The 128,402-nt window shown below is 35.3% G+C and overlaps 2 long non-coding RNA genes across 2 annotated transcripts; both read left to right on the top strand.

Moving 5' to 3' along the window:
* The first annotated feature begins 10,462 nt into the window (after window positions 1–10,462).
* Window positions 10,463–82,912, top strand: LOC138925138 (uncharacterized). Its single transcript, XR_011440929.1, has 4 exons — window positions 10,463–10,651; window positions 79,003–79,118; window positions 82,139–82,165; window positions 82,805–82,912. It is a non-coding gene; the product is annotated as an uncharacterized lncRNA (long non-coding RNA).
* A 10,804-nt stretch (window positions 82,913–93,716) lies between these two features.
* Window positions 93,717–118,840, top strand: LOC138925134 (uncharacterized). The gene is made up of 4 exons (XR_011440926.1): window positions 93,717–93,841; window positions 93,990–94,089; window positions 100,615–100,788; window positions 116,205–118,840. It is a non-coding gene; the product is annotated as an uncharacterized lncRNA (long non-coding RNA).
* Window positions 118,841–128,402: the final 9,562 nt, after the last annotated feature.

The following is a 128,402-nucleotide window of genomic DNA, read 5'->3' as shown; positions in this document are numbered from 1 at the left end:
TTCACATTCCTACTGCTCATTTTTACATACCTGACTATAACAATATCCTCGGGAGTAGGCAATTCATTTTCCATCTTTAAGGTCAGGGCTTGGGCTCCAAAGACAAGTGTTTGCTCCATTTAGTCCTGCCCTTGTGAACTCCCCGCACCTCTCTGGGTCAAAAGCTCAAGGCCACAAAATTAAAAGATGAAGATGAACTTATGTTTAGATTTTAACCTCAGGCCGCTATCACCCATGGGCAGAGGATTTTACAGAGGAAGAATTCTAGACATGGAAAGATATACAGTTACAAAATAATTGTTCTCATCTGGATTGCCAAGGATTAGCATTTGAAAAAATATGTATATACCAAAGATCAATTCATCTACAATGTCTAATCAGTAAAGTATTTACTAAAGAGCTTTATGATCATAAAATAAAATTAAGGTTAACTTTTCTTAAACTTTTCCCTTAGTACATTTACTCTATAGAGTGATGTTCTCCATTCCAATGTTGGTCTATTATTTATTAGCAATTATTCTTTTTTACTCAATTTATACTTTGTGTTTACATTAATTTGGTTAAAAATATATTTTGAGTCTTTCTGGATTACTGTCTTGGTGCCTCATGACATTACCTTAAATACAAAACTGTATTGCTCCTATTTTCTTCATTGGTTATTTCTGTCTGCTGCAGTACAAATACAGCTACAAATCGGGGATGTCACAAATAAATGTAGGAAGCCCAAGTAAAGAGTTTCCATCACTGAATTTTCTCAGATTGGAGTTCAGCCATTCATGATACAGTAGGAACATGTAAGATTAAATCAGGAGAGGCCTGAAGGAGAGGGGACCATTGTAGATATCCGTTTAACATTTACTTTGCAATTAAAGAAGCATTAATCTTTTCAAAATAGATTAAGAATTGGAATTAAAAAAAAAAACTATTTCTTTGTCGAGTACCACCTGGGAATTATACATATTTGTATCCTTCTTAGAACTTTTACATATGACAGATATAATTGGCTATAATAAGGAGGGACGGGATGCCAGGTGGCAAAGTCATCTCTGTAACCACAAAGAAAATGTGTGAGGAATCTGAGATACCTTTCCCTAGTTTCCAGTATTAGGGACAAATCGGTGATGGATGAATGGATTTTTTTCCATTCAACATATCAGGCGAAGATCTGAATAAAGTTAATGTTCGCTTTTTGACACCCATCTCAAACTGAAAACACCTCAATCAACTGTTGGATGGATTTGGCATAATTATTGATACACTTTGCAGGATTTAAAGAGTGAGGATTCAGGGCTCACATACCACATTTGAAACGAACACAACTTATCAAGCAGAGTTCTGACATGTGTGACTCTTAGTATCATTTTGGAAGTGAGATAACCTGTCAGATTTTAAAATGTGTTAACAACTGGATGGTTAAATGGCAGGGACATAAAGAAAGGACATAGGCTTGGTTTGAGATTTCGTTCTGGAGTAGAGTTACTGACTGCCAGCCTAGAAGTAATCACAACAAAAGTTTTCCCCCAGGGGTTCTGAACAAAAATTCTACAGTGGAATAAATAAACTACTACACAGTTAGATTATCTTAACTAGCATCTGCAATCTTCCTTACAATAGCCATTTATTGATGTCTTTCCAAATACATTAGAAGTGGCAGATGATTTATTTTGCCTTTGAAAAGTACTTATAACCACTCACTCATTCAACAAATATTTAAGTTTCCACCATGTGCCAGGCATTCTTTTCCAAGTACATTATCAAAGTCATACAGTACAAAATGCCTAGCATCTTTTTATTGGAGATGTCTTAACTTTAAATGGATTAAGGCAATTTATATATAAGGTGTAGGCCAAAAAACCCTACTTCTTTCAGACTTTGTACAGTTCTTCATCCTGATTAATTTATGTCTGGTGCCTGACACATAGTAGGTGCTTTGAAAATGGTGCTGTTAGTTTCTCTATTTTCTAACCTCAGCTGATTTTTTGTGTCTGCGAAGTTGATCAGCAAAAGAAATCCTCTGACCACTGCCACTGTTCACTTGCACTAGTCTCATTGCCATCTCTGATGAAATTTCTTTTAAGGGACTATAACACCTACTTTTAGTTTGATTTCAAAATATGCTTTCCTTATTCTTTCCATCACATTCCTTTTGGAAAAAAGTGGGAGGGCAGTGTGTGTGGAGCAGCATGGATGGTGGTATTGGGAGATGGCTCAACATTTTTTTTTTTTGAAATTAGAGTGTAAATGACTTTATGTGTGTGTGTGTGTGTGTGTGTGTATGTTACACTTCAGAATGAATTGGAGTCTCCCAAAATGAGAGTTAGAGCTGCCACTCTTCAAGGAAAAAATAATGGAATTGGGAGCAATGAACCTAGGATGGATACAATTTCCCTTTCAAGAACAGTGAGTCAATCAATGCCCATATTGCTGAGCATCTATGAGGCTGAGCAACGCTCTGGGTACCATTGGAAGAGATGCAGAAGTAGTATTGAAGAGATACAAGTGTGACTGAAACTTTCTTCTGAAGGAATTCAGAACCTGGGGTGTGGACACCCATTGGACATTTATATCATCATGTCCTTTGACAACTTTTTGCTTCTTGAGGAAATTTTGGCTGCTCATTTATGCTAAAAGTTGATGATGAAGTCCCTTCAACTGTGAAGAACTATGGTATCTTTGATTCATAATTACTTAAAAAATTGATAGCAAGCATTACATGCAATCTATCTAAAGGGAAATCAAGCTTGGAGACATCTAAGGGCAAAAACTAATTCTATGTCAAAATTGATCCCCTTGACTTCTACTGAAGTTTTATCTATATGCCTATATTTATATTCATATCTATATCCACCTATATGATCTCTGTTGTCTGCCTATCTCCTGGATTATTATAATACAAATGTATCTACTCTCTATTAAAATTAATACAATAAAATTGTACTCTCAATTAAACATAATGGCAGATTGTAATCATTCAATAAGTGGTGTACACACGCCATACACTAACAAATGCAAAGAAGTAGGATTGCTACTGAGATATTTGGAGATGCTAATATATTTCTAGCCCTTCAAATATTCTGAATATACATAGATACAAAGGGGCAAGCCCTTAGAAACTTTTGGAAGGAGGTAGGCATTTTATTCAAAATGTTGAGAATAAAATGAGAAGGCAAAGTCTGGCAGGAAACGTACTAATAAATATCTCCTTTGAAATTTCTTCCCTGCTGTAATGCATAGTTCAAATTAGCAAAAGGAGAGTTCTTATTGCAAAGGATATTTTTTCAAGCTACTACAGCCTATATGTGCACATAATTTCTATGATCCCAAAATCAGAGACATTTTATAAACCTTTCACCTTTATCTGAGCTCTTCTATGGGAACTATATTGTGTAAGGAGGGACCATCAGTATATTAGATTTGGACTAAACTTCCAGTTTTTAACCTAATTCTTCTATATTTTACTTCAGTTGTGTTCCTATTTCCACTCTGAATAAGAATGCAATAAAAACCTGGGAAATCATATTTTTTTGACTACTTTAAAATTGTGCTTCATCTTTCTAATGTAGGAACTAAAACCCAAGCACTATTGAAATGAGTTTATCGACAATCAGTCCTGAATGTTTTTGTGCTTTATTTCCAAAATGCAAACATGTTTCTGCTCTCAGATGGAGTATTGCCCATATTCCAAGTACTCTTTCATCTTCATGAAATTAAAAAAAGTCTTCCCAATCCTATTCTTTAAAGGTCCTGTATAAACTTGGGCTTTAGGATGTCTGGGGGTCAGGAAAGTTCACCTGATTCAGTGGCTTCCCATTTAGTTAACCTGGTATCGCCTAAATTCCTCAGAGTTTCTAAAGCTACCCTGTGGTGTGTGCTCTTTTTAATGGTTCAGCCTGGTTAACAAACACTATTTCCACATCGTGCATCCCTGTCTATAGGAGAGGCCAAAGCTTTCTATTCAACCTCTGGAAAGTTTCCTCTTCATTTGCAGGTAGGGGGGTAAACAGCAAAGAAGATTAGGGGTGTGTCCTGGGCCATGTCATTCCTCAATGCCCCTCCTCCTCTCTCTTTGACAAAGGACTGACTAGAGAAGACTAGGAGACTTGCAGAGTTAGTGCAAGAGGCTATGTACTGGGACGGTGTGAGTATACAGGGAAGATGAAACAATGGTGGAGAAAGTGAAATGAGAGAATATTGGAAAATACGGTAAGAAAAGTAGGCACAACCAAAAACAGGCCTTACAGCCTCTGCTTACTCAGCTTGTTTGTTTTGCTTTTGACAAGGTGTTACGAATAAAAGTACATTATGTCAGTTAGAGGTAGCCCAGATCTTAAAAAGGAAAGAGAGGGAAAAAACCCTCTCCTTTATAATCCCGCACTCTTGCTATTTTGGTACAATGCCTCAGGAAAAGATTAGGACGCAGCGGCCTTGCTTTTTATAAATGCATCATCTTTTCATATATAAATATTAACTACATTTGGCTTTTTGGATGTCACACAATTAGCAAATTAGTCGTTCACTAAGAGTATTCATCTAGGTTTTGTAACACTTTCCCCACCTTAATTTAGAATATTACATGCAAGGGGAAAAAATTGCCTTCTTTTTTATTGCACTCATTGAAATCCCTTCTCTTAATGCTAGGCTCTGGACTTATAGTGGCAGTTAGTTCCGTCATCAGAATATCAGCACTTTGAATGGAATTTTGAAAATTACAAAGACTGCACTGGCATTACAGCAGAATCGATCATTCTCTCTATACGATAAATGCACTCTCATTTTGAAGCTTATCCCTTTAATATAGCCCCCTTTCAAGTCAATTCATTGCATTTATTACAAGTATGAGACGGAAATTACAAACTTCCTCCAAGGTTTTGGATCTTTTGTGGGCAATATTTAAGAGAAAAGGAAGAACTTTTGCTGTTCTTTTATATATGAGACTTAGTGAGTTGAGCTAATGTTCTAAGTAGAAATAAACTCATTTGCGCTTGTATGTGCAAGTATAAAATACAACATTTATGTTCAAGAGAATCCAGAGGTATAATGGAGAACTTTCAATTTCATATTTAAAGTAACCTAATTCTTTCTAACATGGTATACTTCCAAAATGAAATATTCCAAGTATGACTTTCAGAGAGGCCCAGATGCTGTGTTGCATCTCTCTGGAACAGCCATGTTGAAAATTTGCCAAAGGACTGTCATCTCTGTGGACTTCTACTAATGAATCTTGAGTTATCTGAAGCTGGAGAGGAGGCCATTTTATTTCAGTCAATTTCTTTCAGACTTTCATAATTTGCCCATTGGAAGAAAAATATCTGTCCCTCAGCAAATCCAAGAGCAGTTTGTCATGCTCTGCCAGAGGGAGTCACCCTTTACTACAAGTGGCTACGGGGTACCCAAGAGTGGCAGTGTATGCCATTTCTGGAGAATTGCGGGGCGTGTGACTTGAATGCAATCTGTAGTGTTCTGTCCATCACACCCATTAAGAGAGTTGCACAATGAAATTTCATTTTTTGAGTTGAGTATTTAGCTCTTGAAGTCACTGTGTATTGGTAATGAGACCTTGAATAAGGTCCTCCTCTTAGGAGCTGGCATTGTATAAAATAGTCCTATATGTTCATGCATTTCCATCTGTTTCTCCAAACATGGGTGTTTCTTTACTTGTCAAGTCATTAATCCTCTACTTAATATCACACTCAAGCTGAAACCTAATTATACGAATCCAGAACCACCGCACAATATTGTGAAGACAAGTGCATATATTACTTAAAGTCCCAGTGATAGTTTTAAAGGTTTATATAACTTGGAATCACCATTTTGAATATTATTGGTAAAATTATGAAAAGCAGTTCTAGGATCAAAACACAATGGCATGTTAATTTCATAGTAAAATGTGATCCTGCAACTGTAATTAATATTATCCATCTCAAAGGCTGTGGGTCATTATATAGTTTAATTCAATTATTCTTGATTAAATAGAGTTAGTTCATTGTAGGTATTGGTTAACATAATTCGTGGCAATTTACAGTGGATAGATTTATTAAAGGTATATAGTAAGAAATACTTTATTTAACATATATTTGTACTAGCTTAGTTTTAGAACTCCAAGATCATAATTTACTTTGTTCTGGCAGTACACACACACACACACACACACACACACACACACACGCACACACGCACACACACCCTGTGGTTAGTTTATTCCTTGCTACTTTAACAATCAGTTACTGCTTTGGTGAAAGCCTGAAGCTTAATCCATTAAGAGCCATTCAGAACAAAACAAACAAACAAAGCTTTAACCACTTCAGTAACAACAGTGCAGAACCAACAAGCAGCCTTCTTAGAAAACCCTCGCAATTTTAGGATCAATAGCCTCATACTGGATGCTCCTAAGTGATGAAAGCTAGAACGTTTGTGCTGCCAGGTTTTAGAGAATAAAACAGAGCACAAAAGTGTCTGAGAAAGATAATTTGATAAGTTTAGTTTGGAAATACGCACGTAGTCCAGAGGGCTGACTTAAGTCCTATCAGCAGTCACAATGAAAACAGACTAATTTAAATGCCACTTTGGGCTGAAAATTTTACCTATGTGTCATGAGAGTTGAAACTGTTAAGATCTCTTTCAGCCTTTCTCCAAGTTCTACTACATACAGCTTTATCATTATGAAATCTTTGGTATAGCTCTACCTATCTCTTTGAAAACAAATCTTCTCTAATATCTTCATATTAAAGTATTTAGAAGAATGTTACAGTCTACCTAATTCAGGGCTACAGTTCTAACAATAAAACTTACGAATACATTTATACATGAGAGGAGAAAAAACAAACATTTTTTTCCACAAGATTAAAAGCCTATTCATTTCCTTTTAGAATTATTCCACTGTATATTATCCTTTGTGAAAAACCCATTAGCTTCTTTTATACATCCTCGAGTCTTAAATAATAACCAGTGCCGCAGAATATGTTTTATGGAAAAAAATCTACTGTCATTCCATAGAATTAAAGAAAGGCCTCCCACTTCTTTTGTATTCATTACGTTATCCTTTTCAGTTTCTCAAAACAATCTTACAATACTGTATCTCCTGTAGTTATAGTTTTTTAAATGCCTTTACATTTATACTTAATTATAAACTCAGTAATGAAATAGGAGTATTATTTATTGTTTATCTCACAATGTCAGCTGGTTAGACTTTACCCACAAATTATCTGGAGGCATTAAATTATATACCTTCATAGGTAGTCAACAGACACTGTTGGGATTGCCTGCAGTATGTCTACAGGCTAATTTGCTTACTGAATATTGTCTACTCGTTTACATTTCTGCTTTTTTTCCTCACAAAGCACATCCTCACTGAAGAAATATACTCAATATAAGGAAATTATAAAAGAAATCCTTTTAGTTTAAAAAATATGTATCAGATCAAATGCAGAATAATCTCTTTGCTGAAATGTTATCAAATAACATTGACCGTCGACATTTTACAGACTAAAGAAATAAATTACCCAGCAATACCATTAAAATGCATGATTTTCCTGTGTGTCAGGAATGCTGTGCAGTTTTGTCTGGATTCATTAAGGCGCTCACTGCATAAGTGCGTTGCCAACCGGGGTGTGGGTGGCTGTAATGGCAGCCTGTAGGTTTGTATGGAAAACAAGTATGGCACTGTGAAAAAAATCCTTCTCTCACCCTACAGATACCTGTACGGAGAGCTTGGGAGGCATTTCCATAGGCTTACTGTCAAGTGAATGTTAAAGCCCCCATTCCCTGGGAAGCAAAGGTAAGTCTGAAAAACGCATTGAAGAAAGAGGAAGGGGGGTGGGGGTGGGGGTGAAATCACCTAGCACTGAAGCAGCCTAACCAAGTGACAGACACGGAGACAACTCTGATGCTGCCAGAACAACACTCTGCACAGCCCACCAGCAAGCAATTTGTCACTGCGACAAGAATATCCTCCGCAATTTGGCATCAGGGTCCTTGGACAGCCAACTGCGCCTGTACAGCACGAGATGTGCTATCGGCAACGGGGAAGATGGGAACCGAGGTTCTCCTTATTACGTCCAAATGTGTTATTTTATGAAAAACATAGCTTTTGTCATGATCAACATAGAGATAGAACAGCAGTAATTGATAATAACTGGGGGCAAATAAGACAACAAATTGAGAAAAATATGTCCTTGTGCGTTTTTGAGGTACCCTGTGTGTTGAGAAGATTTCAGGATATTTGCTGGGTGCGTCTGGTATTTTACGGCACACTCCCCCAGGTTTCATAGAAATAATGAATCCATAGGTGCAAGAATGAACTGGGAAGATTTTTGGTAGTAAACCATTTGCTTTTAGCAGAACATATTCTTTGCTTTGTTTTAGACTGTGTTTGTATATGGTGTGTTGATTAATATGTCGCTGAGTGCAAATCCTTTCTTACTGGTGTGATTTGAACTGAGACAAAGAGTTCAAGGTAAGTTGGGTTATAACCGCGCAAAGGAAAGACCCTTTACTCTTTACATTGCTACCCTGGTAATCTATTATAAAAGTGCAGTAAAGGAGAGAAGCCAGGGGCATAGGATAAAGGTATCTGATAAATAAGCAAGTAGTGTTCCCCTTGCCAATTACTTGGCATCTTACTTTGTAATTAATGCCACCGTAATGAAAAAAGTGGTAGGCATGAAGATTGGGCCTTTTGTGCATTCTATACAGAACCAAACACTCATAAAAATCTAGCTCAAAGCTAGCCTAGTTTGGCTCTCTCCACAATCAAAACTTGCTAGAGAATTAGAACAATCCCATAGGGGGTGTGTGTGCATGCGTGTGTGTGTTGCAATGTATTATATAAGAGTGACATCAGGCAATTGTGGTATTGCTGTCTCCATCACACAGACAAGGGTGTCCTTCATTCCCCAGACATGATGGAAACTTGTACCCATTCTGCCAGAATCTAACATCATGTTATCTATTATGTTGTTCACTAGTTGTCCTATGAAACACTTGAGCTAACTGCTTCTTAAGTGGCTATGACAACTGCCTTACAGTGCCTGGTGTATTTCCCAGTAGCTTATATATTTGTGCTCTTTGGGAACTTTCTGGAAATACTAAAACTACTAAGAGTTAAGTAATAGTGAAAGTGGTAATACTAATAGGCATTTTTAAGAAATAGGAAAGAATATAATTTAGGCAATTTTGATATCATTTGAAATACAGTATGAACTTCAAAAATATCCAGCTGGTATCATAAAAATATTCCTTAAAAATATTAAAAAATGTATTTTCTCTGTCCACATAAACTGTGCAGTAATGGATGATTTGGGAATGGGGGATTGGAGAAAGAGTTGTTTAATTCTGAGACTTGGAAATAGTGATAGGGGTGGAGTATGTTGACCAGTATGTACGCGGGTGGTTAAATGCAAAGGCCTGAGATTTAGAGGGAAGGGACAAAGAAAGGGGAGAAGAGACAGGTATATGAGGAGAGAATGTTCAATGCTAGAGGGTACAAAATGCAGTAAAGATCATAAAGGAAACTAACCCCTACTTTTCTAAGCTTTGCATGGGGTGTTTTCCTTGCAACTCCCATTAAAGTCAATGGGAATCATGTAGCTAAAACCCTGTGTAACTCTTTGACAATTTACTTCCTAGTGTCTGGAAAAGGGTACTACCTACTAAGGGCAATTTACTCATTTTAGCTTGTGCCTCCCATACAAAGATGAATTTGATAGCACATAGCAGGAGGAAAAGAGAGACTGCATTTAAGATTTTGTTATTGCAAAGGAAATCATCATTGAAAAATGTCGCCTAAACTCTCACCTTGTTTAGCAACAACAATAAACAGAGACAGGCAATCCACTGAAAGAATATGAAAAGAAGTATGGACTTGATTACAGGAAAAATGGTGATTGCTAGTATGAGGGTTGTTTTTTTTCCCCCTTTTTAAATTCTCAAGCTCTGAACACAATCGCAGGGTAATAAGAATAGAGGACAATTCTTAAGACACCAAATTGAAGCTCTTGATTACTTGCTTTTTCCCATGTACCTCAAGTTGTATGTATGTAAATGTAGATGTGGAATCTTTACAAAATCTTTAATAATACAAATACAGTGAAGGGGGGGTTACCATAAGCTTCCAGTTATAGGTAGAAATATAGATAAAATGACAAATACTTACCCTGCTGTAAGCAGTAAATGAATAAACGCACTGTATCCTCTAACATTATTTTTGAAAGCTATAGAATGTGCATGTTAAAAAGTGCATGCTATTTATAATCTCTTTCATGAACTTCAAAGTCAGAAAACTAACACTGGTTTTCAAAGTCTTTATTTTTATCATAAGGTGCTATATTTCTTTACTCTCAAATGAAATGTCTATGTAGGTGCTATAAAGCTTTACTGATATAATTTTTATAATTGTACAACCATATAATAAGTTTATGTAGGCTGAAGATATAGCTTCTGTGTTTTTTGAGTCCCTTCTCTGTGATTTGTTTGTGACTTGTCCTTTGGAGGGTGAAGAAGTAAGACCCTACTTGGCTCTGCTTTTTAGCGCATGGAGCAGAAATACATCCATGAACAACTGCCTTCGCAAGTTGATTACCGGGCAATATAATTTCTCAGTTTTTATGGGTAAATGAGTGCTTCTCGTCATGGACTAGCTTGCGCTTCAATTTAGGTAAGCATACTGCTGCAGCAGCCTTGAAACCATTGCTCTCTGATTGTGCCAATTAGCAAATCCTGAACTTTACCACCAGGAAAAGACATAGCTCCACAGTCATGAGTGCCTGGCTTTTGAGAATTAGAGTAATTGTGTCACGAAACCTACCATTGATTTTCGGATAGACATCTCAAAAATTTTGTAAGAGTTAAAACCATTCTGAAAGCACACTGATATTTTTTTGTGGCAGAAATAATACATAGGATGAATACAGTGATTTGGTATGTGAGGACATTTAAGAGAGCGAGATTTTTTCTTGAACAGAATTTGGATATGTTTTTGGACTGAATCTTTGATTCTAAATTTCTTGTTGGAGGGTTATGACTGTGTGAGAACTTCTGAAATCTGATTCCTTGGAGGAGGGGGTTGAGAATTCACAAAATAATGAAAAGCACGTGCTGTTACTCAAGTAGATTATAATACTATTCTAAAATCATGGACAATGATAAGTTTAAGACGTTAAAATTCTCTGAGTTTTACTTTTAAAACTCACAGCTGGTTCTTACATCCCAGGCCGTTCATCGTTTGTGACCAGATCACATATCCTTAACCAAATACACATTAAAAGATATCTCTTCACAAATTAAACCTGAATTGAATTTAGCACATAAAGCTCTTTAGTTATCTATTGTTTTTCAACTGTCTCTTCTTACAGTATTTTTATAACCAACAAGAATAAGTTAACATCGGTATTTAAAACAAAAAAAAAAGTCAGATATTACAGGGGCCATGTCATTCATAATGTTACAGAAACTTGTTTTCCTCTTATGTTATAGTGCCATTGTTTCATTTTGGGCAAGAAACTGAATAATCATGAACATATTTCATAGAATCAAAGATGTACAGGATTACATATTCTAGATCTCTGATTTTAGGGATTATCTTTGCCATGATCTGGATGAGTTATATACTTAGACTAATTAAATTCTAAAATTAATCTCTGTTTATTTCAGACTTGTTTTGCTGGAAATTTACTGTAAATCAATGTTTGCTAGCACTGACGTTTAAGACATCTTTCAATATTCATTTTTTTCACATCTCCCTCCACACGGTTAAGAAATTATTATGACTTTGACATGACATCTATGCAGTCATTTTGTAGTATATGTAGTTGAGAAAGACATACAGAAATAATATATTTTCCCTTGCAATATCTCAAAATCACAGATTTGGTTTGCAATGCGCGCACACACTGCATTTCTTTTTACTCAATGAGCACATTTTGAATATATTTGCCCTGAAACACTTTCCCAGTCTCAGGAATGGTGTTTTGTGAACTGATTTTATCACCTGTACAAGAGAATTATACAAACGTTCTCACTACAAAACCAAACAAGTATATAGTTAAATTAATGATTAATTATATTCATAAGGATAAGTTTATATACATTATTTTCTTTACTGTGACCACATTCGTCTTTTTCCTATGTCCTTATTTATCTGTATTTCTTTAAATGTGATACTTGAATAGCTTTCTACAACTAAAATATATTTGGAAAGCTAAAGCGTGGAGGAAGGAAATTTTTGGATAGGGGCATGGTACTGTTAACGATGTTAATTCTCTGGCTCCAAACGTCTTTAGGATTTTTCATATGGTAAATTCCTGATGCTTCACTTCAAAGATTTGAGGCCTGAACTCTTCTTTGCTACATTTAAGAAAAGGAATCCACTGTACAATGGACTAAGTTGTCTGGAGCAAAAGGGCAACCAACATCACACGTGCTTGTTTGGGACGAAAGCACAAAAAGGAAATCCTGCCAAGCAGTGTTAAGTTGTCTGCTCCTCCTTGATGTGTGTGCCTGACTTCTTTAACATTAGGGGGATCTGAGCACAGGTATTCAAAGAGGAAGATGCCTTTTAAGGGGAAATGAGATTTGGAAATTTTTCAAAGATACCCTGAAACAGACAGGGGAAAATCTCTTTCAAATAGTAGGAACTCTGAGGCTTAAAAATGGTGGTGCAGAATGAAAAACATTTTGTTTTTACAGTTCTAAAACTAAGGTGATGGTTCAGGTGAAATGCAACATAATTTTCATAATTATTTAAGTGTGAAAGGCACATAATTTGTAGGTTCATTCACGGTCTTTCAAGTGGCAGTGTTGGGCAATGGAAAAACCAAGAGGATTATTTCTCTGGTTTTTCAAAATCATGCTATATAAATTTGAGCAAGTCATTTAACTGTTCAGGGCCTACAATGGTACAAACAAACAAGATTCAACACTGTTAACATAAGAAGGAATGCAAATTTTTTCAGATTATTTCTGATGCCTGACTTTCCATTGTTGTTTGAGCTTTTACGCTCTAAAAGCGAATATTCTATTTGCTATGATAGTTTCATTTATTTACTCATTTCTTCATTCAAAGATATATACTGAGTATTGACTAAAAGGGCGTGACTATACTTGCTATCAGTTATTCAGAGACTACTAAAATAAAGTCCCAAACCTTCAAAATACTCATAGTCTGATGATTGAAGCAATAAACCCAAATTAACAAAACAGTATAACGAAGGCTATGAAAAATGCATGCCCACATTTCTATGGGAAGTCAGAGGAGGAGCTTCTGCCTTTGCCTCAGAGACTAGAAGGCTTCACAGAGGAGGTGATCACTGAGTGGATTGATGGTAAAAGTGGGACCACTTCAACTTCTTGCCAAGTGACCAAAGATTGCCACAGGCAGGCTGAGTTAATTTGCGCTGTTTGGGAGGCCCTTTGCTTTAAAACATTCTTTTTGTGTTTGCCTTTACAAGTATACATACTTGTGATGTTCTGCTTCTATCAATTTGTTCTGAAATTGGATTTTCTTTCTTGTCCTTTGTATTACATAGAAAGGAAAGGGGAAAACAGTAACTAGTAAATATAAATGTGTGATTAATGTCATGATTACTTTCTACCTATTCAATACCTCTATTTTTTGAATGGGGTGTGTGTGTGTGTGTGTACATATGAAAAATTAAAGTAAACATAAGTTAACATGACGATGAGAATTTTATGATCTCTTTTGAGATAACAGGAGTGATGCTGTTGTATTAACAAACTCAGATAGGGAAATCTACATTCAGCTTGTTTGAAATATTTGAGGAAATTCTAGGGATTTCCAAGAGCAGCTAAATATATAAAGCATTTTTTTTCCTTTCTATTATACAATGTGTTAGAAGGATTCTCTTTCTAGCAGGTGTGAAAAAGAAGCAGGTAGCAGGAGGGCTTGATACTTAGAAAATATTTGAAACAAAATCAGAATTTAATGATCTAGGCCAGTGATTCTCAAAGTATAATGTGCCTGAGAACCACCTGGAGAACTTGTTAAAGTACAGTAGGCCTGGGGTTGGACCGATGAATTTTCATTTTTCACAAACTCACAGGTGATGCTGATGCTGCTGGTTGAGGATCACACTTTGAGAACCACTAATCTAGACCAGCGCTTCTCAAATTTAATCTGTCTATGAATCTCCTGGGGATCTTGTCAAATTGAAGATACTGATTCAGTAGGCCTGGGGTGGGCAAGAGAATTTGCATTTCGAACAAGCTCAAAAGTGTTGCTAATGCTACTGGTCTGCAGAATGGCCTGTGAGAAGCAAGGACCGATGATTTCCTACCTCATGAATCCAAGTCATATGACATGGCTTGGTGATTTCAGAAAATAATAGGATGAAATAATGATTTTAAGTTCATTTCCTGAGCAAATAAGATCGTGTTCTTAACCAACAAAGGCTAATAAAGAATTAATGTTTTTTTCTTGTATATCATGTGAATAAATATTACAACCCCACTGAGAGAAGTATTCACTGAGATCCCGTTTCCCGTATAAAATGCCTGCCCTAGTTACTGTAAAAGATTAGGTGAAACATAGGTTTCTTCTTTTAAGTAGTTTCCATAACTACCTTGGAACTTTAGAAATGAAACCGTACGCTGATTGGCCATGCATTAAATGCATGTATTTCTCTGATTCTGATAAATTATGTATAAATACGGAAGGTAAAAACAGGGTTGGTCTAATATCTCAAAAGAAAACAATCTTAGAAATAGTACACTGTTCAATTTGTGTTATCCAGCCCTCCCATTTTAAAAATTCTGTTTAGTTAGACAAGTTCTATTCCTATAAAGCAAAGGTTAAATTAAACCTAGTGAAATGAGCTGGAAAATATACTTAATTTTCGTTAGATAACAGTCCCTCGTGGATTATATGGGTGCAGGTGTGAAAGAGCCTGACTGATAAGTGTCGGCTGTCTTCAACCTACATTTTCTAGGAATTGATAATTCTTCGTTCCCTCTCTTCTGTGTATACCTTTTAAAAAGTAGAGGATTGAAATAACAGTAATGATAGTACGTTAAGGGATTTCTGTAGAAATTTCTAACAGAACATTCAAATAAAGAATACAAGAAATAGCACCTGTAGTATATACTTTGGCCAACTTTGAATGATTTTTAAGTACTATGGGGATTCATGCATTCCTATTCTTCTTATGCCCCTTCCATTCACAAATTTCCAAGTGATATGGTACTGTTAAATTCAATGACTCAACATGGTTTTTGCATAATTAATAGTAAATTTCTCAGGTTTTTTTTGGTAGACTGGATCAAATATAGGTAACTGATCAGGTTAATGTCAATACCCAAGCCCTCAGCCAAAAAATGTAAAAATATTTGAAGTATTAGTATAATTCTATCATTTCTTTTTGCCTCAGGTATGTGACTTTTTGTATTGTCATTTCTGAGGATAAATGATTATCTTTACAACAATAATTTATGATTACGTATTTTGTCATTTCTAGTCCTTCTTCCCATTTCCCAAGGGTATTATTTTCTGATCCTCTCACCAAATTGGACTATTACAAGAAAGAATTTTACTTGCAGATGTTTGACTTCTTAAAACAACACACTTAACGTCTTTAGTTAATATCTATCAAAAAGCAGTTGCAAACAATAAGATTTTAAAATGTAGGTGTTTGGCCAAGGAGGGCAGTGGTTCTTAACCTTTTTGGAAATATGACCCTTTATAAAAGCTGTGGCTCCTCTTCACAGAAAATTCTTATGAAACACACACAAAGAAATATCGCATACGAAGTAGCGCATAGTCACTGGACTTTTAAAGGAAGATGAACAACTCTGATCTTGATATTGACGAGCGGTTAACCAAAATGCCATCTTTTTTTTCTCTTCTTTCTCACATAGACATTGAAACCAGATGGATCAATACACTGTTTTTCTAAATACATAGTTTTGTTTTTATTGTGTAAACTTTGCCTTACAAATAAGACTTTATACTGATTTGTAACATGGAAGCAAGTGGACATCTGGCTTCTGCGAAAAATATGATTCACTCATTTGCATTTTTAAATTCCATTCATTCCATTTTTAAATTGTTTACTTGTCCTCTTTGCTCTTTCTAAAAGCAACCCTTCTCGGCTCTCTTCAATTTCGAATACCCACAGAGTTTATGTTACTTACAATTCAGAACATCGTCTCTTTAAAATTTTCAAATGAAAATCAATATTCAAGGTCCACAGCATGAAGAAACCCGCAATCTAGGTAACCAAGAAGTTAGTTGAAAATCAGCAAGGAATTTGGATGACAAAAATCAATTTACTCCTAGTACTTTATATTGATCTTGGATGACTTTGAAAGACCTTTCAAAGGCCATTTAAAAAATTTCAGGATCAAAATACTAGTAAATAATTAAATTTATTCTTTATGTTGGTTATGATATTTCTTCAAAAATATTTTGGGTATATAAAGTGTTCCTATCACTAATGATATGCTGCATACAAATTCTGTGATGAAAGATGATAGTACTATTTGTTTGTTCATAAATATTATTTACAGCAATAGTTTTTATGAGTAAAGCTTGAAAGTATAAGAACTTGAAACTTGCAAGATTTATTCCTCTGTTCTCTGCCCTAGTCCTTAGTCTTGATAGTGGAAAATCCAGAATCTAATAATTTCCACAACATTGAAATTTCATGATAACCAAGAACAGAAAAACTCAGAAATTTCACTCCAAGTTTACCTAACACTTCTCATGAGTGTTTCATTCCTCATCTTAAATAATTGGCCTGTTTGGAACCTTAGCATTTGAAAAGGATAGTCTTGAATAAATAGTTAAATTTAATCTTTTTGTATATTTCCCTATCACCAACTGGTTGTATCTTGGAAAAATGTCAATGAGTGTATATGTGTGTGTAAATGAAACAATTTTCTTCCAGTTGTGTGGAATAGCTGATGAGTCTAAAACCAGACAAGAGAAACAGGGATAACCAAGATAGGCAATGATGAGAGAATAAGAGAAGTTAGTTCATCATGACCCTCAGCTATGAATTTTGGACTCGATTCTGAAAGCATACCAGAAGATAGTGCTTATCTAAGAATATCGATCACATGAGTTTTTAAAGAGATTTAGTTAAAGATCACTTAGCAGGAATAGTAGAGAGGTATAGATGGGAAACTCGAGTAAGAAGACCAAGTGGTGGAAGTTCTTAAGCTCTGAGCTTGCAAGCTCTCATTTATAATACGTCTCACTACTGATGTTCTTTGCTAACATCATACAATTGAGAAAATTCCTTGAAGAACATACTGGACTTGAAATTAGGAGAAGGGAATTTGGTTAGATTTCCCAGCCTGGATTTCATGACAGCTATCACAGTGAACTAAATCACATTTCCTCTCAGGATTTGGTGCCTATGATTGGGGAGAAATAAATGATTGTTTTAGTAATTTGGTCCATAGAGCTGTTAGAGAATGAGAGCCCTCTTCTTGAGGTCCAGGCATTATAAACCTGTTTGAGACAAGTTGGAGAATTTTAGAAGCTAGAATCATAGAAGTAGATCACTCCTACAACTAACTACACACTAGGAAAGCTGATCCCCAGAGTAACCGGAATCCTAACCAAGATAGACTAACGTGATTCCAGTGAGATAAGGCAAATTGGTCCCATCAATCATTTCAGAAATGCATCAACTTTTCTGTTCTGAGGAGATTGAGATGTACGATCATCAGGACACCCACTACATCTTTTGAGACATTGTCTCAAAATACGGCTTTCAAATAGTTTCAAAATATTAATACTTTCAAATATGTTGCAGGAAGTTCAATATGGATGTAACAATCTTCAGTTCCTTTAGGACAAGAAGCAGTCCACTTCTGTCTCTTTCCAACTGGTGCAGCTGTCAGAATTCTGGATCAGGGGACACATCTCTCTTAAAAGGAAATTTAGCTGCCCTCTTGGTAGGAGACAGTAAAACTCTGTAAGGTGTTGAATGACAATTAGCACGTCAGTCAGGCTTTCTATCTGATGTAATCAAAAGAATTAAAGGAGCCTTGAAAAAACAGTTCTGGAGAGAAATGTAGAAATTTGTCCAAAGCATATTTGTCTGGAGCAAATATTCATAGACTTCTCCACTGAAGGAGATGCTAAACACTCTTCTGAAAATGACTAGAGGAGTCTGTGTTTGATAAATTAAGTCAAAGGAGAAGTTGGATGTTTCAGCTGGCTGGTTGCAAAACAAGTACTGAATCAATCAGTTGCCCCCTTTTAGTAAAAATCCAGCTGGATTTTGGCTGTGTTTTTGATTGATTCTGCCTCTCTTGTGAGATGGGATAATAGTTTCATCCCTTACTTATTTCATACGTACGTAGCCAGAACACAATAAGATAATTATTTCTCAATATAATAACTTTTGAGATTTTAGGGGAAAAAAATGCAAGCACATAAAAATCTAAGACATGAGCATCCTATTGTGCTTTATAGTGCCTTTCATTTGGAGTTATTCTTGTAGAGGTATTTGTACATTGAAGTTCTTAACTTCTCTTTGCCATTAGTAAAACTGAAGACCAAAATCTTCATGAAGCCAATATAGAACCCAAAGCTATAGAATTTCTTTATTGGTGTAATAAGTCAGCAAAGAACATGAAAAGCCAAAGCTAAGACTTTTCTTCTGAAGCCTATTTTCATTACCATGTAATGATGTGTTTTATGTTAAGTAAACTTTTCATTGAAGTAAAACACATATTCAAAAAAATGCACCAATGTAAGTGTACATATTATTGAATATTTGAATAAAGTGAACACATCCATGTAATCCTCAATGATTTCAAGAAATAGAACATTATTCAAATATAAAAAAATTCCTCTTGCTCCCATCCTGTCACTACCCCCCGAAAGAAATCACTCTCTCGATTCCTATTTCCTCTGATGAATTTTATGTTGTTGACCTTTACATAAGTAGTAACATATGGTATGTGCTTTGTTACACCCATGCAGTGATACAAATGTGATGTAATTGTGGTTGATTTATTTTCATTGCTGTGGAGTATTTCATCACAGGAATATACCAAAATTCATTTATCCCTACTTTTGATGGACATGGTTTGGTTCTAATTTTTCACTTCTATTCATCTTCTGATATGTGTGTCAGGCACATAAGTAAACTTTTCTGTTCATATATAGCTAGGAGTGGAAATCCTGGGTAATGACTTGTGGTAGATTTGACCAAACAATTTTCCGAAGGGGTTGTGCCATTTCATGCTTGCACCAGCGATGTCTGAAGTTACTTCATATCCTCACCAGGATTTGGTGCTATTACTCTATTTAATTTTAGCCATTTGGTGGGTATGTAGTGATATCTCATTGTGATTTTAATTTGCACTCCTTAGGCAACTAGTAAGCTTTGGCCACTTTTTCTGTGTTTATTGGCCATTGGATATTTTCTTTCGTGAAGCATCTGTTGCCTACTTTTCTTTTGGGTTGTTTGTCTTTTTTTCTTACAGTTCTGTGGTACTTGCTATATTCTTCATATATGTCCTTTGTGAGATAAATACTTTGCAAACACCTTTTTCCAGTCTATCGTTTGCCTTGTTCACTTTCTTAGTAGTGTCTTTGGATGAACATAGTCTCTTAATTTTAATGTTGTCTTTTCCTTTGCGGTTAGTGCATTTTGTGTCCTGTTAAAGATATCTTTACCTCCCCCGAGGGTGTGACAATATACTCCTATTGTTTGGGAAAGCTTATTTTTACATCCTTTTATTTTTATCCTTTTATTTTTACATCCATGGACCACCTGAATCGATTTTTGTGTATGCTGTAAAGTAAGAATCAATTATAATTTTTTCTTTATGTATAATCAGTTGGCCCAATACCATTTATTGAAAAAACAATTCTCTCAATATTGCAGTGCTGTGTCGCTTTGGTCATAAATCAAGTGATTCTGTGTATGTGTAGATCTGTCTTTTGATTCTTCTTTAAGTTTTCTTATGCACTACACTGTCTTAATTATTATACTTTGTACTAAGTCTTGATTTCTAGTAATGTATATCCTTTGATTCTGTTCTTTTTCAAGATGATCTTGGATTTTTTTATTCATTTGCATTTAAAGTTGTCCTGCTGATTTCCACATTTAAAAATGTCTACTAGAATTTTGATTGAGAATGCATTGAATCTATATATCATTTTTGGGAGAAATGCTGTGTTTTCAGTATTGTATTCTGTTCATAAGCATGCTAAGTCCTTTCATTTATAGTTTTTATAGTTTTATTTAATTTCTATCAGTAATATTTTTCAGTTTTATGGGTAGAGATCTTATACGTATTTTGTTAGGTTTTTCCTTTGGCATTTGCTATTTTGGATGCTATTGCAAATTGTATGTATATTTTTAAAATTTTGTTTTCTAACTGTTTGTTAAAGGTATTTGGAAATACAGTTTATTTTTTTATATTGACCATTTACTCAGTTCTAGTTTTCTTTCTCTCTCTCTCTCTTTCTTATCTAGTCGTATATCTCTTCTTTCTTTCTTTTTTTTTTTGCTTAGTACTCTGACCAAATGTTGAACAGAAGAAGGACTAATGGACATCTTTGTTTCTTTCCCAGTCTCATGGAGGAAAAATTTCTATATTTCACTATTACATATGACACTTGCTCTAGGTTTTATATCGATACCTATTAACAGATTAAGGAAATTTTAATCTATTCCTAAAAGTGTATTGATTAATTTTCAAACATCTGTAGATTTTCCACTTATCTTTTTTAAAAACTGATTTCTAATCTAATAGCAATGAGGTCAGAGAATACAGCATGATTTCAATTCTCTGTTATTTGTTGAACATAAACCAACATTGATACAATGTGGTCTATTTTGGCATATATTCCAAGTGCACTTGAAAGAATGTATATTCTATCACATTTGAAGACAGTGTTCTAAATAAGTCAATTAGCAAGAGTATTTCTTTTCATGCTAAAATCTTCTATAGCCTTACTGGTATTTTGTCTATTTTTTAATTGTTACTAAGAGAAGCATGTTAAAATCTTCCAAGTTGATTTTTGATTTGTGCATTTCCCTCTATTTCTATCTTATTTTGCTTCATATATTTTGAAGCAATGTTATCAGATATACTTAAATTTAAAATTGCTATATTTTCCTGATATAGTAAATCTTTTATTATTAGGAAATGCCCCTGTTTATCTCTAACAAGATTCCTTGCCTAAAGGTCTACTTTGTTTTATGTCAGTATTGTCACACCAGTTTTCTTTGGTTAGTGTTTGCAAGATATATGTTTTCCATCCTTTACTTTCAACCTCACTGTGATATTTAAGGACTTTTTTTTTGAGGAAGATTGGCTCTGGGCTAACATGTATTGCCAATGTTACTCTTTTTGCTTGAGGAAGATTGTTGCTGAGAGAACATCTGTGCCAATCTTCCTCTATTTTATGTGAGACGCTGCCGCAGTGACTTGATGAGCAGTGCGAGGTCCGTGCCTAGGATTCAAACCTGTGAACCCCAGGCTGCTGAAGCAGAGAGCATGAACTTAACCACTACACCACCAGACCAGCCCCCTAAGGATATTTTTATTAAATAGCATGGAGTTGGGCTTTTTTTGTTTTTTGTAAATCATCTCACATCTTTGTTTTCACAATGGTGTATTTAGTCCACTTATGTTTAATGTAATTGCTGATTCATTTGAATTTATGTTTACTATCCTACTATTTATTTCCTACTTATTCCACTTGTTTTAGGTTACTTTTATTTTCTTCCTTTTCTTATTTTACACTAATAAAATGTTTTTAGCAATCCATGCTCCCTCCCTGAGCCCCTAACTAGTTTGCTAATTATATTTCACTATTTTTTTATTTATTACCCTAGAGATTAGAACTCAAATCCTTATTTTATGACCATCTGTTTTAAATTTCTACTTTTACTACTTCCCAGACAATGCAAAGTACTTATAACATTTTATTTCCATGTACCTGTTTCTTGACTTTTATATTACTGTTGACACATATTTTAGTTCTAACTATATTTTAAATCACAAACTATATAATTTTTTTATGTAGATTAAGACCTATTTTAATGTGTAAACATATTTACTTTTTCCATTGCTTTTCATTCCTCTGCATTTCTGTGTTTGCTTTTGGATTCATTTTATTCTGCTCAAGTGAATCTTTTACTATTTTCTTTAACGTGAGTCTACTGCTATGAATAATCTTAGTTTTTGTATTTTTATTTCATCTTCATTTATTGAAGGATATTTCATCTGGGTATAAAATTCAAATTTAGTAGTTGTTTAATTCTTTCAGCACTTTAAAGATCTTTCATTATCTTCTGGCTTCCATTGTTTCTTTCACTTCTTTGAAAGTAATTACTTTTTCACCCTTTGAGTGCTCTTAAGATTAAACTCTTTGTCTATGGTTTTTGCCTGTTTTAGACTGAAGAACCTCTGTGTGATTTCCTATGTGCAATTTTCTCTGTATTTTCCTGTTTGGGATTCATAAGACATCCTGAGTTTGTCTTTGCAGTTTTTCTTCAACATTTAAAAATTCTTGGTAATAATTTCTGCAATATTGCATTTGACACATTCTCCCTCTGCTCTCTTTCACGGACTTAAATTGCCTGTTTGCTAGAACTTTTCTTTACCACAACCCACATATATCTTATGACATTTTCTATACTTTCCTTTCACTTTATTCTACATGCTTCAGTCTGGATATTTTCTAGTGGCTGATCTTCCACCTCCATAAGCTCTTCTCAAACTCTTTCCAAACTACTGTTAAGCCTATCTTGGAAATCTGAATGAGTTACTATAAATTTTAGATATAAAATTTTTATTTGTTTCTTTTTGTATATTCCAGTTGTATGATAAGATTCTCTGGCTTGTTTTGTTTCTTGGACATATTGATCAACTTATCTTAAATTTGATGTATGATAACTCTAATATTTGTGTCACCTATGGATCTGTTTCTATTGTCTGCTTGTTATTTTGATACTTTTTCTTCAACAGGATGACAGTTTTTTAAATTGAATCCTAGACATTGTGTTTGATTGTAGAAACTGATTTCTGTTATGTCATTCCAGAGAGATTCATTCTATCCCCAGTCAGGTAGCAAAAGGATAGAACAGATCAATGTAATGATGGATTGAACTGTCTGGAGGCTGATTTTCTGTCTGTGTAAGGCTTGGTCTTCTTCTCATTCACCCTTTCCAAATGTATGATTTTCCATGGTCCCCAAGTGAGAGTCTTCACAGGGCCACGAGAATACCAATACCCTGTCTTGCTTTATATTTGCTTTCTGCTTGACTCCTTAGCCTAATGCTTGATGCAGCTGTATTGGTAACTTCTATGAAAAGAAGAGATTCTTCATTTTTGGGGGGGTTCTAGGCCCCTCAAATTCATGCATTTCTTGCTAGCACAAAACTCCAATTTTTGCCTTCTCAGTAGGTAGCACCTGGCCTTCACCTGCCTTCTCATCTCCTTATCCTAAGCCAAGAATTGGCATATACTATGAAAGGAAAAGAAGTATTCAAAGATTTGGCCTTGTCTTGGCAAGCTCCTTTTTCTCCAGACACTTGCCATTCAAATCCTGGCTGTCTTGGAAACTCTCCAGTGCCTTCAAGTTTATGTCTTTGTATGTTGTTCAGCTTTTCCTAATTGTTCTTAGAAAGAGCTTTGAGCTGCTATAAATTGCTCCATGTATTTGGAAGTTAAAGTAACTTTCTCTGTACATTTTTTTTTGGAAATGATGAGATTGGCTAATATTGAGTGATATTTTACATGTTAACAGTTTGTTTTAAAGTAAATCATTCAAACTCCATGTGACTTTGTATTGCAAGGAGCTCCAATAACTTCTTGAGTCTCCTTTCTTGAGTATGTCTATTGTGAATCTGAATTCAGATAATTTTCTATTATCTGACATAACTATGCTTCCAAAGTATAAAACACATATATTTTAAATGATAAAATATATGTGTTTTATACTTTGGAAGCATAGTTATGTTTTGAGATATTAATAAGTCAGGATTTTGGTATGTGGTACTTTTTTTATAAACTGATAATAAAACAGAAGGAGAAAAATCTCTCAGGGCATCACAATAGTTGGTTCTTGGGGTACAAGCTTATACAGGTGTTTTAAAATAGAGTCTCGATAAACATATTAGTCTCTTAGATGAAATTCAAGAAATACATTCAGCAATATAATGAATACTGAATATTGTTAGAATGAGTTTTTAGTATCACAGCTTTCAATTAGCTAAGAATTTACGTAAGCATTAATCTAAAACGTTTTCAAGTGAAGTAAATCCTGTAATCCCTTTCTCAAGAGCCAAACATTAGGAAAACCCTATGATACATGAAACAGTTTTGGAACCACTATGTTCAACACCCATTTCCTTTTTGATGTTGCACAATCACTGTATGCACTAAAGGCCCGTCTTACATAAGCCATCAAAATCATGGTTGGTCTTTCCTCTATAGCTTAGTATCTTCAGTCTCAGGGAGGTTTAATTTCATGTTTTCCCCTCCTTCCCATTCTTCTATGTAATTTTACATGACCTGTATCTCAACTTCTTAAGGCTTCTATGATCAAATAGTTGATCTGATAAACTGATATATAATAATAACATAAATGTTTCAAGTGGAAAGCTTTAAACACATAATCAAAATACTTCATTATAGAAGCTCTTGAATAAGGTTATCTTAATAGTATTCTCTTATACATGCATTATCAAAGAAAAAACGATGCTTTTTATTTCATTAAACATTTGCATTAGTCTTTAAATTATAGCTTTCTGGCTATAAACATATAGATTTGAATAAGTTCTGAAGATTTTTTTCCCCTCAAACCAATTCAAACCTGGAGGATATGGTATAACAACTGTCATAGTAATTAAGATATTCTTGTGCTTTGAAACTTTTCTTTCAACCAAAGTAGCATCTGGTTTTCTTTATTTTGACAATTGCAATTTCCCAGTTTCAGGACTTTTTTACATTATCCTTCAAATTAAGGTTGCATAGTGTCTGCCAGTTTTCATGGTTTGCAAGTATAATAACCATTGGGTGTTTTTATTGAAAATTACAGATTTTTATTTTCTATAATAAGTTTTTAGGAGGGATATAATTTGTAAATCCGTGAAAGAATGAATCCATTTTCATTCAGATCTCTAAATTATTTTGTTGCTTCTGTTCTACAAAAATATATTTGTCTCAAGGGCATCCAAGGATGCATTAGACAAGAAATAGTATATGTGTTGCCACTTGTATATAAAAACAGTTTTAAAGATATTTTACATGATTCAGAAAACAAACCATAAAAAGCAAACTGGAAATATTATTATATTGCTCATGGCCTTTATTCTCAAACTTTATTGTCTTAGTATTATCATAAGCCTTATTTTCAGATTAGTCCTTTTATATAGGTTATCAAAGAAAGACCAATATCACTGTGGTTATATTACTATTCTCTTGTATATATCGTTAAACATCTTACTACTTAATTATATTCTCTAAATGGTGCTAATATAAAAATGTTGTGACTTGAAAACATTGAAAATTCCTGGTCTAGCTGTTATAACACCATGCCCACAAGATATAGCTATATGCCTGCTTTATACTGCACTTATGTTTAAATTGAATGCCAACATTTCATTGCTAAGAAACATGTTAAATGAGGATGGAGATGCCATATTTATTGAAGGGCACATCTACATTGGCAGGTGTTTTCTGAATTAAACATTTGTTTCAGATAATATTTTATTCAGGAGCATCTTATCAGCCAAAATGTTTTCTCTCGTTTTTTTTTTTCAAGTTTTGAAAATTCCAGTTTCCTCACCACATATTCTAAGCTGGAAATGTTTGGGAAGAAATATTCTTTTCCTTGGGTCCCAAATGCTTCAAAACTCTCATATCCTCAGTGAAAATCTTCTGTCCAGGTCTGGTATTCACAGAGAATATTTCAGCTTTTTAGGCATTGAACTTTATTTTCCAAATGTTTTTCTTTAAAAATAGGCTTTTAGATTGGAGCTTCTCATTTGGAAATAGTTGAAAGAGTAAGTAAGTATACAGGTCAAGGTGGAGGGACTGAAAACCAAGCTTTAGAATATAACACTTGTGTAAGACAATTTTTATAGTACTTTCAGAAAGATGAGTGATTGAGGTTCTCAAGGAAACTGACTGCTGACAATGTCTGGAATTAACACACTTAGTTCTAAATCTGTGCAATTTGACCTTATTTTTTTTGTGAACAAAAGTTACACTTTGCACTAATTTGCATTGCTGCTACTTTCATTTTAAATTGGAATTTTTTATCACCATCCATCTGTAAGATACCTCCTGTTACTAATTTCTGACGTGGATTCCCTCATTAATATGAGATTCACAATTGCATAGATTAGAAGTTATCTGATCATATCTGGCTCATCCTATGTTGTATCATTCTGTTCCTCTATTTGATAGATAGTGATTTAACTGTGACAATGTTAGTATATAAAGATTGTGAGTCAGAAAGTAATATTGGAAGAGTAAAATTTTAATATATCTGTTGACATTTTATTTTACAAGGTTTAAAGTTATTAGGTTCAGTTTTCTTTTTTATCCATTTTAATTGAGTAGAAAACATAAATTTAGTGTTTTGTAGTCTTATAAATAGTAGAAATTTATATCTAAATAGTGTTAAAATGAGAATTTAAATGGTTTTCTAATTAAATGGTATGCGCGTCTGAGTAAAGCACTTTTTCTTTTTATGATTAATCATTTTGAAAGCTCTAAGTGAAAGAAATTTGTTTCTGATAACAACCTTCACAAGTCCATGAAACAGAATAGAAAACATTGTGTTAAAGAATTCTTGAAAACCAAGTTTGAGTTAGCAAGAGAGTAAGAAAGCTCTGGAATATACTGTCCATGGAACCTCTTAATTGGTTGTTTAGATCAAGGACAAAGAAACAAAACTCAACAAAACACATGAGTACAGTGAACTGAAGACCTGTTTGAGAGGTGGGTTTGATAGCTGTGTTAAGGCATCGATTGAGACGTCAAGAATTCTCTTTATAATCTGACTTAACTCTACCTGAGTCAGCCAATGCTGAGACTTGAGGCTACTTGGAATCTCTCGGTATCTGTTCCCTTATTTGCTGAAAAATTGAGCATCTCTAACTATTAGAACCCTATCTTTAATGTCATTGAGAATTTACTGAAGGATTAAAGGACTCTAGCTCCTCTCTGGTTTCAGTAATTATAATAAACTCTATGTAAGGTTTACATTTTTAATCTCTATCCTTCCTCTCACTTGGTCCTTTGTACTTATTATTTGAACTGCTCTTTCCTGACCTGCCCAGTGTGTTAACCCTGAGACGCAATGTGCCCTTTGACTAGTACTTCCTAGAATATGTATCTATTTTCTTTTCTGGACAATAAGGATGACTCTACTCATCTTCCAAAGTGGGTGGACAATAAAGGAAATAATCTTTGTGAAGATGCTCAGCCCAGTGCCTTGTACGTAGAAGGTGCTACTACCTTTTGCCTCTTTTACCACCTATTCTACTGCACTGTTACATTTTGGCTCTTTTCCTATCTATTCTCTTCTCCCTAAACCTTTCCCCATGTGATGAGAATGGCTGATGCCCTGGGGAAGGAGAGCTTTTGGAGCCACTGGAGTTTCATTCTCATGCTGTGTGGAGGATCGCCTGCCCCTGAAAGACTGTTCTCTGCTGCTTGCTGGACCTTCAACTCCTCTGCTCTCAAGCTTCTGTGTATTTCTTGCTATCTGACTTAATTGAGACCCGACGCCTAAATTATTAGAAGCTATAAACTATTCCTAACAGTAAACCAAGTGAAGAGAACTGAAAAGCTCAATAAATCTTAGTGTGAGAACCATGATGGACTCTGAGATTACTATGGAAAAGTGCGAAGAACTCTGACTCAATGATCAGAGCCCTTGACTCTTTCCTAGTTTTAAGTGTTAACATGCTAATAAGCTACTTTAACTTTTTATTCATGAATTATAGTATTTGAGTGTAAAACTAGATCAGATGTAAAGACTTTCCCATAACACTATTATAATGAGATATTCTAAGAAAAAGTAGTCAAATACATTTGAAAACTGTATAGTATGCCCCACTCCTTACATCCCCAATCTTGCAGAGTCACAAAATGACATTAACAGAGACTGTGAGTGTCTGAAAAATGAAATTTGTTTAAGAGTATCTAATCTGGTGGTCCCCACAAATTATTATTTCCTCAAACTCATCTTGGAAGACACTGAACAGCTTCGGTGAGAAAGCTAATTTTAATAACATAGCTACCTTCATATCTTAACTAGCCATTCTTCTTAGTGTAAGAGGAATACATGTCATCAAGCCCTCAAATTTTCTATTGCATCTATTTACCCCCAAAAGGTGTCATTTTCTCTTTGGCTTGTTCAGAGTCAAAAAATAACATTAATTATTGTTGGCACTTAAAAACAGTTCAGCGGGAGTAAAGACAACCTTTCCTCATAGAACACCTATTTATTTTGACCTAACACTAAAATAAGAGATGCGTTATTATGAAAAGGTTATTACTAATTCCTACATTGTAATAAAGTTTTTCTACTCTTTTTGGATTAAGTATAATTTCTTATCAGCCAGTATAATATCAGTTCAATCTTAATAAACTCCTGTTCCATGTGTTCCATTAGTAATGCATGGCACAGGAATGCCTGCTGTACCTCTCCCTCTTCATGGCTAGCTTGGCCACTGGGAAAGCAAGAGAGATTCAGGAAGGTTAAATCCCATATCCTTTGGCTGGTGTTGTGTGGAAGAACCTGGGGGATAAATTCACGCTCTGGCACACAGGTGGAGGCAGAGTGACTTTCTCTGCCAAACACAGGCCCTTTGCCCTCTCTCTGTCCCATTTCCCCATGTGACAAATGAAGTATAAGTAAACCCCAGCATTTCCCAGGTCTTTTCACGTTCTAATCATCCAAAGAACTCTTCAGCTAGTTAATAATTCCTTTTCATCGTAATAGAGCATGGGAGCATAATTTTGATCATGGTTAAGCGTAGTTAAGTGAAGCAGAGTTAATTAATAGGCATTTCATATTTCGTATGTCAAGTAGTTTTGTAGATGAAGATGAGCCCTGGAATAGGTGTCACAGACACATTAGTGTGTGGGTTTGCGTGTGTGCGCGGATTAGGAAGGAACAAATGAGGAAAGAAAAAAAAGGTAAAAAAGTGAAAAGAAAAAAACTTGGAGAAGAAAGTGAAGGAAGGTGACTGTGGCCCGACAGACGGTTCTTTGGAAGGGGACTACAATTTATATTTGTGATGAAAAGAGGTTTTGCAAAGTGCTGAACTGAAGGGATGTGTAAAGTGTGTGCATGGGATGAAAGGTGGGAGTTTGGTATTGAAAGTATTTGAATCTGGTGGGAATGGTGTAATGGCTGGGGCATGTTTTCAGTCTAAGTGACAGAAAAGTAGGTAAGTGTAGTTTTTGCTATTTCTGCCCTGCAAGGATGAATGGTATATATGTGACAAGTAATGGAAAAGTCAGGTTCAATTGTGAATTTCAGAGGGGTTATCAAAATAAATACTGCATTATTCCACCAGAAAGCTTCAATAAACAAATAGACTACTTTATTCTTTTTTTAAAAAAACATTAAAGGCTTGATTGTTAAATATTAAACTTGACATTTGGATTAGCACGACTGTCAAAATCTTCTCTGTCTTAGGGGTAATTAAGCTTTATGTGAGAGAATATCCCATTTTCAAGGGTAGCTTTCGATCGATACTACAGAAATACTAAACATATAAGAAAAACGTATATAATTTGTTGATATACAAGTCAGAAAATTACACTAATGGTTTTAATTTACATTCCACCCTAGCCTTCTATTTTACAGGCAGAAAATTTGTGCTTCCTTTAATTGCACAAGCAATTAGGTATTTACATTCTCAAAATTAAGAGAAAATGGCTAATTGTGTATGCAATATCTGTGCCCACCACTAACCGTGGCTACAAACAATCCTGCTACTGAAGTGAAAGCCAGGGATAAAATGCTGGCCCCAAGTCACTGCCCTTTTTGAAGCTTGGAACATGCTTTGCTCATAACTTCAGTGGCTTTGAAAGTTCTGTGTTTTTGACAGACATAAGCATTAGCCTGTAGTGCTCCTTACGATCTGAAGTACAAATTATTATCATTTAAATAAAGTGGAAATGGTGACAAATTCTGAAAAAATTTATTGTAAGATATATTATATTTGAAAATTTTCTCTGGAGTATTTTAGACCAATCCTGTTGGAAATTTAATATGAGTGCCTGATTTTTAAAGTTATGTTTCCAGCTCTTAAAGCCCACCCCGAATTTGTCTCTAGTCATTTTACACCTCTTCAAATGACACCCAAATATTTACAGCCCCCAAAGCACCACAGGAGTTCCACTAAATATAGGACATTCACAAAAATTGCTGTAGAAGTGAACACAGGATGAGTCTGTGTCTCTCCATCAGAAATGTCTATTTCATTTGTATACCACTAGGTTTGTGTTACTTTTTCCTCACTAAAAAATGTAAAATCTGCTTTCTGTGTCCAATGTCTATCTTTCAAAGTAAGGATATGAAAGAAAACACTGTCCATTTACTACTGAATGTGTCCATTCAATGTCTACAAATAAGAGATAACGACTTTTTAAGACCCTTACTCAAGTTGAATACCTTCCGTGCAGTAATAAAATTCAGCTATTTTTAAAAATCACTAATAACAGCTGTTAAATACAAAAATCCATGAGATTAAATTTTGCTCTAACCACATACAGAAAATCCCTCCTTTTGCTAAATCTATTTAGCAGCCCACAGGAGTAGCCAGGCACAGCCAACTAACTCTTAATTCTACTTTACTCCCTCAGTCTGATATCCCAGCCATTATTTTTGTTGTTTTTCAAAAAATCTAACTACCCTTGCACTTATGTCATAAAAAATTCTGCCTTTTCTCCCTTTTTTAATATTTGTATTCAAGACAAACAACAGGAGGTTGAAATCAGGCCATTTAAAAGAAACATCTGCTGACATTTATTCATATGCTACATGTTCCACTTTCATCATTGAATGTAATGATAAACACACATTCCAGTCAATAATGGCAATTCCCAGCCAAGCTTTACAAATGGTCTCTTTAACACCTAAATTGACAGCTCGGGAGATTTTGAGATAGAAGCTAAATATGGTACATTTGGACACTGTTTGCCTAAGTCTAGGATGTCTTGAAGACTTTAATAAGCAGACATACATTATAAAATAGAAGAAAGTCTTGACTGTGCAGGTATTGGAGCAGTTGAGTTTGACACTTTTTGAGCAGATTAAAAGCAGGAAAAAAGAAAAACCTTCACAAACAAATGGCCCCTTGGAAGAGTAAAGTAAAATAAAACTCTGGCCCACGCTATGTGGAGCATAGTTTCGTCAAAGAGAGAAAACTAATTGCATCTCATTTAAATTATAGATCTTAATTGTGGAATGCTAAATAAGTTAAATATTTATTTTGCTTCCCAAGTTAATTGAAATAAACCCTGCTCTGAGTTTCAATTATTATAAGAACATTTTAATAAAATATTAAATGTGTTCCATTTATTGCTTGCAATGAATAATTATGTCAGCTTTTAATATGCTAAGGATTTGTTTCAAGCCTTTGCCATAGGTTTTGATACATATTCCTAAGTTTTCCTCAGAAGGGGATGTCTCACAGCACAGTGAATTAACAACGCTGAAGGTAACCATTAGAGATTTCACGACAGGATTGAAATTAGCTGGAGTCACTACTGTGAGGACATATAAATACTTGCTCCTCTGAGACATTAAGGATTCCATTTTACGTGTATCTTTTATGCATATCATTTTACATTTTAGTTCAGATTGATTAACCTTATAACTGAATTATAGACTGTGTTCCAGCCAAGCAGAAAATCACAGCTTTACCCAACTCCATCATGTGTGAAGAGTTTTCTTTTCAAAACTCTGCCATTACTGTAGTTTAAAACAGGTCAGTTGCTACCTAGCTAAAAAGAATCGAGACATTTAACCAACTCTGTCTGAAACAGAATAAGAAGTTTGTAGTTATCTCGTACAACGCCATCCGAAGAATAAGTCACACCAATCTGTAGTGCTCCGATTAATGGTATTTTTCTCTGAAATCAGCTCAGTTTAGCAGACAGCTTGAAATTGTTTTTTGATTTTGTTGTGCAGGACAAATGGAGCTAAATTTGGAATGTCATATTATGATGTTTTCATCTGCTTCCAAAGCACGTTGAGAAAAGTAGCCAGACAAATCCTAACACCTTATTATTGTTCTATGTGGGAAAATAAAAAATTCAGAAGATGAATTTACAGCGCTGTGTGGCGCGTGCTACAGTAGCAATTTAAAGCATGGTATGGATGACAGGTCACAGGGACATCTCAGGCAGTATGCTAGAGGTCTGGATTGAACCCATGATTTTCAGAGTCAGCTTTTAGATTAACAGTGAGCGCCTTATGGAAAAGCTTTAAGACTATGATGTTCTTTTTCATAATGTCACCTCTCCTATGAATCTATTGAAACTAGTTCAATGAAATTTTCCTCTAACCACCCACTTTCACATATTCGTATCTTTACTGCACAGTAAAATTATGGTGGGGAAACCAATTTGTTAAAGCTTTTGGGCAGAGTTTAGAGGAATCCGTTGATTTCCACTGATCCTCTGTCCTAAAAGCTTTTTAAACATGGGTGTTTGCAGGAGTGTAACCCAGACCGGCAGCAACTACACTTGAGCAGAGTGTACTTAATGGTAAAAGGGAGAGAAAGCAGTATGTGCTCTCTCCCCGGCCCCCAAAGCCAGAGCGGAGGGAAGATGGGACGCCAAATAAATCTGCCAGTGATTACGCTAAAGGAAATTATGATCTTGTTATAGAAACCATTAAAGGAAAACCAGAGTTGGTATGTAAATATTGTTGCATCATTATACCACTGAAAAAAACAACCTAGTGCAACATTAGTATGTTATGCAATTAACAAAATGAAAAATGAGCTGCTTGAATTTAAAGCTTTTAATGTTTTTCAAACAGATAATAAGCATTTTCAACACCACTGTAAAACATAATGGAAAAGGTCTCCCTCAAAGAGACAGTGACATATTTCATCGATACTTACTATACGTTAAGGAGCTGTTGCACATTTGCACATCTCTGTTATCTGTTATATTTTAACTCACCAAACAGCAATCACATATAAACTAAAGCAGGATGAAGACAGTAGACTTGCGAGAAGCTCAGGAAGTGATTTTTGTGATTTTTTCAGAGATGATTGGCCTGCAAGTGTTTTACTGATTTTGAGAAAAACGGCTCAGATAGCCAACTTCATGCAGGCAGAAGCCCCCTTATTAAGTGTTGGATGAAATATTTTAAACGTGGAAGTATTTTTAAAATATTAAAAGAATTCTTCAGAGCCTTAGAAGTATAAAATGTAATTCACATTTAATCTATTATTTCATACTGTTATTGAGTCCTGAAAACCAGCAATTAATTTATATATTCAATTGCTCCAGTAGACTCTAAAAATTACTTTAGCAGAGTTACTTCATTGAAAAATAGGAAAACAAAAACTTCTTCAAAATATGCCATAAAACATTCTCATGCAGGATAATATGCAGATATTGTGCAAATAACGCCGTATTCATAGTATACGAGGTATCGCTATACTATTCATCTTACTATATTACTGAACAAAAAAACCAGAATTATTTACTGTTTGAAAGTCAAAGAATTGCTCAATCAAAAACAATTTTATGAAAATGAACTTACATTACCAACACTGAAGCTATTTTACTTTGCAGATGATGAGTGATTTCATTATCAAATTCAGAATAGTAAGGAAAAATTCATATGGGGACAATGCAACTTTCATAATTTCTAAATGGATATAATTTACTGTAGGCACTAGAAAGTTAATATGTTCTCTAAAGATTTCTTTAATTTAGTTGTTGCTAATTTATTCACACTAATACAGAAAAAAATACTGCAAAATTTTTCATAACAAAAAAACTGTGCATATCTCTGTGTTTTAGCTGGCATGTGGTTCTACACAGATGGTTTGGGGCTTTCTTTGCTGCAAAACAGATGGGCCTGCACTATCCCTTACCAATCAAAAGAGAACTTGAAAATATAGGAATATCTTTACCTACATTGCGTCCTTTAATTCAAGAAATTAAAATGCCTAAAAGTATAAATAACTGCCTATGGAAAATAATTTTTGAAATGGGATGTCATATGTTGAAATTATACAGTAACCCAGTTCATGTTTAATGCAAAAAATATAAAAAGTTTGGCTTGTACTTGATACTGTTTGTAACATACAACTATTAACTTAGGAAATTTACAACTATGGAATGACTGTTATCATGTGTTCACCTTGCCTAAAAAACACTGCTGTTTTAAAACTTGAAGTGTAGTTAAGCATATTTCAATTCAAAGTGATCATTCTAGGCAGCATCATCCATTGAACCAAGTTAGCAAACACATATGAGTCTGGTACACTTATAACTGACATACTTTTACAACCAAAATAGCAGTGAAAACAAAGCTCTGAATTAACCTGAGTGCTTTAAGTATTACTTTAATTATTCATAACGAATTATAAATCAGTCTTTTGTACACTGAAGAAGAATTGTGGCCAGCCTTCAGTTTTAAGATTTCTGTTGAAATGTGCAAGTATGACATTCAGGACTATTAAAGCACTCTCTTTGTTTTGTATACATCAGTAAATTGCACATAGTAACCAGGCAGGACACTCTCAGATTATCACCATGAGGCAGAGATTGTGGGCTCATGAGTTTAGAATATAGTGTTGCTTATAGGCAGAGCTCCTACTGCTTTTATCTCTAACACACAAATAAAATTGTCAACACGTGATGCTGTGACCAATGTTTGTTATTTTGTAATATACATTCTAACAGTGAGTGACTTGGCTGAGCATAGTCCCGGCTAACGGTTAGCTTTTAGAGGCTGGTGTTTCCCTGTGGCATTATCCACAAAGGTCAGTTTAGCTGTCTGGCCTACCTTTGTTTACCCAGGAGAAGTGATTTCAGAACACTGTGTACTCTGTGTTTTACTTCTCTCCCAAACTATGCATTTATATATTGTGCAACCTTTCCAGGAAAGGAAAAGTGATGAAACTCTAATGCTTAACCATAAGAAAAAGAATCTAAAATCACTTACTATATATCTATATCATCTATAGCTATATTTATGTAAACACACATACATATACATACATATATTTACGTATTTGTAACTATATATTTAACTATATATAACTGTATTTCTCTTTCTCTATTTCTCTCTCTCCCTCTCTCTCTCCTTATAAATATATATATATATGTTTATATAGATCTTCATTCCTTGCAAATATTTTACCAAGGAACAGAGAAAGACTTTTTTATGCATATAAGCAGCCTATCTTAAACTGGTTTCTTTTTTTAATGTTCAGATTCTGAAAAGAAACTGAGTATTCTTTCTTTTGTCTGTGTGATGCAAAGTAACAGCTTTGCTTGTATTTTTCCAATTACGTGAAAACCAGTTTCTTTCATGGTTCTATGATAAAAGATTTTGTTAGGCTTGTAAATGTAAATAAAACTGTAAAATAAATATATTTAAGAAAAGAAACTGTTCCCAAGCACTCCTAAATACTTTGGCAACATCTACATAAACAAACAATTGATATGGTAATTACAAATAATTTTCATCCATTCTTTAAAAGCACTTTCTAAAGATGTCTTCTCTCTTAAACCTAGATCAAATTACTATCGTTGAATGAAGTAAGACTGCATTCTTAAAACTGTCCCACACTTTAGTTTTTTAATAATTCAAAGAGTCTCCTATTTTTCTTTTTTTTATGTTAGTAAATCTGCTGGAATAGTTTTCCAGTGAAGTATGAGTTGTGAAGTTCTCTGGCTTAACATTCAAACAATAGACATTAAACCCACTAGAGAAGGAGGAAAATCAAGCAAATTTAAGCTTTGCAGCATTTTTAAGAAAAAATATCTGAATTGTTGGAAAATTCTGGCTATTGAGGGGGACCAATGCAGCCCAAGGTAAAAAAGCCCAAGGAACGAGCCTGAGCATTTTATGAGTTCTTCCTCCACTCCCCTGAGATAGGGGACACATCTACACAACTCCTTGGCATAGGAAAACTTCGATTGTGACATCAGCAATTACTGGCTTATATGGCTCTTCAGCGTCTATCTAGAAATGGGTTTGGTATACCCAAAACATAAGAAATATTGATGCCTAATTCTGGGAGAGTTAGAATGCTCCAGAGCATTTTTGTCAATTTTTAAAATATTCTCCTGCTAATTATGTGGCTCAGGTTCAAGTTTGCCAAGCCACATTGACCTGGACAGAAGTTTAAGACGCTTTCTTTGACTTTTGTCAAAACTACACCGTAAAATTTTATTGTTTCTTGCAAACGCACTCATTATATTGACAAGTAAAAGTTAGCAACTCCTGCTCATTTTTTTCTCATTCAACTATTAATATCTGTGAAAACTGTATGAAAATGCAAAGAGAAGGCATTGCTACTATTTGTCCTGTTATTGTTCCCAATTATTTGTTGACCCTCCCTGCAACAGAATTATATTAGTCACTGCACCTCTGACACCAGGCTTGGCCATGGGACTTTCTTTTTCAGTGGTCTGTGAACCAGAGTGATTTACATCGCCTCTGAGCAGAAGCTGTAAGAGCTCCGGCGTGGCTCTGCCATTACTGGTTTCCCAAGGTACTAGATCAGGGTTGCTCTGCCTGTATGAATCCTGGAATGGAAAAGACGTGGGAGGTAGAGTCAGAGTGCTCCCCAGATGACTTGTAACATGAGGAAGAACTAAACCTTTGTTTTTGTGAGCCCCTGAGATTTAGGGGTTATCTGTTACTACCGCAAAACTTAGGGTAAGCTAACTAATAAGGAAATAAAGAATTTTCAAAACATCTTACATCATTTCAGTTTTTATTACATCAAAGGAACTCTTCCTGCAATGTGGAGGACAGATGGGCATGGAGAAGTCTGGAGTCAGGAGTATTAGCTGGAGGATACCAAGAGGAGTGAGCTTGCATCCCTGCTACTAAGAACCTGACAGTTTAGTGGGAGAAAGAAAGGTGTAAATTCTTTCCTAGCTGACGTGGAGCTCTGAGCAGTGGGGGTAGGGGGACCACGTAAGGCTTTGTGAAGAAGATGAGTCTAAGGAGGAAGTAAAATGTGAACCAAATATTGAGTGGAAAGTGGTCAAGAACAATAAGGGAAGATCACTAATCGTTTCTTGACTGACCTGACAAATCATTGAGTTATCTGAATTTAGTTCCTTGTTTTCTTTATGATTAAAGACATAGTTATTATTTAGTGTTTTCTGGACATCACATGCTATTCTTCACTTCTCAAAAATGTATTCTTTTAATTCATATTTATCTATCAGTTTATTTTAAAGTGTATTAGGTATTCAATGTAGAAAATTTGGAAAATGTAGATAAGCCCCCTTCCCCTCTGAAATCCTCTACCAAAAAAAAAAATCTCTAAAAATTATTGCCCAGTGATAACTTTGAACATTTTGGTGATTTTTCTAATATACACCTTTTATATAAAAATATGTCTGTCTTATAAGAAAAAAGATCATACGATAATATTATTTTATAACCTGATTTTTCTGCTATAGCACTAACAGACTTATATTTTCCATATCATTATGTTTTAATCATTTTACACTGCTGTATAGAATTCCATTTATAGACTAAATGTAATTTATTTAACCCAATTTATATTGTTGAGTATTTACATTGTTTCCATTTTTTTCTATTCTAAATAATGCAGTAGACATCTATCCTTATAGGTATATTTTTGAGAACATTTAAGGTATTTTCTCAAGTATACCAGGTACCAGTAGGATTTGACAGTATCTATTTTCTCCACTCAATACAGTCTTACAAATAAATCCCCTTCCCCAGCAGAAGAAATTCTTAAGCTAGTGGCCCTCATGTATTAATGAAAAATATTATTTTAGCCCATTGGGTTTTTTTTGTGTGTGTGTGTGTGTGAGGCAGATTGGCCCTGTACTAGCATCCATTGCCAATCTTCCTCCTTTGCTTGAGGAAGATTGTCCTTGAGCTAACATCTGAGTCAACCTTCCTCTATTTTGTATATGGGAGGCTGCCACAGCGTGGCTTGATGGGCAGTGTGTAAGTCTGAACCCGGGATCTGAACCTGCGAACCCCAGGCTGCCAAAGCAGAGTGCACCAGCTTAACCACAATGCCACTGGGCAGCCCCTGGATGGTTTTTGTTTCTTCATCCTGAAGGATGCTCTATTGCTTTGCGTATTTTCCCCCAGTAATCTAAGACCTGCAGTCATCTGAAGAGACATGAATCAAGAAAACATAGTTGTATCCTGTCACCTTATGTACAGATATGCACATTTGGCAACACTGTGCCAGACGTCAGTTCAACTATTCCCCGAATAGTCTGATTTCTATCTCTGTGGAGCCAATCACCATGAGAGGATTATTATCTCTACCTGGCAGGACTCAGGAGCGGCCATGGAACCTCCAGGCAGAAGTTTAAAAGCCAGTATACGATTGTCTATTTTTCTTTTCCTTTTGTCATGAGACCAGGTCTGGTGGTGGCTGCCCTGGCACCTGGCTTCTGCTATGCACATTCCCAATGGAGCCATAGCTGCTATGGACAGAAAGTATGAGTGAGAAATAACCCTCTGTTGTTGTAAGGCACCAAAATCCTTGATTCATTTGTTGTGACACATTGCTTATCCTCTCCTGACTTAATGCACCTAGAAAACAGCCACACGTTCATGGAGATAAGGAGGTTGTGAGAGGCAGTGGAGAGTAACGGATGAAGCCAGTCTCCCCAGGCTGACAACCAGCTTCTGCTTCTTCCTAACCAAGTAATCCTTAGGACATTTTATAACTTTTCTGTTTTCTTATCCTCACAGGAAAATGGAGATAATAATACCTACTCTCAAATAGTTGTTATGAAGATTCAATGAGATATCAAATCTAGTGTTTAATATTCTGATAATACTTAGAAAATTTTCAATATCTATCAGCTATTATTTTTTAAAGTAGTATTAGTATTAGTAATTTTAGGCAGTAAAGAATTTGAATTTTAAGTAAAAAACACTTGTATTCAAATCTCAATTCTGCCACTGACTATCTGTGTGCATTTGGATACATTGCTTGAGTTCTCTGATCCTGTTCATTCATCTACAAAATGGAGACAAGAATGCACAGGGGCCAGCCCCGTGACTGAGTGTTTAAGTTCATGGGCTCTGTTTCAGTGGCTTGGGGTTCACCAGTTCACATCCTGGGTGTGGACTGACACACCACTCATCAAGCCAAGCTGTGTCGGCATTCCACATGGAAGAATTAGAATGACCTACAACTAGGATATACAACTAGGTCCTGGGGCTTTGGGGAGAAAAACAAACCAACCGTGGAAGATTGGCAACAGATGTTAGCTCAGGGCCAATGTTCCTTGCCAGAAAAGAATGCATAGCGTTGTAGCATTGAAGTGATGGAATAAGTTTGTGTAGCTAAGGAGCACAACGTATGGCACATGGAAACTGCCAATAAATGGTAGCTGTTCTTATTAAAAATCAGTAGCACTCACCACTTAAACGCTCACTACTTAAACGCTCTTGATGATGGAAAAGAATTTCAGTGGCCATATTCGATCTTCTCTGCACACTAGATTCTCAAGTTATTGCTGTCAAACCTGCTACTATACTCCCAAATCAGCTTGATGGATCAACTGATTTTGTGTACAAATTTCACCGAGCATGGCTGCAGGAAACATCTTTGACAAAAAATCTTTTTGAAAAAGTAAACCGCGCTGAACTACCTAAAAATATGAATAATACAAAATCTAATCATTCATCTGTCCTAGTCAAAGAGGATTTTAAATATACTTTGAGATAAAAAGATAAGACAAGGAGTGAAACTACCTGAATCCAAGTCTTAATATACCATAAACAGACTTTATTAACTTGGGCAAGGGCTTTGGGGTCCACATTTCCTCATCTGTAAGGTTACTTTGTTATAGTTCATGACCAATGACTGAAGTAGGAGACATTGTGCATTGGGTTCTCAAAGTCCTAAAGTGATAAACATATATATTTTTAATCATATCACTTTAGCATAGTTTTCTCTCCAATTGCAGAGCTGGGTGGAAACTGTCGAGTATTAGTAAGCTTTGAAAGCACCAATGAGATAGGGCTTTACATTTATGGCTCCATGTTTCTTGAAGTCCTCAAGGAAATTTGGAGCAAACAACAGTGTCACCATCAATGACAAGAACCAAACAATCCCATCAGCCAGCCCTATGCCCAGGGTCCCCTTGTCATAGTGAACATTGTCCTGTAAGTGTGAAAGTGTGAAAAAACAATTACGTTCCAATGACTATATTCATTTATTCAAATCTTTTCTTTCTCTTTTCCATACCATCCAATATCTGTTTATTTTTTCATTCATGTGAATTGTTTTTCCAAAAGTTCTCAAACTAGTTGAAGAGAGTTACTTTTGTAGAAAGAGTCCAACTTAACTACAGAATATTCAAAATATATTTAAAGAAGTCATGCAAAAGTGGTAGATATTCATAAAAAGTTTAGAAACTGATAGGACTTAGTTTAGCTTCTGTCTTGTAATACCATCAAACTGTAGGATTCTATTTTCATGACCTCAAAATCAGGATAACTATGAGGGAAAGAAATCTAGTCCAATAGCTGAGTGTTTGCAAACATCCAGATATTTGTTTTTGTGTAACTTCTGCGCACTTAGAATTTTTTCCGTGTCAGTCATATTTGTAAAAAACATTAACACTTTTATTTCTGTTTTGAACTGGAAAGGGTAAACGGAAGTCAGGAGAAACACTGAAACATTCCAGAGCCATGGAGCTAGCAGAAGCCTGCAAACCCAGTAATTTTACTGGCCTGCCAAGTAACAAAGCCACGTTAAAAGGACTCAAACTTTCCATGCAGGAGAGGGACATTACACCAGAATGTCTTTCTTGTGGACCAACACAGTGGTATCTATTAGAAACAGACCGGCAAATATTTACTGCCTCAAGGTATCAGCAGGTGAAAGGTGAAATAGACAAAGTGAAAATGTACAGGATGGCTAGGGAGTGAGCATGTGATACTATGAAAGCCCCAAAGCATAGTGATACCTATGGTGACTTGCTAAGAATACAGTGTGGAAAGAGTCTAGGTAAGGGTGTCAATGAGCCTGGTACACAATTAACTCAGAAAAGTGTTGATGGGAAGTTTAGAAAAGGATTGTGGAGGGCTTTGAACATCAAATCAAATAGTCTGGACTTTGTTCTGGAGACAGTGGGAAACCACAAATAGTTTGTAAGCAAAGGGCTGACATCAGTGGAGCTGTGCCATGGGAAGATTGATAACCTGGCAGCCATGTGGAAAAGGGAAGTGCACACAGAAGGCTTCCTGGCTTTCAGATGACAAGGTGCCATCAAGACACAAGGGATTGTTTTTGCTTTTACTTTTGTTAGCAGAAATCTTATATTCCCACTTCCTTTTTCTTCTAAGCTTTAAAATCTGTACACATGGCAAAAATATGATTTTTAGCCTTAAATGAAGACTTTTGTTTTGACTTTATAGCAAAAATTGGGGGTCCCAATTGCAAATCTTTAAAAAAAATTTTAACCAATTCCCCCCCACCCCCGCAATTAGTAACGTTCAGCAAAAGCAAGAGTTGCAGAATGTATAAGGTGTAAGAGAAGAAAGTACTGTAGGCTAGAAAGCTTTCCTCAGTCTCTGCTCCACCATGTTAAATAAGAAAAAAAACCCCAGCACAAATACTTTATCGTGCAATCCCATAGTAGCTTTACTAGAATTGGGAAAGGTCTGTAACCTCAAAATACTGTATAACTAGAGACGCAGACTATTATTACAGGCTATTTTTTTTCTTTCCAAAGAAAAGGCATCTTGCTATTTCTCTTGAAAACTTGGTAATAATATTCATTCATGTCTTCCTGTGGTATACACGATTATTAACTGTAAACAAGTGGAACCCACAGGAACCACTGACATATTTTCCAGAACTGCCCTCAACAAAGTTTTGACACTTTTAAACTTAACAAATGTTGGCTGAGTTCAGTAGATATATCGCACAATTTTAAATATATTTAAACAGCATCAAAAAAAGAAGAAACATTCTGAATCTTTAAGCAGATAACTACAATTACTATAATCTCTTTTATATCGTCTTCTAGAACATATTTAAATTATAAATGCCATAGAGGGATTTCAAAGGTATAAAATTTCAAATAGAATTAAGGCAAGTGTCAATTTTTTTTTTCTATTTGTAACTTACCTACCTTTCACAAAACCTCACAGAGAAACATTTTGTCAACTAATAATTTAATAAAATTGACTTGTGATTTGAAGTGTTAAAACAAAGGATTTTTTCAATACCAGTAATACAAGAGGGTTTTCTGCTGTACCGTTTCAGAACTCTTTCTCAGTGAAGAAACCTTATCTAATCCTGTTTCATCCTTTAAAACTGCCTACACACTAATCTCTAGGGACAAATTTAATACTTTGCAACAAAGAGAATATATCCCTTTTCAGTTTGAATAGAGGAATTGTTAGGACACAGTGAGGTATGAATAACATTATAATGCTGCCATTTACTTGGCAAAAGAAAAAGAAAGCCTCTTGTTGCAACCAAAGAAGAAGGTCTCCTTCTTTAGGTTAAATTTTTTGACCCCTGGTCTGTCCCCAGACACCTACGTTACTGCGCTATTTGGGTCTTCCACCTCTTGCGAAATAAACACTGAGCAAATCTAAGTAAACAGTTTGTTTTAGTTGAAGATAGAAAGACTCCATTTAATTGAGTTTTGATGATAGATGTGCTCCAAATGGTGCAAACAACTTTGACATGGTAAAATAATATTGTCTTATGGCATGTGTAACACTACATAAAGAATCTTAGCTTAGCACTTTCTGAGTTTACAACATTTAAGTGAGAAAATGACAAAAGAAAGCCAAACTGTCAGAAACAGAAAAACCTTTAACAATCTTAAAATACAGACTATAATTCTCTTCTTTATTCATTTGATTTTGGGAATAATCTTTGCAACAGAAGGAAGGGAATGAGAAAGCAGCCGAACTTTGTACTTGTGAAACTTTATTTTTCTATGGTCCACCGCACATAGCCGAAAATAACTCCTCAACTCACACTTGAGCATTGATTATATGATATAGTTGTGGGCGAGCAGTTAAGGGAAATCAGCATGTCAAGGAGAGTAAACTCTAACTGAAGCAAATCCTCCATTTCTGTTTTGTTTACTACTACCATTTATGGATTAGATTACATAGGAAGCATATTGTTGTTAAAAACCACTCATGCAGAGAATTTAAAAATCAAAATCTTATATCATCTCTTTCTACCTAAACTATATTACTCATTTGAAGTATTTGTTAGAAACCAGCTTATTGTAAAACGGCAACATGCAGGAGTTAGATTATCATTAAACTCAAAGACTAACCTTTTTTATTCTCTTACCTTTGCAGTAGGTAATGCTTTTGCCAGGTTTTGAGAAATATTTTATATAGTCTTACTAAATATCAATTATATGTATCTCTTCCTATTAAAAACAAACTTTTTTGACATTCAGAATTCAGTTGATTTGATTTTGGTCCCATAATATAATAGAGCTAATCTCATTTATACAGTGTTTTCATATATGTACTAGTTTGGATTCATGGGACCACATTGCTTCCTTTTCAAGCCAGGACAACAGTATTCTGTGGGAACAGATGCAAAATTTCATGCAATTTCAAAATCAGGAGAGGTTAATCTGTAGTAGAAAAAGTGATTTTGGATAATTATAAGCTATCATCCAAAATGATCTGGATATTCTCGAAGTGATACCATCAGTAGTAAAGAACAAATGTTTCTGAGCCAACAAAATTAGAAAAGTAAATATGTCAATTATCCAATACTTTGAATATAGATTATAAACTTTGAATACATGTTTTTTCACCAAGAACTTACTCTCTTAATTTTCTTTCCCTTCTGTATTTTTAGCTTTTCTCTTACAACTGGTTCTGGCTTTTATACATCTAAATATTCTCACCTCTCTATCTTAAAACCCAAAAGCTCTTGAACAGATACTTTACAAAAAACATAAATAACCAATAAGCCATGAAAAATGCTTAAATTTATTAGTCATCAAGAAATTGCAAACTAAAACTTCAAATAAAAGTTCATTTTATAATTATTGAAACTTAAAGAGACTGAAAATATCAACTGCTAAAAAGGCTGTGGAACAGTGAGATTTTCATAAACTGCCAGTGGGAAATGAAAATGATACAACCACTTTGAAAAACAGTCTGGAATTTCTTATAAAGTCAAACATACACCTAGCCTGTGACCTAGTCATCCTAGAGAAATGAAAAGATATGTCTATAAAAAGACTTTTTAAAAAATGATACATCAAAATGTTCATCAAGAGATGAACAGGTAGACGACACATGGTCTATCCATACAATGGAATACTACTCAGTAATAAAAAGCAACAACCTAGTGAGACACAACACAAATGGATAAATCTCAAGAATATTATGCTGAGTGAAAGAAGCCAGACAGAAAAGAGAACATATTGTATGCTTCCATTCGTATAAAATTCTAGAACAAACAAAACTAAACTGTGGCGATAGAAATTAGAACAGTGGTTTCCTTGGAGGATTGAACTGAAAGGGACATGTGGGAATTTTCTGGGTGATGCAAATGTTCTGTACCTTGGATGAAGTGATAGTTACGTGGGAGTACAGTTTTCAAAACTATTTGTACTATGCACTTAAAATCTGTGTATATTCTTGTATATAAATTATAACCCAATAAAAAAATAAAAGATTCTCTTTTGATTCCATATTGACGTCCTGATAAAACCTATCTCTTTAACAGCCAAACATCTTGAACAGGTTCCTTCCATAAGCGTTCTCCATTTCCTTACTTCTGCGCTGCTGTAAACTCAATCATTCACTATAGAAAGGCCCCCACCCATGTGCTGATCCTACTATCCAAAATTCTCTTTCGCTGGAGGATTTGGCCTGACTAATGCCTACTCATTCGTTAAGTTTCAGTCTAAACATCACCATCTCCTATAACTCTCTAGACCACATTGAGTGCCATGGATATGTATTTCCATAACATTCTTTACTTTCATACTACAGCATTTATCATCTCTTCATATAATTACTTGCTTAAATTATCTCTCTTTACACTGAGCCATATGCTATGGGCAAGGATGTTTGTTTTGTTCACTCTTAAATTCTCAGTCCCAAGCAAGTGCTTGGTGCATGATATCCGAAAAACTATTTTTCAAATAGATAAACAAGGAAATGAAGGCACCATCTCTGTTACCTTCCACGTATCAGTTCTATCACTCTTCCTTTGATTTCTTCTTCCATAACTCTAGTTGAACCCTCCGCATCTCTTCCCTAGGCCTTTGCAATAAGTTCCTAACAGATTTCTCTGCCTTTCCACTCCTGACTTCCTAACCCAGCATTCACATTGCTGCAAGAAACATCCTCCTAAGCTGCCCATTAAGCTGTTAAAAAACAAAATTCAACTGAGTAAATTTGAAGAGCTAATTGGCTTTATTAAATGATTCATGAATCAGGCAGCTTCTCCTCTGGCAGGCAGAGAGACACTCCGAGGAGCTATACACCATGGAAGGCTTTTATAGAAAGGAGGGTGGGACAAGGAAGTCATCAGCAAGAGAAAAATGAAAGCTCGTTGGAGGAAAGTAAGAGTTCAGTTGATGAACGCATCTCATTGGCTGAGCTGTGGCATTTCCCATTGGTTGAGCTTGCTGCTGGGCAAGAGGAAAGTCTGCCTTCCTCCTGCTAGAGTAATAAAGTAGTTGCACTTCCTGTTTGGGAGTGCAAGGTATGTCTCTTCCTGTTGGAGTTTGTAATTGATGTCGAGTGGTAGTATGTGAGGGCTTCCTGTAAAGGTCTTCCTGACTCCAATTTTAGTTGCGATTTGTTTTATTAATTTTTAGCAAATTAAGCCATTTTCTCTCTCTTCAAAATCTTTAGTTACTTAGCAAATAAATTAAAAACTTCTGAAATCATTTTTCCGGAGCAATCCTTTGTTTGCTGTGTCAAAGTCTCTTCAATATCTTTCTTCTCTCCACTTCTATTTTCTCTTCACCTCTTACTTGAACTGTTGCAAACCCCTTAACTGATCTCTGCCTCCACTGCCTTTCCATTCTAGTGCTTCTTCCACAGACTCACTAGCATTATCTTCTCTGAAAATAAATTTCATCGCATCTTTTTTCAGTTTAAAAACTTACTGGCCTGCTCTTATCTACAAAGTTATATTTGTACTTCCTTACCTGGGGACAGAAGACCCTCTGTAATGCGGTTCTCAAAAAAATTTGCATATGCTGTTCCTTGTTTTTCTAGAGGGTCCATTTCTCCATTCTCCACCATGAAATACTCAGTGAAATGTCACGTCATGAGTTGTCTCATCCAAGCCCCCAAGCATGGCTGATTTCCCTGCTTGTTCTCTGTGCTAACCCATGGCTTAGTTCTTGTTTCTGCAATAACACCTCCATGGTGTTTAAGGATTTCTCTCTTTTTTCATGTTTGTTTTCCCTTATTAAGACTATGGACCTTTGAGGGTAACAACAATGTATTATATTATTTTTATTCAGTATGCTTGGGATAGAGAGGTGATCAATAAATATGTGTTAAATGAATGCATTAGTGAATGATGAATCCATACCATTTCTGAATGCACGTAGCCTCTTCACAGGCTATGCTTTTACTTCTATGATTTGATCAACCTGGGTTACCCTCCTTCCAGTTCTGTGACCAGTGAAAACTTGCACCTCTTAAAGGTGTGGTTTGACTGATTCCTTTTATGTGACACTCTCCCTGCTCTCAAGTAAGAATTAATTATGTCTTCTTGTATGTCCCTTTGGTGGCTGTTGCTTATTTATCCATTATTTAATTTAATAAACATAACACTGTGAACTGGCAGGCACTATACATGCCATGGAGTTACAATAGAGAGTGCGACCTGGTGGCTACCACTGAGAAGTTCACAGTCTAATGGAGAGATGTATTTATAAAAATAAAGATACAATTCAATCTGTTAAATGCTATAATCAAGGTGAGAATAAAATGCTGTAAGATCAGAGAGCTTGGAGGAATTAATTTGACATGATTCGTAGGCAATGATTCATAGAGTGTTTGAGATTTGAGCTGGTACTTAAAAAAGGCATAGGAGTTTGACAGGCAAATGTGTAGTTGTAAAGATATTCCAGGCAGAAGAAACAGCCTTTGTAAATGTACAGATTCATGAAAATGAACTCTGGCAACTGATTCACCCTTTTTTCCTCCACAATGATCTCCTAAACTCCTTGTCCTTGCATATAACACTTTTGAACTCTAGCTAACAACTTATTAACTCTCAGTACCAGAGACTCCAGTCAACCTCTCCAATGACCATACCTTGGATTTCGTGTCACCTAGCATAGTAAAAACTCTAAAATTCTTAATTCCAATATTCCCCTCTCATGCTTCCAATCCTCCCACTTACTTCCCCATACTTATTTTGTGTACTTGTCATGATCTTATGACTCTTCAACTCACATTACCTCTCTTGGGGATGTTCCCTCATTCTGTGATTGTTTTCCATAAGAAAGCTGTGTTAAATTAGTAGCTTCAAGATTTAGGAAAAATAGTAACCAGATCACTCATAATAAATATTATTTTAATATTCAAATATTTTGAAGTTTTGTTTTGGAGCTTTCGTGCCGCTATAGTGAGGTGCAACCAAGGGTGGCTGCAGATGGAAAGCATAACATCCTGGAGCAGAATCCTGTGGCCCGGAAAGGATGTTCCTGCAGCCCAGCAACTAGCTAGAGTCTGAACAAAAAGTAGTTTAAAAGAGAAAGCACAATTAGGACTTTCTTGTGCTCCCTCTTTGGGGGGGCGGGGTGTGGTGTGTGTGTCACACACTTGGACAAGAAAGCTCTGAATTAAAAATGAGGCTGCCATATTAAATCAAATTATACCTTATTTAACTGGATTACTTGACTAACTTTCAACTCTGTGACATAATGCCATGTGTTTAGATATTTAAAGTGTATATATTTCTTTAATTACTTTTAACTTTTGTGACTGTACATGATATTTGGAAAACTACGGAAATAATACTTTGAAGGTGATATCCCAATATTTTGAATAGCCCATTATCTTAATATAGATTGTATTTAAAATGTAGTAAGTGTTAATATTGTTCTAAGCGTTTGGCAGAGGTGAGAACTCGGGGTGAGCTGGGATTCAAACTGAGGCGATCTGGCTTCAGAACTTAAGCTTACAACCAACAGCTTTGAGGGAAAACCCTACACATCAAATCATCCCTGCTCTGCCACTTACCACCTATGTTATTTTGAGTATGTTATCCAACGTCTGTGAGCCTCGAGTCCACATATAGAAGGGAGGTGTAGAACCTTCTTCCGAAGGTTGTTAGGGATATTAAATGAGATTGTTCTGGATATTAAATGAGATTAAATGAGCCCTGGAAATCACTCAATGTCACTTCTACCATCTTTTATTCTTTGAGGCAGTTATATAATCCCACCCTGACACATCGAGAAGACTCGGTATACTGCCTCTTGATGGGGAGCAGCGAAGTTCTGGAAGAACATGTAGAACTAGAAATATTGCTATGACCATTTTTGGAAAATACAATCTGTCTTATTCATGAAGATTGCCAAGATATTTTAGCTGCTAGGAACATAGTCCCATTGGTTTAGCTAGGGCTGCCGTATAAAGACAGTCACAGTAACCTTTTACTTCTACCCTTAGTTCTCCATATCATTGAAGCAAAATCATGGACTCAACATTTTAGGCTCTTTTTATTTCACTCCTAAATCAAATAGAACAATTTAGAACTTTTCTTGTATTCATTATGTTGCCTATATATCTAAGAAAAAGACCTCATTCTAAGTTTATTTCCTTCGTTATTTGCATTAGATTAATTGAACCCTCTCTAACTACTCTCTTGGTGGTTTCAGTTGCCCTGATCCCTTATCCTTCCACCCAATCCACTCAACCAGTCTTCAAACCTAAACATATCTTACCACCTCCATTTTAATGGTGGTGAGTTCCAGGAATTTGTCCTCACTGTTTTCTTGTCTCACTGTACATGCTCATTTCACCCCTGTTTGGCTATAATTAAATATGCTAATAATGACTATATTTCTCTTGCCACATCTACTTAAAGCTCTTGTCCCTTTGCCCCCAACTTACTACGTAAACTTCTCCAGAATGGAGGAGATACCTGAATCTTAATATGGTGTTCAAACGTAGCTCATTGTTCTCCTTTCCAAACTACTATTTTTATATCTCCCTTCACTCCATTAACCAATTCTTTCAACCCAGAAATCTTGGACATTTTCCTCTCTGCTTCTATATTACTCACCACGACTAGTTGATTCTCTTCCCTAATATTTTTAAATATAATGCCCACTGTTCTGTTTCACTTTAGGGCCTTATCATTTCTCAACTGGACTCCTTTATTCATTCCAATCTTTCCTCACACTTTCCACCTGAGCAGTCTTTCTAAAATGTAAGCCTTATCATGTCACTCCTCTTTTAAAAGAAATTGCAATCAATTCTCATAACCTACTGAATAAAATCCAAAGTCTTTATCACTTCTATTAAGACCCTAATTTTCTAGACTCTACCTGACTTTCCAACCTCACTTGTATACCTGGTGTTTGAGGGGTACTCAGTGATGTTCTCTCCTTCAAAATGTGCTGATCTGGGACTGTGGGTCTCTATTTAGGCAGATCCCTTTTTACCTTTTCCTGATAACCCTGAAAGTTATCCTTTTGACATTTCAGTGAGTACTTCTTCCAGGAGAACTTACCTAATGCCGCAACCTGAGTTATTTGCCCCTCTCTAGCTCCCACGAAAACCTGTGAAAGTGTTTACCAATCAAAACTTCTTACTATAATCATATTGTTGGTTTACCGGTTTATTTAAGAGTAGGAACTGGGTCTCATTATCCTTATTTCTCTAGTGCCAGTTGCAGTTTCTGTCACAATGTAGCAGCTTGACGGAAGTTTTTTTTTTTAAATGAATGCATGAATAAATAGATTTTTACCTCAAATATCCTGTCTTTCCCACTTTAATTAAAGCAAATCACTAGTAAACTTTGTAACAAACCTTTCTCTAATTGTACTTCTTTGTAAATTCTCCTAAAAATACATCAATATCTATCACCAAGATAGTATTGCATAATAAATAACCATGAAAACTCAGTGGCATAAAGCAATAAGTGTTTATTGATTATGCATCTGGATTGATCACATGGGTTGCTCTACTGACCTTGGCTGGGCTTGCTTACGTATCTAGCGGGTAGCTGGCTGTTGACTGATCTAGGATGGCCTCAAATGTTATTATTGAATCCTCAGTTCCACTGCAAGTGTTTCTGGTCTTTCTCCTGGGCCAGTCTGGGAATATCTTTTTCATTGGATTTGTAGAGGTGTAAGAGAACAAGCTTCAGTATGTAAGCCCATTTCAAGCCTCAGCTGATGATACCTCTGCTAACATCATATTGGCCAATGTTTGTCACGTGACCAGCTCTAAAGAAGGCAAATTATGCCTCCTCCCTTACCATGAAAGAGCGCTTCAAAATTACATGGCAGAGGATGTAAATATCTGGGATGTTTAAGAATATGGACCAGTATCACAATCTACCACAATGCCATCTAATCAATACATTCATCAGTAATTATTGTTGGCACCAGTAGTTGTACAAAACATTCTAGTAAAACGATATACAGGCTATTAGAGAAAAATGGATTAATTATTCTTTCCCTCTGGGACTTCACAGTCTTATTTGAAATTTAACTAAAGAAAAAATCTATGACCAAGAGTTACATCTACGGGATAAGAGATGTTTCATTATTGAAGAATAAAACTGTCAGTATCAACAAGAATCATTAAAAAAGGCTTTGTAGAGGAGAATGAAGAACTGGATTTTGAAATATTGCTAAGATTTTGAGAGAAGATGAGGAAGGAATTTCATGTGGAACAATTTCCTTTCTTCCATGGCACGATTAGTTTATCACATCAATTGCTTAGTATTCTTTATCTGGAAATTTGCAGACATCATTCCTAAATTGGTCTCGATGTGGTGATTGGTGCATTACAAGTGGATAACAACAGTAAATAATTCATAATCAAATCTCCCTTGAAGACATAAGTAAACATATAAATAACTGTAATAAATTAGAAGGGAACATGATGACTTTGATTTGATTGACAAAACTACCTGATGCTTTGTCCCCAGGGAGACATCATCAGGCATGGCGCAGAGTTTCCACTGCAGATTAGAATTCCGTGCACGACTTTGCTTTGAAACTCAATTAACTTTGAAACTTAAAATTGCTTTAGGGAACCAGGCTTGGGTTGATGACAAGGAGAGTTATTAGTTTTAACCGCAAAATAGAATACTTACAAACGCTGCGGAAAGACCAGGATAACCAAATAAAACCAAGCTTCCAGGGAGTAACTAATGTTTTGTTTTTTGTTTTTTCTTTTGAGGAAGATTAGCCCTGAGCTAACTACTGCCAGTCCTCCTCTTTTTGCTGAGGAAGACTGGCCCTGAGCTAACATCCATGCCCATCTTCCTCTACTTTATACATGGGATTCCTACCACAGCATGGCTTGCCAAGTGGTGCCTTAGCCACACCCGGGATCCCAACCGGGAACCCTGGGCTGCCCAGTAGCGGAACATGTGAAATTCACAGCTGTGCCACTGGGCCGGCCCCTCTAATGTTTAAGAGAATATGACAAAAATGTCCTGTTGGCAGTTTTTGTTTTTTATTTTTGTTATTTTGTGTCTAACCTTCTAAACATTTCTGTAGCTATCAGACTTTTAATACCTTATTAAGTAAAATTTTTAGTCTTGCATAAGTACTCTTTTGTAAACACAAGGGTATTTCTTTCTGCCAAAAAGAGATAAAGAGAAATGAATTTTCATACCAAATTATATATTTTGTAAAACAAACCACATTGATCTATTTTAAATGGAGCATTTAATTTCCATCTTCCCGCTCCACCATCCCCATCAAGTTTTGTGTCCTATCCTGCTCTCCTTTTCTCTTCTCCCCTAGGACATGAACCTTTTTATAACTGTGTTTGAAATTACATAGAATCCAGAGTTTACCTTTTTGTCTGTTCCCTTGGCACCTGAAGATGGTGCCAGAACTGCTACATTAATTTAAATGGCACACTACTTTTAGAAGTAGTAACTTTTATTCATTTATTCAGGGAAGTTATTAATGAAGCAACAATGAAGTTCATTCAATTTTTGACAAGTCTTTCTCCTGGGGGAAAGGTGATGAAAAAAAACTCCAAGGGCTGGTTCATTTTTAGAACTTGTTTACAACACACTTCCATTTATCTGTCTAAGAACGCGTTGCTAAGAGAGTCATTCCACGAGTGTTCACCTCATTTATAAATAATGATCTGGAACATCACCTAGTGGGAGCGTAAAGTCTGTGGAATCAGAGGTGGTAGAAAGACATTGGATAAAAGTCTGTATCCTTTGGATTGTGGTCCTAGTTCTGCCTCATTATAAACTTAACTTGTATGTCCCTTAGATTCTCTGGGTCTGTTTTTTTCTAAAAAAAAAAAAATAAGTGCAGTAAATAGCACTCTGTTTTCTTCACAGGGTTGTTGTGAGGAACAAATGGGATAGGTAGTACATATAAAAATATTTTACTTTTATTTCTTTTAACATGTTACAATGGAAAATTTCAACCATATCCACATGTAGAGAGAACTTCCTTGCACCCATCCCCAGCTTCAAGGGATCCAATCTGTGGCTTCTATGTTCCCATCCACTTTTTGCTCCACAGTTATTTTAAGCAAATCCACAATATTTTATTATTTCTTCTATAAGTATGTTAGTATTGATCTTAAAAAACTAAGGTCTCATAAAAAATCACAGTGTCATTATCACAAGTAAAAATAATTAAAAAATAATTATTTAATAATGTCAATAGTCGGTCAAATTCTTTGTGTGATAAATTTCATAACACTTTGAATCAAGATCCAAATAAGGTCCAATTAGTACACACATTGCAATTAAATGTTATTTTAAACTATAAGCCACTTATCTCTTTCTTCTGCCATACATTATATTTGTTGGAGAAACTGAGTAATTTGTCTTGTAGAATTTTTTCCTCATGGCGTTAAAATGTTGTTCTGTATTTTGTATTTGTTATAAATTATAGCTATATCTAGAGTCTTAGTAAGATTTAAATTTTACTTTTTTCATAATCCAAAATTGTATCCGTAATATTACCTTGTAAAATGTTTTTTCTCTACAAACAATTATTCCTTATAATTTCTATTGTCTTTTAAACTAGCACAAAGCCATATGATACACTGAACAAGATCACACATCATAATGCTCTGAAACATACCTTCCCGTACGTTTCATTTATGACCAAGAAAGGATTGCTGGGTTGTATGTACTGCTGGGACAGCCCTCCCCACACCCAGCCAATGGAATAAGTGATCAGAAGTATTGTGGTAATTACGTTGTTTTTCCTTCCATTCCTGCTCCTTCTTTCTTCTTCTTAATTATCTTTTAAAAAACTCTTGGTGGTCTTTTACCATTTGATTAGATCCATTTAGTACTGCATTACCTATGTGTAAATTATAAAGCATGATGATAAAACAGTGAGTCCACCATTCACTGTACCATCTAGAATGTTATGAGCATGGCTTTTGTACTCCTAGCCTCTCCCATCTCCCTGCCTCCTTCCTCACAGGTAAGTACTAGTCCCTCGCTTTATAAAAATTAGTTTTATGTCTGGCCCAGTGGCATAGTGGTTAAGTTTGCGCACTCCACTTTGGTGGCCTGAGGTTCACAGGCTCGGATCCCAGTGCGGACTTGCACATCACTGATCAAGCCATGTTGTGGTGGTGTCCCACATGCAAAATAGAGGAAGATTAGCACAGATGTTAGCTCAGTGACAATATTCCTCAAGCAAAAAGAGGAGGATTGCAACAGATATTAGTTCAGGGCCCATCTTCCTCACCAAAAAAAAAAAAAAAGTTTTATTCCATATATATCCATCCATAAACATTATTTAGTCTTAGTTTTTTGAGTCTTATTGAAATGGTACACTATGTAACAGTTATTTGGAACTGAATGTATTTATCCAAACTATGTTCCCAAGTCTCATCCACATAGTTATCTAGTTCATTTATTTTCCCTCCTGCATATAATTTCATTACCCATTTATCTATTCATTCCCCTATCATGGAACATTTGGGTTGTTGTTTCCATTGTTTTACAATTTCACACAATGTTGCTGAGGACATTCTTACTGTCTCCTGATGCACATGCCCCAAAATGTCTTTAGGGATTATATTTGGGAGTGGAATTGCTGTGTCATACCATGCTCATACTTTCACTTTACAAGTAATGCAAAAATGTTTCCAAAGCAGTGTACCACTTTGTACTACTATCAACAGTATGTAAGAGTACATATAGACACATTTTATTTATCAAAGACATCTTCAACATTTGGAGCTACCAGAATTCATGATTTTTGAGAAACTAGGTGTAAAAGAGTATCTCTTTGTAGACTTATTTGATGTGGTGCTGATGAATAATAATATTACATTTTCATTATTTAGCATGCATTATTGGCCATATATGTTTAAATTTCTCTCAAATTCCTGTTCATATTTTTTCCTACTTTTGTTTCTACTTTAGAGGAGTCTGTTATATATTTTAGATACTATTTTTTGTTGGCTACATATCCTGAAATTATCTTCTCCCAATTTATGGTTAATCTTTAATTTGTTAAGAATAGCTCTTGATGAGCAAAAGTTTAAACTATCAATGTAATTGTATATATCAGCACTATCCTTCATGGTTAGGAATTTTTAAGTTTTCCTTTTTATTTGTATTCTTAAGTCATAAAGCTATTTTCCTATATTTTTATCTAAAATTTTCTAAGTTTTACTTTTCATATTGAAATCTTTGTTCTACTTGGAAGTGACTTTTTGTGTACAGTGTGAGGTAGGATTCCTTTTTTTATCTCACTTTATAAATAAACAATTGTTTATACATTTTTTATGGAATAGTCCTTCGTATTCACAGTGCTCTATAATAACGTATCTGTCACCTATTAAGGTTCCATATATAGACGTGTATCTATATATTGGTTCCCATTTGGTTCCATTGATCTCTTTGTCTATTACCATTCCGGTATCACACTGTCCTAAATACTTGAAATTTATGATAATTCTTGATATCTTGAAGGAAAGGTTCTCCACATTATCTTGTTTAGAAATATTTTGGTTATACTTGACCCTTTGCTCTTCCAAGAAAGTTTGATGTCAAATTCTTTTAAAAAAAAACCTGTTGGAATTTTTATTTGAATTACATAGAATCTATAGATATATTTGGAGAAATTGACATTTTTATATTAAGTTGTTTTTATTGGTAAATATAGTATCTCTCTCCATATATTACATCTTCACTGAGATCTTTCAATAAATTTTGTGATTATTTCTACAAATTATTTAAACATCTTTGTCTATTTCTTCCTCACTAATGTATATATTTTGTTGCTATTGTAAATGATATCTTCAAAAACTTATGATCAATTTGTTTCTGATGTACAACATTGAAATTGGCTCTTTCATATTTATCTTGTATCCTGGCAGTTTACTAAAGTTATTTTTAATAATTTTTTCATAGTTTCTTTTGGATTTTCAGTGTAAACAATTATATCATCTCCCAGTAATGACAGTTTTGTTTCTACTTTTCCAATTCTTAGGTATTTCATTTTATTTTCTTATCTGATTTCTCTACCCAAGATCTACCAGTGTGGTGATAGATGCACTCTTGACCTGTATTTAAATTTTTTTTTGAATATTGTTTATTTTTTTATTAATACTTTTTAAAACCTTATTTTTTTAGAGTAGTTTTAGATTCACAGCAAAATTAAGAGGAACGTATACAGAAAACTCATATAATCTCTCCTCCTACATATGCGTAACTTCCTCCATTATCAACATACCCACTAGAATGGCATATGTGTTACAATTGATGAAATTGTATGGACACATCATCGATCGAAGATCGTAGGTTACATTAGGGTTTGCTCTTGATGTTGTACATTTTATGGTTTGGATAAACATATAATGACATGTATCCACCACTATAGTTTCATACAGAGTAGTATCACGACCCTAAAAATCCTCTGTACTCTGCCTATCTATCCCTCCCTCTGGCTAACTTCTGGCAACTAGTGATGATTTTTACTGTCTCCATAGTTTTGCCTTTTCCAGAATGCCATAGAGGTTGAATCTTACAGTATATAGCCTTTTCAGATTGACTTGCTTCACTTAGTAATATGTTCCATGTCTTTTCATGGTTTTAGAGATCATTTCTTTTTAACACTAAATAATAATCCATTGTCTGGGTGTACCATACTTTAGTAACCCATTCACCTACTAGAGGACGTCTTGGTTGCTTCCAAGTTTTGACAATTATGAATAAAGCTGCTATAAACATCTGTGTGCAGGTTTTTGTGTGGACATAAGTTTTCATCTCTTTTGGGTAAATACCAAGGAGTGTGACTGTGGTATCGTATGGTAAGAGTACTTCTAGTTGTGTAAGAAACTGCCAAACTGTCTTCCAAAGTGACTGTATTGTTCTACATTCCCACCAGCAATGAATGAGAGTTCCTGTTGTTCCAGATCCTCATTAGCATTGGTATTGTCGCGTTCTGGATTTTCCCATTCTAATAGGGATGGAGTGGTATCTCATCATTGTTTTAATTGGCATTCCCTGATAATATATCATGTGAAGCATCTTTTCGTCTGCTTATTTGCCATCAGTGTATCTTCTTTGCTGAGATGTCTGCTAAGGTCTTTGGCCCATTTTTCTCCTCCCTTATCTGGGACGGGATGGCTAGAGTGAGTTGTAGTTGGATCTTTCCAGTCCCCAGCTAGGTAGGTTCTAATAATAGCCTGGCGGGTTAGGCTCTGATACAATAGTTTCTCCTGAGGGTAGGCTTTGGTGAGAACAGAGTGCTCTGGTTCCTTTTCTCTGGTATTTACTGTGGGAATCTGGTTGAGATCCTGGAGCTAAATATCACAATATCATGGGGGACCCCAGTGACTGGGTCCCCTGGAATTTTTAACTCTGAGGGTTGTCTACACTGAGCCTCTACAATTTCTCAATTATAGTTCAGGTTTTTCTTCCTCTGGCACTGATTCCCAGGGCAGTTTCCGCTTCTGAGTCTCCGCTCAGGTAAGCCATGACCCTGGATTCACATGTCTGTCTCTCCACTCTTGCAGGCAGTGATTTATCGTGTGTCCTCTCCTCTCTTACAGATCCAAAAAGAGTTGATCTTTTAGTCTGTTTACCTTTTTACTTGTTAGAACAGAGTGGTGACTTCCAAGCTCATTAAACGTGGAACCAAAAAAATTGCATCTTATTTTTTAGGATGTGCTTCCAATGTTCCCACATTAAAAATTAGGTTTGCTATAAACTTTTCACAGGTAGCTTTTTTTAAAGATTTTATTTTTTTCCTTTTTCTCCCCAAAGCCCCCTGGTACATAGTTGTATATTCTTAGTTGTGGGTCCTTCTAGTTGTGGCATGTGGGATGCCGCCTCAGCATGGCTCAATGAGCGTTGCCATGTCCACGCCCAGGATTCGAACTGGCGAAACACTGGGCTGCCTGCAGCAGAGCGTGCGAACTTAACCACTCAGCCACGGGGCCAACCTCTTCACAGGTGGCTTTTAAGGAAGTTATCTCCTATTCCTAGTTTGCTAAGTGTATATCTTAAATCATGAATGCATGTTGAATTTTATTATTTTTTTTGCATATATAGGAATAACAATATGAGTTTTCTATTAATAATGTTAAATAACTCGGCATAAATCCTACTTTGTCATGATGTATTTTTTGTATATTGCTATATTCAGTTTAATATTTCATCTAGAATTTTAAAATTTATGTTAAAAAATAACACCAGTCTTTTCTTTTCTCATTCTGTTCTTGTCTAATGCTGGTATCAAGGATATGCTTGTCTCATGGAATAAGTTGGGAGGTTTCGCCTCGTTTTGTATCTTCTGAAAAAGTTAGCTTAAGATTGGAATGACTAGAACCTTGAAGATTTGGCATAAATTACCATTAACCTGGATAACTAGTGTTTTCTTTATGTGAATTAAAATTAACATTCAAGTTGACTAGTAAAATACACTTTCTTAACTTTCATAAGTTGTATTTTACCAGGATATTTTCATTTCATCTAAAATTTTCAAATTGTTGGTCATACAATTGTTCAGAGTATTCTTCTTTTTAATTGCTATATATTTAAAGTTGTATCTCTTATTTTTATTCCAAGTATTATTTATTTGCACATTCTCTTTGTAAAATTTTTACTTTGGTCCGTTTTACTAGTCTTTTCAAGTATCAGTGGTGGCACACAATGCATGGAGTCAGAGAGTCTTTCCTGGGTACAGGCAGTAAGAAGGTACATTGTCTGTAGAGAATTTAAAAACAATGATAAAACTGACTGAAAGTTGGTGTGCTTTTTATTATCATCATGCACTGGTAATTCTAAACAATATCAATGATAAAACATTTCCCATTAAAAACTACTTTATTGGCTTAAGATCTAAATAATTGCCGTGGTTATATTGGGTTTTGAAAACATACATATAAATTTCAAATTACTATGTGTTTATTATTTGCGTTATAATACATTGTATTCATTCTGGAGGCTAATGGGAGAACTCCCAGTTATAGAGTCTACCTTTGATGTGTTCAGACTCAGTCACATGCATTCATTTAGAGAGTAAGTTCATAATGGTTTAGCATTTTTAGGTCTTATTTTAGACAATTTGTGTCTCCAATTGCTACAGTTTTACATGTTCCTATGTTTGTACAGTAGATTAAAAATAAATAATGATAACAGGACAGAAACCTAAAGGTATTTCATATCTGTTGTTCTAGGTTGCATTTGGAGCTTTTAGATACATTTAAAATTTTAAACAGTGAAATAGTGTGTGTAGTAGTAGGTGCAATATTGCATTTGGTAAGCAAAAAGCGTTAGTTCCAACATGAAATGTTGCATGGAATTTGAATACTATAAAAGAAATCTATTCTTCTTTATTAATTTCTGTTCATAAAGACCTTTGTTATTAACCGTAATAATTTTTTGTCATTAATTTAATTGGCCTTTGTTATTAACTCTAATGTTATTTATTACTGTAACAGACTATATAGACAAAAGTTTTTCTTTTTTCAAAATAAAATATATTAATGTAAGTTTAAAACATTATTTCCTTACTTTTCTCCTTTTTGTTTTGATATTTATTTACTTATTTTGTTGATATTTATTTTAAAAAAGTTGTTTGCTAGCATGATTGCATGTATGTTTAATAAAGTAAAATATTCACTGTCTGTGTGTCTTTTCTGGCCATTATTATTAATAGTTGTTTCATTTCATGATTGTTGCTGACAGTTATTTTATCAGAGAGGAGGGAGATGTTGACAAGAAAAGATCTGCTCTGGTTGTCGAATATGCCAGGTCTGCCACTACCGTGCAGAACCTCTCTAATGTGTCTTAGTTTCTTTATTTGGGGGATTTTTGTTTTTATCTTCATTATCTCCTTCCTTCAACTCTCTTTGGATTTATTTTGTGGTTCTTTTTCTTACTTCTTAAGTGGTACATTTAACTCACTAATTTTCAGCCTTTTCTTTAAGCTTGAGATTTTTAAACAAAATTTTAATTTTGCAATTTAAGTATATCTTTCTTCAGAGAAAGTGGAGGCTACTCCAGTAGCCTATGATGACACATTATCATTCATAATTATCTTTTCTAAACTGTTCTGTTACATTATCTTATATCCACTAATTACTTACTGAATGCTTATCACATACCCAGCAGCATACTAGGTTATACCTGTGCTGCAAAGATCCAGGAGATTGTAAATTCCTACCGTTTAAGGATATTGTATTCATTGTTAGCAATTAGCATGTCAAGAGTCTTGGCACTGTTCCGTGCCTGTGTCCAGCTATCACAAAAGGTAGTGGATGGAGATGGTGTTTAGAAGAAATATGGGTAGTGATGGACACTGGACTTGAGACTGGATGTGGGCTCATAGAAGCTGTATTTGTTTAATCTACTATATTATAATCTTCCACCAAAATCCTCAGTTAAATTGCTGAACTTGCCATGGCTCCATCTCCCCTTCTATAAACAGAGCCCTGTGGGTCTAGTTTTCATTGTCATTGGCTTCCAGTCCCTAGTGTCCTGGGCTTTAAAGGAAGCTTGCATTGCTGGTATACCTGGCAAGAGAAGGATGGGATCAAGGGAAGGAAATGATATTTAGGAAGAAAAATTAGAAAAATTTGGTGAAAACTCATATCCCAAAGGGGGAAAAGAACCACTCTGCCCCTCAGGTCAGCGATTGAGGGTTGTTGATTTCCAAAGATGATGGGAGAAAACACAGATGAGAACAGGAGACAAAAAGTGTGGTCCACATCAGGTTCATTTTTTTTTTTTTTTCCGGCAAGAATACTTTGTAGGCGGTATTGGGTACATCCCTCAGGAGGCACATGGTGTCTGATTAACTTTTTTGATGTTACAGCAATTAATAATTATTGCTCAGATTCATATTTCATTACAATGCCTAAAATTACAATATTTTAATTGTATCACTTCTTCTTCATTTACTTGCTGGAATAATTCTGTAAGGAAAAATTACCCTCACCAACTATTTGGTGACCCTGAATTATAGTCGGTATAGGAGAAGTGGGCTAACTGCTTCATCTTTTCCTTTATTTACCAGTTTTAATAAATGAATTAGTTCATTAATGTCCTCCAAAGGAGGCCGATAAGGTTTTTATTTTTGGAGAATCTTTATAAAGTGATGGACTTCAACATCTGTCACGTGTTTCAATTCATGACAGGCATTATCCTTATCAATGCTCAATTTGTCCAGTCGTTGGCCAGTGGTAGCCTTTCTTATGTTGGTTCCTAAGTACATTAGAGATAACCCTAATGGGCTTTGATAGTAACTTGCTTTTTGGTATTTAAGATGATCCAGGTTCATATACATTTTTTCCCTAGACTGGGAATCAGCTATTGCTCCAAGAAGTCTTCGTTCCTTTTATTCAGAAATTGCAGTCAAAGACCAAGGGTGTAGGGTGCACATTGTTACTATATTAATCACTGTTTCAAGGCCTTTTGGTGGATAGAGACGGGAAATACATGTTCCCTTTGTACATATATAATGCATCATCAATTCTTATTGGTAATTGCAATTCATATTCAGTACTATCAGGTTTTTACTTAATCTCATTGATCTTATAATTGCATTTTGTTTCTTCTATGCTTAAAATCCTAGTGTTCAAGAACACCATCATAATTACCCATTAGGTTTATCCCACAATGCACATACAACAGTTGCAGAATAAGAATATTGACACTCACTAACTAAAAACAAATTGAGAATTTGTTTTTGCAGTTTCTGTTGCCTTTAACGTCTATCCCACTGGGAATGTTTGGCCAAATTACAAGTTACTTGGAATAGTTCTTCCTTATGTGCTTGTGATAACAAGTTGATACCTGGATTTTACTTTTAACTTTTAGCAAATGCTTTTGAAATTGATTTTGCTTTAAAATTATTCAAAATATTTAGGTGGATTCAAAGTCAAACTTGAAGCATATTAAAAAATGTTTAGTTTTCATCCCTGTCCTCTCTATTCCTTCTCCTTCCGGGGAAACCTTTAAATATTCAATTTTATGCTTGTTTTTACAGTATATATTTTAAAATTTTATAATATAAATTTTCTGTTACTATGATATTCTAATGCAAATTTTATAATATAATTTTATATATGTACATATGTGTATATGAACATTTATACCCTTCCTTAGGTAAACAGTAGCCTACTACCCATGCTGTTTTCCACCTTGATAGTTCTCACCTATCTTGGAGATCACTCCACGGTAGTATACAGATAGTCCTCATTGCTTTTCACAGCCGCACAGAACTCCGTTGTGTTTACATGGCTTATTCTTAATTTGATGGACATTTGGTTTGTTTCAAGTCTTTTGCCATTGTGAAGAGTGCTGTAATAAATCAACTTGTGTATATTTTACCAGCATATTTTGAAATATTCTCCTAGAGGTGGGATTGCTAGGTCAAAGGATAAATATGTATATGAAAGTTTGTTAGACGTTGCCAATCCCTCTCCTCAGGAGTTATGGTATTTTGCATTCCTACCTGCACTATATTAGAATGCCTATTTCCCAACAGCGTCACCTATAGGTTCTTTTGTCAGACTTTGGTATTGTACCCAGTCTGATAGATGAGAAGTGGTCCTGTGATATATTCTTTTATTATAAGAAATGTTGAACATTGTTCACAACAACAGACCATTTAGAGTTTTGGGCGCTTTTCTTCTCTATTATTAGAAGTTAATACTATATTAAGGACACTACCCCTTTGCCTGGAATATAATTGGAAATTTTTTCCAAGCTCATTTGTCTTTTTACCTTGCTTATGATGATTTTGCCTTGCAAAATATTCTTAAAATTTAATAAGATTTGTCGTTTTTTCCCCATTATCCCTTCTGGATTTTGAATTATAGTTAAGAAAGATTTTCCCAAACACAAGTTACAGAGCAGTTAATCTATGTTTTCTTCTAATGCTTGTTTTGCTTTATTTTATTTTTCAACAGTCAGCTCTCTGATCTTTTTGGAATTTCTCCTGATGTATGATGTGAAGAGTCGATCCACTTTTATTGTTTTCCATGGCTATCCTTGTTTAGCCACTCTATTAATTAAGGTGTCCACCTTAATTGGACCAGTCCCTCACTGTAAGGATGAAGGTATACCTGCTTAATGTTTTCAGAACTTTCAGGAATACAAACATAAACATGTATGTAAAGAATTTACAGCCTTTAAAAGATAAATTTTCACATAAATGTGCATCTCTTGCTCCGTGTGTCTTTAGCAGAAAGACCATGACTGCAAAGCCTTTATCTCACTCAGCTGTTGAGTTGTTGGGTGTTCCTACATATATCAGTTCCTCAAAGCTGAAGAAGGTTTATTATGCAATTATTAAAAACATAGTATCTAAAACATATGGTGGAATTGCCTCTATGGCAAGCTGAGTCATCAGTATACACTCAATAATGCACCTGTTTTAATTCTGTTATTGGAGTTTTGAGACTAGTCCTGTGATCCAATTTGTCTTGCAACAAACAATGTGCAAGATGTACTATACCAGCAACAAGTTTTTCCAAATCATGTTTAATTGAAAGATCCCAATTATCAAGTTGTGTATCAGTACTAAGGACATATCTCCATTCAGGTTATTGCTGTGTTCTTCTACTTCCCTATGAATTACTGGAAAGCAACTGTTTTAAACAATGGCAGAAGGAAAGAAAGAAGAGGGGGAAAAAATCTCTTGCAATTTTTAGGTAAAAACGAAGTAGAAACAGACTCTCTGGAGACTTTGTTATAAATGGTTAGCACAATTATGCTAAACGGAATCGATATATTTACATTGTTTTATTCAAGGTTTATCATGTTCTATTATGAAACAATGAAATGCAATTAATAAATCATCAGTTCATTTTTCTTGTTTTGTTTGAAAATGCTCCGGCATATTTTAGCATATCATTTTTAGAGTAGCAAATAGCTCTAATGTATAACATTAATAAACGGTGATAGACTTTACTATAAATACTGCATCTGTTGCCAAGAAAAGTTACATAGAAAAATGGAGCATTGCAAACAGCAGTGCAGTAATTCTTTTGGTGGTAGAGACATGGGCCTTCTGCACCATTTTAAGTATCTTTGCACTACTCGACCCTCTGCACTTGGAGAATATTGTTTTTTATACATCAACAGTTTGCTGGGTTTAAGGGATTAACACCATATATGTGGCGTTGTGAGAGCTCAGAAAACCGATTGAGCAGTTTTTCCCCCTTGTGTTTTATTTGAGGGGGAAGAGTGGCGCACCGAGGAAAAGCTGTGACAAACTTTTCATGTGTGCAGTCATAGCCGGATATTGTGACAAAGAACGACGAAGAAAATCAAGGCAGTGCAATAGCATATTTAGACATAACACAAAATAAAAACCCTTCACCAAAGAGTTTCCACAGACTAAATTATTTTGGATTCCGAAAAACTTATTGTTGTTATTTAAAGATAAATATTTAAGTAATAAAACGTATAAGAATTCACAATATATTGTTTGCTGGTATTGCTTGATATATCAAAACGGATACCAATTGTATTTAACTGTAACTACTTCACAATTAACAAACTACACTCTGAATTCTTTATGAAAATTTCATTTCTATGTCAATTCAAAAGAAGCTTGAGGCGTTGAAAAGCACACAAGATACGACAAAATCAGAAAACCAGGTCAATCACCATTATATCATTATTTTTCTTCTTCTGCCTTCTTCTGTATTAAACATTATGAGGAATGTGGCAAAATATTAGAATTTGGTTTTTATATAAGAAAGGACAAAATATTTTATATTTTAACTTAAATAAAAATAACCAAATTTGTATTTCTAAATGTTATTTCTCTTAACTTAAGAGATATTTAGGTTGACTTCTAATAATGTACATTTTAAAATTTGTGGCTACCAAATATCTGAATGAAGCAGGAATTTCAAGGTAATAAGACAGAAAATAGATGACGTGATGGTAGGTGATTGTAAAGAAGTGAAAGAGATGATCTCTGAGTTTCATGGAATAAAAGTTGCGCATCTTCCTGTGTTATGAATAGTTTTTGGGAGTCCTCTCTCACTCTCTGCCTTCTAATCCAACATATCCCCTCCTTATTGGCCTGATTGCTTCAAGGCTTACAATTCCCATTAGAGAATCATTTCTTCAGACTAGGCCTTTTCTCTCTCTCCTTAAAATATACATACAATTAAAAAATAACATGTTAGCTAAATGGTAACTTAAAGTAGATTTATATTTTCAAATATGAATAAATCAGTAACCTTTAGCTCAGGTATGATAAACTTGACAGGTAAATTGATGGGAGGATGGAAGCATTCCGAGTATGAGTTTCTGCCAAAAGAGGGGTAAGCTCAGTGGGTGATTCAGCAGAGGAACACATTAATGTGAATATGCATAAAGCAAGGATAGGTTCCAAGAAATTTGCTCCCACACTTATCAATTCCTCCACATTCAATATCTTATTCTCCTTTGGTTTCATGTTTTCTGCTCTCAAATATGCTTCCAAAAAGGGAAGCTTTTAAAAGCAAGAAAAAGCAAATATTTTTACTTGAAATATTTTCCTTTATCTACCATCCAGAAATTTTCCTTTCTTTTGCTGGAAAGCTTTTTCACAGAATGGTTAATGTTCACTGACTCCATTTTATTGATATCCATTGTCATAACGCTTTGAGTCTTGTTTCAGACCCCATCATACTACTAAAATTTCCATGTTGAAGAATTTTTATCACCACTACAATGTTTATTTTCTCTGACTTTACTCATTCTTATGTTGTTCTTATTGTCGTTAGCTTAAACAGCAGACAAGTATTTCTCATAGTTCTGGAGGCTGGAAGTCTGAGGTCCGGGCGCTAGCAAGGTTGGGCTCTGGTGAGATCTCTCTTCTGGGTTGTAGACTCCGAATTTCTAGGTGTATTCTCACATGGCAGAAGGAGAGAATGCTTGCTCTCTGTCCTCTTCTTATAAGGGCACTAATCCCATTTATGAGGATTCTACCTTAATGAACTAATTACCTCCCAATGGCCACCTCCTAATGCCATCAAATTGGGGATTAGATTTTAACACATGAATTTTGGCATAGTCCATAAGAACTACCAATTCTTCAGTGTACCACATTGTCCCCAACACTTTGATAAATTTTTACAGATTCTTCCAGCTTCAACTGTCTCTGAAATTCTTTGATATATGGAGTTCCTACTGCACAATTTCGTACTTAACTTAGGATGTACTTCCATCCTAAATTCTTCATTATTGTTCCTTAACTTTGTAATCTGAATGTTCTCAGGACTTCATCTGTGGATTTTAATAACTAATTAGTTCAATATTACATATATCATTACAGGACCTAGGCACATTCTCCTGGGATCTTCATTATTTCTGGGGCCCCAAGGGACATTGTAATGTGCTCAGGAACAAGACTGCATACATTCTTCTGCACAAGCCATTTAAGAGCGGTGCCTCAACATGGCCAACATTGACATGAGAGAGTCTCTCAACAAGTGTTGTACTTGTTCCTGCTGTTCTCTCAAGCACAGAGATTTTTACTGATGAATTCTTTGACCTCTTGGTGAAACAAAATTGCAGAGATGTCTAGGAAGTAATAGAAAGGTAAAAATTAGCTTTTTCTCCAACTCCATGCTGAATTTAATTACTCGCATCTTATCCTCTTCACCCCCTGAAACTGCATTACTTTATGCTCTAAGTCTCATATAATCTTGCTTGCTTGGAGAATCATCCGAAGTTTTTCAATCTTTAGCATCACTTCCTACAAGCGCTCAGAAATGATTTCTTCCAGGAACTGCTGTATCTTCCTCTTCTTTCCTCTCATGTGTCTTCCCCATGAGTGTGCACAAAGCAACTTTCCTCTCTTATTAGCCCTGCTTTCTTCTTAGACAAAACTACTAAAATTCCTCATATAAATTAGCTAATAAAGATGAAGATGGAAGATGGGGAGTAAAGAAAGGAGTTGTAAGCCATCCCACAAAATTTCCACTTGTGTTTATCTTAGAAACCTCACATATTTATATCTTAGCTTCCAGTTTGATTGATTGACTAATTAGGGGTGGGGTCTCTGTTCTCCCTGTTCTTCAAAGTGCCTAACACAGTGCTCTGCAAATGGTAGATATAAAGTAAATATTGGAGCAAATGGTAGATATAAAATAAATATTGGATTAATTGATTAGAAATAAAACTCTGAGGACACTTTCAAGCATCAAGTGGAAAATTTTACAGAATATGTGAGAACCATCCAACCTAGATATTTTTATTAATCTATGAAATTTTCTATGTATAATTATGCTAAAAATTATCCTATAGTCACTCTAATGAGAGATTGCATTATGAAAATTTATGAAATTTAGGGTTTTGAGATTCCCTCTGGAAATCAAGTTTAATCAAGTCTAACCTGGTTGAACAACCCTTAAAGTGACTGGTGCTTATTTATTAGATCACTCTGATAGAAAAAAACATACATTTTATCACATTTTGGAAGTACAAGAGGATGTGAGATCATTACACATTAGTGCAAAATCTGTATGAACTCATAAAAAAACAAGGAACTATGTGATTAAAGATTACAAAGATGGTGGATAAATCGCAATGACATTTGGATGTTCCAAGGAGTGAGTGGGTCTGAGTCAGGGGCTGAGCAACCAGGAATAGAAGCCAAGGACCAGCAATGGCAGTGAGGACTTGGAAGGCTAAATTCTTACAATAAATTAATATTTATGAAGATGATGCTCTATATCATATAAATAAACTGTATTGTGTGTTTGTGTAACATGTATATTCTTCTCTCATTCATATTGTGCAAAGTAATTTCATATATATTCTGTTGTCCTTTTATCTGTAAACAGTATTGGGAGACTGGGGTTATAAGATATGGATTATAAAGTATAGTAGTTTTCTTTAACTTCTATCCTTGCTTTTTTCTAGGATGAAAACTATCATGACCACCTTTTCAAAATGATACTTTATCATGCAAATAGGGAAGCGTATAAACTAACCTGAACTCTTTTGGAGACAGACAAGTATTCAAACAAAGAAAATTTTAAGATGCCCACTTTATTCTTCTAAAATAAAGAATAATCATCAGTCTTAGTGTAATAGGTGACCTATTATTCATTGTCATTCCAGGCCATAAAAAAAGCAGATTTTAAAGCTTGACTGCCCATCTGTTTTAGTTGGCATAATTAATAAATATCTGCCAGATGCTGTACTAAAACCATATTTCTAGCTTTCTATGACAGGTGAGTCTTTTCTGTAAGCCAGTATACTGCATTCTCTATTCAGCCATCACTAAAAGTGAGAGGTCAGGAGGGCAAGGATGATTATAATCACAATTTGAGTTTTTACAAAACTATTTCTTAATTAGATTTGTTATCATGTTCTATCTAGTTTATACGCTTCCATTTAGGTTCCTGGTAGATCAGTTTTTGAAGTTAACACTTCTGTTATTTTCTTGGTTTTGTAGAGGTGTAAGAATCTGAGAGTAAAAGGCCGGGAATTCTTCTTTGATGTAATTAACCAGATAACTTCTTCACTCTCATTTCTTTCCTGCTCGTGCTGACCAGCTCACTGTTAGGGGTCCTTAAGTGTTGGAGTTCCTCCAACATGTGCTGGATGTATATGAGGATGAAGGATAAAGCAGGTAGAGAGTACGGCTGGGTGTCCTTCAACAGTATACCAGAGAGGAGTGTTCAATGGATTGGTAAAGGAAAGCTTAAATTACCTGGTCCAGAAATACAGAACTAAGCAAGAGAACATGGGAAGATAGGAGCAGGAGCAGTAATTCAAGACAGGAAAGTTGGAAGAGAGGTGTGGATAAAATCCGCAGAGAGTACTTTCTGAGAATAGACATGTACTTTTTATCAGAGGGAAGTATTTCTGTATAGCTCACCTTTGCATTCTCCAAAGCATTTGACAGTTTTTATGTTTAGGCATTGAATAAATATATTTTGAATGAATGCTTACATCATAAAATGCCAGATATTATTTGTTTACCAACGAATAACTTTTATTAAATTTCCAACTTAACATTCTTTCCCATGGATAACAAAGTGACACTTAACTTATAGCCATGTTTTCAACGCAAAACCCCAACCCTTATACCATTATATCTCTTTTTTACAGAGAGATTTTGAATTACTAAGTAATGATATTTGGAGTACAGGAGAGTCCTGATCTTTCTGCATAGATTTCGGAAAGAAATCTACTTTATTCTTCTCTGCTTTATTTTCAGTTTCATTTGCTTTATTTTCCAGAACTTCTTTATTACCATAAATTTAATTATTTGCATCTTATCATAGAGAAGATCAGTTCTCAGAAAATTCTTCTTTTTATAGAGTTTCTAGTTGCTCATTTTTATCTTCCTCCTCAAGTTCTTACATCCCTTTAAGTGAATCATGATTTTGCTCCTCCTGCCTATGTCTGTATTTTCCCTCTTGGTGTTTGGGGCAGGACAAACCAGCAGATGCTAGCAGACACACTGGTTTGGTTTTGTTGAGATCATCTTCCTGGAAGCTGGCAAGCTCTTACTCTTTTGCTATGCCTCTAAAAAGAGTATCATTTACTCCCAGGTCTCTCCGTGTGAAAGTAACACTCTTCAGTTTCCTTCTGTAATTTTAATCATAATTATTACATGCAAGATTCTTTGTTTGTCCTGCTTCAATAGACAATGTAATGGCAAAAATACACTGCAAATTAAGTATAACATATGCAACAACTTATTAAAAGTTGTCGGAGCAACGCTGTCCAAAGGAAATATAATGCATGCCACTTGTGTCATTTTAAATGTTTAAAAAAATAAAAATGTTTTTTATCTATGTTTAAAAAGGTGAAAAGAAACAAGTACAATTATTTTTCATAATATGTTTTTTAACTATATTTAACCACATATATTAACATTTCAATATGTGATCAGTATTAAAATTACTAATGAGATAGTTTCTATTCTTTTTCTCATACTAAGCTTTCAAAATCCAGTGGGCGTTTTCTCCTTATAGCACATCTCAATTAGGACTCTAAATTTTCATTGGGTATACTTGATTCTTTATTCATATTTCATAAAGTATGCAGTTGGGAACAAAGATTTATATATTCCAGTTGTTCAAGCATACTTATAAGTTTTATAAAGCTGAATCAAATATCAGATTTTAGATTTAAGTTTTTTTACATGCATTTTTTAGAGGAGTTTTTGGTTCACAGCAAAACTGAGAAGAAATTAGAGAGATTTTCCATATACCCATTGCCCCCCCACACGCATATCCTCCCCTATTATCAATATCCCCCATGAGAGCGGTGCATTTACTGCAATTGATGAAACTACCTGCACACATCATTATCACCCAAAGATCATAGTCTTACATTAGGTTTCACTCTTGGAGTTGCACGGTTTATACAAATGTATAATGGCATGTATCCGCCATTATAGTTTCATACAGAGTAGTTTCACTGCCCTGAAAATCCTCTGTGCTCCACCCATTCATCCCTCCCTCCACCAGGGCCTGGCAACCGTTGATCTTTTTACTGTCTCCTTAGTTTTGTCTTTTGTAGACTCTCATATAGTTGGAATCACACAGTATGTAGCCTTTTCAGATTGGCTTGTTTCATTTAGTAATATGCATTTAAGTTTCTTCCATGTCTTTTCGTGGATTCATAGATCATTTCTTTTTAGCGCCGAACAACATTCCATTGTTTGAATGTACCAGTTTATTTCTCCATTCACTTACTGAAGGACGTCTTGGTTGCTTCCAAGTTTTGACAATTATGAATAAAGCTGCTATAAACATCTGTGTGCAGGTTTTTCTGTGGAAATAAGTTTTCAATTCCTTTGGGTCTATACCAAGCAGTATGAATGCTAAATTGTATGATAAAAATATGTTTAGTTTTGTGAACTGTCTTCCAAAGTAGCCGTACCATTTTGCATTCCCCCAAGCAGTGAATGAGAGTCCTTGTTGCTCCACAACCTTGTCAGCACGTGGTGTTGTCAGTTGTTCTAGATTTTGGTCATTCCAGTAGGTATGCAGTGGTATTTCATTCTTGTTTTAATTTGCATTTCTCTGATGACATATGATGTGGAGCATCTTTTCATATGCTTCCTTACTATCTGTATATCTTCTTTGGTGAGCTATCTTTCAAGTCATTTGCCTATTTTTTAATCAGGATTTTTGTTTTCTTCTTGTTAAGTTTCAAAAGTTCTTTGTATATCTTGGGTTACAGTCTTTCACCAGATACGTCTTTTGCAAATATTTTCTCCTGGTCTGTGGTTTGTCTCGTCATTCTTGACAGTGTCTTTCACAGATCAGAAGTTTTCACTTTTAATCAGGACCAATTTATCAATTCCTTCTTTTATGAATCACGCCTTTGGTGTTATATCTAAAAAGTCATCACCAAACTCAGAGTCATCTTGGTTTTCTCATATGTTACCTTCTGGAAGTTTTATAGGTTTGCGTTTTACATTTAGCTCTGTGATCTACTTTGAGTTAATTTTTGTGAAGGGTGTAACGTCAGTAGTGGATCCATTTTTTTGCATGTGGACATCCAGTTTTAGATTTAAATTTAAATTAGTTAAAATTCAATAAAATTAGAAATTTAGTGTCTCAGTTGCACTAGCCATATTTTAAATACAGTAGCCACATATGGCTAGTGGCTATCCTATCGGTTATTGTGGGTCTGGAAGATTGGTGATAGAAGTATTCCAAGCTTCCCACCTCTCCTCAAGAATTAGATTACTCACAGAGTCATTAATTCACGTGTGAGGCTGTCCCCTTGGAATTTGGAAGTACCTTGGCATAAAGATTTGACTGATTCAGCTTTTCCATGGATGAAATTGATTTCAGCATATTCCTGGATAGATTTGGCTTCTTTGCTGTAGTGTTTCAACCACTTCTGGTGTCAGCCTTAGTAATCTAAGCAGATTTCTTTCTTATTATTTCTTTCCTAGTTTATTCATAACACAAACACTGCATGAGTGTTACGTAGCCTCCATTAGAGCCATTTTCAATCCACATTGCTACCTGCAGTGGTGCTGTAAGAATCCAATTCCTTCTGGTCTTTCACAATTCTAGATACGAAATTATCCATGTAATGGACAAAAACTACTTCTTTATTTACCGCAACATTACAAAGCTTAAAGACAAGCACTCTGTAATCAAAGATGGACCTTTATATATGGAGATTAGGGTTGGGATCTTTGTTTTCCAGACTCTTACGCCATTCTACAACATATTAATATCACCAAACTTTGATTGGACTACCCATGCATGGTATTACCAGGAATCCAAGGTTTGATTGGATAACTAAAATTATTTTCTGACCTCTTTTGCACTAAAGTCATCAGCCTGAAATTGCTAGCAATATTATTTCAACATGTGGTCAAAAGTCATTTACTTCAAAACATTAGGGGAGCTTAAAAAAAAGACAGATTCCACAGAGATTCTGATTCAGTCGCTATGGAGTGGAGCCCAGGAATTTATCTTTTCAATGAAATTCAAGTAATTCTGATATACATTGAAGTTTGAGAACTATTGGTATAGACGTTGTTTTAATAACATAGAATAATTTTAGCAGTGGTTTAAATTTCCATTTCTGTCGGTTCAAAGTGTCGTGTTTGATTTCCACTTCTTGATTTTTCCTCTTATTTCATAGTTGGGTGGCCTTTTCTTTTGAGGTTCAAATCATACATATGTGTAGAAATGGAAGAAGTAAAAAGCAAGGAAATAGAAAAACCTCGTTAATTGGCATTTTAATTAGTTACATTATATGTTCTTTAGAAATACAAGATTTAAAACAGTAAATACTGGACTCGTTGCAGGTTATATATAGAAAAACTTCAGCTAAAGCCTGCCACATTACTATATCTATATTTAGACTGTACAAAGACTTCTGCTTTTTAAATTCCTACCTGCCCATATGTTTAAAAAAAATCTGAGACACTTTAAAAGGTAACATTTTTTAAAGTTATTTTAGGAAAAGTTTCATTTTAGTTTATTTCACTTGGTAAATAATGTTAAAATGAGTCATATTTCGTTTGCAGCTTTAGTTATTTTAATAATTTGAATGTAATTCTATTTAGCACTATTTACGTGGTTGGTCATAATGTATATATCTTTGTCTCATTATGTTTTTAATTGTTTTGTATTTGTCATTTCCACAGTTTTTTTCCACATGTGTTAAATCTGGAGGATTTGCCAAGTGGAAAGCCAAACAAAGAGAATGAAGTGTATTAATTACAGAAAGTAATTAATATGCATATATGCACTGTGTGCAATTATCTATGGACTTTCAACACTGCCTTGAAAATTCTGCTATATATTTTTTAACAGATTCCCTTTCCCACTTTCTGGGAAAATTATTTTATCCCTTGTTTTTCTTCTCACCTTCCACCTTACTCACACATTTACACCACTCCATCTTCCACTCACATATAGTTCATGGAAGAAAATTAAAAATAGTAGATTGGAACTAACATACTCATCTCTGATCAGCAAATAGACACAAGCCTACCTCCATTGTCACTCAAAAATTTATTTTCTTATATTAAAATGTAGTCAGTGTTTCTCCTCCTATACAAGGATCCTCCCTCCATTTGTATGCTGGATCCTGAACCCACTCATCCTCTTGGGGATGTGATCCTCGTGGGTAGCCCCTGTCTCTCTTGCATCTTGCCCCTTGTTCTAAGTCTCAATTTCCCCTGCCTGGAACACTGTTCTGCCTTTTTAGTTTAACGCCTGTCTTATTAATTCCTTGGATTTCAGTCTGAATAGTATGTCAAAGAGATGTTCTATCACCCTATTTAAAGAAATACTAAAGTCTCTCTCCTTCTCCCCCTGCCTCCCTGTTATTTTCGATCACAGCATCTTATTTTCCTCTTTATCTGCATGCATCATTGTTCACTTGGAATTTATCTATCTTGTTTTCCAGACTATAACCCGCACAAGGGCAGAGACCATATCAGTCTTCTTCACTTCTTTTTTTTTTTTAAAATTGGGACCTGAGCTAACATCTGTTGCCAATCTTCTTTTTGTTTTTTCTTTTCTTTCTTCTTCTCCCCAAAGCCCCGCTCCCTGGTACATAGTTGTATATTAGTTGTGAGTGCCTCTGGCTGTGCACTGTGGAATGCCACCTCAGCATGGCCTGATGACTGACGCCTTGTCTGCGTCCAGGATCCGAAGCTGTGAAACCCTGGGCTGCTGAAGTGGAGTGGGCAAAATTAACCACTTGGCCATGGGGCCCGCCCCTCTTCACATCTGTGTCCTTAGCTCCTGGTACAATGCTTGGCCCACGGTAATTTCTCACTAAGTATTTATTGAACACGTAAATAACTTCTCCCAGGTTGGTGCATTTTGATATACCAGAGCATAATAGTTCTCCTATAGATGAATATTTATTTCTAGTTTGTTCTATTGCAAAGAATATTTCCTAGGACATTTTACATATCCATCTCCATGTGTTTGTGCTATAATTTCTATAAGAATGATTTGCTGAAGTGGGAATGCTGGGTCGTGCCCTAGGTATGGCCAGTGAAGATTCTGATACTTGGGAATCAGATTCTTAACACTTATTAGATTGGCTCTAAGTGGAAGAGAAAAATCACCATTTTGTTCAGCCCAAATTCTTTTTGAGGCAGTTATTTTTAGCACCAGGGTGTGTACTTCAAATTGTGGACAGCTATTTGTCTTTGTTGCTCCACCACTATCTTTTAGTACCAACTATTTATCGATTGACTTCTCCAGAAGCCTTTGCGTCCTTCGCACATTCTCTAGAAATGCTAGCTTTCTTTTTACCTCTGGGAACGGCAGTGGGCTGCAGGGGCTCTGGCTCCTGCTTTAGACTCACTCTTTCTTCAATAGACTGCTCCCGGTCTGCGTTTACCATGCTGTGATCGACATCCTTTCTGCCTGTTTTGGCATTGGCAGTATTTGTTTAAGCCTTTTCTGGTGGAAAAAATCACCTGCTGCTAGGAGCTTGGGCTAAACACAAGATTTTTCATTTTTCAACCCTTTGGGAAGGATCAGGCCACTGCTGGTGCTTCAAACAATTTGAAAATATTTTAGTCCATGACAGAACCAGCACTGTGATACTACTCCATGACTTCTTCCTATTCAACCTTGTTCTCTGCTTCCCTGGAATCCTTTACTCTCTACGTAAATACCTAACCCTCCTTTAAGGACAAGCCAAAGCATTCTCTGATTCCCCTATGTGGACTGAAGCAGTCTCATTTTGTCTCTTGTAGCATAGTTGACCTACAATATCGTATTAGTTTCAGGTGTACAACATAGTGATTTGACATGTATATACATTACAAAATGATCACCACAACATGTTGAGTAACTCTCTGTTGCCATGCAAAGTTACTACAATAATATTGGTTATATTCTCTATGCTATACCTTACATTCCTGTGACTTATTTATTTTATAACTGGAAGTTTGTACATCTTAATCCTCTTCACCCATTTTACCCATTCCCCTATCCCCTTCCCTCTGGTTTGTTCTTTGTATCTATGAGTTTGTTTCTGTTTTGTTTTGTTTGTTCATTTCTTTTGTTTTTTAGGTTCAACATATAAGTGAAATCATAAAGTATATGTCTTTCTCTGTGTGACTTATTTCACTTAGCATAATACCCTCTAGGTCCATTGATGTTGTCACAAATGACAAGATTTCATTCTTTTTTTCAGTAATATTCCGTTATATATATATACATCTCACATCTTCTTTATCCATTCATCTATCAATGGACACTTAGGTTGCTTCTATATCTTGGTTATTGTAAATAATGATGCAATGAACAGAGGTGCAAATATCTTTTCAAATTAGTGTTTTCATTTTCTTCAGATAAATACCCAGAATTGGAATTGCTGATCGTATGGTAGATATACCACGCTCACAGATTGGAAGAATTAATATTGTTAAATTGTCCAGACTACCCAAAGCAATCTACAGATTCAATGCAATCTTTATCAAAATACCAATGGCATTTTTCACAGAACTAGAACAAATAATCCTAAAATTTGTATGAAACCACAAACGACCTTGAACAGCCAAAGCAATCTTGAGAATGAAGCAATTTTTCTTATAGACACTTTGTAATCATCAGCATCAAGAACAATTATGTTTGTTCCCATATCTCTTTGCCTCACAGATTCTAAGCCCTTTGAGGACAGGGACCATGTGGTTAAAGGCATCTAGCTATTCAATCAGAGAGATCTGTGTTTAATCCATTCGTACCACTTTCTAGCTGTGTGAGCTTGGGCGAGTCACTTAGCTTCTTTGCCTCATCTATAAAAACAGAATAATCAAAAGACCAATCTCATGATGTTGTTGTGAAGAATCAATGAGGTAATGCCTACAATATGCTTAAAAATGATGACTGATGTGTTTTATGTCCTCAATAAGTGCTAGCTATTGTGGCAGCCATGAAAATGCACCACGTAGATTATAGACTACAATCTCAGAGCATTATTGACTCATAACCTCAGGTTCTGTCCCCTGAAATCCATCCCTGTGTTTGGCCTGAGGCTGTATCTCCCACAGGCTCCTCCCAGCTGATGACGAATGTGACAGGGACACCAAGGCAGGCCCATTCTTGGGAGACATGGGAACCCTCTGACTTTGTCTCCAGGACACCCATCACCTTGCTGAACTTCCTTAGAATTGCATTGCAGTCTAACGCTTTCCCACCCACACTTCCTTCCTTCCTATTATCCTTTTAAAGGGTCAGTTCTACATAACAATTTGATGGCTTTCATAGACTCCTCTGGCTCCCCTACCCTCACAGTTGTTTCTTGCCATTGGCTTTTTGGAGGATCTGAAAGATTTGAAACTGGTTCACCTACAAATTGGTGGGTCAAGAGGATGCTATTCTGGTTGGTAGATGAGGCATGAATAGTTCCTGGCACAAGACAGTGGCTCAGTTGCTAAAGCTTTCACCAGTGATAATGTGGGAAAATGTCCTTGTAAGGGAATACTGTACTAGGTGCAATAATGTAGGTGTTTGAAAGATATGGTGGAAACAATGCCAATAAGACAGAGTTGGCTGGTTATTGCTAAATTGTATGGATGTCCTGCCGAGAGATAATGACAGACTAAGGGGAATTAACAAGCAGTTAATGGCTAAGTGTGACAACAAAAGGGCCTCTCTGGTAGCTTATAAAGAAGGCCCTTATCTTCTGTAGTGGAAAAACAGATATAGCTGAGCAGCAGCCTGAAGATACCATTGTTAGAGCTGCTAACAGTGAGAAGTTTGAATACTCAGCCAAGGCAGGTCTGTTATCCAAAGGTCAGAGCCCTTGTAGGGAAAACCTATCATCTTAATCATGGGATGGGGCATCTGGTTGATTACCCTTTATGATGTTTGTTCTATACAACCCACTGACTCTCTGGCCTTGCAGAAGTGGTCCTCCTTCCCTAGTAATAGCTAGCACTTCCCTATGCTGCATGATGCTGGAGAAGCCTTTCCTCCACATGCTAACATGTACCTCCCTCAGGATGTGCCCCCACCTTCTATCTTGGCTGCCAAGGTGCTAACTAGGGCTAAATCCCTGCATAACCCAGCTGGGGATGTGCTGGGCCTAATAAAAGAGGGAGGAAACAAAAGAGTTGCAAGAATTCATTAGCATGTACCAAGCAGGATCCAGGAGAGTACCTCAGTGATCGGGAGGGCCAGAATATAAGGCTGGATAAAGAAGAAGTCATTGATTTGGGAGCACTTTCTTGGGACATAGGACTAGAATCCTAATAGGATGCCCAAGGGAATAGGGCGAACTTGCTGCTAAAGTGATCCTCAGAAGCCTGGAAAAACTCATGTCCAATGCTCAGCAAAGTGGAAATCCTGAGTTGCCATGAAAGATGATGAAAGAGGGAAGAAAAGCTCTGAGGGAATTTCTCATCCTGGGATGGATATCATATGTAAGGATAGAGGACCCACTAGAGAATTATGTTCCACAGAAGGGCTCAGAGGACATACCATTCATCCAGCCCACCAGGAATACACCAGTGAGAGTGATGTGGGGTCGGTGAGCCGAGGAGTCGAAAGAAAGATTTCTTAGACTCTTAAGATCTGGCAGTAGTGCTCTTTTATTTAGAGAATAGTATAGGATAGCATGGGGACAGGACCCATGGGCAGTCAGAGATGCTGCTGGCATGGGGAGCTGCTGCTGCTGCCGCTGGCATGGGGACAGAACCTAAGGGCAGGCAGAGCTGCTGCTGGCAGGTTGCTGCTGCCACTTCTGCTGCAAAGTTGGGTGGAGAGTAAGGCTAAATTTAAGGCATAGGTATGTGAATTATCTCTTTACAAGACAAAAAAAAAGTTAAAATGGTCCCAGTGCAGGTAGGGTCTGGCCACTGGGCGGTCCCACAACTTTTAGATAAGAATCAAACCGGATTGAGTAAATGGCAGAAGTCACAGCTCAAATATTATCTTCAACTAAAGACAAAGGAGGATTTTGGGGTGGGGGGTCAGTTACATGAGGTTGCCAGACAGTAAACAACTTAAGTTCTTGCCTTCCCCATTAAGAGTTTCCAGAGATAAGGCCATCCCCCCTTCCTCCTGGCGCAGAGAGGGAGGCATGGAGATTTCCTTCACAAATGCAACTGTCTCTGATCAAAGGGCAAGCAAATTCCACTCCTCAGAGCCTGCTTCTTATCTGTAGTTTTAAAAGTAACCAGCCTAAAAATCTTCGTCATAAACCGTTTTAAAATTAAGCAGCCTGAAAATCCTCATCAAGAGGGGAACCAAGATCACTAAGAAGTTCTGTGGTGGCTCACCTCCTCAGTCCAGACTGGAGGGGAGACAGTCACTGAGGTGGGCTCATTAACATCTTTGGGAAGATGGGGACCGAAAGAAATAGTCAACTGGTGGTACTTAAACACTAAAAGTATCATGGCGCCCCATTTAGAGTGCAGGCCTTCAGTGAGTCCTGGGTAAGATCTAGTTCACAATGTGGCCACTGGGTCAGTGGATTCACTCAGTGGTCATTTCCCAGTTACCTTGTGTATATGATGGAATTGATACACTTGGCATTTGGAACAAAACCCCCATTGGGTCATTGGTCTGTGGGATAAAAGCTATCAGAGTGGGGGTTGGAGGGAGATTACTACCACTATTAAAGACTAAAAGATGCAGTTGTGGTAGTCCTTATCATATTTCTGTTTATTTTCCCATATTTACCTTGTCATATTTCTGTTTAGTTTGGGATTACAGAAACCTCATCCTGGAGAGCAACTGTGGACTACTTCAGACTTAACAAGTAGGAGTCTTGGTCATAGTAGCTCTGGCTGATGTGGTGTCCCTGTTGGAGCAGATGGTATGTGGCCAGTGTTTTGGTGAATTCATCCTTCTCCATTCCAGCTAGAAAAAGTAGATCAGAAATTGTTTGCATCCCAGTTGCCTCTGGGATATGTTAACTTCACTTCCCTGCCTCTGTCGTAACATAGTCCAAAGAGATCTGAACTCCATGAACATCACACAGACTGTCACATAGATCCATTAGCAATGACATTATGCTGATAGGACAGGATGAGCAAGGGGTGGCTAGAATGCTGGAGAATTCAGTAAAACACCTAGACTCCGAGGGTGGGAGATAAACTCTAGAAGATTTCAGGGATCTGCCACTTCTGTGAAATTCCTAGGTACGGTGGTCAGAAGTGTGTGGGATATCTCCTCCAAAGTAAAAAATAAATTGCTGCATCTTCCATCTCCTGCAATGCAAAGGAAATATAGTACCTGGTAGATCTTTTGGCTTCTGGATGCAGCACATCCTACCCCTAGGAGTAGTGCCCTAGTGCAATGCTTTAGTGCAATTCCCTTAGTGGTAACATGGAAGACTGCCAGCTTTAAGTGGAACGGGGGATAAGAAAAGAGCTCTGCAGGAGTTCCAGGCTGCGGTGCATCAGCATGGCCACTTGGACCATATGATCCAGCAGACTGTAAGGTGTTGGAGGTGACAGAAATAGGAAAAGAAGCAGTATAGAGATTATGGCAAGGCCCAAAGGGAGAATTCAACGCAGGCTCCTGGAATCTGGAACAAGGACATGCCATCTGTAGCAGAGATTATACACTCTTTGAGAAACAGCTCTTGACATGTTACCAAGCCCTGGTGGAGATGAGATGCTTGACTTTGGAAAACACCAAGTAACCATGCATCTGGAAATGGCCATTACAAGCTAGATCCTGTTAGACCTGCCGAGTCAAAGTCAGATGTACTCAGCAGAGCTCATTCTATGATGGAAGTGGGACATTGGGATTGAGCCCAAGCAGGACCAGATATACAAGTAACCTCCAGAAATAAGGAGCCACAGCCCCTTGCCACTCATCACGATCGCACTGGTGCTCCTTTCGGAGCTCGCACCTATGTGAGGTCTCATACAAATAGCTAAAGGAGTAGAAAAGTCTTAACTTTGCACACTGTAGGAGTTTAATAGATAGCAAGTTAATGCAAGGATTTGGTTAAGCTTCTGCCTTTGTGTGGGTACATAATTAATATTCCTGTTCCGTGGATGAAAAAACTGAGGCCAAGTGAATTAGGTAAAATTCATTACCTGTAGGTAATGAGTAAGGAGACTGGAAAACAGATGCCCTGCCTCATGTTGTAATGCGCTTTCTATGACACTCTCCTGTTTTTCATGTTTACCATGGGATGCTATCTTTATTTTGGAAGGAGAATCAGGTTCATTATTAGAAATTAAATTATAACACAGTTAATGTTCCACATTTAAAACATTTAAAATGCCATTGCCCCATTTGCTAACCTAAAAACTGGGATCCACATATGTTGAGTCACTTTTTTCAATTACTTGCAAAAATGGATAGAGACTGGGAGGGGCTGTGAATTTATGCATACTAATGAAATCTTAAAATAAAATGTTTCCATGTGCAACTTCTAGTCTTGTTGGATAACTTTACTTGATTGAAAATTACTTGAGAAAGATGAAATCATAAATTACCTTAAATTTACTGAAAGCCCGTAAAACACCTATGTTAGGTGTGAAGCTGATGAAGTTTCATCTTGAATGGAAATAAGTTGAGAAAACAACATGGCTAATGTTTCAGATACATCTCCAGAAAGAAGAATGACAGTGTTAGTACCACCGGATCCCAAACTGGGCAACATTGCAAATACATTTCTACTATCATTACAATTGCTAAAGTTCCATTTAGTACTCACAATTTCTGCTTGTTCCACTCATATTTCCTATTGTACCCATTCCCTCTGACTTTTTCTACTACTACTGATTCATTCATTCATTTATTTCTTCATTCAACAAACTTTTAGCTTACTATATGAACGGCGCTGTGCTCTTTTGGAATAGTTCCTACCTGTATTAGTGGTAGGTAACATATTGGTAAATTATGATGAGGCAACACTTTGAAGAAAAAGCAAAGAGAGGTTTGGTAAATTCTTCAGTGTCACACAGCTAGTGTATGAATGATTTGAGATTCAGGCCAGGAAGCATGGGTCTAGAGTCCATGCTTTTAACCACTATATTGTTTCTCACAAAGCTCACAGTGTTGTACCACTCTCCGCTTCTCTGGTTTAAGATATCACTGACATATTTCTGAGGTAAATACGTACAGAATTCCACCAGAAAAGTAAAACATAATGAAAAAAAGAGGAAAGTCACACATTTTTGTGGGCCTGTGGCAACTTCTCTTGGGCCTCAGAAAACTTCTTATTGTTTAAAAAAATTATTTCTTTTGTCATAGATCATTCAGAAAAAATCTGATAGGTGTTGTGTTTGAACCAACTGCTGTAGAATTTGGTGTTCTGTATATAACAAAAATTGTTGAAGACACCTCTATATGTGATTTAGTAATAGCAATACAATTTAAATGAAAATATGAGTGGACAAGGTAAGTTTGATATGCAGCAAGATTATTTTGGGAAAACATATAAATATAAAGCAATTGTGGTTGTATTTGTAAGAATGCCTTGTTATCTTTAAAATTTGGGTAATAGCTCATTTAGAATTCTTCAGGATACACATATACATAGATATAATATGTCTAAGCTATGGACATATGTATATATATACATATATACGTATAGACATAACATAGATATAATATGTCTAAACTAATTTACTCAGCAATAAGACAGACAAATTTCCTAATACTTGAAGAACCTGATGACTGAAGTTGACTTGAAGTTGACTGTCCCTCTAAGGTCACTCTAGTCTTATCACAACAGTATTTAAATATGTGATTTGTTTTGATAGATACAGGGTCTTATAGATCAGAAATTAAAATCTTCAAATGATTGAGCTGAATGAGACCCTAGAATGCATGAGAGTGAAAGTAACTGGACACTTTTCTTTTTTTTTAAAGGCAAAAGTATTTCCACGGTCCAAGCCGGTAAGCTCTTACTTTTTTTCTAATTGTGATATTGTGTGTGCTTGTAACCTATAACATCCTTTGAAATTAATTCAATAAACTGGGTTTACTAAAATAAAAAATAAGCAAAAAGTCTGTCACAATTTGAACATCCTGGACTGAGAATCCTATGATTATTTCCAACTGGTCCTGGGGTTTTGTTTCCCAGTTGTGTGCATTCACGTCCATCTGCTACCATGGCGCTGTGACAGCTCACACTCTTGTTGGAGCCCTGACTTGCTTAGTTAAACAGGGGTTTCAAGTCAATGTTCAAATAAAAAACTTTCCCACTGAGCTCTGATCTATTAAATTACACCCTCCACTTATTTTATACTCAATAACAACACTTTTAAGCTCATCCATAATTCAATTCATCCAAAAGACCACTTTTTCTTTAAATAAACTTTTCTTTTAGAATTGATTTAGATTTACAGAAAAGTTACAAAGACAGTACAGAGAATTCCCGTGTACCTTGCACCCAGTGTACTCCCCTATTAGCATCTTGCATTAGTATGGTATTTGACACAATTAATGAACCAGTATTGATACATTGGTACTAATTAAAGTCCATACTTTATTTGGACTTACTTACATTTTACCTAGGATCTTTTGATTTTCCAGGATCCCTCCATTTGTTGTCATGTCTCCTTGGACTCCTCTTGACTGTGGCTGTTTCTCAGACTTCCCTTATTTTCGATGACCTTGACAGTTTTGAAGAGTGCTGGCCAGGTATTTTGTAGAATGTCACTTAAATAGAATTTGTCTGATGACTTTATTGTGATTAAACTGGGGGTATGAGGTTTTCAGAGGGAGACCACAGAGGTAAAGTGCCACTTCATCATATCACAGCAAGGATACAAACTATCAACATAATGTACTATTGTGGAAGGTGTCCTTGATCTCCTTGACGAGGTAGTGTTGGTCAGGTTTCTCCACTGAAAAGTTACTTATTTTTTATCCCCTCTGTTTCTTCTGTATGCTTTGGAAGAAAGTCATGATGAGAAACCCACATTGAGGAAGTGGAGAGTTATCCTCTACCTCTTTGAGGATAGGGTATCCGCATAATTTATTTAGAATTCTTTTGCATGGGAGATTTGTCTTATTTGCTCTCTTTCATTTGTTTAATCATTTATATATCAGTGTGGACACATGAATATTTATTTTATACTTTGGGCTATAGTTTAGTAGTATTTTGCTTATTTTGTTGCTCAAGTTGTGCCAGTTTTGGCCATTGGGAATTCTTTCAGTTGGCTCCTATGTCCCTTTGACATACCCCATTAATGTGCATGTATGTGTTTTAGCACTTCCTTGCTTTTTGGCGGTACAATATAGAACTGACTCATTTTGTATATTTCCTACTCCATCCCAGAATCAGCCATTTTTCTAAGCAACTCTGTTTCCTTTTATTGGAGAATGGTGTTAAAAACCAAGATCTGAGTACTAGTTATACTCATTGCTGCTGGGATGTCATTGTTTTTAGGCCCTTTCAGCTGACAGAGCAAAAAAAATATATATAAAATAATCTGTGGGTATATACACATACGTATACGTATTCTATCTATATCTGTATCAATCTCTTTCTCTGTATATTTATATATTCTCTCTATATATCTATATCTATATATCTATATCTATTCATCTGTATCTATATTAAATTCAAATTGATGTCTTCAACTCTGATTCCTTACTACGTGAATCATTCTAGCCTTTTCTTACTTGTCTATAACTTCCTATTCCAATAGCGATCAACCTGGCTCCTACCATCCCCCACCCATTTACTTAATTATTGTATTCCAGTATACATGTATGGTGGTTTCGGAATTGTTAATCCTTATCAATTTTATGATCTAGGGTATAGGACTTATGCACAATTCGTTTTGCTTTCAGTCTTACAGAGTCTACTCACTTCCAGTTACTTAGGTCAGCACTTTTCCCTTACCTTCTTCCGTGAGGTTATTTCAGAGATTCATAATACAGTTAGATTCTTTTTTGTCACTTCCTGCATTCATCCTGTAATCCCCTGACTTCCTAAATTTTTTTTTTTTTTTTTTATTTTTCATACATTAAGGTTCACTCTTTTTGCTGTAAAGTTCTATGGCTTTGACAAATGCACAGTGTCATATATCTCCAAATACAGTTCCACCCAGCGTATTTTCCTTGTCCTAAAAATCCTCTGTGCTTCCATCTATTCAACCCTCCTGCATCCCACAGGGCAAATTTTCAAATTGCACTTTTCTCTATCCAATTATCATTTTTCTTGAAATATTTTACATATATAGGTGATCTATGTATCAATTTCTATTATTATTTTATAATTGGTAGTATAAAAGGTTGTGTCTGTAATATATGTGTGTGTGTGTGACTATCCAGTTCCTTGTTGTTTGATTATGTTGATATGTACATTCACATAAAAACCAACTAACTTTTGGGTCTACGTCTGCACTAATGAGAAGCTAAAAGATACTGTGTAATATATAACCAGACTAATCTCTTATTTCATATTCTTTCCATTTTAACGTCATAGGGTATATTATGGGAATTAAGTACATTGCACCATTCCATTCAATTAGTCTTTATTAAAGCCTTACCAATTGAGTGAAATCAATGACCCTATCTGACCAAATGGTGCGAGATGTTTGGTAGATAGCTGTTAGCTAAAAATCTAGAGTAGGTGCAAGAACAAAGCTTATCGGTTTATGTAGAAACCTAGGTCAAATTTTCTTTGTATTCTAATCTGGCTTTACAAATGTAACTTTTGAAACTTGAATCTCATTTTTTTGCATTGTTATTTTTTTACGGACACCAGGAAAATATGTCTGTTTACAGTAGAACAAATGCAGTTTCCTTAAAACATTTAAAAAACATGCAAAAGTTCATGTTTTATAATGATATTAGGGTTTCTTTAGGTAGGAGTTCTGCATTTCAGAGGATCCATATGTGACACAAACAGTGAACAATTGGGAAGACTAGCTGATAATGATATGATCATTTTTGGCAGTCTCTTTGTGTAGTTCTGGCAGAAGTGTAGTGATACATTAGTCATTTTCACAGAGAAGATACCGGTCCAAGCCAGTCTCTTATTTGGGGTGCCATCTGCACCTTTTTTTGTCAGTAGATTCAAAAAGAAAATATATCCATTGATGGATACTATTTCTATTTCTTAATCACTGAGGCAAACTATACCATTCTTAGAGTATAACAAATACTACATGTAACTAAAATTGCTTCTGGACATCCTTTGTTAACTAGAATATTTGTCTCAAAATTGCTCGAATAAGTTTTAACACTTCCATTTAATTTAACTTGCTCATAAATTACTATCTGGTGGAGCTCTTGGTTAAGCATAAGAGGAGATTGTGAGTTCTACTTTTTGCTTCATTAATCATGGAGCAACTCACTTGACCCTCTTTGTTTCGGTTCCTTTATCTGTAAATACGGTAATAAGGACATATGGTATTTGAAAAGATGGGCTATATTTCTGTTAAAGTTAACAACAATTAATGTTAATCTAGATTTAAAGGATGGTAAGAACATTACAGAGGCAGGCCTTTCAAAGATTGCTGACTCACTTTAACGAAATGTCTACATTAATAATATAAATTACACACAGCTTATAAACTCTTTGACGAAAGGGATCATATTTTGCTCATGCTTTGAATGTAGGAAACACTCAATAGATATTTGTTGTGCTGAAATGAAGCACAGATGGACCTGCTATAATGGCTTAAGAGAAGCTTCTGAGATAGTCAGGAAGAGGAGTTAACAGATATGCATCTGTGTAAAATAGGGTTTAGAAAACTGATTTCTCACTGTTGCTATTTTGGAGGGGTGAGAAGTGGAAACCGTCACTTACTCCCAGATTAATAGGAGAAATTTTGTGGTTTTGCTGAATTGGTTAGAGATCACAACAAAAGGGATTCTGAATTATGAGTATCATTTAAGTGACTACTACACAAACAAAGTTGAATTTTCCAAGCTTTACTAGTCATTGAAAAGAAATCTCATTTACTAATGATAACTGAAATCTATTGAAAGCTTGCTTTGTACAAAGTATGTTATTTTACCTCTATTATCTCATTTAATCCCTAGATAGCCCTTTGAAATAAATACAACCCTTATTTCTAATTTACTAGTGGGTAAACCATGTCTTGATGTACTTTTGTACAATTATCCATCTTGCAGTGAATAGCTTTAAGACATAAATCTTATTTATAATACAGATCCCCGAGGATAATTATAGCTTGCTAATATGTATAAAAAGCCTTATTTTGTTGTACAGATATACTAGTGAAATGCCAGATGTTTTGTCAGTGATTAAGAATATATGAAATATTGAGAAGTGGTAATATCCTTTTAACTAACTGCAATTGATGAAACAGCGTTTTTGATATTTTAGATCATAACAGCAAGACATTTTTAATCTTGCATTTAGTATCTGGTACCTCATTTAAAAGTAACCTTCTGATTATTCACGATTTCTCTAGGTATTTCAGGTGGCCCGCTGCCTTCTCCAATCCCTAGAATAAACTACTGAGAAAGAAATTTATTAAGTCTTCTTGTCTAAATGCTCGGAGAGTAGTTGTTTCTGTAGCCACCCGTATAAACAGCCACTCCTTTAAGTTGTGCAAATAATGGCCCAGAATACCTGGGTTTGGTATGAATTCTCACAAAGGGTTCATTTTAGTACATCCTGTACATTCATTTTAGTACATTTGGCTCTGAAATGGCAACCAGTATATTTTTGGGTAGGCCATCTACCAATAATTTTTCTTCTATTCTCTTGATACAAAGTTGATGGTAATGTATTGAAGGCAGGTTAGCTTTCAAAACACAAAACAAAATATAAAAAAATAAAATAAAAATGGGTGAGTAGAAGCAAAACAAATTATATTTAACTTACTCCTTTCCAAAACTGTATTTTGGCATGAATGTTCCTAAATTGGATTTGTACAGTAATATCATAAAGTACTAGAAAAAGTTTTTCCCAACCAACTTTGTTTGGGCTGAGAGTCCAAGACTTTGAGTAAAACTGGGGGGAAGGTCAGAATCAAAGGACAAATGGTAGCAACTACAGTTCCGAGTTCTGAAAATGAAGTTTATATAAGTAAAAAAGGCTTGCTGTCTTCTAAATTAGACTGGATCCTGGGTCTAGCAAGAGTGTTAACAAGTATCCCCCATGTAATTACATTTCTAATCTAGATAGATAGATAAATAGATACATGGATAGATAGATATGGATATAGATATAGACGTAATATTTATTTAACTGTAGGTAAACCTCAGAAGGCTCTGCCTGATCCCAGAGACAAGCATCACTTAGGGTGTACCCCTTGTTAAGGCAGGTGCAGGTATTAGCAATATTTTCTCCTCTAGAAATATCCTGGTACCCTTATTACAGGGCCCAGTGATATGAATAAATAGTTGTTATGGCACTGATGGTTACTCCTTCACTCTACGCCTCTCTCCCGAGTGGATTTCCTTTTGTTCAGAATCATGTGCAGATGGACATCTAGAGATGCTTTAAATATACTTCCTCTTCGTCTCCCAAAAATGAAAGTTAAACCTGAGAGCAGTTACCCTCCCTTCTGAAATCCAAAGCCACAACAACTAACACGACTTTCAGGAACCTCCATCCAGTACCCCCTACAAAATTTCCCTGTAGCCCTGGAGAAGAGGCGGTGACTTTTCACCATGATTCTCAAGTTTGGAATGTGTTTTGAATAAATGCATAAGAGATATCTTCTTGTTCAATTGTCAAGTTGAAGAAATAAGGTTTTCCTGTTGTGAAAAAGCCTGTGTAGTTTCAAGTTCTTCCCTCTCCTCTCAAATATCTATACTACCTATTTATTTAACTCATTCTTCTGGCTCTTGAGCTAGATTTCCACCATCACACATCTCTTCAGCCCTGATGCATAACTAGATTATATAAAAAATACAAGGGAGCCAAAGATACAGTAGAGAAGACTGAGCTTTCAGAAGTAAAGTACTCCTGGGAGACCTCACTTTGACGTTTTGACAATCTATCTTCCCAAGAGAGAAAAATTAAGTAAAAGGAGGATAGAAACAATAAAAACATTAATGAAGTAAAATAACGAGAGAAACTTAATGGGTTTCATACTGACAATCTATAAGTAATGCTTCATGGAATAATTAACTATTTTTTCTAAATATATTTCATCACTACTTAAATCAATAAGAAAAATCTTTTAAAATTCTATGTCCAAGTCCAACTTAAAGATAAATTACTACACGTTTTACTCAACTTAAAGTGTGTAATGGTTAACTGTTGAATGAGAATAATTTTAGAGGAGAATGACATTTGAAGCAATTCAAAGGACAAATCTAAATCTTATTCAATACTCTTGAAGATTCCAAACCAAAGCTGTTCAATCAAGATAGTTTACTTATGGAATAATAGAATAGCAAACTTTTCATCAATAAAACTTTCTAAGTTACATATGTACCGTTATTAACTTGTAATCAAGCCTGTCATTGTTTGAAAATATCTTCCTATGGTCGATGCATTTGATAAATCCTTCAGATGACTCTTCAAGACTGAGGCTAGTTTTGTTTTGTTTTTTAACTTATATGGCTTATGTTTTTCAGTGATTGTTTTGAACACATATTGCAACACAGAGAGCTTTCTCAGTGCATACAAGCATGAGCCAAAATAAAACGATTTTGAGAAGTATAATGCTTTGGTACGTTAAGTAATGATGATAAATACTGGCTTATAAGAATTCAAACTGCATTTTGTGAGACTATTTTATAGCTAGAAGCTTGAAAATTTGAGTACCTGCACAGTGGGAAAGTCCGAATGAACGCCTACGCTGATGTCTGCTCTAAGAACAGAACAACCAGCGTGCTATATGATACAGAGAAGCAAAGTGAAGTGCCAATTCTAAGTGGTGCTTAACTTTATTAAGCCAAGAGAACACTATTACTGAAAGTGTGTGTCTGACAAAGGCCAATTACTTTGTTGTAATCATGTTCATGAGCTGTCTTGTGCTGCCAGTCAAGGCCTGCCACTCATCTAAATGCAGCCGCAGCCTTGAAAATGTTAACTAGATATAACGGCCTGATCAATCTGAAGAACCTTTAATTTATACCACCATTTTCTTTGAAACGTTCTCACATGTTTATAAGAAAAACAGCCATGGAATTGTGACAATGTCAAAAGGTCAGCCTGCTACACAAACTCCTTTGCAATCTTGAAGTGTGTAGTCAGATATATCTAAATGAAAATCTAGTGATTATCTCATTGGGAAATATTTCTACTATATCAATGAAAAATGATCTGATTAAAAGATGCAAAATTACTGTTTATACTTAGCTTGGCCACAGCTTTTTAGAAGGGTAGTTGATACGCATTTTCTAAACTTTTCTCCCTCTTATTCTAAAGAGAAAAGCTAAAGAACTTACTGTGTTCTGATTTCTTTCCCTGCCACTCCACTGAAACTATTCTTAGTGATGTCGCTGTCAGCATTAACTGACAAATTTAATAGCTGCTTTCCAGTATCCCCTTCGTACAATTTGACGCTGTTGGTCCATCTCTCCTTCCTGACTCTCTCTTGATCCCATTTTCTCTTAGTTTCTTTGCCACCCAAAAGACTAAATGTCAGTTTCCTTTATGGGCTCCTCTTCCTTCATACACACAGGTGTACCTCAGAATTCCATCTTCTAGTCTTCTCGTTCTGCGTACATCTCTAGATGTTCACACCCACTCCCAAGATTTACCTTCCATTTATATTGATCATTCCTAACAATCAGGGAAATGGAATCTGAAAAGTCAGTTCTTCTGATTCCAGAGGTGAAGACCAGTGAATGGAACTGGGGACAATGGAAAGCAACAGCACATTATCTCTATATCCGAAGCAAAGCCTCATTTCAGACCATCATCTCCTCTCATTGACTATGTGGCAGGCATTGTAAGAAAAAGTGTGTGTGGAAGGTTATATAAAATAAATCAAAAGGTCATGATATTCTACTTGTCTAGTATGAATCTACTCTTAGGAGTGATTGAATAACCATTTGCTAATTGTTTGGGTCTACTAAATGGGTCATAGGAAGTTCATCTGGTCTGGCAACTTCCTAGTATTACTCAAGAATTAAAAAAAAAAAGACAAGAACAGATGCTGTTGTAGAGGTCATGCCAAGAAAATGTGAAGCTTTGAAGCTTTTCATTTCCTCGTAACTACCGCCATTACCTCTTCAAATTTCAAATTGAATGTTTGTCAGTATTAAGTCAAAGAGACAAGCTGTTCATGCTACAAATTCATCATATTCTATAAGTGTACATGACAAACGCATCTTAGTTAGAATGTTTTCTTTAGGAAAAAACCTGTAGACAATTAGCTTAACAGAAATAATTATTTTATTGGTAAGTGTGCGGAACCCCTGCTCATGGAATTCATAGAATGAGACCACTCAGATTGTATTCTTCAGTGATCTATGCATCATTGTAGTGCTGTGGATCAATATGACTAAGTTACATGTTTTCCCTAAGAATAGTTATCCCAGGGGTACAGTTAATTTAGGAAAGGAAATAATAGGAGATGAAAATATATACTTTCCCCTGGGGCATAGAAATAAATAAAACAAGTAGTAATACTGCTTTTATTTTAAAATATCAGAATGTAATAGATATCTTTTCTCAGAAAATTGTACTCCACTCTTTAAACTTTCTCAAATATTCCTGTATTCCCAGCCATGCTGTCTGTGAGATGTGCCTCTAGCAGCTGTGTACAATGTGCTGCTATGTCTGTGACTACCTAGGCCAGACATGCTCAGAAGAACAGTCTGTAGGGGTTAAATAACTAAAATAGAAAGAAAAGAGGAGGTAGAGAGAGTGTGTCCTGATAGTCTTCCTGTGGATTGTCCAGGCATTCTATCCTGCCTGGATGCCCTCCCCTCATGTGTTCTTTAAGACAGCATTACATCCTTTCAATAAAAGCCCTGTTTTGTTTGAACTAATTTGTCTTGGAATGTATATTTGTATTTGTTGCCTGCTATTTGCCTGCCAAAAACCCATTTCATCTGGGAGAAGCGTGGTCTTTCTTTTAGAAATTATTCCTTTTCTCTGCTTCTCAGTCTTACTCTACTCCGACAGTTTCTGTGGAAGGTGCTGTATTTTTTATATAAATCCTGTGCAATGACTATAGCTGACTAGTCCAGAGGTTGGCATCTGGCCAGGTCTAGACTAATCACAGGCCCTCGCTAGTAGTACCTTCTCTCTCCACTGGCAAATTTTTCAAATATAAAACTCAGTAAATGCAAGGATTTTTCCCACTAATGCAAGTCTGCGGTAAAAGACTGTGAAGGCAAAACATGATGCATAATGAGGAGAGAATACCGAAGATGTCCCTGTTGTTGCTACTAGCTATTTCTTAGACTAGCTATATCTTTGACCTTTTTGCCCTTTATCTGTTTAAATCTTTCTTAGATTTTCTGCATCAATAATTCTCAGGTATGCCTAAGCTTGTTTGAATTTGGTTTTGATTAAGGTTGCCAGATTTAGCAAATAAAAAGTACGGGTTGCCCAGTTACACTTGAATATCACATAAATAATGATATTGCAATATTTGGGATATACTTATACTAAAAATTTATCCATACTTATCTGATATTCAGGTTTAACTGGACAGCTAGAATTTTATCTAGAACCATGGTTTGATTACTTGCAACCAAATTAATTCAGTTGCTCTCTGGGATTTGTAACTTACGATCTTATTCAATACAGCACTTTAGCTATATATTCCTAGTTCAATCAAACAGAGAACACAGGAAGCATATTTTGTGTTTTTTAGGAAAATTTGTGTGGGCTAAATATATCCCACAGCTCTGATTTGTCCTATACAACTTTTGGAATTATCTCTCTACAGAGTATAAATGTAACTTGGAAGCAGAACATCTAAGTTACTCAGGAGCCTTAACGTGTATTTGAAGTCAAGGCTCTGAGAAATGGATTTAATGTTCTCTCAACGCTGGAATCTAGGATCCCTTGAGTGTCAAGGCCGAATGAGTGCTCCTGGACAAATCACTTAATCTTGCTTCTTCTATCTCCTTATCTTTAAACTGTACGTACTATTTCTTTCCAGTCTTCCAGAAGTGTCATAGTGATTAACATTTATGGACTGCTTTGAAGAAGAAAATTCCATATCTTGTTAAGCATTAGCAAGATGGCAAATAATATATAATTATGGCATGTACCTGCAATAATGTAAGAGCACATGTATTTTCGCAGTTTTAATAATACTTTCTGTAACAGAAAAGCGTGAGGCTCACTTCTCATTTTAATTTGATAAACGCTTTGCCTCAGTATTATAGCCATAGGAAAGGTTATTTGAAAAAAGAAGAAAAGGTAAATGTAAATATTTTCCAATATTTAGGCTACAAGCAATTTTTCTTCATAAAAATCTCATTGTTCTTAATCACAAATGACCAAATGTTTTCTTTTCAAATGAGGTCTACCATTAAGATTGCTTTTGAAAGCATGCATTAGGACCGAGGGATGGGAAGTTGCTATAATTTTCAGTTCATGTTACTTCTTGAGTACTGTCAGTTCTCTATATAAAGCTATAGAAAGTGAACATTAGCCCTTTAAAGGAGTCATGTTTCAAGGATCAGGTGGGAAAGACAGAAGTGTCGGATGCACCTCACTGCACTGCTGTTCATCCCCAACACTTTGCACAATGTGAGAATGTTTAATAATTCCAACCCAACCTACAGATAAGAATCTCTGGTGTCACATCACAACTGACAGTGCTGGTGTGAGATTTGCAGTAAAACAATATTCCAGCTGTAGCTTTCATTTACAGAAATAAAACAGCAGAAGAGGAGGGAAAAAGGCCAGGAGAAGATAAACACTTTCATCCTGCAACAGCGCTGACATTAAATTATAATAGCCATACTCAAACAAGGAGAGAAAATCCAACCTCAGGACCTAACGCTGACATGTATTCTATCATTTGAAAGCCGTGGCTCTATCTGTATTTTAAGCGAGTCGGTTAATGTTTAGTTATCCAGAGAGCTCACCAAATATAAATAAGCTCTTGACCAAATAGCGTCTATGGCAACTGTGGGACAGGCGGCCTTATTTTTCTCCCATTAATCATTAGAAACTTCACACGGCGTGAAAGTCTCGGGGGATATTTCTGGCTGGGAAAAAGATCCTCCCTCCTCAGTCCTAATCAGTCCATCCCATCTGTAATGGCTTTAGAAAATTGTTAATGACATAAAGTGACAGTCGAAGGGCTCTTTGGTCTGTCAGGGTAGGGTTACTATGAGCTCTTTAACAAACTACTACATGCAGGCCTCAAAGCTGCTGGAAAATGATCTGGATTACGAAGGAATAAATTTGATATGTTAGCAATCACAAGCGGGAACTGAAAAGAAAGGCTTCCTTAATACGGTTCTTTCAGGCTATAATGGGAAATACGAAGATAAATCTGGCTCAGAGACAAACCCACATAAGACTGCCTCGAGCACGCAGAATATAGATCTCGGTTATGCGATGTGTAAAACACACAATGGCCTGAATAAGGAGCTAAGTATATAAGTGCAAACAAGCCCGTTTTTATAGTTAGCATGGCATTTTGAATGGAGCTTTAAGCCTAAAGGACACTCTCCTACTTACAGATGAAGATGGGGAATGTAACAGTAAGTACTGTGCTTTTATATATAGAAGTCTAATAAGAAAATGTTCTAGAAAATTATGAACATAAATCAGATTAAACCTGAATTCTTTTTCCCCGTCAAAAATGGAAAATTTTGCTTTCCCTAATCTAAAATATTGTTTTTCTTCCAGTTCCATGATCTTGTTTTGGATTCATGGAAATTCTGAACAGTGATGTGAGAATGACTGCAATTTGCAGTATCTGTTAAATACAGCAACATGACATCACAAGGTATAATCTCATTCCTTGCATTATATAAAAGTTTTGCACAGAATTGATAAATAGATGCATATCTGGGAATTTGAATCAGTTAAAAATAAGCAGATAATTGATATGGAAATGGAAATGTGGAGAATTTTTTTAAAGGTTAATTTTGTTCTAATGCGGTAAAACATTTTCTCTCATGTATTTTTTTTTCCAATTTCTAGAACATTCACCTCATTAGGGTGTCACAAAAAGTGACAATATAAACAGTTTCCCACGTATCTCCTGTAGGTTGTGCATAAGGGCTATAAAAATATTATATTCTGACAATTTCACAGATCTTGCAAGATTAGGTCAAAAGATTTTTACTGAGTAGGGAAATTTCTACAGAGAACAGCTAGGTATTTCTCCCCAATCCTAACATGTTCAGTAGGATACCAGAAAGGGAATTTTATCTCAGTATAGAATAATATCTTCTTAGTGTAAGAAAATGCGGAGAACTTTAAAATTTTTTTATTAATCTGAGATGGTTTAACAAGGGCCCTATCTGAAGAAAACCATTTTTATCAGATAGTTTCTAAAGGTAACTTCCAGCTCTATGGCAATTTCTTGTGGGTAAGTAACATCTGGTAGGAACAGACAACCTGCTGACGGGCCCTGGACTAGTCTAGGGTTGTGCATTAAAAACAGGAATAGATGAAGAGAGAACAAGAATAATTTTTCAGGGGTTATTTTGATTGAACAAGGTAGTGGAATTTCAACTGATTTTCTTTCTATTATTAAAGGTTGCACATTCTTTCTGAGAATTGTAGCTAGGACTGGGAAATCCCTGGCATACTGAGAGAAGTTCATCCCTTTTGACTTTGGAGTGGGTCATAGTCTTTGGAGACCTGCTCTAATTCTTTCAGACTACTAGGGGCCATCTCATAAATCTCTATTTCAGTGCTCTAAAATGACTTAATGACATCATGATGACCTAGTTTAAGGAAAATATTACATGAAGGCCCTAAATGGCACCCTAGTGGTCTGAAAGAGTTAATGCAGTTTCCTTAAGTGGCCAATTCAGTGTTAGTTTGCAAAGTACAGAGAATGTGTCTCACTAACTCACTGATAGCTTCACCTAATATTAGTATATTAAGTCGAGAGAAGTCATTTGAAGGAGTCTATAACAGAGCAGGTGGCAAGTCTGTTTAATACAGCAGCTCTGCTAGGGAAGGAAAAATGGAGCCCATGGAAATTCAATAATCCTATGGAGAAACATTGAAATGATGCTCCTCTTAAAGAATATCTCAAGAAATCATGATGCGTGAACAGAGATTGTGTTCTTCCAAAATACAGCTAAACTTTACGTGTAACACACTCTGAGAACAAATAATAGTTGTGTTTTTACAGCAAGGACTGAGAGACTAGGTGAATGTTCTTCTAACTTTTCAATGTATTCAATATAGTAAAACTATAATACGTTAGAACAGCAGATAGCAATTAGAAATTAATCTCTTCTTATGCAACATGAATGTTCATAACACAAAAGTTGTCAAAAATGTTTAATCATTTTATATGGGGTTTAACATTATTAGATCAAAGTCTATGATCAAGTTGGGTACAGGAAAAAGTGAGAAATATGAGAAAATATGAGAAAGAAATAGCAGAGAAACTGAAGAGAGAATTTTGAGAGTGAAGGTAGTGAACATAGTCGGTATGCAAAAATAATTTGGTTAAATGAATCAATCAATTAACAGAAGCATGGAAACATGGAACAAAAAGAACTAATCACCAGTCCTTTATTCACCTTAAAACTACCACATATAAGCATATATATGTAAATATATTTACGTCAATATATGTAAAGTTCAGAAATAGCCCAAGTAGAAGGAAATTTCAATATATATAGTAATACATGAATTTCATGAAATTTATTACAGGAAAAAGGAGACCTTTCAAATCTACGGGCAGGAGAAGGATTCTGGAAGTCAGTACAGTGTGATTGTGAAAAGAATGGATTCTTGGGTCATACCTCTTGTTTCTAATTACGGCTCTTATGTGTAGTAGCTGTATTACCTTGAGCAAATCACTTAACTCTTCTTCAGTTTCTTTATCTGAAAGTTGGGAAGTACCACACTACCTACCTTGTTGGGTTGTGAGAATTAACAGAGATAATAAACATAAAACATTTGGCAGCGTGTCTGACTCATAGTAAACCGCAATAAATAATAGGCATTATTATTATTCAATAAATGGCTAACCACTTAGAAAATGACAGTTTGTTCCCCTTTCATATCTTATATAAAAAATAAAATCAGATAGATTAAAGAGATAAATGTAAAAAAGATAACTATAAAAGTAGAAAAGAAAATATATGTGAATATTTATAATAATCTTGTATTGAGGGAAAGCAGAAGTTGCAAAAACCTATGGAAGACTGCTGAAATTTTAAACTTCTGGTGGAAAAAATATTAATAAAAACAAAAGGCAGATGGCAGAATAGAAAAATATTTACAGTGTGTAATACAAAAGATTATCATAATTTATAGAAAAACCATTCCTACTATGAATTTTTCTAAAAAGTAATATTACATCAAGCACATAATGAACATAAACAGATAGTATATATTATAACTTTACTGCTCTCTCTAGACTCATGGCCTTCTCAAACTTCATCTTAGGTAACTTATTCTCCACATGAAGGAAGCAGCTTAAATGTTACTTCAGTAGAAAGGCCTTCTTTTTTTGGTGAGGAAGATTAGCCCCGAGTTAACATCCGCCACAAATTCTCCTTTTCTTTTCTGAGGAAATTGGCCCTAGCTAACATCTGTGTCCATCGTCCTCTACTTTATATGTGGGATGCCTGCCACAGCATGGCTTGATTAGTGATGCACACATCCATGCTTGGGATCCAAACTGGCAAACCTGGGGCGGGAAAATGGAGAGCGCGAACTCAACCACTAAGCCACTGGGCCAGCCCCTTGAAAGACCTTCTCTAATCAACCTACATTACGTCTCCCTAAATTTCTTTCTCATGGCATTTTTTTTCGTTCTGTCATAGCTCCTGTTGTGTGTTGATTTCTTCCACTTTCCTTCAGTAGACAATAAGCTCATGGGGACAAGCCATAGAGTATTTGCCACTGTATAGCAAGCCTCTAGCATGCAGCTGGTGTTTGAAGTACCGAAAGTGAATATCATAAAGGGTCTTGTACTCCATGTTAAGGCATTTAGGCTTTATAGCTAAGGTAATCAGGAAGAATTTTAAGCTGGATAAATCCTTTTGAGGCTCCAGTGAAGGGTGGGTGTAGAATGAACTGGAAGGGAGCATGCTTGGAGGACAGGTGGTTGATTAGAAAAGAAATTGAAACAATCCAAGAAATTACGAAGCTCTAAACTAAGGAAGTTAAATGGAAATAGAAGAGGAATGGTTCCAAAGATATTTAAAATTAGACTATTTTAACTAAAGCAGAGTGTATATATAAGGAAATAATGAGAATTAAATTTGATTCTGGATTTTGGGGCAGATTGTAAACCTCTAATGCTATATCAAGGCATTTGTAATTCTTTCTCGAAGGAGTATAAAGTCAAGGAAGAATTTTGAAAATAGGATTTTGTTTTGTTTCTCTTTTTTGTTTGCTTGCTTATATGTTTTAAACCATCTTGATTGGCAGGACTAAGTTATTGAGACATATGGAGCAGACTTTTAGGACCACAGGAAAGTTGAATTTTCAGTTTTATGAATCAATACTCTCTAAATCAGCCATAAGTCTCTTGGTCCAAGGTCATCTCAATGAAGAAACTTTGGGATCCTGACAATTATTATCAAATTAGCTTTCTTTATCATTGTTACCAGCACTATCGTCATCATCATCACCACAACCAATAATAATGGTAATAATGACAGCAACAACATCAACAACCATTGAACAATTACTATGTCTAAAGCACTGCAGTGCGTGCTTGAGTACATAGAAATCTGACATAGTCCCTGACGTCAAAGAGGCAGAGTATATATGCATTAAAAGACACTAGCCGTGGCCAGTAGCATACGATAAAAAGAGTTACAGGAAAGTAATCGCTACTGGAGTTCAAATAAGAGTGAGTTGATCATAGTTGAAAAGTCTTTAGAAAAAGCTACAAAGAGGAAGTGAGACTTGAATAGGGCTTTGAAGAAGGAAGAAATTAAGGTAAATATAGAGGAAGGGCAACTACTCAGGCCGGGAGCATTGCAAGAGTAAAGGGGGAGGTGGAGTTGCTACATGTGTTTTAATGACAAGTAGACAAGTGGACAAACAGACTGCTTTGGCTAAAGCAATGAGTTCATAAAGAGACATAAAGGAAGCAGTGAGAGGGTTGAGTGGAAACAGGTTGTGAGGTATCTTTGATATCAAATGAATGATGGTTTATTTTTGATAAACTTATGATTGCTTATTTTGAAGAAAGTAAAGAATTACTTATAAATTTTGAGCAAAGTAGCTACTTGTGGAAAGTTGTATTTTAAATTTTTAAGAGGGTGAACCTGAGGAGCATGTTCTGGGTGGATCTTAGAGGTGAAAATCCGGGTTGATGAGACCAGCTACTATGCCAATATTTCTGAAAAGGAAAATGGGAACCTGATGTGGGAAAGGAGAAGGAGGAAGTAATATGAGATTTCTCTTCTTACCTTTTATTATGAAAAATTTTAAAATACAATGTAGGGAGAATAATATAATGAATCCCCAAATATTCACCATCCAGCTTCAAAAATTATTAAATCATGACCAATCTTATTACATCTTCATTCCTACCAACCTACTTTACTTCCAGGTTTTTTGAAGCCAATCAATATACTTTATATATATATAAACACACGCGCACACACACACACACACACTTACGTATGAAATTCTAAAGATAAAGACTCATTAAAAAACATAACCACAGTGTCGTTATCATACCTAAAAAATTAAAAATTTCTTAATCCCAAATATGCAGTCGTTGGTCAAGTTTCTCTAATTTCTATATGACATTTTTTTTGTAATTCATTTATTTGAATCAGTGTCCAAATAAAGACCATTCTTTATAATTGGTTGATAATGTTTCTTAAATGTTTTAAATCTTAGTTTCACCTTCCATCTCTTTTTTTACCTTGAAATTTATTTATTAAAGAGACCGAGACAATATTTGCTGATTTCATATTCATGGTAATATTTACAGTGTTATACTAACTCTTATATTTCCCAAAAAATGGTGGTTAAATTTAAAAGCTTCATCAGATTTATGTTTGAATTTCTGGGAAAGAATTGTTTATAGGTTGTGCTGTGTACTATCGGAGGGCACGTAATATTTGCTTGTCTCTTTTCTTGTGTGTTATAGCAACTATTACAAAATCATGATATTCTAATTCAATCATTGCTTTCATTTACTAATTAAATACTACTACAAATAGAAACTTCCCATCAATAATTTGATTACCTTGACTTATAGTTCATCTAAGAAATGCAGGATAAATGTGTGCATTTATCTGCATTTACAGTTCTCAAAATAATGAGTTGGTACCCTAGCCTTCTCCAAAGTTACCAAGAGTGTCTTTATTTTAAAATAAGTATTATGAACTCATGTATTAAAATATGTTTGATGTATTTCAATCTATTGCAATTATCCTCATTAATGTTCAGATTGTCCTATGTTTGCCCAATCGGAAACCACTTTAAGTTGACTTTTGTGTCTTTGAGAGATTTCTTTCTTATATAACAAGATATCCCAGGGTCATCTTTTAAGTTTTCTACCCAGCACTCAGAATCACTCATACTCCGAGGAGACTTTATTACTTGCATTGTGAAATGGTATTTAGAGACCACAAATGAGTGCTATGGGGTGCTCATTGCTATGGAGTCAGTCATTGTTTTTACATATTTTCAGAAGACAAGGCTAAGAAATGTGTATTTTTTTAAAGATAAAATTTATTGTGAGTTCATATTATGTATATTTATTGTTAATTCCAATTCAAAATTAAGAGTATATGGTTTTTACATAATCTTTCTGTTTCTCTAATGGCCAACACTCCTGTTTTTCAATGATAATCATGTAAATTCTCATTTGCCTTTTCCCTCACTACAAAGACAACAGTCTCATGGTAACAATACAACACTGCTACTACAATATAAATCCTGAAATTGTATAGTCAGTTATTTTTTCACGTTTTATTTTTTTGGGACCACAGAATATATTCAAATAAGGACATACAGTCAAATTCTTGTGTTTTAATGTTACTGTAAATAATTCCTCTTTTTGTGTTATGTAACCTGTCTCTTTATGTGTGGATTTCATACTGTTTTAGTTACAGAAGTTTTATAATATGTGCCAATAACTTCTAGGGATAGGGTATTTTCATTCTCCTCTTTTCAGCATTATCTTTTACTTCACAGTTATTGCTATCTTTTTTGTTTTTCCAATTGAACTCTGTCTAGCTTTAGGAAAAATAAAAACCTAATGATATTTTTATTGTGTTGACATATTTATGATAATTCTTCCCATCCAAGAACATAATATGTCGTTTCATTTGTTCACTTCTACTTATGTGTCTTTCAGGATTGTTTTGGACTCTTCTGGATATGAGAGATATTAAAAAGGTGAAACAGTAGGACTGGAATATTAGGGGCGAAATAGAGAAAACTGTGGTTTCCAGCCTCTCTTTGGCAGAATGATTTGTTTGTTTGTTTCACAGAATGGGATTATTTGAAGAGATTAACACAAGGAATAATGGTGAGTTTTCATTTTGGTACTAGACCTATCTAAACGTTAGTGGCAATTAAATATATCAAATTTATATGGGATCAAATGTTATTAAAATAAATTAGGAATAATCCCTGAGAGAGTAAATGACGTGAGATAATTATTCACTCTACTTATTCACATGACATGAAAAAAAAGTTCCTTTTAGAGCTTGTGCCGTTCGATGCAAAATTGTAGGGAAGGCTATCCTCCTCTGCCTCTTCACATGTTTCTCGTATTGTAGCACTCACCTTGCAACTGCCCTACCCCTACTGCCACCACCTCATTCTGGATTTCAATGGTCCTTCAAACAGCTCTGATGTCCGAAATCAGGGTCCTGTACTGGACTTTTCCCTCCCTCTCCCACTTCTGTGTTCATCTACTGCATCCCAACTCCTGTTCAGTCTACCTCCTAAAAAAGCTGGATAAGCGGCTTGAGTGTCCCTCCTGAAAAGCCCTTGAAAAATCTCTTCCTCCTCTTCATTATCCTTGCCTATGTCAATGCTTTATTCCGAAGGTCATTTTCTCACCAATTATATTGAGATCAACTCTTCAGTACTCATCTTGCTGTTTTTCTCCTTGTTTCCTTTCTTATATGACTACATGTGGCAATATTTATCCTATTTATAACATCTTCAAGCCATCTTCTGTACTGCTACCACGTCATCTTTAAAAATACAAGTTAAACACTTCTAGGACCCCAATTACTTAAGCAAATTTCCGATGTATATTCTAGAAAATGTCAAAGGGTCCCTTGACAAATGCTACATAATATATTCTTAAGAGAGTCACAGGGTATATTGGCTATAAAGAGCTCCCTCTAGTAGAGAAGTCTGTTTAAATGTGATCAACTTTATGGGCTTGGATTCATGTGATTATGGACTATTTTAAATATATCTATCAATTTTTTGTCAATAAATTGTTCTGAAACATACTTTAGAATATACTGACAAAAAGAATAAAACCAAAACTCCATATCATGAATGACTTTACTATTGCTGTGGCGTCATCTGCCACAGCTCCCTCTTATACCTAGTATTCCATCACGGACTGTAGCATTGCACAACACCAAGGAGCACAGTTCACACTCCTGTGCACTGTGGACAGTCCTGCTGAATTTGCCATATGGATTTATCTCTCTGTATTTTTGTGTACGCAGTACTATTTTTCTAAACTGATTTTGCTCCTGTCATCTACCTAATAAATTCCCACTCGTCCTTCAAGACTCAGTTTAGATGTCACCTCTTCAGTACCAGTTTGAATATCATCTACATAGAGATGAATCGGAAAAGATATGATGAGCCAAAGAATATACGCAAAATGAGATGAAAGCCAAAAACACACCTTCAGCAATGCCTTTACTTAGGAATAAGTCCCCTTTCTTTAGGAAGGAGCCCCACGAAGGAGACTGAGAAGGAATTTTTAGAGTTATAGGATGGAAATCAATGGGAATTTTGTTCCAGAGGACAATTAAAGTGAAAAATTGCTAATAGGAAGGCTCAAATATTACAGTTATAAATAGGAGGAAGAAGAAGACCAAAAAGACACTTATTGAGTCTTATTGATGATCTTAATGAAGCAATTTCAGGAAAGCTATCGAATACTGCTAGATAACTACTCTCCTTCATTCCCCCACCTTCAAACTTGATTGTCTAATAGTAACAAATTTTTCATAACTTCAAATGTTAAGGATATAACAAAAGAGTTACAAAAGGAAGAAGATAGGGCTGTAGTGTGAAAAGAAAGTAGAACTGAGGAAAATATTTTGCTAGGCCAAAGGAAGGAGACAGGAGAAAGGAACATAGCGCGAAGGCAATAGAGAGGAGTGAATTAATGGAATAGAGTATTAGGGAAGGGTATTTATATATGTGTGTATGTGTGTGTGTGCATGAGCACATGTGGAGGGTGTGTGTGTGCATGTGTGTCTGTGATGGGACTGGGAGGAAAGAGACATTGAATCGGGCCAATATTTTGGCTTCACATTCAATTCTTTGAACAATAACTCAGGTTTTTAGGCTATTAATGTTTGATGTCTCTGTATACCTCTCCCATGCACTTATTAAGAATGTTGCTTTCTTGTCACTATAATCCTTTATAGATCCTGCTTGTCTTAAATTTCCACAAATATACAAAATGCCTCACTCTATAGCTCTGTGAACATTCAGAGAGAAAACCTTCTTAGGATCACACGTGGCAAGGAAAAAAATGTTTCCTCTATCTTATTTATAGAAAAGTCACGTTATTATTCTCCCTAGATATAGAACTGGCTATTTATGCTCTTGCCTGTTCTTTATTGTTCTCAATATATTGGGAACATGGAATACATTTTAGAGGTGAAAACCACTTAGGGAGTGCATAGCGAATCTTTGAGCAAAATGAATCTGCTGCATATTTCTGTACCCTTTTCATAATTTACTGTTATGAAGTCAGGCCTCAACGAGGGCAAGGGGCATGGATTTCTTTTTCACAACATTGTTTAATCAGTGGAAAATTTTTATTTTATTTCACGAAGTCTTTAAGTAAAGAGTAGGGTTTCTGCATGATCTATGAAATGAAAGTTGAATAGAAGTAATAGAAGGCCTCCTCTGTCCATTGCCACCAAAGCTTCCAGAAGTTTTATCTTGCCTGGAACATTCCTTACACATGGCTTTTATTTCTTAGCTGGAAACTACACCTAGGAGGAATCTTTTGTTCTCAGGGCTGCCAAAACTTCCATCTTCCAGCAGTGACCTCAGTTTAGCACCTGCTCATAAGATGTGTTTGCACATCGTTGGGACGTTATGGTGACATATATGTTCCCATCAAGGAGACTGTCATAGAATTCAGGAGATGTTAACATTTTTCCATCTGTGTGTGAAAGTGACGTTTCCTGTTAATTTTGTTCTCTTGCTGAACTCTCCAAGCAAAAGCCTTCTGTAGGAGGCAGAATGATGTCATTATAGTCATAGCATAAATTTTTCAACCTTTAGAATGAGACATATTGTGGCATATATTTCACTACTTTTAAAAGCAGTGAAATAAAAACTTGGAGAATGATGATATCAATTTTATATTTTCATGTGTGGGGGTTTCCAGCGCCTTAAAATTGACTCCAGGGCTAAAATTTCCTCTGGCACATGGATTTCCTCTGTAGCCTTAGGAGAGGCAAGCTCATCAATGGATGCTTATGTTTATGAGACCAGTCGAGACGTGGATATTTAATTTTAGAGGTATTGAGACTTTGTGCAGGCAAAAGAGTCTAGCACTAGTGATTTAAAAATAAAAAGATATCAAACTTCTGATTTCAACTCTGACATGTAAAAAGCTTGGAAGTTATCACTCTTATTTTTACAACCAGAAAAAGCCTGAACAAACTAAAAATCAATGACTTTTCTTGGACCTAGCAGAGAAGTGAGGTTTCAGAGAAAACTGCCACCCTGAAATCCAAAAAGACAGGCAAACGTGGAGTCACAGTCTCCATCTTCTTTCCTTAGGAAGCAGTCACTGGAGCCATAAATACTGGAAACACTTAAATGATAATTTCGATGAATTTTTAGATGCTGAATGTAGACTAGCATGAAAGTGAGAGATTTCTGGGGGCTGCAGTGTTAAAGGGGCCTCTCACTTTCTTGGATTTTGCCTCCAGGAACCGTTCTAGTTTCTCACTTCGAAGAACCAAGAAAGATTCCCTCCTGGCTCTCACGGAGGAGGGTAAAAGTAGCCATTGTGAAATAGTCCATGGGGTGTGGCCATAATGAAGCACTACTCTTCAAGGGACAGACTACCAGAGCTTCGCTACCTAAGGAAAGGCATTGTCTCCACTCCAGCCTCCTGTAACTTTCCTGTAACACCTAAGTGGAAAAAACCTAAGGACTACAACTTGCAACGGTTATAGTCTAGGTGCACAGGCCTACTAAAAGACAGAGATTCAATCATAATATTGTAGAATGCTTGCTTTCCTCCATTTGCTACCATCATATCAACAGGGTTACAGTATGAAAATAGTGCATTATAGCTCAAGATGCTGCAAGGCAGACTTTATCTAAAGAAGAGTTCTTAGGGAAGCCAAACACAAAAACAAAGGCAGTAAAGGAATTTGAAGCCTTTAGCACTTACAGCTATAGCAAATATTAAACAGCCCTACTCCTAGACACACTAACATGAAACCCTACACTAAAGGCCTATTTACCCTCAGTTCCTAATACATCATATCTGGTTTTCAATAGAAAACTACAAGACATGCTAAAAGGTAAGAGAAAAACAGTCTGAAGACAAAGTGAACATCAAATTAGACTCAGATATGACACAGATGTTGAAATTATGAGACAGGGAATTTAAAATAACTGTGATAAATATGTCAAGGGTGCTAATGGAAAAAGTAGACAGCATGCAAGAACAGATGGGGAAAGTAAGCAGAGGGATGGAAACTCTAGGAAAGAATCAAAAGAAAATTCTAGACATCAAAATGACTGTAACAAAAATGAAGAATGCTTTAGAAGGGTTCCTCAGTGAACTTAGTACAGCTGACAAAGGAATAAGTGACCTCGAAGACAGTCACTACAGACTTTCCAAAAAGAAATGCAAAGAGAAAAAAGAATTTAAAAAAAAAAGAAAAAAATGAACAGGACATCCAACAAGTATGGTACAATTACAAAAAGTGTGTAACCTACATGCAATGGGAATACTAGAAGGACAAGAAAGAAAGGAGTGGAAGAAATATTTGAAGTAATAATAGCTGAGGATTTTGCAATATTAATGACAGACACTAAATCATAGATCTAGGAAGTTCAGAAAACACTAAGCAAGATAAATACCAAAAAGATCAAGGCATATCACCTTCAAAATACAGAAAACCAAAGACAAAGATAAAATGTTGAAATTGGCCAGAATTTTTAAAAAAGCCTTACTGATAGAGAAAAAAAGGATAAGAATTACAGCAAACTTCCCTTCTAAAACTATGCTAGCAAGAAGAGAGTGAATTAAAACACTTAAAGTATTAAAAAAACACCCTCAACCTCTAATTCTATATTCAGTGAAATTATTCTCTAGAAGCCAAAGGAAAATATAGACTTTCTCAGACAAATGAAAATTTAGGGAATTCATCACTAATAGACCTTCGCTGCAAGAAATATTTTACAAAAGCCCTTTAGAGAGAAAAAAGATATATTTCTGAAACTCAGGTCTACATAAAGAAAGGAAGAACATCAGAGAAGGAATAAATGAGAGCATTTTATTAAAGAAAAAGTTCTACTTTTCTTACTTTTAACTAATCTAAAAGACAACTATTTATTTAAAGTTATACTAGTAATGATGTGTTGTGTGATTATAGCCCATGGGGATTAGTTAAAAGTGTATACAGCAAACTCTAGGGTAACCACTAAATTTAAAAAAAAATAAGTATAGCTGATATGCTAAGAGAAGAATGAAAATGAAGTCAAATAAAAGGCTGAATTGAAACCAGAGGAAGCAAAAAAAGAGGGAGAAAAAGAAACAAAGAATCTATGCAATGAGCAGAAAACAGAAACATGGAGATTATTAATCCAACTATATAAAAATTCATCTTAAATATGAATGGCCTAAATATACCAATTAAAAGACAGAGACTGTTATATTAAAAAAGACACGGAACTATATGATGTCTAGAAGAAATCCACTTTAATTATAAAGACCCTAATAGCCTAAAAGTAAAGAGATGGAGAGAGAAATAACCTGTTGTTAATGATCAAAAGAAAGCTAGAACAGCTATATTAATTTCAGATAACGTTGACATCAGAAGAAGAAAAATTATTATTAAGGATAAAGATGGGAATTATATAAAAATAAAGGGCCACTTCTTTAAGCAGTTCACAATTCTTAATATATATGTACCTGAACAAAAACGTATCAAAATATGTAAGATAAAAATTGATAGAACTTCAAGGAGAAATAGATAAATCCACTATTAAAGTTGAAGATTTCAAAACCCTTTTGTCAGTAACTGACAGATCAAGTAGGCAGAAAATCAGTAAAGATATAGTTGAACTGAATAGCGTTATTAATAAACTCGAGCTGATTAACATTTATAGAATATTCCGTTCAACACCAGGAGAATACACATTTTTCTCAAGATTGCCTGGAACATTTCTTAATGATAGACCATATGCTCAGTCATAAAACACATCTTAACCAATTCAAAAGAAAATAAATCATACAGGGTATGTTTTCTGACCACAATGGAATTAATTAAACTAGAAGTCAATAACGCATAGATAGCTAGAAAAACTCCCAAATGTTTGGAGATTAAACAACACACTTTTAAATACCATATGGGTCAAAGAAGAAATCTCAAGAAAAAAAATTTTAAATATTTCGTACTAAATGAAAATGAAAATACAACCTATCAAAATTTGTGGGATGCAGTGAAATCAGTACTTAGAGGGAAATTTATAACATCAAATGCATATATTCAAAAACAAGAAAAGATCTATAATCTGTAATCTAAGCTTCCACTTTGGGAAACTAGAGAGAGAAGACTAATTTAAGCTTATATCAAGCAAGAGAAAATAAATAATAAAAATTAGAGCAGAAATCAATGAAATTGAAAACAGGAAAACAATGGAGAAAATCAATGAAACCAAAAACTTCTTCTTTGAAATGATCTATAAAATTGACAAATCTATAGGCAAGTTAACTAGGAAAAAATAGAGAATACGCAAATTCACAGTATCAGAAAGGAAAAGGGGATCGTCACTACTGGTCCCAAGGACATTAACAGAATAATAAAGGAATAATATTAACAACTTTATGCCCTCAATTGACATCTTATAAAAAGTGGACCAATTCCTTGCTTTCAAGGAATTGAAACCACCAAACTACCAAAACTCACACAAGAAGAATATCTAGTTTGAGTAGCCGATATCTGTTAAATAAATTGAATCAACAATTACCTTTCAAAAAGGAAAGCATCGGCCCAGATGTTTCCACTGGTGAATTCTACGAAGCATTTAAGGAAGACATTATAACAATTCTTCGCAATCTCTTCCAGAATATAGATGCAGGAGAAACACTTCCTAACCCCTTCTACGAGGCCAGCATTACCCTACTACCAAAACCAGACAAAGACACTACAAGGAAGAGAAATTGTAGACCAATATCTCTCCTGAATACAGATCAAAAATCCTCAACAAAATAGCAAAGTGAATTCACACCATTAAGACAAGAATAGTAGCAGTCACAGGCCAGGAGAAGTATTTGCAAAACATTTACCTGGAAAGAAATTATATACCAAACATATAAATAACTCTTAAAAATCATGCCATGAGAAAACAAACAACCTAATTTAAAAAGTAAAGCAAAAATATCAGTAAAGAAGATATATAGATGGAAAATAAATGTGAAAAGATGATCAACATCATTTGTCATTAGGAAATTCCAACTGGAACAATGAGACACCACAACATAGCTATTAGAACAAGTAAAATAAAAGAAAAAGACTGACAATACCAAAGCTGGTAGGATTTGGAGCAACATTACTGGTGGGATGGCAAAATGGTACAGTCACTTTGGAAGACAGGTGCAAAGTTTCTTACAATGCCTAACATAGTCTTACAATGTGATCACATCACAGGCAATCATGCTCCTAGATATTTGTCCAACTTTCTTGTAAACTTATGCCCACTTGAAAACCTGCACATGAATGTTTGTAATAACCTTGTTTGTCATTACCAAAATCCAGAAACAACCAAGATGTCCTTCAATATGTGAATAAATAAACAAACTGTGGGACAGTCACACAAAGGAATACTACTCAGCGATAAACCCAAATAAACTATCAGGCCATGAGAAGACACAGATGACTCTTAATGCTATTTTTAAGGTGAAACAAGCCAGTCTGAAAATATTAAATATTATATAATAGCAATTATATGACATCTGGAAAAGGCAAACAGTAAAAGATTAGTGGTTGCAGGGAGGGAGAAGAATTGAATAGGCAAAAGACAGAGGATTTACAGGGTAGTTTTTTTTCTTCATGGGCGTATGGGTTAACACTTTTGATATTGCTATACATGTATACTGGAATTACATAATTTAGTAAATAGACAGTGAATTATGGGAGCAAGCTTGCTTACTGTTGGAGTAAGAATTTACAAATAAGTAAAAGAAGGAGAATAAACTGATCAATGTGGTAACAGATTAGAGTTGGAGACATCAGTATGAACTTATTTTTAGCTTCATATAGATACAAATGTTTATATATAGTAATATTTATATATATATATGTATATACATGTATTCATATGCACACAAATATTTCTTTGCTGTGTCAGCTGAGAGGGCCTAAAAGAAATGACACTCCATTAGCAAAGAATATACCTAGTACCCAGATCTTGATTGCTAACACCATTCTCCAACCAAAGGAACCAGAACTTCATAGAGAAATGACTGATTCTAGGTTTGGGGCAGGAAACATACAAGATGAGCCTGGATCATCTTACAGCACCAGAAATTAGAGAAGTGCTACACACACACACACACACACACACTGATAGGAGTATGTTAAAAGGGCCATAGGATCCAACTGAAAGAGCTCTCAACAGCTGGGGATAGAACCATGAGCAAAGAAATAAATACTGTATTGAACTTTAAACTAAAGTATAAAATGAATACTTGTAAGTCTATATTGATATAAACAAGAGATTGAATAAATAAACGAAGGAGAAGATAAAGATCCCTTGTAGAAGAATTCCAAATAGTTTGTGTAGACACTTTGCCCTCAAAGAAATGAAACATAATTCTCCAGTCTTTAAGTGATGTCCATGCATAGTGACTCACAAAAAGTACAGTATGGAAAAAGGTAAAAACAATTACTCTACAGTAGAGAAACCTGAGAAACATTACCTCAGCCAGATGGTCAAGGTCAATATCAACAGTGATAAGTCACGTTGATAGTATGTACCAGTGATATGATGTGAGGATAATGACGCTTCACTTCTATGGTCTTCCTCCCCGAAACACACACCCCAGTCTACCACTGAGAAGTACATCAGACAAATTCCAATAGAGAGACATTTTATAAAATACTTCTTCAGTACTCCTCAAAACTGTCAAGGTCATCAAAAACAAGGGAAATCTAATAACTGTCACAGTGAAGAGTAGCCTAAGGGAACCTGACAACTAAATGTAATGTATCTTGGATGAGATTCTGGAACAACAGCAATGAAAGGACATTGGATAAAAACTAAGGAAATCTGAATAAAATACGGACTTCAGTTAAAAATAGTATATCAATATTGGTTCATTGATTTTGGCAAATGTACTATATTAATGTAAGATGTTTAGAAAGGAAGACCTAGCCACCTACTTCTGGAAAATTGACCATGAAAATCGATAGCAGTGGAGCATTTTCTAGTACAGCACTGGAAGGTGAGAGGATGGTACAAAAAGACTGGGAAGTGCTCTGCTCTGCTGTACACAGGGTCACTAAGAGTCAGAATCGACTTAACGGTACCAACAAAAAAATGTAAGATGTTAATAATAAGGGCAACTTGGTACAGAGTTTATGGGAAATCACTACTATCTTCATGATATTTGTGTAAATCTGAAAATGTTCTAAAAATAAAATGCATTAACAAAATATGCTACTCAATTCACATGAAATAGAAAAAAAGAGCTCCAAATAAGTAATGCTAACAAAAAATATTACATCAAGAAACAAAGGATATAATAAAAATTAAAATCACTTGTCTGATAAGTGAAGAGTTTTAGAATAGTCAACATAGCATGAAGATGAATGAGAGAATAGACCATTCTACCTAACAAAAGTTATGTTTAATAAAGATACAAAATTATCTTTAATTTTACTGTGCAATTCATATTTTTTCCTTCAGGATCCTAAAGTATTCTTTGTTTTAAATAATGTTTCCCCTTCTTATAAAATTAATACATAATCATTGCAGAAAATTTGGAAAGTATCCAGAAGTATAAAGAGGAAATTAACAATACCTACAATTGCTCCATCCAGTCATAAAAGGTTTTAGTATTTTATTTTCTAGCCATAACATTTTATTTTAATAAAATATTTTAGATATTATATGGAATAAGCATTTATGAATTAATAGGATCATATTGAAAACATTACTGAACTGCATTTAGGTAATTCTGCCCCATACGGTGTTCTAGAGTTCCAGTAGATTGTATCATTGGGAAAATATTTTAGGGAAATGCAGATAACTTTACATATAATTATATTAGTGAGAAGAGATTGTATAAATTATGCCTATATAATGACATTTTGACTGAATGCATTTGCTAGTCAAATAGAATAAGTCAATTGAGTTTTAAAAGTATTCAAACTGATTGACGTCCTCGACACAGAGTCAATTTGATTGAAAATCATTTTCACTGGTGAAAGAATCATTTATTCAATAAAGCTTTCAAACCAGGCACTATTTTAGGCTCTGGGGACAACAGTGAACCAAAGACATGCAATTCCTGACTTCATGGAGCTTACATTCTAGGGCGGGGAGGAGCAGATAAGTAAGATATATCATATAGTGATACAAGCTATTGAGAAAAAGAAAGAAAGGAGGCAGAATAGAAGATGAGTAGGACTGGTGGGTGCAGGAGAATTGTCTTCTGCTTATAGGTCCTGGAAGGTTAGGATTTTCAGGATCAATGGGAATCTTGGGCTTTCGATATTTACTATGGAAAGGGCATGATGATATCAGCACCGAAAAGGTAGGTAGAGGATGTAAGGTGGAAAATTTTGCAGGACGGTAGGTGAAGGGCTTTCCAGGAAGACTCTGAGTTCAGGAGCCCTTCCTTAACTACTGTCCTGGTGACCTGGAAGTCATGGAAAAAGCAGTCTTTCATATGGAGCTTCTATGTTTCTTTGTAACTACTGAAAATGGTGGCCAAAGACTAGGGCAAGCGACTGTTTAATCATGTAGAAGAGTTTAGCAGAAAAACAAAGTGGCTTTGCCTCAGTTCCATGGGTGTCAAGTGTGTCCATGAGAAAGCACTTTCCATGAGACCTCTTCATACCCTGGCTAGGAAACTGTGCAGCGGGTCTCCAAATACTTTTATACTTTGTAGCCTTTATAAAATATCTTTCTGAACCTCAATATAATTTTCTGTAAAAATGAAACTGGGAGTTCTGGTCTGGCAGGTAAGGAGCTCATGGTCTGTCCTAACAACAAGTATAAAGCTGAACAAACTGAAAAATCAACAGCTTTCCTTAGATCCATCATAGAAGTGTGGTCACAGGGCAAACCACTGTCCCCCAAATTGGAGAGACTGACAGGTGGATAAAGAGAATAACGACTTACCAAAGCAGAAACCCATGAGCAGAAACCTCTCTGGGGACCAATGCTGGGGTAAGAAAACCTAGACTAGGGGCCAGCCCAGTAGCATAATGGTTAAGTTCACATGCTCCACTTTGGTGGCCTGTGGTTTGTGGGTTTGGATCCTAGGCTCTGACCTACACACTGCTCATCAAGCCATGCTGTGGTGGCATCTCACAAAAATAGAGGAAGATTGGCATAAATTTTTCTTACCAAAGCAAACCAAAAAAAACAAAGAAAAGAAACCTTAAAGTATAATTGACAAATTGCTGGGGGCTCAATGTGGACAAGTCTGAGTGTTAAAAACTCCAGGAAGATCCATTCATAGGATCTTACTCTGACTTTTTACCTCTAGGAGTTTTACCTCTAGGAGCTCTTCCAGTTCCTTACAGTGAACATCAAAGAAAACTCCCCTCATGCTTCTGGCAGTGGGAGGCGAAAAGGGAAAATTTTGAAATATGGCAGAGCATTCTATTCTTAACAAGGCCTACCCTCAGGAGAAACTATTTAACCAAAGTCTAACTGACCCAGGGAAAGGAAATATCCAACTCTAATCTGCTCAAGCTATCTTGTCTCACATAAGCAGGGCAGAGGGGAGGAAAACTGAGAAGCAATTGTGAAGGTCACAGTCCAGGGGTGCAGGTTCACTGAAAGACAGAAACCTAATCATAAGACTATAGAACACTTCCCCTGCCCCGACACCTTACCAATACATTACTAAAGGTCTATTTAACATACTTACTCTAACCCAGTGCATCATGTCCACCTTTCAAAATTACGGTGCATACTAACAGGAAAATAAACCACAGTGCGTGTAGACTGAATAAGCATCAGAGTGAAGTATGGCAGGAATGTTAGAATTATCAGAACAGGAAGTTTAAAAAACTATGATTAATATGCTAAAAGCTTTAACGGAAAAAATAGGCAACATTCAAGAACAGATGGAAATGCATGCAGAGAGATGAAATATCTAAAAAAATAAAAAAGAAATGCTAGAGATCAAAGTCAATGTAACAGAAATAAAGAATGCATCGGTGGGCTCATCAGCTGAGGAAAGAATTTCTGAGCTTTTGTATATGACAATGGAAACTTTCAAAAGTGAAAAGCAAAAAGAAAAAGACTGGAAAAAAATAGAATATCCAAGAATTGTGAGACAATGATAAAAGGTGTAAATATATATAATGGCAATACCATTCAAAGCAATAGTTACTGAGAATTTCCCCAAATTAATGTCAGACACTAAACCGTAGATCCAGGAAGGCAGAGAAGAGAAATAAGCACGATAAATATCAAAAATCCGCCACCTAGGCATATCATATTCAACTTCAGAAACCCAAAGATAAAGAAAAAATCCTGAAAGAAGCCAGAGAAAAAAAGACCTTGTCTATAGAGGAACAAAGATAAGAATTACATTCTACTTCTCCTCAGAAACTATGCAAGGAAGAAAAAAGTGAGTGAAATATTTAGTGTTCATAGAAAAAAGCCTTTAACTTAGAATTCTGTACCCTGTGAAATTATCCTTCAAAAGTGAGAGAGAAATAAAGACTTTTTCAGACAAAAATTTGAGAATAAATAGAATATAATTGTGTTTGCAGATGACTGTCTATGTAGAAAATCCAAAAGAATTGATGAAAAATCTCCTGAAACTAATAACTGATTAAAACAAGTTTGCAAGATTCAAGGTTAATATACAAAAGTCAATTGCTTTCATATATACCAGCAATGACTAAGTGGAGTCTGAAATTAAAAACCCAATATCATTTACATTAGCACCCCCAAAAATGAAATACTTAGGTAAAATCTAACAAAATATGTACAAAACCTATGTGAGGAAACCCCAAAACTCTGATGAATAGAATCAAAGGAGAACTAAATAAACGAGACATTCTATGCTCATAGATAACAAAGACTGGATATCGTCAGTATGTCAGTTCTTCCCAAATTGATCTATAGATTCAATGCGATCCCAATCAAAACCCCAGTAAGTTATTTTGTGCATATCAACAAACTGATTCTAAAGTTTATATGGAGAGGCAAAAGACCCAGAACAACCAACTCAGTATTGAAGAAGCACAAAGTCAAGACTGACACTACCTGACTCAGGACTTACTATAAAGCTCTGGTAATGAAGACTGTGTGTTCCTGAGAGAATGGACAAATAGATCAATGGAGCAGAACAGAGACCCTGAAATAGACCCATGTAAATATAATTAACTGAGCTTGACAAAAGGATCAAGGGAAATACAATGGAGAAAAGATAACCTTTTGAACAAATGGTGTTGGAACTGCTGGACATTCACATGCAAACAAATGAATCTAGGCATAAGCACAAAAGTTAACTCTAAATGGATCCCAAACCGAAATGTAAAATGCTAAATTATAAAACTCTTAGAATATAACATAAGGGGAAACCTAGGTGACCTTGGATATGGCAATGAGTTTTTGATGCAACATAAAAGACACAGTCTATAAAAAAACAATTGATTAGCTAGACTTTACTGAAATTAAAAACTTCGGTGTGAAAGACGATGTCAAGAAAATGAGAAGACAGGCCAAAGACTGGGAAAAAATGTTTGCGGGAGACATATCTGATAACAGACTGTTATCCAAAATACACAAAGAACTCTGAACACTCAGCAATAAGAAAATAAACAACCTGATTAAAACGTGAGCAAAAGACCTGAACAAACTTTGACTAAAGAAGATATACGGAATGCAAGTAAGTATGTGAAGAGATGTTCAACATCATATGTCATTATGTAATTGCAAATTAAAACAATGAGGTACCACTCACGCTTGTTAGAATGGCCAAAATCCACAACACTGGAAATACCAAAGATTAGCAAGTACGTGGAGCAACTGGAACTCTCATTTATTGCTAGTGGGAATACAAAACTGTACAGCCGATTTTTTAGACAGTTTGGCAATTTCTTACTAAGCTAAACATACTCTTACTATATTACCCAGCAATTGCACTTCTTGGTATTTACCCATACTAATGAAAACTTATGTCCAGATAAAAACCTGCACATGGATGCTTATGGCAGCTTTACCCATAATTGCCAAAACTTGGAAGCAATCAAGATTTCCTTCAACAGAAGAATAGGTAAATTCACTGGTACATCCACACGATGGAATATTATTCAGTGCTAGAAAGAAATGAACTGTCAAGCCACTAAAAGGCATGGAGGAAATCTAAATGCATATTACTAAGTGAAAGAAGCCAATCCAAAAAGGCTGCATGCCTTGTGATTCCAACTTTATGACATTCTGGAAGAGGCAAAACAATGGAGACAGCAAAAAATGAGTGGTTGCTAGGAATTGGGGATGAGGGAGGGATGAATATGTGGAATGTGGAGAATTTTTAGGGCAGTGAAACTGCTCTATATGATACTACAGTGGTGGATACATGTCATTATATATTTGTCAAAACCCATAGAATATACAAAACCATGAGTGAACTCTAATGTAAACTATGGCATTTGGGTGATAATGATGTGTCAATGTAGGTTCATGGATTGTAACAAATGTACCACTGGGATGCAGGATGTCAATAGTGGGAGAGGTTGTGCATGCATAGGGACAGCAAATATATGGGTACTCTCTGTACTTCTGCTCAGTTTTTCTGTGAACCTAAAACTACTCTAGAAAATAATATTTATCATTTAAAAAAATGAAATGATGAGGCTGAGCTGTCCACTGAAATAGACAACAAAAAGAGAAAAAGGTCAATAAAATTGTTTAATTTTTCAGAAATTTTAAACATACATTGCCATAAAACATAAAACTATAAAATATAGAGAAAATGATACATTTATTTTCATTATGAATTTGAAATTTATATAATAAAAGACAAGAAATTGTTAGTTCTTTAAAGAAAACCACTTCTGATGATATTAGCAATTGAGACAAAAATGAAATATAAGACAAGTCTTGCAAATGCTGCCAGGAAATTGAGCAGAGTTTAAAGAAAACTTGAGCTGACGTTTGTGGCAAAGTTTGGGATTTAAGGTTCAGATTGGAAATGGTTGGTTGTGTTTTATTCTGTAGTTTGAACTCAATTGAATAAAGCAGTATATGATGAGGTGCTTTTAATTTACTTTTCAGCTTGTAAACTTTCTGAGTGAGGAGCTATGTGTGAAACCCGAGCCATCCTGAAATCTATGAAGAAATGTTTCTTCCATTCAAAGGAAAACAATGTACAGGGTACACAATTAATGACAATTTTTACTGGGGGCTTTAAGCCATGTCTTTTTCTCTACCTGACTTTTTTCTTCCTAAATAGTCAATCACACATAGTTCTTGTTATTTTCTTTTTGGATGGGGCTGGTGGGCTGATGATATAAAAGTGTAAGGTGCCAAGGTGATAGAATTACCAGAGCAGATACTGTCTTTAGCACAATATGTATTCTTATTCATAGATCAGTATACAAACCATTTTCTCGTCTTTCTTCAGATGTCATCATCTAGAGCTATATAGAAAATGCTTGAATTCATTCATGTACTCATTCATTCAATGATTATTTATTGAGCACATATTATGTGTCAGGTGCTACTCTGGGATGTAGTACTAGCAAAAGAAGAATCATTTGGCCTTCGTGGAGACTACTGTTGACTGGAAGAGATGGACATTAATCAAATAATCACGTTCAATGATAAGGGCCAGGAAGAGGCGGTGTGTGATTTGGTGTAATAGGAATTCAGCTTCGGGAAGTCAGAGAAAAACTATCCCTAAGGAAGTGAAAATTAAGCTGAAGTAAAAGAATAAATAGAAGTTATCTGGTGGAAGAGGGCAGGAAAGAGCATTCCAGGATGAAAATATTTAGTTAAATATGTTGCCATAGATAGGACTTAATACAAGTTTACTGTCAACATACAACAGCAAATAATAGAATAATTGGTTACACAAATGCTACCACTGACTTTCCGTTGAATATGTGTTTCAAACTCCAAAATTATTAAATTGGCCCTGTTAGGGAGATGAGATCATGAATGGGTCTTTTTTTATTTGCTTTCTTATTTTTCTAAATATAGTTAAAATACTTTTATATAATAGGAATATTTTACAAAAAAACAAAGTGATTGTGTACCACTATTGTGTTTTACTAAATACCTTGTATCATTGTTTCTTTATTAAAAAATGTTTAGCATTCAACACCTTACTTTCCATCAACGTAAACTGATTTTTCTCAAAAATACTACATTCTTTTAAAAGTCCCCATTTTAACTTATGCCAGGTTTGGCACAGCGGACAGCGTCATAGGGGAAGGGAGTGCTGTACCCTTAGAGAGACCTCTCGACCAGTCAGAATGCTCATTATCAGTCCAATTATCCCCTGATAATTGGCCTGCCTGTGGGAATAATAGGCTGGGATGATTTAACTCAGTGCTGACATATTCACAGCATCCTACACACCACATTCTAAACTTCGTAACTTTTCTTTAAATAATAGAAGAATCTGTTAGAATACTTTATTTGCTCAACATTTAACTTCCTGTGAACACTGAAGAACCACTCTACTGAGACCTGGGGAATGCTCCTCGTTTGTACTAAACTTTGCAATGCTGGCAAAAATCTTACGTAACGTCCAGCTTTCCTATTTTGTCTCTGTACAACATTCTCCAAAAAGACAAGTCTCTCTCCTTGGGCTCTGTGAAATTTAGTCATAGGATAACACTCTCAGAATGGAGTCACTTGGCTTGTAAATGCTTACCAGCATTTCAACACTTCGAGATGGCTGGCTGATGTCCAAATGAGTCTAGGGAATGGCCAAGGAGAGGAATTGCGATGGAATTTTACAGAGGAGAGGGTAGTCGCTTTTGTGTGTTTCTTGAAATAATGAGGTTGAATTAGGTTACACTTATGGTATAGTGGTTTAAAGTTTCCAGTTTGAGATTCAAATGTCCTCACTTTTTTACGTCTTGTGTTCCTGAAAATTTGTTTGCAGGATGGGGATGTTTGCATTCTTTAGGTCTCTTTTTTTAGTGCCTAAATTTATCTGTTTAATAAATAGTTCACACACTGGCCAGAAACCAAGTGGACAAATTGTACTCACTAACCCTTTAATACTTGGCTCCTTTGTATAATGACCCAGCCCATTATTAGATAATGAAAGAGTGTATGAGAAAGTGGGAGATTATTTATGATGGAAACAAAATGAAACTAATGGGACAAGATTTGAAAGCTGTGATGCATGAAAGGTGCTATGCAGGCAGCTCTGGCACCATGACAAACAGAGATAAAGGCTCAGTGGGAAGCAACAGTGTGAACATGACTATGAAGAAGAAAGAATGGATTTCCTGAATGAATTCTTGCCATCTGGTGTTTGTTTAACACACAATGAAGGTCAAATGGCTACTGATCCTTTTTTCTATAGTCCAGTGACTACAAGAATGAGAGGAATCAATGAGTTTATCGATATGTCTGGAAATGACTCACCATATGATCTGATTGAGTCAATAAAACTGGAGTAACTTGTCATTACTCTTTCAAATGTGATTTGGATCTATGGCCACAATTCGGTATATAGATATTTTTTTGAGCCAATTTGCTGGATCAAATGTGACTGGTACCTTTTTCAAGATTAATGTTTTGAAGCATTTAATTTTATAGGTATATGTGATTTATAAGAAAGTCAGGAGGAAAGTCTCTCATAAAGTTGAAAGTTTCTCCTGTTTTCAAATAGATCTGTTAAACGTTTATTTCTGTTGATTGGTGGTGGATTAAAAATTTTTTTTCCATTTTGCCTTTTCTATCTATGTGATTTATTACACACCTATTTTATGCAATTATTCCTAGGGGATATATTAACTTTTGGTGAGATATGTTTATCAAGCATTATATGTAAACAGCATACGCTTTGGGGAAGTCTCATGTAAGTCAAAAGTACTATTTTATGTAGATTCTCTTTCCTGCAGTGTGTTCCAGTAATACACTTCCACAATATGATGCTGGAACTCTTACCCTCTACTGCTGAAGTTGCAGGGTTTTCTGTTGAGATCTTTTCTAAAGACTAAAATAAAAGATACTTTTCTCACATTAATATTTCTCAGCTGCCATGAAAACAGGGATAGGAGAAGCCAAAAATAGAGGAACCAGCTGTGGGAGGCTGCTTTCTTTCTTTCTTTTTTTTTTTTTTCAGGACAACTCAGAAAAGTCTTTCAAATTCATTCCATAAAGAGTGTGTTAATGCAAACACTGTTTCCATTGCCTGTGTGCTATACTTCAGAAGCTAATACACACTCAGTTGTGACATGAGCAATGTTATCTGACTGTTGTAGGGGTAGCAGAATTGCTAAGTTTATCTCTGGGGTAGATGCATTTGGTATTCTTTACCTCTTCTCTTTTTGGAAAGACTCTCTTTACTGAAGCTAGTTAATTAAAATAAGAGTGGGTGATTGTGAAAAAAATTCTCTTCTTCCTCAAGTAGACTCAATATGTTTTATTCTAGATGCTACATATTTTGTTGGTGTTTTGACTTTTTTCCCCACGAGCATGAAAGTATTACATGCTCCCCTGACTATGTAAAAGAAAAAACAAAAAAGAATCAGCCATCATCCCAGTTTGCAGAGGCACCATGTTTAATGTATCAGCTTCATTATTTTTTCTATCCAATTTTTCTTTACTTAACTGAGATAATACTGTAAATACAATTTATAACTTGATTTTTTTCTTTTTTGGCTTAACATTTTATCATAGTATTTTATGCTCATGAAGCCTTTTCATACTCTCATAGTATGTAAAGTAGACTGGCCACTTTCTTCCTTGTGTTCCCACTGTGCTGTGATACTGTGTTCTAACGTAGTATCTTTAGTATTGTGTTTGCATGTTTTTTATTTAACAGCTGTAAAATCTTAGAAAGCAAGAACCTACATTTTATACATTTTTACCACATAAAAAAGAAGACTCTAGTGATTAAATGTATAGACAGAAAGAGATATTCACCTGATAATCAGAATTGCCCGTCTACTGGGCATGTTAAGAAAAAGGATTACTACAACAGAAATGTTGTAAAAGTGTTTCCTATACTTGATTGGAATTTGGATTCTATAGCATAGAAGGACCCTTACAACTTCAAGATACTGACATTATATTGGATTGACAGATTAACTGCTTAATGGCCGGGCATGCATAAGCCCTGAAGTATAAAGTTAGGAAATTTTTATGGTTCGTTGCTAAATAGAAAGTGATTTTAGCTTTTATGACCAACTGGCCATCTTTTTTTTAAAAAAACTAGGGTCATTTATATGTGTATTTATTTTTTCCAGCTTTATTGAGATATTATTGACATATAACATGTGTAAGCTTAAGTTATACATGATGATTTAATACATGTGTATATTGCAAAATGCTTACCACAATAAGGTTAGTTAACAGGACTATCCTCTCACATAATTAACCATTGTTTTGTGTGTGGTGGTGACTTTTAAGATCTACTCTCTTAACAACTTTTAAGTATACAATGCAGCGTTGTTAATTATAGTCACCATGCTGCACATTAGATCCCCAGAAGTTATTCATTATAGCTGGAGTTTGTACCCTTTGCCCAACATTTACCCATTTCTCCCCCTCCCCCAGCTCCAGGCAACCACCATTCCACTCTCTGTTTCAATGAGTTCAGCTTTGTTAGATTCCACACATAAGTGAGAGCATACAGTACTTACCTTTCTCTGTCTGAAGTATTTTACTTAGTGTAATGCTCTCAAGATCCATCCATATTGTCACAAAAGGTAGGATTTCCTTCTTTTTTATGAAACTGGCCATCATTTAAAGGGTCAAATACATTCTCCAGGCCTCAGAGGCCTTTGGTAGTGAGTGCCAGCAAGGTAGGTTGACAGGCCAAAGGACTGTGGATGCTTTTCTTGTATTTTAAGATAACTTGATTCAGTTGGGGCTTGCAAATCCTAAGAGTATAGAAATGACTTTCAGGTCAATTGCCTTGGATTTTCTCAAGGTGAAAGGTGCAATAGAAATGTCAAAATGTGAGTACTGTTATTATATTTTCTGTTATCAACCAATAGCTTTGCCTCTTATGACTCATTTATTCAAAAGTTGGCATAAAACTAAGAAGCAGTTGTATAATCAAACTTTAAATTAAAAAAAGTAAATTTGGGATTTATTCAGCATAAATAAACCTCATCTCTCTACCTTTTTTCAAATCCATGAATTTTAACTGTACAGCCATTTTGCCTACTGTTCTTTTTTGAAAGAAAGATATATGGGTACATATTGTTTTAATAGACATATGTTGGAATTATGCAAATAACTAGTAATTTTAACTATAGGAAATCTTTATTATGTCTCTACTATGCTTGCTTGTAATTTTTTAGGATGTGATTCATTAGATAAAAATATGATTCTTCATCTATTTTCTTTTGTGTAATAAAGACTCACATTAACAAAAATATGACTCCCAAAGAAATAATCTGATATCAAACATCTTAGCAAAAATATTTACCTGAATCATTGGAGTCTAGAAATTCTCTATGACCTACAAATGGTATAGTCTAACTAAAGATACTACCTTCTTAGAGTTAGTTTCCCATCTTCTTCTACTGCTCTTGAGACCTAGTACAAACTATGAAGAATATTTCCTGGTCTTGAGTACATTAAGGAGTTCATAGTTTCCCATAGAAACCAACGACGGGAGAGAGATAGTTGACTTTTACTTATAAGATTGAATGATATCAAGATTCATACCTGTTTACTTAAGCCTCTCCTGAAGACATTTATGTCTGGAGTATGGGTTATTAATTTGTCACATTGAAAGCCACAAAGTTTATCAATTCCATTTTAGAATACCATTGATTTGGGTTACCCGTATGCCTCCCTGTGAAAATATTTTATTTAAGGTTATATTTTCTCAAAAAATTTCTATACAAGATACATCAGAAATATACTTTTGTTTGTTATATTATTACTATTGTGGTGGTGGTGGTTTTATTATTATTATTGTTCTTTTTGCCTCTGGGCCAGGCCCCAAAGCTGAAAGCTCCATGGTTTTGCGTCTTGGAGAAAATGATCAGTGATGGAGTCTGATTAGTTTCCCTTATAGTTCTGTGGAATCTGACTCTTTAAGTGGTTGCCAATGATTCTATGGCTGGAAAGAGAAAGACTGCAGGCATAGCTGATTAGAGCTAGAGTGGGAAACACAGGGCATGCAGTATGGGTAAAGCCAAATATCAACCCAGAATTTTTGCATTGAGTAAATCTGAACTCACTGACTTACCTGGAAATTATCAGACTCACCTAGTCTAGCAACAATTGAGTCTTAATCCATTTCTTTTACATTTTTTTAGGACTGAGAAATGGATAGGAAATGCAGTGGTGCTGAGGAGTATTTGAATACCTTAGGCCTTTAAGGAAATTCTACTGAAAGTGACATAACTAAGGTAAAACAAATCTTTATTTTTAAAATATGGCTATTTTTCAAAATATAACATTTGGTGCATTTTAACAAATTATTTAATTTTTAAAATTCTTATAAAAAAGCCCTTTAAGATAAACTCTATATAGTTCAAATATCTGAGCTACCATTCAAGGCTCCTCTGTGTTATGGAGGGAAATTCTTGCTTTATGGATATTGAGAGTGTGGGAACATGATAACCGAAACAGGGATGCGCCTTCCCTTTGCTCTGAAATTCCACTTGTTCCTGTTTCTCTGAGTCGTATTGACTTAAAGAGTTAATTTCTGTGTATTTTTAAAAGAGAAAAATATTAAACATCAACTATCTGAAGTACACAAAAAAAATATGTGTGCATGCATTGTTGCATTTCCTTGTACTCTCCTAGGTAATCGGTTGAGAACCTGATGAGTAATATCTCTCTCCTGAAAATCATTTGGCTCAGCTTTTAGACAAAATCTCCCAAGAGCTTTGTTAGAGGGGAGAGTAAACCTCATTTTGGGCTGAGACAGAAATGAAGGATATTTCTCTCTGGAAAAAAAAATTCAAATATATATCTGCTGGTATATATGTACATACCAGCAGCTCCTTGTTTGCCTGATGTTTGCCCAGCTCCGGTCCCACCTAATGGGCAAGCAACGAGACAAGCAGAGGGAAATTCTAACAGCACAAAAGGTTGGAGTAGGAAGATGGCCAGAGAAGATCAGGCAATTAACCCCAAGAAGTTGGGTTCAGTGCCTTTATTGGGGGGATTAGGGAGATAAAATAAGGTCAATTCTCTTGTATAGAAGAAGACAGAGGGGTCAAGAACTTAGAAGCATGGAGAGGGAAGAGAGGGAGAAAGGACCGGGTGCTGCTCTTCATTTCCTGCTCTGTGACAAAGGTCCAAATGATGGCCCTTCTGAACTTTGAAGAGATGATCTTTCTTTATTGAGATTAAGTTTCCAAAGTCGCATTCACTGAACTTCCTAAAAGTAGCAATGAACATTTTAGAATGAACTTTTAAAGCACAAGGGTCCTTGACTCCATGTTGAAATTCTCCCAGCTGAACTGAGCAGTAGAGAGCTACACCGGGAAATCCATTTGACCAAGCTGTATGAAGCAATATGGCTTCATACATATTGAATGTACGAAGTTGGCTTTCAAGGCTTTAACCTCTCAAAATGTCAAAAGATATCCATTACACACAAAAATAACACAAAATTCCTCAGCCAAATATACCAACAGTATTTATTCAACAATACCTATAAACTTAAATTTAGAGAATAAGATAGTGAAATTTTTCCATTTAATGTACTGTTTTACCTTCAATGCCATAGGTATTATTTTGAGGGACACAATTTTAGAATCCAAGCATTTTCTTATAGTAAATACCTTAGTCCCTCCACAGTGCCATAGCGGATCCAATTGACATGGAGTCTAAATCAAAATGATATATAAAGGACAGTAAAATCTCAGGATTTTCTATTTTATGATATTGAGGTCAATAGTTTCTAACTTGGATTAAAAGATCAATGGGAATTATATGGTACTAACAAATTTAAATGTCCTTTCTATGTATAAAGACATATATAAATTAATATATATAGGTGTTTTTGTGGGGGAGGAATATAGATTTTATAAATACCAGCACATTCTGATTATCACATTTCTTTATTGCCTTTCCCACATCATAGCACAGTTGACTCAGATCCTAAGAATTAGCTACTAGGTTTGTAAGAAAAATTTCAAAATTTTGAAAATCCACAGAATTGAAGAAAGTACTTTCTCTCACCAAATTTGAATGGAAAACAACCTTAGGAATTTTACACATCTTTGAATTCCAGTGACATCAACACTTACAAATCAGATTTCTTCCCTGTCTTGTTTGGGATGAGTTAATATAGTTAATATAGTTAACTGGTTAATATAGTTCATTATTTTCCACTCAGGGAAATTTTATGACTTCATTTTTAGAAATGAATTCAAATGCAATTCTCCCGTGATTGAGTGACTAAGACAGTGACTTTACCATGGTATATTGTGGAGGAGAAAAAATATCGATGATTCACAGAAAGTTTTGATGGAAGCACAGATTTTATTCCCCTTAGTGATTCATTTGTGACTTTTCTTTCTCTTCACTTACTTGAAGTGTTTCATTGCCCCTCCCTCAAAGCCAGGAGAGCAGGGTCTGAAAAACTATGAACGTCTTCTCTCTTCACTGTGAAAAAGACAGAGAGTTAAGGATCCTAGAAGAGAGGTTTTTCCTAAGTAGCTTACATCACAGAGTTCTCAGGTTCTCCCTTCTTTAACTAGTGAAGCTAAGGTAATTATTATGTCTAAAGTCTGAGTTTTTTCCCAAAGATTATGGGAGATTGATTATAGTAAAATCAGAGAAGGAATTGGTGTTCTGCTCCTACTGATGTCTTTGAGATAACTACTGGGCTAGTTTCTGTGCACAGAACAACCCTCCACCTTCTCTTCATGGTATTATGACAGCCTCCCAGCCTCACTGGCAACTCAACTCAGGTTGGCTAATGTCTAGGTTAAGCTGTGTCCTGTGGAGGTGTGCGTGGTGATGGTGGTGAGCAATTAACAACAATTTTATTCAGATCAATGAACAGTTTTCTGCTATTTTGACACACTCTAACCATATTTTGAAATACATATTGTCTGTCCCAAAGTAAATGGTCTAATTCTCTTTTTCCAAAGCGATCAGATCTATTAATAAATAATACACAGGATGTAGTTTTCTTATTCTGAGGAATGAGTTTAAGTAACTAGGATAGGCACGTAGTTTTTGGTTTTATGTCACACAGTATGATTATAAGGTGAAAATATTGTATTTAAGAATTTCAGGGGGGAAATGGGCTTAGCAAACACCATAAGATTCTTCTGAGGATTGTGAAGCTGTCTTTTGCATTATAAACAGGAGGAAGATGAAAGTGGCCCTGCTTAGTCCACAGGTCATGCTAACAATTACAAAACAATATGCATCAAAAACTCATATTTTTTTCATTCATTCACATAACAAATATGCTGAATACCATCTCTGTTTTGTATGAAAAATATATCATTGTGGAATATATACTCAAAAGCAGATAGGCAAAGTTACCGATAGTCTTTGAGGTTACATAAGTTCTCAAGGAAACACAAACATCTAAGAGAACACATAATTTGAAAGAGTAAGCTTTATATGTGTTTGTAGTGTGATAGTATTTCTTAATTATAAGCATCACTACAACTTACAAAATCTAACCAAATAACAACATTTTGAGTGGCATAGAAAATAGCTTCTAGTAATAGATACAGAAATATGTAAATCAACTAAACTCAACTGTATGCTAATTGGCCAACACACTTCTCATTTAACCAACAGTGAGCTATTCCACAAGTATCTGGAAATCAAATGGTGACTGTGTAGGTGTAATTGCATCTCTAAATTAATTTTCCAATAATAGACAATTTCTAACAAACAGAAACTCGGAAAAATAAACAACCATAAGGGCAGAAGGATATTTTGTGTGTGATTTTAATAAGTATGATGGTTTTTGTGTTTAAATGCTGTGGAATTTCAGCAACCATACAAAGCATAACAAAAGTAAACTTTGACTAAGGTTTCCTACACACAACAAGCCTTTGGTGTCACTACAAATAAATTGTTCTCTTCTTACCTGCTAACCACAGTGCTATAAGGGCAAATCATCTACTGTGTCTGTTTCTTTAAAAAGCATTTCTATTTTTTCCCAGAGTCACTACATTATCAATTTGAAGAATATATCCCATATTTATTCATATATATTTACTTATTTTGTGTGAATATATATATTTATATATAATATTATATATACACACACATATGTATGTTTAATTTTCTAAAGTTTTATTAAAATAATGCAAAATTTCCATCAATAGAATGTGAAGAAATTATTGGGATACATTACAGTAAATAAGAATAAGTGAAATCATGATTCTTCCATGTTAACATCTACACCATATTCATAGATTATAGAACTGAAATGGTTCTTAGGTTTTAATAAAAATCTCTCTAATTTATAAATAAAGAAACTGCAGTTAAATCACTTGTCCACTATGACATAATTAGCTATATCTACGTTCAAAAATTTTTATTTAGTTTTTTTAACTTTATATGGCACATGAAACATTCAAATGGAATTAGAAACAAATTTCTGATGGTTGAAACCCAAAGTTGTTTTAAAGATGAGATATTACTAAAACACTGGACACTATTGACAAAGCCATAGACTTCTCTCAATTTTCCTCTAAATTTGTCCATCTCTAAAGTTTTATCCTCAAGAGTATCACAGATTTATAAGAATCCATCAATGTGTAAACTGTACGTCTTCATAGTTTATTTGTTACATTGAAAAATAAACCTTTCCTTCAAAATAAATGATAAGGTTTTAAGATACAAAGACAACAGCAGTCAATCACAGATCATAGACATAAAAATGTAAATTTTCTTTTTGTACTTAACTCTTCATGCAAAACTCCTCTGCGTTTCATGTTTTAATAGACAGAGCAGAATCCAGGGAGAGCATCAAAGGAGCACTGTCAATGTGAATTGTTGAAGAGTTGCTAGCAAAAAAATACCCATTTTACTAAGATTAGAACTGCTTAAGAAATTTCTCTCTCTTTTCCCTTATTCATGATTTTGACCACCTCTTTTTGAGAAGCTTTTGTGCTGATGAATTTAGTAATTCTAGCTTGTTACACATACTATGCTTTAGAAATCGCAACAATGCTGTTGCAGACATTAAAATGACATATTCATTTCATTTATGTATATTCAGTCACATATAAGCTCATGGAGATATCAATATTATGAATAAGCATGGTAAGAAGTGTGGGCCTTGGTTAAAGATCATGGTAAAATTCTTTTCCTTTGGGTCCACTAGAGATGTACAGCTGGTACATTAAAAATGTTTGTAGCAGTAATTAACCACTATTGGTTCTTGTAGCATAGAGAAATTTGAAAGTATCAAATGGTTTTTAAATGACACTTGCATGGTGACAAGTGGACTAAAGAACATATTTACTTTCAAATTGCTTAAATATCAAGGGCAAACCGGTTGGCAGATGACACAACAGATGTTAATTCTAGTCCTCTCTTCTCCCTTCCAACCCAGAATTTTCACAGCAATTGGAGGTCTGAGGGTGTTGGAATAGTTCAATCAGTAGTTAGACCCTATCTCTAGCATGTAGACGTGAATTATTTCTTATAACAGAAATAGCTCTTTTGATAAAAAGTGTAAGAAAATTAACGTTTATTGAAAGACGTATTGGAAATAATTTTTGTTTTGTTTCTGGTGAGGATCCCATAGATTTTGACACTTCTTAATATATTGGCTTAAGTATAAAATATTGGCACTTAAATGGTATTCTCATGTTAAGTCTGAAAACATAGTCTCTTTGCTTACACAAATACCTTTAAAGGAGGGTAATTAGTGACCAGTGGCTAGGAAGACCTCTGTGTTGACAGGTTATGCCTAAGCCTCTTGAAGATTCTCCATGTAAACAAGTCAGACCACATCACTCATTATCCCTCCTTTGTTTACTTGGAAAAAGGTTCAAACTATTTAATGAGAGGATTACCCATACTTCAACCCTATTGAGAAAGATTAATTGATATTTTCCTGTTGGAGGTTTCACCACTTGCTTTTGGCTTCCACTCTCCTATTGTTATCGGTGCTGTGATCAACAGAGCAAAGTTGCTTAAAGGTTATCCAAATTTCACAGTTTAGCATTACTCAAACTAATTGTATTTTTTCCTCGTCTCATAGACTTTGACGCTCAAGGACTGTTAATTCGTTGTTCAAAGAGACTGTGTTTTAAACTTTACTTTTCTGAATAGAAAATTTTACTAAAATCTGGATATTTTGTAAAGTTTTGCTGACTATGT

The sequence above is a fragment of the Equus caballus genome, chromosome 1, assembly GCF_041296265.1.
Source record: "Equus caballus isolate H_3958 breed thoroughbred chromosome 1, TB-T2T, whole genome shotgun sequence".
NCBI classification, from domain to species: Eukaryota; Metazoa; Chordata; class Mammalia; order Perissodactyla; family Equidae; genus Equus; species Equus caballus.
Note: the sequence above shows the minus strand (reverse complement) of the source record. Positions and strands in the feature narration are given on the sequence as shown.